The sequence below is a fragment of the Geotrypetes seraphini genome, chromosome 2 (genome assembly GCF_902459505.1).
Source record: "Geotrypetes seraphini chromosome 2, aGeoSer1.1, whole genome shotgun sequence".
In the NCBI taxonomy this organism is placed as follows: domain Eukaryota; kingdom Metazoa; phylum Chordata; class Amphibia; order Gymnophiona; family Dermophiidae; genus Geotrypetes; species Geotrypetes seraphini.
In genome coordinates this window covers 88,393,361-88,509,996 of record NC_047085.1, presented here as the reverse complement: position 1 = coordinate 88,509,996, position 116,636 = coordinate 88,393,361, and the positions used below count along the sequence as shown (strand labels likewise).

The following is a 116,636-nucleotide window of genomic DNA, read 5'->3' as shown; positions in this document are numbered from 1 at the left end:
CAACTTGAATCTATCTCGGAGCCCGGGATGGGCTCCGCACTCGACTCGCGTTGCCTTCTCGATCTACTGGTCGATCACGATTGACCTTGTGGGCACCCCTGATCTACATTTTTCAACTCCACCTCTGTGTATTACTGCAATGCCCCATTTTCTCAGGTTTCCTTCTTCAAGGGAGTTAAGGTGTCTTTTTTTTCTGTTCTGCATCTTTTATTAGTTTTGGGATTTTTAAAATCTAATTTTAAGGCTATCTGGTACTATAGAGGTTCCCAGAGATCCTGGGACAGCTCTGCCTAGGAAAAGATACAGTCTCTGATTCAGTGGACTGTAGCCTTGAGGGCAACCCTTTAGGGCAGCTGTCTGGCCGGCTTGCAATAACTTTGAGACAGCTCAGGGAAGGTTACCTTGGTAGCACTGCTTACCCTGAAAATTTTCTGGCACTTTAGCGCAGGCTGTGTGGCTTCACGTTTATCCAGAAGACTGTAACAGATGCTGGCTGTGCCCCCCTCCCCCCCCCTGAAGATGCATCAGGAGCTAATGGGGTTGAGGGTTTCAGACCCGTGAGGTCTGTGTAAAAGGTATCTGAAGAGACAACCCCCCCAGAAGAAATTCAAGCTTGTGTGAGGCAGAAATCTTCTCCTTGTTCCAGCTGCAGTGAGAGCTGATGCAGGCAGCACCTTCCTGATCTGTGAGTACAGTGCATTACTGTCCATGGGAGACATTGGTGGAGGGGGGTGGGAGCAATCAAAGTGCAGTTTTAAAGATATCTGAGACTCGCTATAAGACCCCCCCTATCTCTAAAATCCTATTTTTAAAATTTTCTGACTTTTCCTTTGCTCCCTCAGGCCATTTTTAGGCACCAAAATGCTGCTGTGGCAGCTTGTTTAGATTTTCTAGTTTTATTTTAAGAGCCTCTGTACCTCAAAACACCTCAATTTTGCTAGTACACTCCTCCCTCAATATTCGCGAGGGTTAAGGGCAGAGTTGGCCTGCGAATATTGAAAATTCGTGAATAACTTTAAGCCAGCTCTGACCCACCCCCACCTCGCTCCTGCCTTCCCCCCAGCATCCTGGACCTTACCTGGTGGTCTAGCGGTCTTTTGGGGCATGAGCAATCTTCCTACGTTCATGCCCCGTGCAAATCACTTATATAAAATGGCTGCCGTGAGTTTCCGTAATCTCTATTTGCGGGAATTAAATTTGGATCTCCCACAGTCTTCCAGTACTCAAGTTTCTCTTATGAGCAGCTCTAAGTTTCACTCCAGGTTTTTCCCATTGCATCCTGAGATAGATGTGATGCTGATGGAGCACTGGGAAGTGCCTCTATCTATGTCCAATAATGTTTCAGGTTGTGTGGTCATCTTTCTTTTTTTTTTTTTAATTTATAAATTTTTATTGTTACATCATAACAAACTCAAGCAAAAAATACAAAATATAAAGAAAATAGTTCAAATTAAAATATAAACATTAACAAGCCCACATTATTGAGGGTTGACTAAACCTGTCGCAATTTTTATCCTCTAGAAAGTAAAATAAGAATCTAAACATCAATATTCAATAAACTATAACACCAGGCAATAAATCTCTATATTCATTCCTTCTCAGCTTCTGCATTAGTAACAGGTAATATATCAAATTTAGGTTTGTCTAAAAGAAAATTCTCTAAATGAACTGGGTCTAAAAATATATATTTAGTATTCTGAAAGGTCACTAAACATTTACAGGGGAACTTAAGAAAAAATGATGCACCCACACCCAAGGTTTTTGCCTTGAGTTGCAGGAATTGCTTCCTCCTGTGCTGTGTCTGTCTGGAGACATCTGGAAAGATATTTATCTGTTGACCACAGAACAGGGCATTTTTGTTCAAAAAATACAATTTAAGTATATCTTGTTTCTCTATTTCAGTCATAAAAGTGACTAATAATGTTGCTCTCTTGGCTATATAATCTTTTGATGATTCAAGAAATTGGGAAATGTTTAAACTATCAGGGGATACTAATTGATCTCCCCCCCCCCTTCTTCTGATATCTTTTTAATGCCGCTAGGCAAATAATAAAAGATTATCTGGAGTAAACTTTTCTAAACCTGTATAGGAAAGTATATCTTTAAAATACATTTTTAGTAGTTCCAAAGGAGAGAGAAAATGGGAAATAGGAAAATTCAAAAACCTGAGGTTTCTAGATCTCATAACATTTTCCATTTTTTCCAACTGGAGATGTAATATAGTATTATCCTTAACATGAGATACAACACATGATTGCATTGCAACAACAGATGTTTCTACTTTATCCAGTTTCTTCCCCATAATTGCCAATTGAGAATCATGCTCAGCCACTTTCTTTGTTATTTCTGAGGAAAACTGACAAAGTTGAACTACAGTGCCCTGTAATGAGTTCTCAATTCTATTTACTACAGTCCAGACACCTTGCAACGTAATTTGTTTATTGCCTATCTCAGGCCTAGAAATAGGACCAATAGTCATTGAAACAGGAGATACCATGAAAGATTGTTCCCCCTCAGATACATTTTTAGAGTCCAGTTCTGAAAGTAATGGAGAGGCTGAATCTGACCCTGATATGGAAACAGTCTGCCTTCTCCCTTAATACTGTAAGAGGCTGAGATGGAGGCGTGGGTTTGCCAGAAGAGATAGAAGCAGATTGGGATCGAATTTCAAGCCTACCTTCTGTAGGAGTCACAGTTGAAGCGGAAAGATGACGATCCATTGGTCCAATCACATTCAGGGAAGAAGATATAATCTTGGCTTTCCGTTTTCCCATGATAATTCCCTTTAATGCTCCTCGCGGCTCCAAAGGGGCTTCAAAGGGGCAGGTCCTGCCCCTTTGGCCACGCCCCTTTGGACACACGGCCTTGGGTACGCGTCCACGGGCCGCGTTCCGCGGCTCACACAGTTCTTATGTAGGGAGAGAGGACCTCCTCTCCGAATCGGCAAGTGCCGGGTGGTGGCTGCAGGGGTGCCTGACTGGAGGAAAATCGCCGGCAGGCTGAGTCAGCCCTCTTTTCTCCGCGGCTCACACAGTTCTTATGTAGGGAGAGAGGACCTCCTCTCCGAATCGGCAAGTGCCGGGTGGTGGCTGCAGGGGTGCCTGACTGGAGGAAAATCACCGGCAGGCTCAGTCAGCCCTCTTTTCTCCGCGGCTCACACAGTTCTTATGTAGGGAGAGAGGACCTCCTCTCTGAATCGGCAAGTGCCGGGTGGTGGCTGCAGGGGTGCTTGACTGGAGGAAAATCGCCGGCAGGCTCAGTCAGCCCTCTGTGGTCATCTTTCTTAGATATTGCATTCACATTGTAACATTGCAGGTGATGACAGTCTATCCAGTGTGCCCAACAGTCACGCTCATTATCAGTTCATGATTACATTTCATCTCAAAGCATTCTACATGAAACTAAAACATACACAATGGCTAACTGTCATAAAGAATTACAAAAATGCACGTGCAGGTAACCAAAATTCAGAACATATTCTTATGGTGTAATTCATTCACCTCAGCTTAGGCATTATTATAAAGACAAATCAGTAAAAATACAAAGTAAATATCAAACTTATTCATAAATTGAAAACAAAATATACCGGTACCACAGAAAAAATAATACAGAAAGGTAAAACCAAATAAAATCATCCTTATCAGGATCTCCAACCTCTGGAGATCTGGAGAAATTTTCATTACTTCAACCTTTTCAATATGGGTTTCATTCTAATTTTAGTACTGAAACTTTATTGATCTCTCTTCTTTCTAAAATACAACAACTAGACTTCAAAATAAATGTTCAATTTTGCTTCAGTTTGATTTGTCCTTGGCATTTGACGTAGTACATCATAACATTTTGCTCCAATTACTTTCAGATATCAGTCTTAATCAGGTTCTTGTTTGGTTTTCTAAATTTTTATTGTCCCGATCTTATTCAGTTAATATTGATGGTAATATTTTTAATTCCTGGCAACCTCCTTGCGGAGTTCCCCAGGGCTCTCCGCTTTCCCCAATTTTGCTCAATCTTTATATGACAACTTTGAATATTTATAAGCTGTCAACATGGGAAATGCTTTTTACTTATGCAGATGATATTTTTATACTGATTGAGATCGACCCAAATATTACCAATTTAACTTTTAAAATCAATCATTGTATCTCTAAACTTCAAACTTGGGCTATGTCTGTCCAGATGAAGCTAAATGCAGCTAAAACTAAACTTCTGTGGTTAGGCCCAAAATTAGATAATCTTCCTCCCACTGTACTTTTGGATTCTGGAGCCTCCCTACAAATTGAGTTCTTCTCTAAGATTTTGGGAATACTTTTAGATTCTTCTCTTACTTTTAAGGTTCAAATAAACTCTCTGGTTAAGAAAATGTTTTTTCAGCTTACGAATGTTGAGGAAGGTCAGATCTCTTTTCCATCAACGTCATTTTTCTGTTTTGGTCCAATCTATTATATTATCCCTGCTAGATTATTATAACGCCATTTATCTTGGCATCACTAAGAACTGCTTTCAAAGACTACAGTTTATTCAGAATTCTGCCGCGAAGTTGATTTATGGAAAGAGAAAATTTGACCATCTAACTCCATTGCTTTTCTCTCTCCATTGGCTCCCGGTTTATTTTAGAATTCAGTTTAAGTATTTATGTATTGTTTTTTAAGATTTTACATGGTATCTTTGCTCCTCTTGTTCCTCTGCTATGGAATGTTTATAGATTTTCATATGTGAGAGGCATTCTTCGATTTAAACTTTCTCTTCCTACTAGGAAAGGAATTCAAGGAGTTAAGAATTTTAGCAGCTTTCTGGTGTTTAAATTTTCCCAACTATGGAATAAACTTCCCCTAATTTTGAGGTGTCCCAGTTCCTTCCAACTCTTCTGTAAACATCTAAAAACTTTTTTATTCACTAAACATTTTGAAAACTAACTCATGTATTTCAGTTTACTTTATTTTTTAAAAAAAATGTATTGTTAACTGTGTCGAGCTTCCTTTGGTTGAAGACCCAGTATATTAGGTTAAGTTTTAGTTTAGTTTAGTTTAGTTTACTTTGCTGGCAGCATTTGTAGAATATGACGTGTGCTCCTTATGAATTGAAGGTGTCATGTGACATGGACACTGAAGTACAGAGAAGCTCAGATAAGACTTATTATTCAGCAGACTTTAAAGAAACATTAAATATAAGTGTAAAACAGTCCTTAAAACCATTCAAAAATGCTTTTAAAACAAATAACGCTAAAAACATTTTTTAAATGCCATGCATTCCACCGTTGTGTTCCAGTGATGTCATAGGGAACAACACATATTTTAAAAAATACAATAAATACCTATAAAAAACTTCAATTTCAAAAATAAATGGTATAAAAATGAAGAGCATGCCATGCTCAATCAGATCATATAGTTAATAAAAGCTTTACAAACACTTTAAAATTTGTGACATAAAATTGCTGAAACCAAGATGGCAACCGTCATAAAAAACAACTTTGTTAAAAGTGCTCATTTATGAGAAAATAATTACATTTTCACAGAGGGTACAGTAAGGACTTTCAGATAAGGTTGCCTTTCTTCTGTTGGTTATGCCTCTAAACTTTTCTTAGACAGTATATTCAAAACTGTTGTCCTTTATTTTATTTTTACATCAATAGCTTCTTGGACCTCCATGACATAACATAAAACTCACTGGTATACTGCAAATACCATTAAGTTCTATGCGGTTCACAAAGACTAGTAATACAAATGAATAAACATCCAATATCTAACTTTTAAAAGATTCCCTAAAAAGATATGTTTTTAAGGCACGTCGAAATTGTTGATATGAATTTAGGAAAAATATATGAGTTAAATAGGAAACAGAGAGTGGGGGTAAATGGACAATACTCGGACTGGAAGAGCGTTACCAGTGGGATGCCGCAGGGTCGGTGCTTGGATCCGTGCTCTTCAACATCTTCATAAATGATCTGGACCTAGGTACGACGAGTGAGGTGATAAAATTTGTGGACGATATGAAGTTATTCAGAGTAGTGAAGATGCAGGGGAATTGTGAAGATCTACAACGTGACATAATCAGGCTCAAGGAATGGGCTGCAACATAGGTTCAATGTGGACAAGTGTAAAGTGATGCATGTTGGTAACAAAAATCTCATGCAAAAATACAGGATGTCCGGGGTGGTACTTGGAGAGACCTCCCAGGAAAGGGACTTGGGAGTTCTGATCAACAAGTCAATGAAATGCACAATGTGTAGCGGCGGCAAAAAGGATGAACAGAATGCTAGGAATGATAAAGAAGGGGATCACGAACAGATCGGAGAAGGTTATCATGCTGCTGTACTGGGCCATGGTGCGCCCTCATCTGGAGTACTGTGTACAGCACTGGTCGCCGTACATGAAGAAGGACACGGTACTACTTGAAAGAGTCCAGAGAAGAGCGACTAAGATGGTTAAGGGGTTTGAGGAGCTGCCATACAGTGAAAGATTAGAAAAATTGGACCTCTTCTCCCTCGAATAGAGGAGATTGAGAGGGGACATGATCAAAACATTCAAGGTACTGAAAGGGATAGACTTAGTAGATAAGGACAGGTTGTTCACCCTCTCCAAGTTAGGGAGAACGAGAGGGCACTCTGTAAAGTTGAAAGAGGATAGATTCTGTACAAATGTAAGGAAGTTCTTCTTCACCCAGAGAGTGGTGGAAAACTGGAACGTTCTTCCGGAGTCTCTCATAGGGGAAAACACCTTCCAGGGATTCAAGACAAAGTTAGACAAGTTCCTGCTGAACAAGGATGTACGCTGGTAGGACTAGTCTCAGTTAGGGTGCTGGCCTTTGACCAGAGGGCCGCCGCATGAGCGGACTGCTGGGCATGATGGACCACTGGTCTGACTTAGCAGCGGCAATTAAGAACATAAGAACATAAGAAGTTGCCTCCACTGGGTCAGACCAGAGGTCCATTGCGCCCAGCGGTCCGATCCTGCTGCGGCCCATCAGGTCTATGACCTGTGAAGTGGTTCCTGACCATTTCTCTAACCTACCTCTACTTCTATCTGTACCCCTCAATCCCCTTATCCTTTAGGAACCTATCTAAACCTTCCTTGAACCCCTGTTCAAGGAAGCGCGTTCCATGTGTCAACCACCCTCTGGGTAAAAAGAACTTCCTAGCATTTGTTCTAAACCTGTCCCCTCTCAGTTTCTCCGAGTGACCCCTTATACTTGTGGTTCCCCACAGTCTGAAGAATCTGTCCCTGTCTACCTTCTCTATGAACCTCAGGATTTTGAAGGTTTCTATCATGTCTCCTCTAAGTCTCCGCTTTTCCAGGGAGAACAGCCCCAGCATTTTCAACCTGTCAGCGTATGAAAAGTTTTCCATACCTTTTATCAGTTTAGTCGCTCTTCTCTGGACCCCCTCAAGTACTGCCATGTCCTTCTTGAGGTACGGCGACCAGTTCTTATGTTCTTATTCCTTGTCCATAAGGCTGCCTGAAAAGATGGCAATCATTCCTGAAATTTCTTATATTTACAGAAGGGAATGAAAATAATGAATGAGATTTTCTAGGATGTTTAGAGTTTGTAATGATAAAAGATTCCATAAGCTACTCAGGAATTGAGCCTGTTCGTGCCTTAAAATAAATACAGCTGAGCTTAAATTTAACCCGTGCCTCAACTGAAAGCCAGTGCAATTGACAATAAAAATCAGTGACATGATCATACTTCTTTAAATTGAAAATCAATCTGACTGCTACATTCAGAATTATGCGTAATCTATGAAGATTTTTCTGAGTACGAGCAAGATGGACAATGTTACAATAGTGCAACTAACTAAGGACAAGTGATTGCACCAACAATTGAAAGGAGTTAATGTCAAAATATGCTCTAATAGTTCTTAGTTTTCATAAAGTATAGAAACCCTTTCAAACCAACGAGTCAACCTGATTTTTCATAGTAAGGGTACGATCTAAAATTACACCAAGTATCTTTATGGTTAAATGGATACTATAGATTTTATCATTTAAAACAATAGATGTAACATCTTCATTTAAATTTTGTGATGCAAAGAAAAATTAAGTTTTTTCTGTATTAATTTTCAATTTAAATTCTAACATCCAAAATTCAATTGTCTGTAGAATCTCAACCACAGTTTGATTAATTTGAGAAAGGGAAGTATAAACAGGAATTATAATAGTGATGTTGTCAACATAACTAAAATAATTTAATTTTGAACTGAGATAATCTAAAGAGGCCAAATAAATATTAAAAAGCAATGGAGACAGAGGAGACCCTTGGGGTAAGCTCATTGTTGAGCTTTACTTGATAAGTTCTAAATTTAAGAAAACCCTCAAACCATTTCAAAACTTGGCCATGTATGCCTATAAGCTATCAATGTTAAAATAAAGGACAACAGTTTTGAATATACTGTCTCTGAAAAGTTTAGAGTTTATGTAGCTCTGTTTGGGATAATCTTACACTCCCAAATGTACACTGTTTGGGATAATCTGTTTGGGATAATGAAGTGTGGTGGTTTTTGACCTTGTGTGGTAGTGGTTATGCCTTTCTATGCAGCCTAATATACTTTTGGCCATAGTCACTGCCTTGTCACACTATTTCATCGTCTTGAGATCCTCAGACATTATTGCCTCAAGGTCCTCTGTCTGTGCATATTGGCCTCTAATTTTTACAACTACACATCCTGCCATATTTCAGATATTATACTTCCAGGGAGTATATATTTAGTTGTTAGTATTATGAACTGCTGTGGAATTGGAATGGAATGATGAAACAGAACAACTCTATCCAATCTGATGTGACTTGTTGTCAGTCACCTACATACACAGCAGATGACAGTATCACATGCCAATGTGACAGCAAAGCATTGTTTGAAAAATAAAAAGTAATATATATGTGGCATAAACAAAATATATAATGGCTACCAGAAGAGTTGGTGACACTGAATTACAGAAATGTCTATTACTCTTCCTCCTCCTCATCACTTCTGTAGTGCTACTTGATATATGCAGCGCTGTACACCAGACATGTAAGAGATAGTCCTTACCCAGCAGGGTTCCCAAGCTATTCATGACAGACAAACGGAACAAATAGGAGTTATTTGCTGTGTGAATGATTAAAAGATACAGGGATACTGATCATGTGAATAGGGGGTTAAGAGTTAAAAGCAGCCTTTAAAAAGATTGGTTTGAATAGGGCCAGAGATGGAACATGATGTACCGGCTCAACAAGATAAAAGGAAAGGAGTCTGGAGTTGGCAGTGGAGGAGAATAATACAGATACAAAAGTCTTACCTGAGAACAGAATTCCCAGGGTCTGGTGTAGGGAAAGACAATGAAGAGCTGCAGACTTCGTACTGTCACCTTTGATGCATGAGGATCCTATTGACTTGTCTTCATATTTTTTTGAGTATTAAAAAATAAAAAAGGAAAGATATATGGAAATACAGGAGGAAATATTTGTTAAATGACATGGGCTGAATACCTCCAGATTTTTGTAGCTGGAGAATTTTGTGAAATAGAGGCTAGAGAGTGTGATAAATATACATTGACAAGAAAGTTAACGGTGAGAAAAGTTAAACCTCTGATGAGAAGCTGTGACTAACAGAAGTCTATACAGCCTGAAACAAAAAGCCAGAGAGATAATAATGTTATGTACTGGATTGTATAATCATGAATTAGATGTATTAGGTTCTAATTGCTTTGTTCTCTAAGCAAAATTAAAATGTTTAATAAAAATTAGATAAGTTGGCAATTCTATAAAGGGGTGCCTAGATGTAGATACCCCAAAGGAGCACAGGGAGCACCTATTCCATAATAGCATCTGGGAACCCAGATTCCATTTTAGAATACTAGTGTAAACCTGCATTGGTGCACCTAAATACAGGCATGCCTATGCATGCCAGATCAACACACACTACTGACAATATTCTATACGTTGAGTGCATAAATGGAAGATGTCTGTTAGAGAATGACACTGGGACAAATTTTTCCCTATCCCCGCAGGAACTCAATTTCCCCGTCCTGTCCCTGCAAGTTATGTCCCTGTCCTATTCCTGTAAGCTCTGCCTTAACTGCACAAGTCTCGAACACTTACGATTTTAAAGTGTTTGAGGCTTGTGCAGATGAGGACAGAGAATGCAGGAATGGGGCAGGGACAGGAAAAGAACTTCACGGGAAAATGAGTTCCCAAGGGGATGGGGAAATATTTGTCCCCATGTCATTCTCTAATGTCTGTGTTCTGCCCAGGGTTGTGGAGTCAGTACATAAAACCTTCAATTCCTTTATTTATGGTATTTCCACTTTGACTCAAACTCCTTTATTTATATATCTATATAGGTGTTGTACTACATACAAGGTGTGGCTTCTTAGGATTTTGGTTTAATTTATGTTTATCATTTTTGGTCAGCAATTATGGATTTGTCATTTGTGGTGTGTGTGCATTCAAGGCATTTTTCTGTGCAGCATTTTGTAGTAATTTGGCTTGTTCAGTTGTCTCAATAGTGAAGGGGATATTTGTGAGGGGGAGGGGAGACAGGGGTTTTGTTGATCCTTGTTCTATATTTATAAAATGACAGTTGTACAGAATATTGATTCTTTTTATACTTTAATAAAATGATTTAAATATAAAATCAAAACTATTTGAGGCTTGTGTGGATGGGATCAAAGTTTGCAAGAATGGGGACAAACTTTGTCCCCCTGTCATTTTCTAGGTGCCACTTTCACTAATATCTATAATAATAAAACCCTAGCCGCACATGCACACTTAAAACTCCGTGCCTCCGCATGTGCAGTAGGACAGAAGGAGCCTGCGGCGGTTTCCCCATCGCCCTGCCTCGGTGACGCTGCCCTCTTCCACCCTCTCCCTGTCTGCCGAAAAAATCCCGGGGGAAAGGGGCACTTCCGGTTGCAGCAGGGGAGGGCGGGGCTTCTCCTTCCCCCCAAGCAACAGCAAAAACTCCAGATGTCCACAGCTGTGACCCCCCCCTCCCCAAGTAAACTCTCCTGGAACAAGATTGGATGCCCAAAAAAAGGGGGAAGGGGGAGATCACTCCCAACTGTCCGAGGATCTAAGCAAAGGGCCAAGAAAGAGTTTAAAAAAAAAAAAGAAAGGGATAGAAGAGAGGCTTTGGGTGGGTAAGAGAAGCAGGCATTTGGGGGGGCAGGTAGGAGAGAGAGTACACCTTGGCGAGTGAGGGCTTAAGGAGCCACCCCCCCCCTCCCCCGGAGAAAGTGAAAGTGCAGAAGTGCACGCTGGGGCTCGGTTTGGCTCGCCATGGCCCAGCAGTTTGTGAGCTTCCTGCGAAGCAGCATCAAGCGGCGATCCAGCACCAAGGGTGAGCGAACGGGGTCTGGAGGGGAGACAGGACACATTTGCCTGTTGTGTAGCTGGGCAGGTGTGTGCAAGCAGATGGCCACAGTTGGATTGAAGAAAGGGCACGGGATCCCTTTACTGGCACAGCTGGATGGCGGCTTCAGTGAGGGTCTGGGCAGGGAGATAGAAAGAAAGTGGGAGGGAGAGATACAGAAAAAAAGACGGGGCAGGGAGAGGGAGAGAGAGAGAAAAAGAAAGAAAAAAAGACGGGGCAGGGAGAGAGAGAAAAAGAAAGAAATACAGACAGACATCTTTCTAGCACCCGTTAATGTAACGGGCTTAAACACTAGTAAATATAAAACATTTTTAAATAATCAAAGAACTTGATATCAAAATATATTCTAAAAGTAAACATTAATTGATACTCATTTTATTTATCTTGGTACTTCATCTTACACGTTCCTTCCTCCTTCCCTGTGCCACCCCATCTCATAACTGTCTATTTACCCCTTTCCTAATTGATGTTACCTCGCTGTCCTTACAGCACCTTTTACTGTACACTGTCTTGAACTGTAAAGGTAGGACAGGATATAAATAAAGCTATTATTATTATATTATTTGGGTTTAAGCATGTATCTGCTCTGCACCCTGTTCTATAAAGAGCGCATCCAAATTATAGCCCACAACTCAGAGGCATGACCGAGTTAGAGATGTTTCCAGAAATTAGGCATTATGTTATAGAATATTTATGCTCCCAATTGCTATTAGCTGCATGCCAGCATTTACACTAAGTTTCAGCAGGTGTAAGTGCGTTGACCAAAGTTCGGTGCAAAATCCACACTAAAGGGTGTTCACACAGTCCGCTCTTTGCAGAATATTAGTTTAGTGTGAATCTTCCTGGCATCTAATTTTGGGCGCCATGTATAAAATTCCACCCTTCCTTCCCCCCAGTATGTTACAAACCAAGTAAAGAATCATGTTACTTGCATTATTACAGGCGTACTTACCAATATAAATTAAAATTGTAAGTAATAACCTTAGGATACTACTGGAGATTGGATATATGTTCAGTATGGGAAACTACAACAGCCACATGTTTTTCATAAAATGTTATTAGGTATGAAGTTATGTGAAAACACTGAAATAATAATAAAAAAGGAGGAGTATGATTTATCAATAAAGGGATCAAAAAGAACAGAGAGGAAAGACATGGGATGAATTAGACCAATAGATCCCATTTTGATTTATTTTCTTTTGCTATAAGTTACTGGTGTTATATTACTGAATGTTTTATTGTAACACTGAAATGCTGATTAAACTAAGTGCATGATTTTCATTGTTCAGGAGTTCCCAAATCCATCCTTTAATGTACCTCCAGTAGTTGGGTTTTCAGGACATCACCAATAAATGTACATAAGACACACACTCCTGTACTGCTTCCATTGCTTTAAAATTTTGTGTGTGTTTATGTGCAGATATTTTGAAAATCCAATCAGTGGGTTTCAAATGGGGCTTCCTTGAGGACAAGTTGGGAACAATTGATCTATCTTTGAGGTTTGAGTGCCTTGTGAATTGGTACCACAGAGATCTCAAATATGTGACTAGTAAATGTTGATCGTGAAAGAAGATGACATGAGGGCAGGTAAGAGGACTATTTCTATTGAAGCTAAAACTTCCTATTTCTATTGAAGCTAAAACTTTGGGAACCTGCTCTACCATCTGGAAACATTGTGAGTTCAGAAATTGCATTTTAGGAGTTTGTGTAATAAATTCATCATTCTTTCATGTAATAGCTCTTTTTCCACAAGTTCTCAAATGGCACGCTGCAGAAAAAAAGCACTAAATTATTTTACTACAGTACTGTAAAATCTTCAAACTTAAATAACCTTTTCTGCCTTGAGAACATTTTTAAATTATTTTAGAGGTTTATAATTTGAGTAAAATATTTTGTCATTTGATATGTTTAGGAATATTGCTTTGTAATGTGAGTTTCTATTCTATTAATAAAATCTTTAAAAATCATTCACTCTCCATACCTGTCTCTGTATTATTAATACATGATGATTCCAGGATTAGTGCATGTTTCCGATGAAGCTCTGATAAAAATTGTATTTATTTGGATTTAGTTCACACCTTTTTAAATAGTATCTCAAAGTTGCAGTATTTTTTTTCCTGCCCTGGAAGGCTTATAAGTTTGTACCTGGGGCAATTGAAGGTTAAGTAACTTGTCCAATTTCAGCTGGGCTACTCCTCCACTTACCTCTTCTATTAAGCCTTATATCCTGAGTATATATTGACAGGTTATAAAACGCAAGCATTAAAAGTACTCTGTGAATTTCTCAGTTTGAAAAATATTGAAACTGAAGTAGAAAACCTAAGTATGACTTACTCATTCTTTATGCAGATGATACTAAACTGTGCGGCAGAGTTAGGTCTAGGGAGGAGTGTGAGGACCTGCAAAGGGACCTGGACAAGCTGGAAGACTGGGCAAACAAATGGCAAATGCGCTTTAACGTGGAAAAATGCAAGGTCATGCATATAGGGAAAAAGAACCCGTTGTTCAAATACAAATTGGGGTGGCATTATTGGGAGACAGCAGTCTTGAGAGAGACTTGGGTGTGCTGGTGGATGCATCACTGAAGCCATCTGCACAGTGCGCAGCAGCCTCGAAAAAAGTCAACAGGATGCTGGGCATCATAAAGAGGGGCATAACAACCAGGACGCGGGAAGTCATCATGCCATTGTATAGAGCTATGGTACGTCCACATCTGGAATACTGCGTTCAATATTGGTCGCCGTACCTCAAGAAGGACATGGCAGTGCTTGAGAGAGTCCAAAGGAGAGCTACGAAACTGGTAAGAGGGCTGGAACACTGCCCATACGCCGAGAGGTTGGATAGGCTGGGGCTCTTCTCTGGAAAAAAGGAGGCTCAGGGGAGATATGATAGAGACCTTCAAGATCATGAGGGGTATAGAGAGGGTGGATAGGGACAGATTCTTCAGGCTGAAGGGGTCAACAGGCACGAGGGGGCATTCGGAGAAACTGAAGGGAGATAGGTTCAGAACAAATGCAAGGAAGTTTTTCTTCACCCAAAGGGTCGTGGACACTTGGAATGCGCTACCGGAGGAAGTGATCAGGCAGAGTACGGTACAGGGATTCAAACAGGGATTGGACGGATTCCTGAGGGATAGGGGGATCGTGGGATACTGAGAGAGGTGCTGGAATGTAACACAGGTATAGAAAGCAAACCAAGTAATAAGTATAGAAATCCAACCAGGTCGTGCATGTGCAAGACCGGAGGGTTAGGACTTCGATGGGAAGATAAAACTCAATGGGAAACCAAGGTGGCAAGGGGGCCCCTTCTGGTGTCTCAGACAGGCCGTGACCTGTTCGGGCCGCCGCGGGAGCGGACTGCTGGGCAAGATGGACCTGTGGTCTGACCCAGCGGAGGCACTGCTTATGTTCTTATGACTTAGTTGCATAAGTACCACTTCGGCAGGATAGGTATGAAATCTTGAGCATACTGAGGGAGAATGGGAAACCATGCTGCAAAACACAGATGATGCCCACTCTGCCTGGCCTACTCAAATCTCTCCATCCCTTTTCCTTTGAGTCTATTCCATACTTTTAAATTCTGTCACTGACTGCTTTCTGATTATTTCCAGGAGATCAGTTTAAGAATCTAGTCTCAATTTATGCTCTGAACTTTAAACACCAGTCAAACTATTTTTAATCAGAAAAGTTTTCTAATTATATTACTACTATTTCTTTAAATAAATATAATTGTTTATATATGAATGCTTAGTGCCCAATCTCCTGCATGGGGGCTGCCGTGTGAGTGGACTGCTGGGCACGATGAACCACTGGTCTGACCCAGCAGCAGCAATTCTTATGTTCTTCTTATGTGCAGGCAAGAGGCAGGATTTTCATTCATCGGCACATGCTGTGGGCTGCAGGCCGGTACCAGATGGGGTAAGGCTTCTGTTTGGGGGGGATGCTCGCAAATCGAGTTCATGCTTGGTTTGCAATCATGATTTGCGAGAATGTTTTGCTGTTCTTGCAAAACACTTGCAAACCGCATTACTTGCAAACCGAGGTTTGACTGTACAGTATATCTATAGAACCCCCTACAATTCCATTCAGTACTGCCAAATAATCACTCACAGATAGAGGAAATACACCAGCACAATTATACACCACATACTAAATTCAAAGCAGAAACAGAAGGAAAAGGAGTACAAGAGAACCAGAAAAGAAAAAGAAAGTGGAGAAAAAGCCTCAGTTCAGCTTCATGGGCTCAAAAAACTCCACTTTCTCTCATATAGGCTCAGTTTTTCTGTATCAAAATGTTCATTGAATCAAGTATCAGCGGTAGCCACTCCCCAGTTGGAGATTGAAACATCCAAAAGTTTGGAAAATGCAGGGAAAAATCATTAACAGGCACAGATTAAACACAGCACATGGGATGGCAAAAAACAGATACTTAGCTGCCAGTCATCTCATGCCTCTCGTGCCAGTACCATGTAGTGAAGATGCCGTTTCAAGTTCTGCTGTCCTGCATGTTCTTTTGGGGGATCATGGCACTCTCCTATTTTATTTTTTAGGCTTCTAGCATTTGCATACAGACACTTCGAATTGTGATTTTCCTTGAAACTACAGGCTGCTGAGGAGATAGGGAAAATTTGAGTCTTTACTCTGCCTTCCTCTTAAACCCTCCTGGCTTTCTTTCACCATTATTGGAACCTCTTTACTGGGACTCCCTAAATATCCTGTTTCAATAGTATCCTTCAAGGATACCTTACACTGAACCATCCGCTCCTGGGTGACTATTGGCTTTCCCCCACATCTCAGTTTAAAAGCTGCTCTATCTCCTTTTTAAACATTAGTGCCAGCAGCCTGGTTAAAGTGGAGTCCGTCCTTTCGGAACAAGCTCCCACTTTCACAGAAGGTTGCCCAGTTCCTAACAAATCTAAATCCCTCATCCCTGCACCATTGTCTCAGCCACGCATTGAGACTTTGGAGCTCTACCTGCCTCTTGTGTTCTGTGCATGGAACTGGGGGCATTTCTGAAAATGCAAGCCAGGAGGATCTAGATTTCAGCTTTCTATATAAGTGCCTAAATTTGGCTTCCAGAACCTCCCACATTTTCCTATGTCATTGGTACCTACATGTACCAGGACAGCTGTCTCCTCCCCAGCACTATCTAAAATCCTATCTATGTGACGCGTGAGGTCTGCCACCTTCACACCAGGCAGGCAAGTGATCAGGTGATCCTCATGCCCACCAGCCACCCAGCTATCTATATGCCTAATAATCAAATCACCAACTACAACTACTGTCCTAATTTTTCCCTCCTGGGCAGAAGCCCCTGGAGACACATCCACGGTGCGAGAGGTTATTGCATCCCCTGGTGGGCGGGTCCTAGCTACAGGATTATTTCCTACTGCACTAGGGTGATGCTCTTCTTCTAGGAGACCTCTCTCCTCCAAGGCAGCACAGGGGCTACCAGACTGGAGGTGGGACTTCTCTATAGCAACCCTGTAGGTCTCCTCTAAGTACTTCTCTGTCTCCCTTAGCTCCTCCTAGTCTGCTACTCTAGCCTCAAGGGAACACACTCAATCTCTGAGAGATAGGAGCTCTTTGCAGCGAGCACACACATACTTCTTGCAAATCGGGAGAAAGCCATACATGTGACACTCGATGCAAAAGACTGGATAGCAACCCTCTTGCTGCTGGACTACTGTCTGGATCTTGTTATTGAGCTAATTAATTAATCTTTTTAAGCTACTAGGAATATATTAGACTAGTATACTGTAGAGAGCCTTAGGATTTTATTAAAAGTTTGTTCTTTTAAGATCTAAACTAGAGAGTTGCGCGGGGACAGAAATCCCACCCATCCCCGCGAGGAATCCCCTCCGTCCCCTGCACCGCTGGTGATAAAAGTGCCTGCCGCTGGTCTGCTGCTAAGCCTTGAGCAGCTGCGCATGCTCAAGGCCTTCTGGATCTCACCCTCACCGAGATTCTCAAGAAGGAGTGTTTCTTCGAAACATGGGCCATGTTGGGTCTGGTCCACATGAAAATTAGGACCAGTGTTTTGGATATTTTTTATGTCATTTAAGCACTTAATTAAAGATTTTTATTTTAGTTATTTCAATAAAATTACTGCACCCTGTACATTTTCCTGTAGTTATGTTTTTGGTTTTAGTCTTGAAGCCTGAAAACCTGACCAGAACCTTCAAGAACACAGCTGAAAAGCACTGCTGTACAGAAGCACACATAGGAGATTCACTAGTTTTGGAGTGTAAAATACAGCAGTGGCTCTCAAATCAGTCCTCGGGGCATATTCATTCCAGTCAAAGTTTTCAGGATATCCACAATGAATATGCATAAGATATAGATTTACATGTACTTCCTCCTTTCTATGCAAATCTATTTCATGCAAATTCATGGTGGATATCCTGAAAATCTCGACTAGGTTGAATGTGCCCCGAGAACTGATTTCAGAGCCACTGCTGTATTTTACACTCCAAGATACTGGTAAGTGGTATATTAAATGTTTTAATAAACATAAAACATGACTGACTGGGTTGAGAGCTCCCTTGGGCTTCAGTCTCAGTACTTTATGATCATCAACAAGCTAGAATTTCAAGATATCCCAACTGAATGTGTGTGAACAATTCACATAATCATTAGGGATATTCTGGGGAACCCCCCCCCCTCTTGAGTTCTACTAATATGACTCAATATGGGCACACATAACATATAATGAAAATAATTGGCAATAATTAAGGTAGGCAAACTAGTGACTGCAATGAAGTGGGCAGTTGTGGTTCTAAGTGGAACATTTCCATCATGATGATGATGATGGTTGAAGTATGTAGTACTTTGTTTTTAAACAGTAAAAATGTTTTTAAAAAACATTTTAAAAATGCATTTTTAACAATTATATAGAATCTTCTCTCCCCAGCTGCCATTTCCCTTGCACTAGAGAATGACACAGGGATAAAGTTTGTCCACATCCCCACAGACTCTGTCCACATTTGCAATGAACGAGCCCCAATGTCCGGGAAGCTTCATTATTCCATCCAAGACACCATTTTTATTCAGTTGCTGAATGGCTCATGTACCGGTGGAAGAGAGCTCTTCCAGAGATGCAAAATGATGTCCACGGATAGGTTGTTTCAAAGTCTGGTGGACTCATGTCTGGACTGTAAGGAGCATGAGGTAACCAGCCATTTTCACGTAGTTTTTCAATGACGAGTGGAGAGCTCCATATTCCCCACTACCAAAAATTTTTGATGAGCTCAAAAGACAAATAAATGATTTTTGCTTATGATCATGAAGGTATCATCACAGACAAAGTGCCACAAGTGTATTATTGTGATTTTTTTGCAAAAAATGCACAGAAAAATGCACAAAACCCAACCTCAGTTGCTCTTGGGAGGGCCACTCATTCTTCATGACAATGCTTGCCACACATAGGGAATGTCATCATTGAAAAACTACACAAAAACAGCTGGGAGGTGTTACCTCATGCTCCCTACAGTCCAGACATGAGTCCACCAGACTTTTTTCAAAGTTGAAACAACCTATGCGTGGACATCATTTTGCATCTCTGGAAAAGCTTTCTTCTGCTGGTACCTGAGCCATTTGGCAACTGAACAAAAACGGTGTCTTGGATGGAATAATGAAGCTTCCCGGACGTTGGGACTTGGTCATTGCAAAGCAGGGAGACTATATTGATGGATTGTAAAGAAATACTTGAAAAAAAATAAAACATGTAAATAAAAAAAAAAGTGTGCATTATGAAATGACCCTTGTATTTAAATCTTTTTATTAAAGTATAAAAAAGGACAATATTCTGTACAACTGTTTATAAATCACAAATTGAGCCTTACATGTCTATCTGGTTTTGTTATAACCTTCCCAAAGATTCAATTGCCTATGGGGTTCAAAATAATAAAAAAAAAAACACGTCTAAAAAGTGTCCTAAATGGCTACTTGGACGATCAAAAAGCCTGATCGTCCAAGTACCCTTAACCAAAGCTGGTTTTTAGACGTATCTAAAAACAGCTTAGGCCTTTCCCCTGCTTCTAAACGCAGAGAGAAAAGAGGTGTTGGGCCCATGTACCTAAGGCCCCGCCCACAGGAGGGGCCTAAGGCTCCCAGGCCTAGTCTGATTGGCCCAGGTGCTTCAGGTCCCACCTGTGGGCGGGGTTTCTCCACCTGGGCCAATCCAGTCCCATTCTGGACATGGCTGGCCTGCCAGACGGGCAGGCTTGGCACCCGTCCATCTGGCCAATGTAAAAGGTATGGGGAAGGGGGGTCGGTCAGGGGACCGATTGGGAGTTCTGGGGGGGTGGTCGTTGGGGGGTAGGGGGGTCAAAAGGGGCCAGCAGGGCTTGGGCTCCATCCTGGCCCGTTGCTGTTAGAGGGGGGGGGGTGTCGCCGGGGCCAGGAGAGCTTGGGCTCCCTCTTGCCCTGTTGTTGGGGGGGGGGGGTGTTTCGCGGTTCAACATGGCAGGAGGGCTTGGGCACCCTCCTGCCTGGATCATTGTGGGGGGGGGGTTCTATAACAGGTGTTATTTTTGACAGACACTGGTTACAGAATCCAGTTTTAAGGCGAAGGACTGGCTCCTCCTTCGCCTAAAAGCCCTTCTGTTGGACATTTGGGGCTTAGGCGTTTTTTGGTTCATTATGGGCAAAAACTGTAGACAAGTTCAAGTTTATTGGCATTTGATGAATCGCTTATTCGATATGGTAAGCAATGAACAAAATTATTTAAACAACAGGGTAAGTTACATAAAGACAAACCAAATAACAAAATTCTTTAATATAATACAAACATGAATTGGGGGGGAAGGAGGAAAAGTTACAATTTTTATCTTAGAAGAAATAAACAAGGAAGGAAAAAACAAGAGGGAATTGGGGAAGTAGAAACTTAAGGACATTTAAATTTATGATAAATTTAAATGTTAAAAGCATCTTTAAAAAGATAAGATTGTAAGGATTTTTTAAAAAGTGTAAGATCTCTTTCGTTTTTAATGTATTGTGGCAAAGAGTTCCACCATTGGGGACCCATTATGGAGAACTTGTCTGATCTTCTCGTACCTATTATTTTCAAGGAAGGGACAGATAAGAGATTTTGGTATGATGACCGAAGTGGATGTAAAGTGTTATGGGGTATTAACATTCTGGCTATGAATTGGGGTTCATTAAAAGTTAAAGTTTTAAATATAAGCAGCATGACCTTAAAGGAGATGCAATGACTGATTGGAAGCCAATGGGCATCGATCATCAATGGCATAACATGGTCATATTTCTTGGCGTTGTATATTAGCTTGATCGCTGTGTTTTGTATGATCTGCAGTCTTCTTTTTTCTTTTTGGGAGATATTGAGTAAAAGTGCATTACAATAATCTATTTTTGCTATAATCAGAGAGTGAATCGGTATTTTAATTGATTTGGGGCTAAGAAATTTGGCGGTAGATCGGATCAAACGTAACTTATAGAAACAAGTTTTAACTATATAAGAAATATGTTCATGATAAAGAAATTTATCGTCAATTATAACCCCAAGAATTTTCACTGTGGAAACTATGTTTAAGGGGGTATTAAGGACAAATGGGGTCTTCAAGTCTTTGTCCTTTTTCCAAGTGAAGAGCATTGTTTTGGTCTTTTTTTATGTTTAATGCCAATTTGTTTGAATTAAGCCAGTTTTGAATTATTTCTAGTTTTTTATTGATTGACGAGATGTCATTGTTATTTTATGGATCTAATGGGTGAATAAGTTGAATGTCATCAGCGTAAGAGAAAGAAGTGAAACCAATTGACTGACAGATACTTAGTAGTGGTGAAAGAAAAATATTGAACAGGAGAGGGGACAAAATGGATCCTTGAGGAATTCCGAAAGAAGAGTAGGCTTCAGAATGTTCATTGTTGAACCTTACTAGCGAGGTATGATTGGCGAGGTACGATGTAAACCAGGTAAGTACATGGTCGTTTATACCTATTGATTCTAATCGGTTAAGGAGTAGGTCATGGTCTATTGTATCGAAAGCTGCGGAAATGTCTAATGAGAATAGATGTCGTGGGGGTGTACTTGTAGACGTAGTGGTGATCTGGGCGTTTAGTAGAGGCAAGCCATAATCAAAACAAGGACGGTTGTTTTGGTTATGGACACTTTCCCTGCTTCTGCTTTGAATGTTGGGCCAAAAGGGGACTTAGACTTTTTTTTATTATGCCCCTCTATGCTTTTACATCACCTAGGAAAGTACACTTCTCCATCCGTATTCGTGGTGGATGCGGGCTGCCAATAGGCGCGAATATGGAAAAACCGCGAATAACTTTTTTATATGTTATTTGCGGTTTTGGGAAAGCGCCATCGTTTTTACTATTGAAACCACAAATAACTTTTCAACTGTTATTTGCGGTTTTCGAATTAAGCTGCCACTATTACTACTATTGAAATTCTCTAATTTTTATTATTGTATACAACAATACCTGGGCACCCAACCAGCAATTTCAGGGCAGGCAAGCAAGTAGCGATTTCAGGGCAGCCAACTAGCGATTTCATGCATACTGGGAAGAAGCCTTTCTCTCTAGGGATGCTGGGAAGCAGCGTTTTTCTCAGTGCACATTAGGAAACATGGAAGCAGCGAATTTGTGGGAGAAAGCATGAAAGCAGCGATTTTCAGAGTTACAGTAAGGATAAGTGATAAACTTTTTTATTGGTACTGTACAGTAAAAGGAAAAAAACTTTAGTGATGCTGTTTTTGGGGGCAGAGTCAGCGTCCGAAAAATCACAAATAAGCAAAACCGCAGATTCGGAAACCATGAATACGGAGGGAGAAGTGTAACTGGATTATCTTTCAAGACATGAGTATAGAAGAGAAGCTAAACTGTGTAGTGGATGAACAGGAAAATAAATGTCTGTTAAATATTGGAAATGTTCTTTGATGTCAGCAATGATGAATGAATCTGTTGCAGTAACAGTAAGATGCTTCAGCAGCTGGGCACATGAAGGAAGGTCATTGCAGATGGCAGACAAGACACAAATGATGTCATTTAACAGAAGTTAATTGAAATCCAAAAGCAACTTCTGTAGTTTTTTAATCATTGAATTCAGTTGTCAAAAATGTGTTAAGTTTACACACATTAATATTAGTCTCAAGTTTTTATAGAATGACACATGAACAGTTTGTCCCTGTCCTGAGGTCCCTGTGTCATTCTCTACACCACACTTCCTTAAAAGCAATGATTTAACACTATACCATTGTTAATTCAAAGTAGGAATGAGAACTTTAGTTTTATTATCAACAATGACTTCATAGTTCAGTTCACTGTCAGTAACTGAAATCCAAATAATGATAGTAAGAGAAACATGAACCTCAACCCCACAAAACAAAGGAAAATAGCTGATAAAAATTAAACAGCTGCCCGTATTCTTGTTATGTTGCATTAGCTTGCTCTTGAAATTTCCTTCTCTTTTGTCTTACTTTTTGATATCTTTCCAGTTTTTTTTTTCCAGTTATAAGGTAATTCCAGCAATAACAAAAAAAATCTGTGGATAAAGATAAGCTTGGTGAAAAGTTGCAAGTGTTGGCAGCATGCTAGCGGTCAGGCTCAATCTTTAGAGCCAGAACCTGATGTGCACAATAGAGCTCCTCCCATGTCTCCAGATGCAGTTTTATTCTCTTTCAAAGGTTATTTGGCCTAGGAGTCTTTCTACTAAGGGGTATTAATCAATTAGCGTGTGGTAAGTGCCGTGTAGCCCATAGGTATAAAATGGATTGTTTGGTCTTTAGCACATGCTAAATCCATTAGCACACCTTACTAAAAGGACTCCTTAGTATGCTACTTGTCCTTACAGAATATATTACCTGACTGTGCAAAGTATTATCCCACACTACCCTACTTTTTTTTTTTAAGAAGTGGAACAATTTTAACAATATGGCATTAAAAAGTACACCCCTCCCCTGCAACATAAGAAAAAATGATGATTGTGTACCCAGTTCTTAGACCCCCCCTCCCCCCGCAGGCATAGACTCCTAGAGCTCAATGAACCCTGTGTTATGATTTCTGGCCTAGGACCTGTTTAAGAAACAGAGGATGCCATCTACAATTATTTAGCTTATGGAATTGAGCAATAACTTGTCACCATAGTTAACTATGCATATCAGCTGGTATACATTTTATGAATGGCTAGATTTAACTTTGTGATAGTTACTTTAGTTAGATCTTTTAATATAAACTGCCATCTTGTAGAAATAATATAAGTATTGTGATCACAGGTACCAACATTTCAAAATGATTAGGGATACCAAATACAATACAAATTACCCCTTCCTTTACATAAAGGAAAGTTTGCTCATTACTGGGGGTGCTTAGCACTTACTTGAATTCACAAAGTTGGTTCCAATGACTGTAATGATATCCTGCCAATAATACAACCTCAAAATTTCAATTATACATTTATGCTTGATATCACACTTCTGGATAACAACTGTTAAGTTTCTCAAGAAAAATGGAAGTAAAATGGGGAAAAAATAAAAGACCCTAAATATTATGGGACTCATAATCAAAATGGAAATATGTCTAAAATCTCGCCTAAATCAGCACTTGGATGATCAAAAAGACAAGTTGTCCATGTGCCGATAATCGAAATAGGTTTTAGACATATCTAAAAACAGCTTAGGCCTTTTAAGTGCTGCTGTATGCCCAGAGTGAAAAGGGGAGTTTTAGGAGGAGTGATGAGGGCAGAATTTGGGAAGGATGTGGGCCGACCTAGACATAGGGCTCCTTTTACTAAGGTGCACTAGCTGTTTTAGCGTGCGCTACAATGCCGTGCGCGCTAGAAGCTAACGCCTCCATAGAGCTTGCATTAGTATTTTCCATTTAGCGCGGGATTTGCGTGCGCTAATCTTCAGTGCACGCTAAAAATGCTAGCGCACCTTAGTAAAAGGAAACCTTAGTTGTACTGCAAGTATAGCCGAAAGTTTAAGAACATAAGAAGTTGCCTCCACTGGGTCAGACCAGAGGTCCATCCCGCCCAGCGGTCCGCTCCCGTGGCGGCCCATCAGGTCCGCGACCTGTGAAGTGGTTACTGACCATTTCTATAACCTACCTCAAGTTCTATCTGTACCCCTGTCTAGTCAGTTTAATGAGACTGACTAGACAGAACTTGTATGTTGTGACTTAGGCGATGTAAAAACAGGTCTAAGTGACCAGAAGGTATCCAAAGTGACCAGATAAGCACTGCAGACACAAAGTACAGAGCCCCACACAATGCCCCAGTGATCACTGACCCCCACCACACCACCATAAAAATTGAAATAAAAACGTACATCAACACCTGGCATAAGAAAGCCTAGTGGAGCTGCACAGAGGTGGCTTAAGTAGTCCGGGGGGTGGGCTAGTGAACCATAGAGAGGAAGACCCAGGCCCTTAAGCCAAGGCTAACCACTACATTTATTGTGGAACATGTGCACCCCCAAACCCTACTGTACTGCCATATAGGTGTCACCTGCAGCCATAAGGGCTATTAGGGTTGTAGACAGTTTTTGGGGGGCTCACCAAGACCTATAAGGGAGTTATGGTGAGATGTTTATGTGGCACCCTTTTTGTGAAGTTCGCAGCAGTTCCTTGTAAGGTGCCCCACTACTCTGTTGCCATGTCTGGGTGTCCAGTCCATCACTTTGCTAGCCCATCCCACATCCAAAAGGTCTTGTTCTAAGCGTTTTTGACTTGGACAAATTTTTGGACGAAAATGGTGTATAAAGATAGACGATTTAGCGGTCTGGATGATCAAACGGCTGGACGTACAGGTAGATGATTAAAAAAAAAAAAAAAAAAATTTTGGATGTATTTTTCGAAAATGGACTTTTCACATGTCCGATTTTAGGCGACTAGTGACTTAGGCCCAAAACAGACTTAGATGTATTTTTTGATTATGCTTCTCTAAATATCTAGGATGGATTTGCTGGGGGTTTTTTCAGTGTATGATGCTATTTTACTGTTTCAAATTAAAATAGTACTCAAAATGCTGTAGTTGTAAAGGACTATGCCTAACATTTATTAACCGTAGTGACATTGAACAGGTGAGAATAACTGATTTTGCTTCATGACTCTTATTGTTGGTTATGTATTTTATGTATGATTTTGATTATGTGTTTTTTCATATGCTGCCTATATTTTGATAGTGTAGGATAAAAGATTTTTTAAATAAATAACTTTTAAAAAAATATTTACACCAAACCGTGACTACCAGTAGGACACACTTGGTGACAATTCTTGATAGTATCTAATCAATTGCAAATAATAGTCCACATGTTACCATAACCTCCAGTATTTATTGTAGCAAAATACAGGCCACCACACATTAGGCGCTCCATATTCAGTCACATAAGGTCAATGCAGAGCAGAAAAGAAACACAAAATGAATTCTTTAGTCAAGATAACAATTCAGTCCACATAGAAAGATACATCAAAAGACCAACTTGCATTTTTAAAGACCAGCTTGCTTGAATTATCCCTGCTTTCTTAGGGGATTTGGAGATGGCTTTTTAATATAAGCAGTAAAAAAAAAATAAAAATAAAGAAGGCAGATAATTTCTCAAAAGCAAACACCCAGAGGGAGAGGTGAGAGAGCCCAAGGTGGGTCAAGGATTCCATCTCTACCTCAAATCCAGCAGATTCTTGATCTGTAGGGTAACACTACTCTTTATAAACAATTTTTTAAAACTTAACATGTAAAACTTAAGAGGCACTTCAACTCAAAAATCTTGTGACATGTTCCTATAAAAAAATTTTAAAACTTAACATGTAAAAACTTAAGGGGCACTTAAACTCAAAAATCTTGTGACATGTTCTTATAAACAATTTTTAAAACTTAACATGTAAAAACTTAAGGGGCACTTAAACTCAAAAATCTTGTGACATGTTCTTATAAACAATTTTTAAAATTTAACATGTAAAACTTAAGAAGCACTTAAACTCAAAAATCTTGTGACACGTTCCTACACCCAGATTAGCCTCCTGCAGACTTATACGTTTGGCTCGAACCACTGTGGTGGTTCAAAGAGCAATCAGGTTCTGGGCACCTCTAAGAAAGCTGCAACAAAAAAAATTACTTCATATTATTTGCAGATGATAGAACTAAAATGTAGGTAGCACTACAAATCTGCAGGAGATCAATTCAACTTGCTTGAGTCAAGTCTTTGAGACTGGTCTGATTCTTTAAGATATACGTATTATGCAGCTCAGCATACCAGTGAAGACAGGGATTGATAAGGAACCTCTTATCTTGATATGCTAGTGAACATTTCCTATGCTGTTCACACATACATCTTTAGCGGTCAAAAAGCTCCAGGACTCCCTAACTTTTCCTTCAGGTCTATAATTTAGCATGCCATGCAGCTTTAAAAAAATCAATTTGCAGCATACAGAGGAAGCATGAAACAAAGTTCAAGATATGTGTTACAGGAGATTTAAAAAAGGATGACAACTTTTTTTTTTCTGTAACATTCCAATTAAGTACATTTTCTCAGCCTGAAGCAACAATTTCCTAAGAATTCAGGCAACTCATCAGTTACAAATAATAGATGTTCTCTCAGCATAAATACATGGCTTTTATAAAATCTTCTGCAAGACCTCATACAGAAAACCATTTTGCACATGCAAACATTTTGGCACAGGAACTGCTGCAGAAGACAAACAGAATTTTAACAAAGGGTTTTACAACATGCTCTTGTATGGCATAATGCAGAATGACATTTTCAACACTATAGCTTTTGCAAAATTCTTTCTTCCAGAGAAAGAAAACAATTATCCCCTAGTAGAGTACTCCAGTTTTTTTTATTTCCTGTGGAGATTTTTGTACAGTTCCTTATAAAGCTCACAATATACAGTACAGCCAAACATACAAAGTTAGCTCTGAAACTTCCAGTACTTTTCCTACTGATTACACAGCATTTAAATAAAGAAGTGGGTGGCACTGAGAAACCAAAGGAGAAACTCAAAAGCATTCTTACCATAGGGAAAGAGGAAGGAAACAAGGCACTTTAAGTAATTAACAAGCAACAATAGCATGATTCCTTTAAAGCTGGCGCACAGTACCATGTCCAACTTAATAAGCAAGGAAAACAAAGAAAGGCACTACACATCCCCTTTCTGCCCCACTAAATAGCTAATGGCTAACTGAACATGGCACAAAGAGGCCTCTGTACTATAAAGTGCATCCTTTGGCTTAATACCTTTTTTTTTTTAAAGACAGATTGCAAGGAGTTCCATTCATGCCTGCAAAATCAGAAAACAAAAATTCAATGAAAATAGATGCCATCATGAAGGGATGCCATGAAGACAAATATGGCTTTGTGCGCATTCCTCCCACCCATTCAATTTTTTTTTTCTTTTTAATAAACTAAGATGCATATTCTACAAAACAGGTCTGTACTTAGCCACATAGCAGAGGTAATAGTTTGGATGAAGGCAAGATCATTAATACGGGGAACATGGTAAAGATTGTTATTGAATTTTTTTTTTTTAAGGTTGCTTTGTTAAACTACAGTCACTTCTACCTCTTCTTTCATGAGTGTTTCTTGTAAAAAGCACTCCCTGCCCACCAAATATTTAAAACACCACAGTCTGGGCACTGATTGCAGTCGGAACTGATTGCAGTGTTTAAAGCTATATCTGGATATTCAGCGCCAGACCATTCCCAGATACCAGCTTTCATTAGCTGGATATAAGGCAGCCCTTGGAAAGTGTCAGAGTTCTGGTACTGAATATCAGAAGTACTTGGATGAGCCAGATAAATTAGGGCAGCTATTTTGATGTCATAATTTATACAGTTATCCAGGTAGCAGCAGCACCGAACAGTTGTAGTACTTTCACCTTGACCTCTGACACCTTCCAGATTTTGCTGGGTCCCTTAAAGATTTTCAGCATCATTATCTACATAATACTGCTGAAAATCAGTGGCACTTATCCTGTAAGGCATATTGAACACAAATCAATCTGGAACCCTAGTCTGTTTCTTAATACTCTCTATTCTGTAATTCAAAGAGCTTCAGATACCTAACCTTCCCCCCCCCCATATCAGTTACTTGGCTTAGTCCAATCATTTTTGTCCCAGTAAAGTGCCCTCTGCACAGCAGAAGCTTAGGGTATGAACTGGACCCTTTGTGATTTGAGACCATGTTCACTCACTACATTCTTGCACAGTCCAGTTTATGATTCTAGAACAGACAGCGCCAAGTGTCCTGAACTGTATTATCCTATATTGTACACTATGTACAGATCTGTTTTTCTCAGTATATGCACAAAGTTAAGGAGGAGATCTTTTTATACAACAATTTTCAAAATTAGAATGACAATAATGCCACTCTTTTTCTTTTTGTAGTTCTATTTAAGGCAGAGGAGCCCTTTTACTGAGCAGCATTAAAAGGTAGCCTTCGCTAAACTCAGCGCGGGTCTTTCCTGCATGCTAAAGCCACTTTTAGCGTTAACTGGCTTGATTTTGACATTTCTGCAATAATAGCCATGTGCTAATTTTCCCATTAGCACATGAAAACCTATCAACACCTATTCTGTAGGCAGTAATGGCTCATGCGCTAAACCTGAAGTAACTGGTTAGCACACGGCAATGCCCACATGCTAAGACAATTAACATAGCTTTGTCCACTCTCTGCCCCCCCAATGTTAAAAAAATACCTTTTTTTTTTAAGCATGTGTACATGCAAAACCTACTGTAGGTCATCTGAATATACCCAACGGCAGTGCCTTTTAACCCACATTAAACACACATTAGTGCTTACCACAGCTTAGTAAAAGGGCCCCAGAGGGATAAAGGAATGATTTTGAGTGCTCCTCCATCCCTATAAACTGGGACAAATGTAAGACAATGTGGTTAACCTGCCACTGCTTCTTTGAGACCTTAATGCCACGAATGGTAGAGAGCAATAGGTCTGGCTCCAGAAAAAGGTTTCATAAAAGGAATGGCTATGATTATAAAGACAACCCCACAAATCTGATTTCACAATAATGTAAAATCATAAGAAATAAAATACTTCTTGTAGGGCGAGGGGTAAGAGAGAAAGAAAACAAGGTCTAAAATTAGACCATCACAAGCACCAAACAAACGAGTCTCTATTTTGAACAAATTATTTAGTAGTGCTTTTTAAAAACAGAAAATGGATAATAAATCTGATCATCTCTGGACCTTGCGGTCCAAATAGTGTTTTAGCATCTTACACATTTGCGTAAAGCAAATTCTTGCTTGCCCATAAAAGAAACTTCTTGGTTTTTCAAAATTTTTTTGATTTGCTAGCCCAGGTGTGAAGTAAGGTAAGGGGTGATTAAATACAGGTTTGTTTTTTTTTGCCATTATACAGTGGCAAACACAAATCATTTAGGCATGATATTAAAGGATTTGCACACTTATATACAATCTAGCCCTAATTAAAACTTTTAATATATTAAATGTGAAGTCCAAATAAGGCTGAATCAAATGCAGCAATGCATAATTTCCTATGCCAATAATTTATATGATATGTATGTAAACATCCACCATGTGCCTTCCCATTGTTGGCTATAAATGGCAGTTAGCTATGATTTATCAACCGTCATCCACAGCAGCCCAGCAGGTATGGCAAGACCGTTCGGAGTAGGAGCAGCTGCTACTGAACCTCAGTCCTCTTCATCAGGATAAGCCACTTCAGCTACTTCAATCTCTGGCACAGAATTATCAGGCGCAGTCCAGCACTCTTCATGATTATCTTTTTCAAAACTACAATAAAATAAGAAACAAAATATCTTATACCAGATTCGTGTCACACCCATCCACCCAAAGCTGACAAGCTAATGGCTCTGGGTGTGTTTCAAAAGGATTAAACATGCCTCGAATCCTTCCTACTACATTCACCAATTGATAGTTCTAACGCCATGTCAAAAAAACCCGCAAGGTTCATGCAAGAGCAGGGCCCCAGTGCTCAAAGATCCAGCGCTAGATACAACAGTGCAAACTCCACAGCACAAGAACAGCAAAGAAACTTCCTAGCTCAAAGCTAATGGCATTCAAATTTTCAGCAAAGCTACACATCCTAAACACAGTGATATTATTGAAATTTGTAAGTCAGTGATTCTCTGTGAGCAGCACAAACTGGGCAATAAAGTAAATCAACACTAAAGGAGATCATTACTTTCTGTTTTCAATAAGAAATAAGAGACAGAAACACCTGAATCAAGCTGACAAACTGAGTCAGCAAATGACTATTCAAATCTCTTTAACCTTCCAAGTATCCAAATTTATTAAGTATTTGATTAATCGCTTATTCCACATTCTAAGCGATGTACAACATATTAAAATATTAAATTACAGTAGTTCAAGGGAAACAGACAATATGGGGAAGGCAATTCCGGTCCTTGAGAGCCGGAGCCAGATCAGGTTTTCAGGTTATCCACAGTGAATATGTATGAGATGGATTTGCATGCACTGCCTCCTTGAGATGCAAATCTATCTCATGCATATTTACTGTGGATATCCTGAAAACCTGACCTGGCTCCGGCTCTCGAGGACCGGAATTGCCTACCCCTGCACTAGACTAAACACACACAAATTTAGAGAATCTTTACCCTCAGCAACAGGATCAGGATAGAAGATTGGGATGAATGAAAGCACTTAAACCTCAGTGCTCAGATTCAGCAGGCTTCTTACTCGGAGATATGAGGGCTATCTTCATCAGGACAGCGAATCAAATGCTGCCTTACACAATAGATAGGGTGATAAGTTTGCTATTTAAAAGTTCACCCAAAGGTGTACTTGACCTTTTTTTCTTATGTGTAGGAATATGCCTTAAAATGAACTTCTTCTGAAATAAACTAAGCCTGTGGTGGAATTGTAGGCATTTTTAAAGCAAAAATAAGGCCCCAATGCTCAAAGCTCTGGCAAAAAAATATCAGGTTGGTAGTGATTTTAATTTAGCAGCACAACTTGCATGCAAATCATAAGAATGCTATTTGTGCAGAGTAGCCTGGTAAAAGAGGAGAGAAACTGTGCCTGGCACTTGCTCAGAAAAGCTAAGAGGTAGGTAAAAAGGTTTTGGAGGGGTGATGCTGAAGCAAACAAGCTCCAATGATATAATGTGGCGGCCTTACTATCCGCAGGTCCTGGATTCAATACCCTCGTAGAAGATTTTCAATAGGAAGTGAAATCAGTGACAAGGACAGCCAAGAGTGATTGCGTAAAAAATATAAGTGCAGAAATATGCTTAATATTACAGAAAGGCAATGTTCAGAAAAATACATCAAGTATATACAAATGTACAGAAAGAAATAGAAATAAGCTTTACAAATTCAGAGTGGATTCAGAGACTGCTTGTGTGTATGAGAGATAAGACAGTTTACCTGCATTAATGTGTGTCTGTGAGAAGAGAAGGAGTAGGCCAGGGTCCAGAGGAAAAGAGAAAGAAGGGGGGGGGGGTGTTGGTCCAGGCTTCAGGGTCCAGGTTCCAAAGAGAGAGAATGTCAAGAATTTACCTCATATGTATAGGCTTGAGACCTGTTCTAAAAATAAAGTCTATTGAAGTTAAGTATCCCTCTCTTTTGTAAGCTGTTTGAAACAATGGTAAATAAAGTGAGTGAGGTGTGAGAGACTGGAGAAGAAAAGAGGGAGAAACTGTTAATTTCCAGTATCACTCTGACAATGGTTTCTGATTAACCCTAACTATCTGTGCTAGAACATGCAGCTCCAGACCTGCAGGTAAAATTTTCTCATAAGAGGTGGGTGTTCCCTTTTGAGCACTAAAAGGAGTGCTCATTTAAATACATTTGCATTGGTCTCTCATTGATTGCTACCATGATTGTACAAGATCCAAAGAACCCTTTTGAGCATCAGTGGCTGAACTTCCTTACAAGTAAGACTGGTTACAAACAGTCCTACATGAACAGCAGACTTTTGAGCATTGGGGGCCTATCTTATTTGATTCACTTCTGAAGCACTTTCCCAACATAAAGATGATCAAAGTTAATGCTATACTTGAGTCATCAATTCCATTGACATATGAGGTAGTCATATGTGGGATGATATTACATCTGAAGCCCTCATTGGACAGATATAAAGGTCAGCTTTTCCTTATTATGACCGGGATAGCCATGCAAATGGTTACTTGCAATTGGAAGAGCTGGAATCGCCTTAAATTTACTTTTTGGTGGGCAAATTTATGTTTAAGTTATAGGTATGAAAAGATGAATGCGGATATGCTGGGGCATACTAAGAGATTCAAGTTAATTTGGGGCCCATTGACATCTTTTATGGATTCATTATACATGTCTTTTCCTTTATTTCTGTTGGTATAATTTTATAATATTTCATGTTACTTACTACTTTAGTATCATGTTTATACATACACTGTACTTCGCTTAGATATAATTTTAATTAAGCGATTAATCAAATATAAATAAAACTTGAAACTACATACACACCCGGGGGAGGGCGGGAGGGGGTATTTCTTTTGTATGGTTCTATTCCCTTATGAAAATGTTGGTTGGGTGTTTTTTTTAAATTTTGTATGGATTCTGATTGATTATAAGTGCATATATGATTACTATTATTTGTATAGATATTGTATTGCCTTTTTGTTAGCTTTAGAATCTCAATGAAGATTTAAAAAAAAAAAAAAAAAGATGACCGAACATAACAATTGCCATACAGAGACAGACCGAAGGACCATCAAGCCCAGTATCCTGTTTCAATAGTGGCCAAGCCAGGTCACAAGTACCTGGCAAGATCCCAAAGAGTAAAACGGATTTATGCTGTCTATCCTAGGAATAAGCAGTGGATTTCCCCAAGCTATATTAATAATGGTTTATGGACTTTACTTTTAGGAACTTATCCAAACCTGTTTTTAAATCCTGCTAAGCTAACTGCTTTCACCACATTCTCTGGTAACAAATTCCAGAGTTTAACTTCTACTTGACTAGTCCAAGGTCAAACTGAAAAGCTCCTCCATGAGTACATGTATTAAAATGCAGTGTCAAAGTACCAACTTTAGCTGAGTTATTCTAAAATAAATAAAATTGGGAGTTAGCAAATGTATAGGATAATTCCATGTGATTTGAGATATACTACAAGAACATTTATGGTTTTTCCAGAGGCAGTCCTAAAATTAAAAAAAAAAAAGGTTACTATTCAAATGATTTATCCCATTAACTTCAACAGTTAACCAGATAAATTGTATCCTTGAAAAATTTAGCCCAGTTAAAATTAAACTTGAAAACTTTGCCTTGTTAAAATTTAACCAAACATAAAAAGGGAAGAACTGAAGGTGTTATAGAAACACAGAAATATGATGGCAGATAACATCCAAATGGCCCATCTAGTCTGCCCATCCACAGTAACCATTATCTCTCTCTCTCTCTGAGAGATTCCACATGCCTATCCCAGGCCCTCTTGAATTCAGACACAGTCTCTGTCTCTACCACCTCTTCTGGGAGACCATTCCACGCATCTACCACCCTTTCTGTAAAAAAGTATTTCCTTAGATTACTCCAGAGCCCATTACCTCTTCATCCTATGCCCTCTCATTGCAGAGTTTCCTTTCAAATGAAAGAGACTCGACTCATGCACATTTACATTACGTAGGTATTTAAACGTCTCTATCGTTTAAATAGGGCCATGTCAAAGATAACCAAACAATGCCGATATTTAATGCTATCCAATTGCATTTATCTAGTCAAGTATGGCTGAAACAACTTTTTGTATTTTCAAAAGCCCAGCTCCAGCTTTCTGAATATTAGGTTAAAGTTAAGTGTGTAACTTAGTTGATAATTTTTAACTGATATGTTTAAAGGGCATCGCGTACCATGAAAAAAGCAGCTTCTCTCCTTGGCTACGGCACCATGATGAATTTCATGGTGGTTTCCTCACCATTTTACAGTACAACCCTCTTCCTACCTAGTCGAGCCACTATAGATACAGTCCTTGGCAGACCAAGAACATGCACCACAGTTCCTTCCAGGATCCAATATGTACACACAGAGCATCTCTCTCCCTTCTCTGTTTTTATACCCATTATTTCTTCCCCTCCCCCACCCTCAGTCCGGCATATGCAAGTCTCTTTGGACCCCCCTTCTACACCAGGGCCTGCCTCCATCCCCCCCTGAAGGCCTGCATGTTTCCCCCCTTCTTTCTAGCGTCCTCTGTCTTCCCGGTATCACCTTCAAAGCAGCCTGCAGAAGATCGCTGGCTGCACGTTCCCTCTGATGCAGTCCCGCCCCTCCTCTGACATACAGGACCGTGATGCAGAGGCCGACAGCAGCCTGCTAGGATCGCTACAGCTGACCGGCGATCTTCTGCAGACTGCTTTGAAGGTGAGACCGCGTAGCCAGAAGAGAGATGGTGGACAATGGGATGGAGGGAGGGAAGGAACAGAAAGGGTATTTTCTCTCAGGCCAAATCTAATTACCCTGTGGGTCAGATTTGGCCCACGGGCCTCAGTTTGACACCCCTGATCTAGAGATATCAATGCAAGTGTTAAAGGCATCTGTTTGTAAGTCCTACTATACAAACAATGAGTAGGGAAAGGATAAGAGGTGCCTTTCAAGAAGCAGAAACAAAAAGGAGAGGCAGAGAGGCGAGTTTAACTGAGAAATTGGAGTCATAACAATTCATTTATATATCGCTACTACCTTACAGTTCTGTGTGGTTCACAATTCTAAAGTATTGTGCATTCACAGTGAACTGCAATTCAGATATTTAAGAAATTTCTCAAATAGATAGGTTTTTATCGATTTCCTGAAAATTACATAAGTGTCAGATCTTTGAATCAGAATGCCAAAATTCTTATCCCAGAAAGCCGCCTGATAAGCCAGAATTCTATTAAAAATAATCTTTATTATAGGCAGCCTTTTACTGAAGGAAATGCAAATAATTTAGAATCCCATGCAAAGTGCATTCTATCAACAAACTTAAAGTGATCAATGATGTAAGCAGGAATCTAGCAGTGCAGTGTCTTAAACGTGATGCAACCAAGCTTAAATAATATTCTTGCTTCAATTAGTAGCCAATGTAAACACCGGTAATAATATCAAGTCTAACGGCAGAGATAGAAAAGAACTGAAGAGGAGGAGAATTTTCTTGTCAAGTAGCTAGTAACACTATGGTTATGTCCCTAGAGTCTACAAACCGAGGAAGCATTTGATTTTCACGCTTTTGGTTTATCTAACTTTGCAAGCCTTTCTGATAACATAATAATCTGTTTACCAGTTCTCATCAGCAGAAGCACTCTGATCTGCCTCTATTGCAGAAGACTCCACCTCTCCACTGCACTCACTCTCCTGTCCCGAAAGCCTCCGCGTCGTCACCTGGTCTGCAGACATCTCCCTAGAGAGAAATAAGAGGAGGATAGTGGATGCAGGACATAAAAGGTTGTGTTATGAAAATATTGCTTAAGTCAATAAATTGGCACCTAGCCTATATGGAATATTTAGGAGGCTTTTGTTTTCAGTTAATATTGTTTTTATTTTTCCTGAGAATTTATTACGGTGTATTTATAACCAAAATAGAAGAAAATTTAGGGAAAAATTATGACTTATTTTTCTAGAAGTTTATTTTGGGCAATAAGGCTGAGTCCATAACAAAAAACCCCAAAAAACAAAATCATACTATGCAATTTAGCAGAAGAGCACAGAGGTCAGGATATTAAGAGCAGAGGGTCCCAAACCTTTTATAAAAAAAAAAAAAAAGGGCTACCTCATATTTCAAAAATTGCTGATAGGCCTAGATAAAAATGTTACTGACCTTTATTCTCATATTGCTTCTCCCTCCAAAAACAATTCTTTATCTCTTCCAGTCTCTCTCCTTCACATTTCTCCCCAGTATCACTGTTTTTGTCCTCTTCCCTTGAGTGAATTGCTTTCTATCTAGCATCTCCTCTTTCCTCTCCTCCATTATTCTTTCTTGTTTCACTCCCCCACCCATTTCTCCCACCTCCTTCCCCTCTCCCTCAGTGTCTAACCTCTCCTCTCCCCACACAAAGCTCCTGAAACCTCTCATCCTATGTATCTTTAAAGATTAGATCTTCACTGGTAGCTAGAATTGACTCTTACATTGTGCTTTCACTGGCCCTACACAGTCTTCCTTTTGATGTACTCTGCTTTTGTGGAAACAGAAAGTTGCATCAGAAGGAAGGCTGTGAGGCCAGTGTGAGTAGTATATATCAGTCACGCTGCTGGCAAAGAACCTGTCTTTGAAAGGCAGGCAGCTGCAGTGAAGGGGCGGGGTCCTTAACAGCTTGGGTGTGAGAGGGAAAGATGGGATCACCTATGGGGCAAGGTTTTTCTGCCCACCCAAAATTGGCTGTCTGGCTATGCCCCTGCTCTGCTCTTCCTTCTCCAGCATATTCCCTGTTTTTTTTTTTTAATTTCACATAGTGCTAATCCTTTAAAAGTTTAACAGGAATGTCCAAGGGAGTAAGCAGATGTCAGCAGCAGCAAGGGAACCAGTATGAGCAACTGAAAAGGTGGCACCTGAAGCAGCAGTGTGCCAAATTGATCCAAAGACAGGAGAGCTGTGTATGCAGGAGACTGCTGAGGGGGCTGGTGTTAAAGCAAGCCCTACAAGTACATTGGGAGGTGGTGAGCAAAGTCCTTGAAATAGTACAACAACAGTGGAGGGTAAATCAAATACCAAAGTGTTGGTGCTTCAGCACACACTGACTTCAGAGGTAGAAGACTATATTCAAGGGTAGAGTACATATTTGGGGTGTTGAAGGACAAGGCAATAGGCTCTGCTGAAATGATATCATCAAAAGGTGCTGTTTTGAAGGTACAGTGAGGCCACTACTTAAATTTCTGGAAGCAATTTTGGAAGATTTTACAATAAAAAAGCCTTTCCTAGGAGAAAATGCTTGCTGGTTTGCTGATGTGATATCTGCAGTCTTCTTATAAAAATGATACTATAAGGCCAATGTTCAAAGAGTTTAGGCCTTCTAAATTGGCTTCTTTAAAAATTTACTCAGCTAAGTTCCTGAACTTCTACTCCTAGCCCCATTAGGCTCCTAAATTTAGTGAAGGTAAAAAGGTTAGGTATTTAGCAACAATTTTCAGCACTAGGCTCTGAATTTTCAGCTAGTTCTGGCTGAAAATAGGAGTCAAATTTAAAGCACCTTAGATGCTTAAATATAAGAGTTCAGCTGTTTTTTTGTTTGTTTTTGGTGGGGAGGGGGGAATATAAAACCCAGTGTGTGTATTATTCTGTCTGTCTATTCTGGTCATTTAATAAGTAAATTTCAAACCTAAGATTATTTGGTGAGAGGCCAATTGATAAGTCATAATTTAAATACTTTAAGGTGGTATATTCAGTCAACAAGGATACTGATGAAGCTAAAAAAAAAAAAAAAAAAGATAACTGTTTCCAAGCTCTGAAGTTACTGTGGAATTTGGAAACTCCAAATCCTATATAATCCTACTAAATTACAGCTTTGTACCAATAATACCTCCTAGAAAAAAAAAAAAAAAAAAAAAAAAAAATAAATATATATATATATATATATACATATATATATATATATATATATATACACACAGACACAGACACATCTCATTAATAAACCTCTGCCCCACCCCCACATACCGAATTCTGTTTTCCAAAGCATCTATTTGAAGTTGTTTCTCATCTAGCAATTTTTTTAGTGTTTCCACTTCCTTTTGTTTTTCAATAATATCCCTGTGCAACCTGTAATTTGTTTCCTCCAGGGTCTCACAAAAAGCCTGAAAGGAAAACAAAAATATACTAGTTAAAAAATATATTGGTTATAGTAGTATTCAAACACTTCTCATTCCACAGCATAAAGGAACACATATCTGCAACTAAATTCAGGTTACATCCTTACAACTGGCCTGTCAGTCTTTGAAGCCAGCTGGAAAAAACATTAACACAGTGTCTCGCAATCTTTTTCGAGTCGGGACACACTAAACCTAGTGTCTCTGGCTTGAGACACTCGGAAGTGCGTAACATCGCCATGATGATGTCGACCTCCACGTCCACGAATGCACAAAGGCCCTTCAAACAGGCCCTGCGCCGGCAGTGGGGGATACCTGCAAGGAAAAGGGCCGGCTGGAGAGGAGAGGCACTGGTGGGGCTAATTGCCTACAGGATTTGCTTCTCTTTCCGAGAGGCATTTTCTATAGGCAGTCAGCTGGTGCCTCTTCTGATCCTCAGTGCGCTGCGGCAAACCTGAAATCTCAGGAGGCACGCTGGTGTGCCGCGGCAGTTTGCGATACACTGCATTAACAGGTACTCTAAATCTAGGTTATCATATTGGCTCCAGAAAAAGGAGCTCACTCAATCTTCAAGGGAGATATATTTAAATTCTGTGATGATGTAAATCAATTTACCACTATTGTCACAGCTCTAATAAAACATAATTGTTAATTGAAAATAAAGTGCTCAGACACTTCAACTAAACTGTTTAGTGATGGCTGCCGTTGGGACCATCACTGCCTTTACTGTCCCATTGCCTACCCACTTGAACCACGCAGATATTCAAGGTAGATTTAAACAAGTCAAAAATAGCTGGAACAAACTTATCTTAGATGTTGTTTGGGAGGCTTGTTGATTGTGCTTTTGGCGGCCATAGACTGAAACTCGTGTATGTGCTTATGCTCATAAGTGAATGCAGTTAAAATAGGGGGCCATTTTACTCCAGAAAAAGGAGGACAGATTAAGACATCTGGGTTTTATTTCCACTGAAAGCAATAGAAGCTGTCTCAATCAATCCTCCTTTTCCTGGAAACATATGGTAACCCTATCTAAATCTCTAGAAAATACAAAATTATTATTGTGTGCACAGGCTTTTGTCAGCTTTCTATGGAGACAGGAATGGGCACTCTAAACCTGAATACTGACAGAGTTTTTAGCCTGACTTACAGTAGATATAAGTAAGCCAAATCAACAAGTTAAAAAGTGATAAATCACCAGGACCAGATGGTATACATCCCAGGGTACTAAAAGAACTCAAACATGAAATTGCTGACCTGCTGTTAGTGATCTGTAACCTGTCGCTAAAATCACCAGTACTACCTGAAGAATGGAGGGTGGCCAATGTTATGCTGATGTTTTAAAAGGGCTCCAGGGGAGATCCGGGAAATTACAGACTGGAAAGCCTCACTTCAGTGCTAGGCAAAATGGTAGAAATGATTATAAAAAAACAACATTGTGGAACACGAAGACAAACATGATTTAATGAGACAGAGCCAGCATGGGTTCAGCCGAGGGAGATCTTGCCTCCTCAATTTGGTTGACTTGTTTGAAGGTGTGAATAAACATGTGGATAAAGGTGAGCTAGATTTTCAGAAAGCTTTTGATAAAGTTCCTTAGGAGAAGCTCCTGAGAAAATTAAAGTGTCATGGGATAGGTGGCAAAGTTCAGTTGTGCATTAGGAATTGGTTATCAGATAGAAAACAGAGGGTAGGGTTAAATAGTCATTTTTCTTAATGGAGGAGAGTAAACAGTGAAGTGCCGCAGGGGTCTGTACTGGGACCGGTGCTATTTAACTTATTTATAAATGATCTGGAAATTGGGACGAGTGAGGTGATTAAATTTACAGATTACATTAAACTGTTCAAAGTTGTTAAAACGCATGCGGATTGTGAAAAATTGCATGTGGACCTTAGGAAATTGGAAGACTGGGCGTCCAAGTGGCAGATGAAATTGAATGTGGACACATGCAAAGTGATGTACATTGGGAAGAATAATCTGAATCACAGTTACCGGATGCTAGGGTCCATCTTGGGGATTAGCACCCAAGAAAAGGATCTAGGTATCATCATAGACAATACGATGAAACCTTCTGCCCATGTGTGCCGGCGGCCAAAAACGCACATAGGATGCTAGGAATTATTAAAAAAGGGATGGTTAACAAGACTAAGAATGTTATAATGTCCCTGTATCGCTCCATGGTGCAACCTCATCTGGAGTATTGCGTTCAATTCTGGTCTCTTTATCTCAAGAAAGATATAGTGGCGCTAGAAAAGGTTCAAAGAACAGCGACCAAGATGGTAAAGGGGATGGAACTCCTCTCGTATGAAGAAAGACTAAAATGGTTAGGGCTCTTCAGCTTGGAAAAGAGATGGCTGAGGGAGATATGATTGAAGTCTACAAAATCCTGAGTGTAGTAGAATGGGTACAAGTGGATCGATTTTTCAATCCATCAAAAATTACAAAGACTAGGGGACACTCGATGAAGTTACTGGGAAATACTTTTAAACCAATAGGAGGAAATTTTTTTTCACTCAGAGAATAGTTAAGCTCTGGAACGCATTGCCAGCATATAGTGTAGTTGGTTTTAAGAAAGGTTTGAACAAGTTCCTGGAGGAAAAGTCCATAGTCTGTTATTGAGAAATACATGGGTGAAACCATTGCTCGTCCTGTGAATCAGTAGCATGGAATATTGCTACTCTTTGGGTTTTGGCCAGGTACTAGTGACCTGGATTGGCCACCGTGAAAACGGGCTACTGGGCTTGATGGACCATTGCTCTGACCCAGTAAGGCTATTCTTATGTTCTTATATTAAAAAGTTGTCTTCAGCATTGTCTGGTGGCAGTGCTGTGTGTGTGGTGGGAGGGGAGAGAGACATTGTGAAGGATGATACCTGGAGGCCAGATATACAGTCCATAGTACAAAGTTCTAGGATGAGCTCTGGTATAGGGCTCCAGTCTCAGCCTTAGGACTCTTACTGCAATGATAAGACTAAAATCAGTAAGAGAGGGAGCTGGTCTCTTAAAAATAGGGGATAGGGGACATTCAGATTTTTGAATCTGTACCACTTTGATGTGGGGTCTTTTCTGTGCATATTGTAAGATTATACTTTGTGATGATTTACAATAAAAACTTTGAAAAATAGGGGAAAATCCCCAGCTGCTTATGAATGAATGCTCAAAGTGCCAGAGTCCTGCCACTCTCAACAAGATGAAGACAAGTAGTAATGAGTGGATCAAACAAATGCAAACATGCTGGTCTTTACTTTTTTTTCCTCTGGCAGACAATACCTAAAATACTGAGAGTTTTAAGTTCTTTCCCTGGTGCTGAGATTACTTTCCATTTCACTGGTGAAAACAAAGATCTGCACTCCTATCATCTCCATTACATACAAATCTCTTTCATGCATATTCATTAGGACTATCCTGAAAACCTGACTGGCTGGTGGTCCTCCAGGACAGGGTTGAGAACCACTACTTTAAAGCATCACTGAAAACATTTTGATCTGATGTTCCATTCTGAGTGAACCAGCATGACTGTCTATATTTTGTGATGACACTGGTAGCAATTTTCCTCTTTGTTCACTGTCCCTAGAGGAGAGTATGGCATAGTGGTCAGAGCTATAGCCTCAGCACCCTGAGCTTGTGGGTTCAAACCCCACGCTGTTCCTTGTGACCCTGGGCAAGTCATTTAATCCTCCACTGCCTCAGGTACATTAGATCAGTGTTTCAACTTCTTCAAGCCAAGTACCCCCCAAGTTTAACAAATATTAACCGAGTACCATTGTCCAAGCTCCGCCCCTGACCCCACCCCCATAATAATAGTACTAATTGTAATTCAATTTCTTCGATCCATTTTTCATATACACACAATATAATCTTAATAATACAGAATGGTAACAACAAAATTAAAAAAAATCCACAAAGCACAGTGTACGCACAGAAAATGTTAATTATCATTTATATTTGGGTTTTTTTTTTCAAAGAGGTCAAGGCAGGATGACTTTAAAATATGCAATGTCACCTCAGTAACAACTATAGAAAAATAGACAAATATAGTGTAAAATATAGACAACAGATATAAATTCTCAAAACTGACACATTTCGATCACTAAATTGAAAATAAAATCATTTTTCCTACCTTTGTTGTCTGGTGATTTCATGAGTCTCTGGTTGCACTTCCTTCTGACCATGCATATGATATTTAATTCTTTCTGCCTCCTGCACGCTTCCTCTCCTCCAAACTTCATTCCCTTCCCCAACCAACATCTCTCTGTCCCTTCATGAGTCCAACGTTACTTCCTCTCTTCTCCACCCCTATTGGCAACATGTCTCTCTCTCTCTCACCAGCGGGGTGCCACAGGGCTCAGTGCTTGGACCCGTGCTCTTCAACATCTTTATAAACGATTTGGATATAGGTATGACGAGTGAGGTGATAAAATTTGCAGACAATACGAAGTTATTCAGAGTAGTAAAGATGCAGGGTGACTGCGAAGATCTACAACGTGACATAATCAGGCTCGAGAAATGGGCATCGACATGGCAGATGAGGTTCAACGTGGACAAGTGTAAAGTGGTGCATGTCGGTAGCAAAAATCTTATGCACAAATATAGGATGTTTGGGGCGGTACTTGGAGAGACCTCCCAGGAAAGGGATTTGGGAGTTCTGATCAACAAGTCAATGAAGCCGTCCGTGCAATATGTGGCAGCGGCAAAAAGGGTGAACAGAATGCTAGGAATGATAAAGAAGGGGATCATGAACAAATCGGAGAAGATTATCATGCCGCTGTACCGGGCCATGGTGCGCCCTTAGCTGGAGTACTGCGTACAGCACTGGTCGCCGTACATGAAGGAGGACACGGTACTAATCGAAAGAGTCCAGAGAAGAGTGACTAAGATGGATAAGGGGTTGGAGCTGCCGTACAGCGAAAGATTAGAGAAACTGGGCCTCTTCTCCCTCGAACAGAGGAGATTGAGAGAGGACATGATCGAAACATTCAAGGTATTGAAGGGGATAGACTTAGTAGACAAGGACAGGTTGTTCACCCTCTCCAAGGTAGGGAGAACAAGAGGGCACTAGCTACAGTTGAAAGGGGATAAATTCCGTACAAATGTAAGGAAGTTCTTCTTCACCCAGAGAGTGGTGGAAAACTGGAATGCTCTTCCAGAGTCTGTCATAGGGGAAAACACCTTTCAGGAATTCAAGACAAAGCTAGACAAGTTCCTGCTGAACCAGAATGTACGCAGATAAGGCTAGTCTCAATTAGGGTGCTGGTCTTTGACAAGAGGGCCACCGCATGAGCGAACTGCTGGGCATGATGGACCACTGGTCTGACCCAGCAGCGGCAATTCTTATGTTCTCACTGTCCATTTGTCTTGAGAGATTCAGGCATCTCTCCCAACCCCTCAACTGCCACATCCAACATTTCTCCTTCTCGCATCCCCTGGATCATGTGCAGCATTTTTCATCACTGCCCACCAGCCCCATTTCTTTTATCACCACTCTCCAGCAAAATGCCACATCTCTTCCTCCATCACTATGCCCAACATTCCTCCTCTTTCTTCCTTTCCCCATGTACCACCATCTTTTTCCCTCTCACTCACACACTCATGCCCAACAATTCTCCCTTTCTATTCCTTCCCTCCTATGTCCCAAGTTAGTGACCCTTCCTCCCTCCTTTCTGAGTCCCATGTTCATACCCCTTCCTTTCTTCAGTAACCCGAGTTCATGCCCCTCTGCCTTCCAGCCTTTGTCCCAAAATTGTGCTCCTCCCATGTCCCAATGTGCTCCTCTCTCCCCCCTTTCTCCCAGATCATGTCCTCTTTCTCCCTTTCTTGCTTGAACTGCACTGGCTCCTTCTGCCTTCAGTGGCTCTCGTTGCGGGAATGCGCAGGCAGCGATTCACACACTGAATGTGGCAGACCCACAAGCCTTCCCTCTGACATTTCAGAGAAGGCTTCCAGGTCAGCTATGTGCAGCAAATGCTGCTGAAGGCAAAAGGAAGTAAATGGGTCACCGCCCCCCCCCACACCCCCCGACACGGAAGGCTTTCCTCTAATGTCAGCTCTGACAATGGAGGACGGGGCGGGCAGGAAAGAGGGATCCCTTGCAGTATCTTCAACAGGAGGATAGGAAGGAGGGATCCCCGGCAGCGGCTTCGGAAGGCAGGCAATATCCTCGGCGGCAGCCAGTGCTGCGTACCCTCAACAAGTGTCTTGCATACCCCTAAGGGTACGTGTACTGCATGTTGAGAAACACTGCATTAGATAAATTGTGAGCCCACCGGGACAAATAGGGAAAATGCTTGAAGTACCTGTATATAAACTGATTTAAGTGTGGTTGTATAACTACAAAAAAGGTGGTATAGAAGTCCCAATCCTTTTTCACCACCAATCTGCCCTAATGTTTCTTAGCTCTAAATATTTTAGGGGGGAATCTTTTTTATTTATAAACTTTTGGTGGAGGATTGGACTGATGCACCTTCGCCAGGGGAACAGCCGCCATCAGTGTTTGGCCAAACTTTTGCTTGGCCTCTGTCTTTACTTCTTAAATGAACTGCTACTGTCCTACTTAAATATGGCATTCATAAGAATAGGCCAAGTTCTGTAGAAGATAAGACAAAAAAAAAATTTTGGTGTTTTTTTGGTTTTTTTTTTTGGTTCCCAGCGTATATCTACATACAGGGCTGTAGTAAGCTATGTACAGGCAGTGTGGTCGAAAAGGGTGCAAGGGAGGCAGGGGGCTCCAAAACTGTATCCTGTCCATTGCCTTCCCTGCTTAGCTACAATGCAGTGGGTGGGAGAGGAGCTCTATGGGATGTGTCAAACAAAGCGCATTTCTGGCTTGAGACGGTCCGGTCTATTTATTTTGAATAACCCTTAGTATATTTTGTAACTTGCTTGCCATATTTGCTAATTATTATTATCTATAATAAATAATGTGTTCTCCCATACTGGCATTATTTATTTAGTTTTAGTATTTATATACCACTTATAACCTAAGTCAGTGGTTCCCAACCCTGTCCTGGAGGACCACCAGGCCAATCATGTTTTCAGGATAGCCCTAATGAATATGCATAGAGCAGATTTGCATGCCTCTCACTTCCATTATATGCAAATCTCTCTCATGCATATTCATTAGGGCTAGCCTGAAAACCTGATTGGCCTGGTGGTCCTCCAAGACAAGGTTGGGAACCTAAATGGTTTACAATCAGGTACTCATGCATTTTTCCCTATCTCTCCTGGTGGGCTCACACGCTTATTTAATGCACCTGGGACAAATGGGGATTACATGACTTGCCCAGGGTCACAATCTTAGAACCACCTTAGGTACAGTCATACTTCTTGAAGACAAGTCCAGAGAAATTTTCTAGGAGTTGTAATCAAATTTCAGGTGTTACCATTAAAGAGTCAATTACTCCCTCTGGGGAAACTGCAATGAAGATTGCAGACCAAGAGGGAACTGGGTCAACATGGATGTCTGAATATCAGATTTAAGAGTGAAAACTAGTTGAATGCTGCCTTAAAAAAAATCTGACTCATAAGGGTGGTTGTCTGTCTCTTGATTAGAAGTCTCTAGCTTCTGACAGCTCTCCATTTCCACCTGAGATGAAGATGTTAAAAAGATCTTAACTGAACATGGAATATAAAATGCTCTTTCCATCCCAGGTACAGAATTGGAGTGCCAATACAAATTATCAACAGAATATTCTTTCAGCATTTTTTGGGCTGACAACATAGAATAGTCAGAAAAATTCAAAAATCATAAACTATTAGGCTCTTGAGTGTTGCCCAGATTTTCCAATTTATTAGCAACATTTTGTCCTTGACTTTGGTAAAGTGGCTTCTTAAACCTCTTAAGTATACATCCTTAAAAGATGTCATGCTAAAGACTGTTTTTTTCTAGCTGCCATCTGTCCAGCCAGGAGGATTTCTGAACTGCTAGCTTCATCATGTTGAGAACCTTTTCTAGTGCTTTCTAAGGAGAAAGTAGTAATCAAACCAGTTCCTTCATTTCTCTCTAAGTTCATTTCTCTCTAAGTTTCACATCAATCAGTCCACTTTTCTTACTGGTATTATATGATGTTAGGAAAGAGGATGATAGGCACATTCATTCTTTGGATGTAGAACACACTTTGTATACTTAAGAGAACAGAGGCATTCAGGAGATCCAACAGGTTATTTGTATTGTTTGGGAAAGTGCATACGTGAGAGTTGGTCGCAAACATCAAAGTAACAAAGTAGATTAAAAAAGAGGCTATTGCTTCTACCTACATTCTCAAAGGGACATCCAGTTCCAGAAGTCTCAAAGTGCATTCTACCCAGAGTCAGTCTGCTTCTTTAGCAGAGCATGCCTTCATTCTGCCTAAAGAGATTTGCAAGGCAACCACCTGACTCTGCTGCATTCTTTTGACCATCATTATAGGCTTCATATTCAGGCTTGAGGAGACAAAGCTTTGGGGGCCAGGAGTTCTGGTTTTATAGCTTGCAGTTTCCCTCTCTAGATGATCACTGCTTTGGTATGTCCCAATCATCTAGACTGGTCTGGAGGGAAGATAAAAGAAGGAGAAATTAGATCTTACCTGCTAATCTTCTTTCCTTGAGTCCCTCCAGAACAATCCACAATGAACCCTTTGAGGGCATTTTTTCTTAACAGATGCATAAAATGTCAAGAAATATGCATTCTTTTCCAGCTACATAGACATTTTTTGGATTCTATATAAATAGTTCAAGATATCTTTGTTGTCTGTTACTGATTAACCTTAATTCTTTGAGGAGCTTCCTTTACTTATTTACTACTTTGTTATGATAAATACTAACTGGCTATTGACTGCACAGGATACTTAAGATGTGATGTCACATTAGTTCTTAGTCTATACTTGCTGGCAGGAGAGCATAAACACAAGTTTCTGGACTGGTCTGAAGGGACTCAAAGAAAGGAAGTTGGTAAGTAAAATCTAATTTCTCCTTTTTGAACAAGCACATAATAAAAAATATAAGGGGAAAGACTAGCTAGAGTAAAAACACAGAATAAGATATCAGATGTCAGCAGGACATACACCACATACGGAGAACAATGAGACAATGCAGGAAGTGGTAGAAGGTTGTAGGAGGCTTGACTGAGTGACATCTTGTTCAGGAAGTAGTAGATGATTGGGTGAGGAGAATACAACACAGAAAACATCCTGAAGAAACTAGGACAACAGAAAGAAGCAGAGGAGATATCTTGTAGGAGATATCTGTTAGTAGGCTTACTGGAATGATTTTTTTATTCTGTACATTCTCTTTTACAAATCAGCATATCTGTTTTACTATCAGATTTACTATGTGCCAAGATAGCCTGTAACTCTTCATCAGAAGAGCTGTCATGCTAGATTGTATGAAAATTTAAGGGCAAGTGGCTATAAGCACATCAAAAACATTCATTTTCTCCATGATGCACAGGGTAGATGGAAAAAACCCCCATCAGCACCAAGGGCACAACTAGAGTAATCCAAAGTGAGTAACTCCACATTGAGCTGAAAATAAGAACAGAGGAAAAACTTAGTCAAGAGCATCCAGTTAAGAGAAACAGCATTAAGGTGAAAGAAAAGAGGTGATGACTGGAAAGAGAAATTACAAAAAAAAGAGAGGATGTTTAGATTTATTTAAATGTATTTCAGCTACATACACAGAAGGCAGTCTGTTCAATGCAGATCCATGCATTAATAATCGATAAGCATGCATGGAGAGAAAGAATGGTAGATTCTAACTAGATATAATGGGAAGATAGTCAAACTGCAAGCAAGTTGCTATCTGAACTGGAACAATATTCAGTCTTTAGCAGGAGAAGCATTAAAAGGGAAATACTTTCTGTACATATTTTGATCATTAATTCAGTAGAAGTTCCACTATTTTTCTTTATGAGGTTTTATGTATTTGGTAAATTACTGTTTCTAAGCTTCAGGATGAACATACATTGCGCTGATAAAGGGTAATGGATTTGTTATTCAGTACTCCCCTGATATTCGCGGGGGATCCGTTCCAGGAACCCCCGTGAATCTCGAAAAGCCGCGAATACGGTTTTTCATGGGGGAGCCTGAAGAGGGCGGCAGGAGAGAGCAGCCGGAGCGCTGCGAGTGCAGGAAATCACTCGCGGTACACTCTGACTGCCTCTTCCTGCACTAAATTGGGCCTTATCAAATCAACTCTTCCCCTTATCTTGTAAGGAAGGGAATTATTTTTATAAACATGAATGGGGATAATAGGATGATAGGTTTAGTGAGACAGTGGCTAATTTAAATAGAAGACAAGGAAGAAATTTTCTCTCTGGAATGGCTGATAGATATGATTGCTTAATTGGGTTGTTTTTCATATCAACAAAAGCCCTTTAGCTTGCTATCTGATATTTGGAAATGACCAAATGTGTAAGTTGGACCCAAATATGGATGATCATGCAAAAACCAACAGGGACGAAGAGCAGACTTATCGGTGCCACGACATGCCTGGAAATGAGGAACAAGGTGACCTGGACCGGCAAGAGGTTCTGGGAAAAAGGAGATTTGGCATGATCACAGATGTACCAATCGAAAGCTCAGGAGAAAGGGTACAGCATAAACCAGCTGATGGAGATTAGCTGGTATTATGTATCCTTCCTCCCTCCTTGGGGAGTTATGCAGAGAAGACATAAAGCCCTAAAGCCATGTATGAATTTTTGGGTCTTTCCACATGGTGTAAATTTTATGGATGAGTCTATTTTGAGAGGAAAGAGGGGCTGGTTACTGCCTTTGCTGATCCTAGTTTGGTCCACTTCCTCTATTGGATCCGTGAGCTGTTTCACAGAAAAAATCATTTTGGGGTAATATATATATTCTCTTTGGTCTAATTTAAAGACTATAGTTCTAGAGGAACTAGTTTATTTGTAGGTGAGTAGAACATAGGGTAAGAACCTGCCTTAGAAAGGTTTAACTGTGATCAAAAGCTGAAATTCATTTGTCAGCCTCCAGTTGTATATTATCTTGCTGCACTATTTCAATTTTTTGTGTAATTATTAAATTAATTATTTCAATAAACCCATTTGTTTAAATTAATTTCTGGTTTCCGTTGTCATGTTTGGGAACATTATTTGTGAAGGGAGATCAGGGGTTCTAGGTCCCAGTTTCCTAACAATAGCTCTGCAATAAAACAGACCTTTGGGTGAAAGCAAAGAGATAAAGCACACATGTATTTTGGGTTTAAATTATAAAGACAGTTTTCTCTACCCTTACAATCTCTTGCCATCATTACTGCACAAAACAATGTTTGCTGTTCCTGTCCTCTGAACCAGTGCCCCTTCGCTCTGTTTCCAGTTGCCCCTGCCCCTAAAATTGTTTGGTTTAACATATAAAACCCAGTACCCCCCACCCCAGCTAGTCCTCATCACCCAGCAAGCCAGTCAAGTGATTCCCCAGCCCCTCCTTCCACAAGCCAATCTACACTCCCAAAAGCCTTCACTCTTGCAAGCCAGTCACGTTATCCCCCAGCACCTATCCCCACCTCTACAAACCAATCAGTGATGCCCTAGCCCCTACATCTAGCCCCTAGCCAGCCTCCCTTCAGCCCTTACCCCCAAGTCAATCGGCCTCCCTTCTTCCCCTGGCCTTTACCCCCTCACAAGCTAATCAACAACCCCAACACCCTTCAAACTGGTCCGCCTTCCTAACTAGTCCTCAAAGCATTGGACTAGAAGATGCCTAATGGTTACAGCAGCAGGCTGAAAAATCAAATAAGCAAGCGTTCAAAATCCCACGCCTCTCAGTTATGCATCATGTGATTTTGGATAAATCACTTCTCCTTCCATTGCCTCAGGTACAAACAGATTGTAAAACTGACGAGCTGGAAACTACCAACTCTACCTGTCTGTAGTTTATGGACCCAGCGATGGAAAGTTGAGTAATTACACCCAAATTTCTAATCCACAGTGACTAGAAATTTCTACCTGTCACCCGAGATGCGTGTCCCAGTTTGATAACCACAGACAAGTGTGAGAATTCCTGACCCAAGCAGCTCAGACTCATTTATAGTTGTGCAGTGAAGAGAGAAGTTCCCGGTTCTGTGACAGCAATAGTGTAAAGAAGTTTGTGCTCAGAAGACACCAGGGAGAGAAAAGGGTGAGGCTGACCATAACAAATGCGTTCCTTAAATTCCAAAGACTTCTGATTGTTGGTGATATCAATCTCCACCCGACGACACAAATAACAATGATACATCTGAATTCAACAACTTCCTTACCTCTCTAGGTTTTCCCTCACCCACCCCATCCCCAACCCACGAAAAAGGGCATACCCTAGACTTCACCACCTTCATTGATCTTACCGCCTTCAAAACCTCAACCAACGACACTCGCTGGGAACAAGTCCCCTGGTCAGATCACTTCTTAGGGACTACCTGTCTCCCCGTCTTCATGTCACATCTTGACTCCCCACCCCACTCCTCTCATTCCATAACCTTCCGCAAAAAAACCTCGAGCAACCTATTCTGGTCCAAACTCCTCAACAAACTCTCCTCCAACCCTAGACCTACAGACCCCGAATCACATTGGCACAACTGGACCGCCCTCTCCGAGTCCACCTACCACTCCCTTGCTCCATTAACCACCAAAACCATCTCCTACCCCCGAAAGGCTCCCTGGTACCTACCTCTTCACAGAGAATTGAAACAGAAATATCGCGCTTTGGAGCGCAAATGGAAAAAAATCTAAATCCCCCTCTGATAGACAGACCTGGAGGGCTAATATTAAATTTTACAATTCAACATTAAAAAAAGCCAGGAAAAACTTCTTTGGAGACAAGATCTCTAGATCCAACAACCAGATCAGTGCGCTGTTCAACATCTGGCGCTCCCTAACTACAAAAAAAGACCCACCTTCGCTTCCACCATCTCTATCAGCCGATGCCCTTGCAAATTTCTTTAATGAAAAGGTTACCACTCTAAGATGCTCCTTCCCTCCCACAGTCTCCTACAATTCCCTGACCTCTATTGATCTCAACCCTACCTTACCTGTATCCACCCCCATTCCTGCCGACAGATCCTGGACCGCCTTCGAGCTTGTCTCTGAACCGCAAGTCTCCAAATTCTGCCTCAAACTAAAAACTTGCAAGTGCATTTTGGATCCTTTCCCCTCCTATCTATTCGAGAATATCCCTACACAGGCCATCGCTTCCCTCACCGACCTTATAAACTCTGCCCTAACATCGGGCCTTTTCTCCCCCGACATGGGACACATTTCATTGTCCCCTCTACTGAAAAAGGCCGACCTTGATCCCACCATTCCATCTAACTACCGTCCTATAGCAAATATCCCTCTCCTAACCAAGTTATTAGAATCCATCATATCCACCCAACTCTCATCCTACCTAGAACGATTCTCTATCCTCCTACCCCACCAATTCGGCTTCAGACCCAACTTCAGCACCGAATCCCTCTTGGCCTCACTAATCTCTAAGGTGCAACAACTCCATTCTCGCAACAAATTCGCTGTTCTTCTTCAATTCGACCTCTCCGCAGCCTTCGATGTCGTTCACCACGACATCCTAATCTTCCAACTCTCCGAAATAGGCATAAGCTCCACAGTCCTTGATTGGTTCTCGAAATTCCTACGCTTCCGCTCCTACACCGTTAACACAAACGGTTCCTCATCCCCCGCCTGGAAGCCGAAATGTGGAGTCCCGCAAGGCTCACCCCTCTCCCCTATCCTTTTCAACATCTACATGTCCTCTCTGAAACTCCTTCATCTATCCCCCCTAGAAACTCTCTACTCCTATGCTGACGACATCCTCATCCTCCTCGAAACCGACGCGAACCTCTCGAACCTTGCTGAGAACATCTCCACATGTATTACGAACCTCCAATCCTGGGCCCAATCTGTACAAATGAAACTGAATGAGTCCAAAACCAAACTACTTTGGCTCGGCCCAATTTCAGATCATTTACCCACCTCCATCCCTCTACCTTCCGGCCCCACTCTTCAGCTTGAGTTTTCAAGCAAAGTCCTAGGCATCATTTTAGACTCCTCTCTCTCCTTCAACGATCACCTCAACTCCCTGGTAAAATAGCCTCCATATGTTGAGGAAAGTAAGATCTTGCTTTCATCATTCTCATTTCGCCATCCTCGTTCAATCCACCATCCTCTCTAGACTAGACTACTGCAACTCCATCTATATAAGCCTAACTAAGAAAAACCTCCATAGACTTCAGCTAATTCAGAACGCCGCGGCCAAGCTTATTTTCGCAAAAGGCAAGTTTGATCACGTTTCCCCACTCCTCTCCAAGCTTCACTGGCTCCCAGTATACTCCAGAGTCCTCTATAAATGTGCCTGCTTAGCCTTCAAGATTCTACATGGCGTCCTTCCTCCCGTTATCCCACTCTTCTGGAATTCCTCAAACCCGCTCTCTTCTAGACCCTCCCAAAAACTGAAACTATCTTTCCCATCTATAAAAGGTATATCCCGAGCAGGAAAACTTGGAACATCCCTCCCCTTTAGAACCATGGAACTCTGGAACAACCTCTCATCCCCGCTCAGAAATTCTAGCTCCTTCCAATCCTTCCGTAAACGCTTGAAAACTTGGCTCTTCTCAAAAATCTAATCACCTCCCGTTCTCTAGTACCCTGCCCCTCTCTATCTTCTCAGTCCCTCTCCTATATCCCTTCTTTGTAGTTCCTTTCCTCTCAACCTCTGTAAACCGTGCCGAGCTCTGCGCATGCGGAGATGGTGCGGTATACAAACCTAAGGTTTAGTTTAGTTTAGACTGGCTGCCTGGGGTAAGAGCTAGGGTTGGCTGACTGGCTTGCTAGAGCAAAAATAGGGGCTTGATGATTAGCTTGTTAGGTGGTGAGGGCTAGAGGATATGTGGAGTCGGGATTAAGAGCTGGGAGTGGCTGTTTTAAGGGAAGAGAAAGATGGTGGGATAGGGAAGAAATGGACTAAAAGAAAAACTGGGTGATGATAATGGGGGAGAGACAGAGTAAGACTGGAAGACTGGGGAGTGTGCAGGGAGTGAAAAAGTGTTGTGAGCTGGGTGATGATGGTGGAGGGTGGGTGGGAAGAGAGGAACTGCTGGCTGTATTTTTGCCAGTAGCTGCATGGGTGCATTACAGGCCCAATTTACTAATCTTTCTTTTCCCTTGGATAGGGAATGGGAAAACAGCCTTAGAAAATCAGACACCCTCTGCCCCAACTTCAATGGAGATAACAGGGTGGGGGCGGCAGGAGGTCTCAGCTATTGGCTCTAAAACCCAAAGACTTGTCCTAAACAATATGGGAGAGTAATTCCAATACTTAATAGCTAAATACAGAGAGGAACAAAATATCACAAACTCCTTCTCTCTGGTGTTATCAAGAGACTTGAAAAACCAACACAAACCTATTGTATCAAAAAATATAATTTCAAAATAATTAAATTTTCCTAATAAGAGGGGAACATCAGCATTGATAATCGAGGAGACATGATGCGATATGGTAAATGGCAAGTGAAGTCTGTTTGGGCTTATTTGTCGTAGTTAATAGCAGTTGGTGCCATCGAGTACATACAGACTTAAAAGGCTGTCTTCACTGATATTTCCCTCTTAGAAAAAAATAATAATTTTTGTTCTATTTTTTAAAACAACTGATTTGCATTGGTCTTGATACACCGAGAATTGTTGATTTCTAAACAATTCTGAGACATGAAACCAATGTTTTCAACTGGTCTTTACAACATTAGTATTAAAAAGAAGGTCTCAGTCTGTGGGATCCTAACAGATTCAATGTTGAGTATTTGATTGCCATCGATTTTCGCTTTCTTTTCCACTGGCTCATCAAGAACAGCATTTGGACATTGTTCATGTTTGCTACATTTACCCCTGCTCTGTTCTAGAAAAGGCTACAAGTACTAATGATTCCAGAAATCTTAAAAAAAAAAAAAATAGCTCACTTAACCTTCAGAAATAACGAGTAGAAGCACAGGACTTATTACATTGTAAACATAGAAGGGATTCTAAGGGCAGCAAGGAAACCTTCAAGGGCTCACTCATTCCTCTTGTGAAGGCCACACTTGGGGAGAGGAAAGACTTGTTTCGGTCGTTATCTCTCACCTCATGATTCAGTCATCCCCTGGCAGCTTGCAGGGCTGGCACAAACCCTCCTACCAAGCAATATGACTTTCAGTAATACTGCTCAGACTCAGGGGACACCAAGTCTTATAGCTAAGAATAACAGGCAGCGAGAAGACAAAAAGGCAGAGTGTGCACAACATAACTAGAAAGTGTGTTCACTGTACTGCCATCATTTAACATCTGCTGCAAAGACACCACATAGAAGACCACTCTCACTCCACTCTCCAATAAATGGTTGAAGAAACACTTTTTATGTTTGATTTTCCATTAGTCATTTGAAAGTTAAGCTCTTTAGAGATAGAGTCAGCATTCTTCTCACTCACAGAGAAGGGAAATGTTTTCCTTTTTATCGACTGGTTCCTCTAAAGTCCTGCCAAGGGGCCAATTCAGACCATTCCTGTATGTTTTTAAGCATAAAATACAGGCTTTCTTAGGTGGGGGTGTCACCATTTGACAGTAATTTATTATAAAATAGAGACTACAAATTATTCTAAATATATATATATATATATTGATAAACCAGTGTAAATTCCTGAATAAGCCAAACTGCTCTCTGTTTTCCCTGGAAAGTAAAATGCAAGACTTATTAACTCATGTGAGGGGAGTCGACAGTTTCGGTAAGGTGGCACTCTACTCTACATAAATACTCCATGGAGGCCTGGAGACTAGTTCAATCTCCTTTGACATATGCTCTTTTTCTATGTGAGAAAATTACATGTCACTTACCCTGCTCTCTTCTAGGCTATCAAACGGACCTGGTGGATCATCCAGGCAAAGGAACTCTCTCACAGCCAAGCTTATAAAAATACAAAAAAGAAAATGGGCTAAGAATCAATGAAACTCACCAGACAGGATAATTTTTTAGCCTGAAGAGAACAAGAGAAATGTACAATTACCTGCCATACCTTTATTAAGAAAACAATTCCTCTCTTCACACAACATGAGAAACCCTAAGTTATTCAGTTACCGACTCTGTCGCATGCCATTTGGATCAGTCCCATTTATTAGATGCTGCAAATGGTTCCTACCTTCCACATTCTGGTACATGCAAGATTAACCCCTTCCCCTCCTCTCCAAGGGATGCACTTTATGTTCCTCTCTGCACCCTAGTATGATTGTTCTTTCACATGACCTTTCCTATCATCACCTCTGTTTCCTATTCAGATGCTCACTGTAATTTTTTAAAATGATTTTCTGGAAAAGATCACCTATCGCTCATTTTTGCTCTGATCCAGGGAAGGGAGTGCTGGCCTCAAAAGCCAGCCAAGAAATGTATTAAGCTAATCTAACAGAAGAGCACTATGTTTCCTGTGCTTTTCCAGCAAGCAATGTTCAAATTGGTATCAAAATCTAGCAGCACAATTTTACCTAGCAAAAGTACTAAGGCATTGAGATCATAAATTGTGCCTTAACAGCTATTGTGTTCAAACATGAAACCTTGGCTACAATGCTGCCACGCTGATGAGTCTGAAAGTGTCCCACAGACCTATTGCACACAGTTGCCTAGCAATTTAAGTTAGAAAAGCCCCTTATTGTATTTACATGAATAGTTATCTGAAATGCCCTGAATATCGGTGCTATCTATATCTATATAGTTTATAAAACCACCCTTCTAGGGCACCTTGATGATTAGCTCACTTAACCATACCATTATGGTTAAGTGAGCTAATCGGCTGCCGTGAGTTCCCGTAGTCTCTCGAGACTACAACGGGAATGCAAAGCAGCCATTTTGGATGAGTGATCAGCACGGGGCAGGAGCGCAGGAAGATCACTCCTGCCCCGAAAGACTGCTAGACCACCAGGTAAGGTCCGGGAGGCATGAGGGAGGTGGGGGTGATTCCAGTTTTAGGAAATCACGAATAATCGAAATCGTGAGTCTTAAAACCGTGAATTGGGAGTTGGATTTAAGTCAAAAATAAAATGAGGATGAAAATCATACCAGCGCTTCTGCTAAGGAAAACACTGGCATTAAATGGGGTTGCCATAACATTACCCTATGATGACTGACTATGAAATGATATGATATCAGAAACAGCAACTGTTTTTCTAAATCAGTCCAGGTTTTTATATATTTTTTAAACTGTGTACATATCTTTATGATAATAACAGACATGGAGTGGCTGTGAGTGTGTGATTATGAAACTGCAAGTGAGAGAAAAGAAATCAATCTTCTGGCAAATGTTATGGGTGGTTCTTTGTGTATCTGTGTATAGAGAGACTACTGTTGAGAAAGAATGAAAATGTATTTATAAATTTTTGGTTGTGGCAGAAATGTTAGGTGTGTATAGGTGACTGTTTAAGGCTGGGATGAGATGTTTGGCCTTGTTTCTTCATGTGATACTTTCAGTTTGTAACTTAACTTTGCTAGGGCAATTAATCAATGATCAGTGTTTTTCATCTATCATGCCTCCATCCATCTTTGTCACAGTTAGCACATTTGCATATCTCAGTTTTGTTTTGTGGTTTATAACCATTTTAAACAATTATTTAAACCATTTTAAATAATTATTAAGTATAGCAGTATAAGCGTTAGAAGGGGAGTTTGCATAGATGTAAGAGAGAAGAGGCAATAGTGTACATTAGGGAAACGGAGAACACTTACAAACCACTTTGCAGGAAATCAAGTAGATAGGGGAAAAGAAATGGGATTTGATATACTGCCATTCTGTGGTTATAATCAAAGTGATTTATATGTTATATGCAGGTACTTATTTTGTACCTAGGGCAATGAAAGATTAAATGACTTGCCCAGAGTCACAACGTGAGGCTCATAATCAAAAAACAAAAAAACCCCAAAAAACTGCCTAAGCCGGCACTTGGACATCCTAATCACTGGGACGTCCAACTACCAATAATCAAAACCCTTTTCCTGGACTTCTAGAGAGATGTTTATTCAGCTCTGTGTCCGGAGTTCCAGGGGGCGTGCTATTGGCATGCTAAATTTGAACGTGTTGTGGTGATAATCAAACCTTTTCCAAGACATCCTGGACAAAACTTATATGTTCAGAGCTAGACCTGTTTTAGAAGCGTCTAAATGCTACAAAGGGACCCACTGACCAAATAATTGCTAGATATATTAAGGTATGACCCCCCCCACCCTCCACACTCCCTCACTGCTCACTAACCCCCTCTGACCCCCCAAAAAATCTGAATGAAAGAGAACATATCTGTCTCTAGAACAGCAGAACTTATTATGGGAAAGTCTAGTAGAGAATCACAAAGCTGTTTTAAGTAACTGGTGGATGGGCTAATTAACCATAGAAAGGAGGACCCAGGCCTATATGCCATTCTACCCACTACATTTATGGTAGAAAGTGTGAGCCCACTAAAACCCTACTCTACCACCATATAGGTACTGCCTGTAGCCATGAGGGCTACTGCAGTAATAGACAGGTGGGTTTAGTAGGTTTAGGGGGAGTTTTGGAGGGCTCAGCACAATTTATAAAAGGTATATGGTGAGATGTACTTCTGGCACTCTTTATGTGAAGTTCACAGCAGTGCCCTCTAATGGTGTCCCACTGCTCTGTTGGCATGTCTGTATGGCTAGTCCATCACAATGATGGACACTCTCACATCCACTCCCACATCTGGATTTGGATATTTTCAACTTAGATGTTTCTTTGGTCGAAAATGGGGTATAAAGATAGGCGTCTTAAGGGCTGGACATCCTGTTGGCCTAGACGTCCAAGTAGATGATTAAAAAAAGAAATAACACAGGTCAACACATGATTTTCATCAGAGTTAATGTTGAGTGGGTTTTGTAGTATTTTTCATTCTGATTTCAAATATGTGTTTAGTTTTTCACTAGTATGTCACATTTTTGTAATGAGACTCATTATATATAATTATAAATGTTAATTGGGCAATATATCATGCTTTTATAGGATAAACGTATAAGAAGGGTTAATGACAGTTGTCTATGTTTTTTATGCTACAGACGGTAATTAATATCAGTCTTTATCATGCCAAGACATTGTACTAATCATCCAGATAGTTTCTGTTATGTCTGTAGTTCATTCACGATGAAAGAACAATGTTGCCCAATTACCGTAGATCTGAAGAAGGTATACAAATTGTACTTTGGCTGTTGACTGGATGACCAGGATAAGTCTTGGGATCCACATATCATCTGTACCAGTGGTTCGAATGGACTTCATGACTGGCTCAATCGACGAAAGGCAGCGTTGTCATCTGCAATCCAAATGATATGGAGGGAACCGCAAGATCATAGTAAAGATTGCTACTTTTGCCTTGTGAACACAAGTGGATTCTCAGCTAAAACTAAGTACAAAATTATACATCCTACTCTGGATTCTGCTGTTAGGCCTGTTCCTCATGATGACTCGCTGCCTGTCCCTGTACCTCCACAAGATGAACTTGCTTCTGTGGAACATGATGAGGAATGTGATGATGATGCAGCAGCTGGTTACAATCCAGAATTATCTGATCCTGATTATGTGAAGGATGAAGATTCAGAAAGAGACCTTTACACAAGCTGAGCTCAATGATCTTATTTGTGATCTAAATCTTTCAAAAGAAAAAGCAGAACTTCTTGCTTCAAGGCTTAAGTAAAAGCACTTGCTTGTAAAGATGCTAATATAACTCATTACAGAAAAAGAAATCATAACTTAACATTCTTCACTGTAAATGGCTCATTGTGCTTTTGTCATGACATCAATGGGCTCTTCACAAGTGCATTGTCAAGATGAATGGCGTCTCTTCATTGATTCTTCACAGAGAAGCTTGAAGGCAGTGTTACTGCACAACGGAAATTCCAAACCAAGTATACCAAGTGCCCATTCTGCTCATCTAAATGAGGCGTCTTATGAGAATATGAAGAATTTACTAGAAGCAATCATTATAAAACACACCAGTGGAACATCTGTGGTGATCTGAAGGTCACTGGCATGCTAATGGGAATGCAAAGAGGATTCACTGCTGCTTCCTCTTCTTGTGGAATAGCAGAGCTACAGCTGAACATTATGTCAAGCGTATCTAGCAGCTGAGAGATACCTATAACCCACTATAACCCAGAGACATGCAGTGTGAAATTTATGTCATTGGTGGATCCTCATAAAATATTTCTTCCAACCTCTTCATATCAAGCTGGGGTTAATGAAGAACCTGGTAAAAGCCTTGGGTAAAGCAAACTCGCCAGGTTTTCAATATCTTGTTAAGAAATTTTCAAAAATTAGCACTGCAAAACTGAAGGAAGGGATATTTATAGGCCCACAGATCAAGTCTATTATGCAGGATGAAGATTTTAAGCAATCACTATCAACAACTGAGCTTGAAGTTTGGGAGGCATTCAAGTGGTTAGTGGAAAACTTTCTGGGCAACCATAAGTCTTCTTCATTACAAGGAAGGACTTCAGAATCTCCTTGACTTATATCAGAAACTTGGCTGTCGCATGTCATTAAAAATATACTTTTTGCACTCACAGCTTGAATTTTTTCTGGAAAATCTTGGTATGGTGAGTGACGAGCAAGAAGAACATTTTCACCAGGACATTCAGTTAATGGAGTGTAGCTACCAAGGTTTCTGGAATGAGTATGATGGCCGACTACTGCTGGATGTTGTGCCGTGACAATCCAGACAACTCACAAAAAGAAATCATACACTAAGCATTTTTGAAGAAATATTGATTGCTAAGTGACACAGTCCAGTATAATTATGCTATATTGTGTGCTTATTTGACTTTGGACTGAAGATGCTGCAATTCTTAAAACCCTATATGCTAAAACGCTATAAACTAACATTAGTCATAACTTTACGTGACTGAAAAAAACCAAACAAAATAATAACAGATCTGAAATCAGGGTGAAAAACTGATTTAGAAAAATGTGCTGTGTTGTCAGATGATTCAGAAAAAAAATTTTTTGTTGCCTTGTGTAATCATTTTTGGACATCTAGTGGTTCAGCTTTCAAAAATTGACTTCTGTGTTTCCGGCTTTGGATGTTCAGCAGAAAATATCCAAATAGACTTGGACGTCTTTTGAAAACGGCCCACCATACGTCTCCTGAAACTTCTAAAGAACATAGAGATGAACTATCCTGGCTGGCCAGCAACTCCAGTACCATTTCAATGCAACTTTTTATGTCTGTGATGGGGGAATGGGGACGTTTGTAAAGCATTTGTACTGTGATATACAAGCGATTTGATTACACTGAAGATTTGGAGTTCACAGCATCTTTTTCTAAGAAGAATGGCTAGCTCAAGAGGTGTAAATAAAAAAAAAGCCAAGCCAAAAACAACAACCCCCCATCCCCCTTACAAAAGTTATTTAGTACTAATAATTTGGATCACATACCAGTTAGCTATGTCTTTATGTGCTACTAGATTCTGCAGGAACGCCTGAAGCCCCAGCTGTCTGTCCTCTAAAAAGTCCATGTTGTAGTTGTCTTTAAACCAACGCTTTGGAGGAAGTGCCAGTCGGAAGCCTGGAAACATTTCCTTTAACTGGAAGAGTTAAAAAAAAGACTGTTCAATTTTTCTAGGAAGATGACATCAAATAATCAAAAGCACAAATAAAAATGCAAAATATATTATCCAGCTCCCCAAACAAACAAAAATTGTTGTGCAAACTAACTGAAAACAAAAAGGGAAGAAGGGTTGGGAATTTCCATGGGTCCAAAGAGATCTTGGCTGGAGCCCTCAATGTTTACATGTTTGCAAATATTTTTCCAACCTTTTATCATGGGGAAGCATTCTGAATTTGAATGCCATGAAGTAGTTGACATCAAAAATTCCTACTGGTAGCACATTTGGCAAAAAAAAAAATCAACATTCAGTATTCATGTTGTTGAGTGTGAACAGATTTAGTTCAATAGTACTATAGGCATGTGGGTCAAAGATGTGACATAATTGCTTATATATCAGGAACAAAATATAATATATGACCTAGAATATCTGATAAGACAAAACTTAAGAAAACAATTAGTACATTTGGGCCTGAGGTATTAGAAAAAAAGAAACAAAAGCACGGAAGCATAATAAAAGCAGGTGGCAGTAGGAGCCTTCAATCTCTTAAGGCAGTGTTTCTCAGCTCGGTCCTGGAGTACCCCCTTGCCAGTCAAGTTTTCGGGACATCCACAGTGATGAACAAACTTGATTTGCATACACTGCCTCCATTCTATGCAAATTTCTTTCATGCATATTCATTGTGGATATACTGAAAACCTGACTGGGAAGGGGGTACTCCAGGACCGAGTTGAGAAACACTATTTAAGGGACCTGTATTACAAGAGATCAATTCAGATCCTTTGAAAAGTACTTCAGGTACTACGTTTGGTGCAAACACATTAACAGTATCACTAAATCCCTTGCACTCTGTACACATCAAAAACAGTTTCTATATATATCAGATGAGTGGGGACTAAAAACATAAGAATTGCCGCTGCTGGGTCAGACCAATGGTCCATCGTGCCCAGCAGTCCACTCACGCGGCAGCCCTTAGGTCAAAGACCAGTGCCCTGAGTCTAGCCTTATCTGCGTACATTCTGTTTCAGCCGGAACTTGTCTAACTTTGTCTTGAATCCCCGGAGGGTGTTTTCCCCTATAACAGCTTCCAGAAAAGTGTTCCAGATTTTTACCACTCTCTGGGTGAAGAAGAACTTCCTTACGTTTGTATGGAATCTATCCCCTTTTAACTTTTAGAGAGTGCCCTCTCATTCTCTCTACCTTAGAGAGGGTGAACAACCTGTCTTTATTTACTAAGTTATCTTGAATGTTTCGATCATGTCCCCTCTTTTCAAGGGAGGTCCAGTTTCTCTAATCTCTCACTGTACGGCAACTTCTCCAGCCCCTTAACCATTTTAGTCGCTCTTCTCTGGACCCTTTCGAGTAGTATCGTGTCCTTCTTCATGTATGGCGACTAGTGTTAGACGCAGTATTCCAGGTACTTAAGCATTTTTCCCTGTCTATCCCGCTGAGCTCACAATCTAATGTACCTGGGGCAATGAGGGGATTAAGTGACTTGCCCAGGGTCACAAGGAGCAGCGTGGGTTTGAACCCACAACCCCAGGATGCTGAGGCTGTAGCTTTAACCACTGCGGCACCCTCTTCCCCTATCCCTCCTGCCTCTTCTCCCAGCTGACTGCAACAACTTTTAACTCCCTCCGGCCTCCTCCGCGTACCTTTGAAATCCTTGGTGGTCGAGCGGTGGGCTGGAGCATGAGCTAGTGGCTCAGCAAAGGGCAGCAGCGTGTGAAGACTGCTCTTGCTCCGGCCCACCGCTCAACCACTAAGGATTTCAAAGGTACAGAGGGGAGGTGGGAGGGAATTAAAAGTCATCACAGTCGGCCAGGACGGAGGCGGGAGGGATCCCTCCTGTCCCGGCCCACTTATGGACCACCAGGGCTTTCAAAGGTACGTAGGGGAGGCCTGTTTGGCATCGGGAGGGAGGGAGAGTGAACAATGTACAGGGCAGAGAGGGAGGGGAACAGGGTGCAGAACCTGGCAGGGCAGGGAGGGGGACTGGGTGTTTATGTTTAAATCTGTTTTTATTAACAAGAAAGAATCACAAACGAACAAAGGCAATGTATTTGAGTTTAAAAGAAACACACCCCAAAGATCCCCCCCACCCCTCACTCCCTCTCCCCCTCCAAGTCCAATAACAAAGAAGTAACCAAGGTCAGACAGGTGGGTTAGGAAACAACTGCAGTCTGTTCAAGATGCAACTATGACTCCCTGGAGGCAAAATGTCCAAATAAGTGTTGACAAAGTCTCTACTTCTGCGGCGAGAGGAGTAAGCCATTCGGGCCTCCCATCCCATAAGTTCATGTAATTTATTTCTTCAATACCAGGAGGGAGGAATATCAGCCAACCAATAATTTAAAATACACTTTTCCCCCCACAATATAGCATTTCTGGCAGGGCAGTTTATAAGATATTCAAGTATATTCAGTAGCACACAAAATGGTGTTAATTCATGGTGATGAATTACCATGGTGCAAGGCCAAGGTAACCATGACTACACTAATCCCATGCAAAGTTATGAGGCAGGGACTAGACATAACTGCCTCCTGAATAAATGGAGACAGATAACATAAGAACATAAGCAATGCCTCTGCTGGGTCAGACCCGAGGTCCATCATGCCCAGCAGTCCGCTCATGCGGCGGCCCAACAGGTCCAGGACCTGTGCAGAAATCCTCTATTTATACCCTTCTATCCTCTTTTCCAGCAGGAAACTGTCCAATCCTTTCTTAAATCCCAGTACCGTACTCTGCCCGCATTCCAGATGTCCACCACGCGTTGGGTAAAGAAGAACTTCCTAGCATTTGTTTTGAATCTGTCCCCTTTCAACTTTTCCGGCTGCCCTCTTGTTCTATTATTTGACAGTTTGAAGAACCTTTCCTTCTCTACTCTCTCTATGCCCTTCATGATCTTATAAGTCTCTATCATATCCCCTCTAAGTCTCCTCTTCTCCAGGGAAAAGAGACCCAGTTTCTCCAATCTCTCAGCGTATGGAAGGTTTTCCATCCCTTTTATCAGACGTGTCGCTCTCCTCTGAACCCTCTCGAGTATCGCCATATCCTTCTTAAGGTACGGCGACCAATATTGGACGCAGTATTCCAGATGCGGGCGCACCATCACCCGATACAACGGCAGGATAACTTCTTTCATCCTGGTTATGATACCCTTCTTGATTATACCTAGCATTCTAGATAACGCAGATGCACTTTTTTCTGTGTATTTACTGTTTGGGAATGTTCTGGCAATACCCCTAGAAGTTACTGCATGTATTTCTCATGTAAAGCCTAACACTTTACCACAGTTTAGTAAGGGCTTTTTGTTTTAAAATTGGTTTAATAAATAGTAGTTTAGAAATTAAGCCTTTTGTTGACTGGTTTGTCCAATGGACCTGTAAAACAGTATTTGTGTCAGTGAGGGATGTTATGGGTGGTTCTTTGTGCAAGAAGATGACTTTGCGTATTTATGTATAGAGGACAGACTACATTTGAAAAAGCTTGAAATTTGTTTGCGTGTTTGTGACAGAAATGTTGGGTGTGTGTATGTTACATTACATTAGTGTTTTCTATCCTGCCATTACCTTTCAGTTCTAGGCGGTTTACAAAGAAGAATTGGTCTGGGCTTTCCCAGGGAGCTTACAAAGTTGTTAGAATGAGCTTACAAGAATTGATGAATAGCATGAGCGATGGGATCTGGGGGAAGGTTTATAAGGTTTTAGGTAGATCATTTGACAAATTTTTTGAGAAGTATAGTTTTCAGTTCTTTCCTGAATGTTTTGTAGCTGTTGCTGTGTAAGGCTGGGATGTAATAATTCCAATCAGTGCTATAACTTTTAATTTTGCTGGGGTAATTAAGTGTTTTTCAGCTAAACATTTAAATAAGTACTGTATATTGTAGCCCTAAAGACAGTCTTCCTGTCAACTGATCTAGAGAATGCCTAAACTGCAAACAGGTGAAATGATCTAATACTTGCTCCTAATTTTAACTCTGATTTTCTATAATGCTACTGAGACAAAGTAAATGTCAGGGCTTGGTGCTATGGAATTTCTTTGAACTTGTTTTTCAGACATTGTATATTTCAAGGATAATTTAAAATCCCTATTATGAACTGTTTCAAGTTTCAAGTTTTATTACCATTTGATGAATCGCTTATACAAACTTTCTAAGCGATGAACAACTTAAAAAAGCCACTAATTAGTGGTCCTACAGATAATTGGGTATAAAAGACAACGTACAAAATAAATAAACTGACTAACAATTTTTGCAGTCAGATTAAAGACAGACATGATCAAAGAGGGAAAGGGGGGAAAAGTTACAATTCATTTTATATTGAAAATTACATAAAAAGGAAAAAACGAGAGGAAGGGAAAAGGGTTAATATCTGTAACAAAGTATGAAGGGTCCAAAATAAGACATATTAAGTATTAAAAGCGTCTTGAAACATAAAAGTTTTCAAAATTTTTTTTAAAAGAGGTAAGATCTTTTTCATTTCTGATATAATGTGGCAATGAATTCCACAGTTTAGGAGCCATAACAGAAAACATGTCACATGTGACATGATACCTCTGGGAACTTGCCCATTTCATGCTTCTAGCTCTTCAATCAACTCTCTTAAATACATCAAGGGCCGAGGTTCATTTTTATAACTGTTTTTCCTGTCTGTACCTGCAGTGAAACACGTTATACTGAACTGTGGCACTCACCTTATCGTTAAGTCGTGAGAAATCTGTGTACCGTCTGAAGACCACCCAGCTCTCCTCTGGACTTTTTCTCACTAGTATCTTGTAAACCTGTTGTGTAAAAAAAAAAAAAAAAAAGCCAGAAAGCATTTACAGGAAGGTTTTCAAGCAGCAACAGAGAGAGGGAAGGATGCTTGATTTTCAGACCTGTTCTGTAACTCACTGATAACACTTAAAAACAAATCTCTCAGAGCACTTGACATTTGGGCAACTGGCAAAGGGGTGGTAACATGACTAAAGATTCTCTGTAAATGTACTTTAAATCTGCCAATAAAGGAACGTAAGTATATAAGATATGTAACCAATCTACTTTCCTACCAAGTGGCCAAATGGGAGTCTATAATTTGACCGTTAATTTCACTATCATTCTCTTACATGCATTTTAGAAGATTAATGAAAGCTTATTTGTTTAGTAAATTCAGAAATGATTATTGTATGGTTTTGACTGTAAATTCAACAGTTAATGTGCTGGTTTTATTTTTTTGTAAATCGCACAGAACCACGAGGTATCTGTGATTTATAAAGTTTTATGTGATGATGTTTTATTATTAAAAGGTTTAGTTTTACTGTTCAATGATAAAGTAATATAAACCAGTAAACCAAATATACTTGATGAATTTATTAAACTGTAATGGGTATCTTACAGGTTAGCCACTTTCAACAATATTTTAAACTGGAAAAGAAAAGGTAAGAATCTAAGTTGATCAAAAAAGGGAAGTTAAAGGGGATAGAATTTGATATATTGCTTTTCTGGAGTACAGAATCAGTTTACATATTAAATATTGTATAAGGTACTCATTTGTGTCTGGGGCAATAGAGGGTTAAGTGATTTGCCCAGAGTCACAAGGAGCTGCATTGGGAATCAAACTCAGTTCCCCAGCTTCTCAGGTCACTGCACTTACCATTAGGCCACTAATAAGTCCATGAATGCAGTAATTTTCAGCATACACAACCTCCATCTAATTTATCCCCTCAGCCACAGGGAAAAGGAAATTGTGTAAAAGTTCCACAATACAAAGACATATGGAAAATAATGGCAGAAAGCAACCATATGGCTTATCCAACTACTAAGCTTTACAATCCCTTCTGCTTGTGAACTGAATTTAAATTTAAGAAAGAAAGGACATCTCTCTCATCCCTGCTGTGAAGCCGTTTTATTCATCTGCCATCCTTTCTGAGTCATCTTCATTCTATCTCTCCTCATTCCAGAGCCTCCTCTCATTTGAGATGCCTGTCCCCTAAGAATTTATGCTATGCAGCTATTTAAATGTCTCTATCATCTCGCACCTCCCTTTCTTCCAGAATATACATATTGAAGTTTTAAAATCTGCCCTCACATGCTTTAAGAGGAAGACCACTCACAATTTTAGCAAACACCCTTTGGACTGACCCCATACCTTCAAAAGGATATAAACAGGATAGTCTCCAGAATTGCACACAGTATTCCACATGAGGCCTGACCAGAGAAATACAGAAGCACTATAACCTCCTGCTGGCCATTCTTCTCCCTATGTAGCCAAGCATCCTGGTTTTTGCTATCACCTTTTCAAGCTGTTTGGTCACCTTAAGATAATTAAATATGATCACCCCTGGCCCTACTGTTCTTTCATGCACGGAAGTATTCACCCCTTATACTGTACCCCCCCTCCCCTAAGAACATAAGAATTGCTGCTGCTGGGTCAGACCAGTGGTCCATCGTGCCCAGCAGTCCACCACGCAGCGGCCCCCAGGTCAAAGACCAGTGCTCTAAACGAGCCCAGCCTCACCTGCGTACTTTCCAGTTGAGCAGGAACTTGTCCAACTTTGTCTTGAATCCCTGGAGGGTGTTTCCCCCCTATGATAGACTCCAGAAGAGCGTTCCAGTTTTCTACCACTCTCTGGGTGAAGAAGAACTTCCTTACGTTTGTACGGAATCTATCCCCTTTTAACTTTAAAAAGAGTGCCCTCTCGCTCTCCCTTCCTTGGAAAGGGTGAACAACCTGTCTTTATCTACTAAGTCTATCCCCTTCAGTATCTTGAATGTTTCGATCATGTCCCCTCTCAATCTCCTCTTTTCGAGGGAGAAGAGGCCCAATTTCTCTACTCTCTCGCTGTATGGCAATTCCTCCAGCCCCTTAACCATTTTAGTCGCTCTTCTCTGGACCCTTTCAAGTAGTACCGGGTCCTTCTTCATGTACGGCAACCAGTGCTCGACGCAGTACTCCAGGTGACGGCGCACCATGGCCCGGTACAGCAGCATGATAACCTTCTCCGATCTGTTCGTGATCCCCTTCTTTATCATTCCTAACATTCTGTTCGCCCTTTTCACCACCACCGTGCATTGCAGCCTAAAAGCATGACCTTGCATATCTTTAGCATGAAATCCTGGTTGCCATTTTCCCCCCTTATATTCCTTAAGAAGTGTGGAATAAAATACAGAATATATTGGAAATTCGTATACCTTTTTCATATAGCATAGCAATAGGTGGAACACGTGCTACTTCAGGGACCTTACTGACAGTTAATAAAAATAAGCTGTTCTTGATACTGTCTGGAGTGGCAATACAATTAATAGTTAAGAACTGGAAAGACATCACACTTTTGAATTTTCATTTTTGGTTGGAGACAGTATGTCTCTTTTATAGCTATGAAGCTAATTTAGCTGAAAGGTCTGGGAATATGGTCTCATTTAAGGATGTTTGGAGCCCCTTAGAAGATTTTGTTAAGCAGTATATATGATTGTATGATTGACCTGCCAGACAAATGGGAAGGTGGTAGGGTGGGGGTAGAGTGAGTGTTTGGGAGGGAGGGATGGATAGATAATGACATGACTCTGTTAAAATTTCTTGCTACATGTTTACATATGTTTATAATATATTTGTTGCATTTCTTTGTAAGATGTTAAAACTAAATAAAGATTGAACTAAAAAAAAAACCCAAAAAATAGCGCTGGACCTCTAGTAACCTTATTTTCCTCAATGGTTTATGGCAGAGCTTCCCAAATCTATCCTAGGGGAATCCCAAAAGGAATTAAATCGTATTTTCTGCTTTGCAACAAGAACAATTGATTAAATCAGTGGATCCATATCATAAACAACAGTGGAACCAAACACGCCACCTACCTGAGTGCAACCAGCACTAACATTTATGCAGCTCCTATAGCCGTTCCCAAAGGTTTTGCTATAGTATTAACAGATAACTCTTCTTACTTGTTTAACAGAAGTACATTAATTTATTTATTTAGATTTTTATCCCGTTCTCCCAGTAGCTCAGAACGGTCTACAAGTGAACATACACAATGGAGTGTAATTAGACATATAAGATACTAGCTGATGCCCCGGCGTTGCATGGGTATTTAATTATAGCAATAACACTGTAAATGGATTCAAATAAAGATACTTTATAGTGGTGAATGAAATTATTTTTTACAGCTTTATAAAAAGTACAATATTCAAATTATAATGTGAAATATTTGACAAAATGAATACAATACAACTAACACAAAACTTGATTATAAACAACATTTTTAGTTTCACCTCCAGGAGCAAGAACATATAAATTCTTGGGTGAACCCACCCTTGAGTAAGCAACATAGAGTTGTCCATGGGAAAAACAGGGGGATCTTAAATCCACTCCACAGTATGTAATAGTCTGTCCCTGTGATTTGTTGATTGTGATGGAGAATGTAAGTCTCACTGGAATTTGCAATCTCTTAAACTGAAAAGGAAGATGTGTTGCAAGTTTCGTTTAAATCGGGCAAGCCGTTTTTGCGTTGGCAGCTTTTTACATTTTTTCCATTGACATGAATGGGTGAAATCTGATTTTCTGTTTGTAGCTCCGCCCACGTGTGCAGGTGGGCCGCGAGACCCCCAGAACATATCACCCCAGGTAGTGAGGGATCTGCATTCCAAGTTTCGTTCAAATCGGGCAAGCCGTTTTTGCGTTGGCAGCTTTTTACATTTTTTCCATTGACATGAATGGGTGAAATCTGATTTTCTGTTTGTAGCTCCGCCCACGTGTGCAGGTGGGCCGCGAGACCCCCAGAACATATCACCCCAGGTAGTGAGGGATCTGCATTCCAAGTTTCGTTCAAATCGGGCAAGCCGTTTTTGCGTTGGCAGCTTTTTACATTTTTTCCATTGACATGAATGGGTGAAATCTGATTTTCTGTTTGTAGCTCCGCCCACGTGTGCAGGTGGGCCGCGAGACCCCCAGAACATATCACCCCAGGTAGTGAGGGATCTGCATACCAAGTTTCGTTCAAATCGGTCAAGCCGTTTTTGCGTGATCGCGGCACATACACACACACATACATACACACATACATACCTCCGATTTTATATATATAGATACAATAGGTTTAAATGTTTGGACATACAAGACTGTGCAGTAGTTTAAATACAGGGAGTATACAGCAAATTAAGAGTAGAGTTTAAGTATAAGTAGTTTAGTTTAAGTACAAGTTATTTGAGTTTAGATACAAATTATCATAGAACAGACTAAGAGAGGACTATACTGAATTTTAGGGAGAAGATAGACAGGAGAGAGAAGGGAGAGGTGGGGCTTAAGGGGGGTGTAGACTGAGGGTGATCTTTAGTTGAAGAGGAGGGTCTTTACCATTTTACGGAATGTCAATAATGAGTTCTGTCGTCTGAGTTGAGGGGGGAGTTGGTTCCAGAGATGTGGAATGAAGTGGCTGTAGGATCGTTTGCGGGCAGTTTCTGAGAGGAAGCATCTTCATTCTCTCTTGGTCATTCACAAACAAGCATCTGGAGACACCCATATGTGTCCGAGTAAGAAAACAGGCTAACTTAACATCTGACTGGGCGGGCCATCAAGCCTAATGTACCCTTCCACAGATTATAAATATTTTAAATTCATATTTGGGAAGGTTGCAGTAGAGTTTATTACACTCGTTTAACCTTATTATTATAAATGCATAGATTAATGTTGCTAAATCTTTCAGTTCTGGCAAAGGCCCAAGTAACTTCAGGCCAGCAAATGATACTCACACAAAAAATAAATGTGATCATGAAAAGACAAGGCATTATCAAATATCACCTCCCAAATGTACCACTTTTCCCTAAATTATTCAATAAAGAACCCCCAACTGCCTAGGGATACAAAGGTGTTCTCTCCTTTGATAAGCCACAGGTATTAAGATTCCTTAAATTTCTGGAGCCAAGCAGCAATAAATGGCAAGCACTCATTCAAGACAACATCCACCCCTATCACCCACCTCTAATTATATACTGTCAATAAAAACAATCCCAAAGTGCTGCAAAAGAGCCACTAAAAGGCTCAGGTAGAGATTAAACACACCAAGGGAGATTAACACAGACCACTGTGGCAAACCGCATGGCACTGTGACTAACTCAACCCTTCTACACTGCACACTGGGTTCTTGATTGAAGAAAAGCAGATAAACCACAGAGCTATTGTTTCTCCCAGCCATAACAAACAGCGTCTGTAGCAACACAAGCGATCAATGGAGTCAACAGTCAGGGACAAATCTTGAAAGACTAGAAACACATCTTTTCACTTTGCCTAGACATCGCATCCCTTCACCTTTTGAGAATATTATGGGCAGGCTCATAGACACTATATGGTCCCTGCCCCCTTCTCAAGTACTTCCTCCATTATTAGGGAAACCTAAACGAGATGCGAGAACAGTACAGAATTTGCGAGTGTAGGTGCTGAATCACAGGGCTAGCGGTATCTTTCTCCTAAAGCTGCTGCAACAGTGGTGGGTACTGGAATGCCTGCATGGAGGCACAGTGAACAGTGGGACACCGGTGCCTATGAAAATTTGGCGCGGAAGGCAGTTGCCTGTATTATCGATGCCTATACCTAAATCTGGGCTTCTGGCAAACTACTAAAAATTTCAATATTATACATATGAACTTTTAAAAATTATGTGTAAATCCAAACAAACACCTCTAACCTTTGGTTGGCTCTATTATGCATTCAACTGAAAGAACCCCCTCCCCCCCTCAATTCTCTCTAGCCACATTACAGGCCCCTTTTACGAAGGCACGTTAGTGGTTTAATGCGCATAATAGCGTGCGCTAAAACGCCGGACGCGCTAGCATGGGGGCTAGCGCGTGATGAAAAGTCATGTGCGTTAAACTCGCTAGCGAGGCTTTGTAAAAGGAGCCCTACATCTTCATGAGCAATGCTCATAAGGTTTTGGGGGAACACAACATAGAACATGATATAGGTATGTGTGCAAATAAGTAGGATTTAGTATGAACATAATACATGATACTAGTATTATATGTGTATATATGTAGGATGATTGACTATGGTATAAATGTGTCTGTATTGAAAGTCATCTTAGTTTGTAGATATGATTTTTAAGGATTATTTGTATGTCTATGTTATGATGATTTTGTTTTAAATTATGTATGTAATTTTGTAAACCATTTAGTTTTAAACGGTATAGAATTTTTTTAAATAAATAAATTAAAAAATGCTAACTCTGTATTGTAACATCTTTACAGAAGCTCAAGAAAACTCTCTAAATTGACTCCTCAGTCATTAGTAGCATTATAAAAGCTTTCAATAAACATAAGGCTTTGGGGCCTTCATGGTGGTGATTTGTTGCTAAAAATATAAAATATTTACCACCCATATACTAAGTTCTTAGTAAAGACAATCACAAGATCCGAGGCAGTTTTAAGCTCAAGTTACACATATACCTCGCTGTTTCTACCGCAGCCTGGAGCGCTAAATGCTCTGACACTACTCATGCATTTAGCGCTCCAGGCTGCGGTAGAAAACCTCCATTGCAGCTTAGTATAAGGCGGCCTAATTTTTTTTTTTAAATAAAATGATTTTTTGATGAAAAATCTATTTAAAGATAAACTAAGATCCCTAATGGTAATATATATGGTACAACTCCAATTTTTTATGATGGTAATGACTGGTGGAAGGAGGTCATTTGACTATTATCAGCTTGCTTGTCTACACATATGCTATTGTTGCACATATGTAACAAAAGGACTATAGTACTGTTATACTTTGTTTCCTTATTGCTTTATGTGACTCGATATGCTTTCCACCACTGTCAATAAAATACAATTAAAAATATATATATTATAGTCCATCCCCACTTTTTTTTAGTTTCTTTAAATCAAATCCATCCTGCTTTTTACCCATGGATCTTAGCAAAAATACAGACTGTTACTAGATCAAGAACTTTCCTTTCATGATCAGATTAGTTCAATGGGGGGGAGAAGGACACTGAAAGCACATGTGGAAGGCAGAGGGGGGGAGAAGGATGCTGACAGGACATGGGGAAGATGGGGGGGGGAGAAGGACGCTGAAAGGAAATGGGGAAGAGAGAGTGGGGAGAAGATGATGGCAGGGAAGAAGACAGAGATGCCAGACTATGGGGGGAGCGGAGGGAAGAAGATGGGTGCCAAACCAATTTGGGAGGGGGGAGAAAGGGAGAGGCACAGTAACAGATCAAATGGAAGACGCAGAGAGAAGAGAGACAGTGGATGGAAGGAATTGAATGAGAACATGAGGAAAGCAGAAACCAGGCAACAAAGGTAGGAAAAAAATTTTTTTTTTTTCCTTCAGGATAAAGTAGTATATTAGTTGTGTTGATTAAAATTTATAAACATTAGAGGCTCTGGTAGAAACCCGTTTACAAAGTATGTATGCTTCCCAATTAATATTTCCAAATTAATAAAGTCTTTTTGCTTATTTTTAAATGGGTTTTTAACCAGAGCCTTTAATTCAGTAGCATAATTAAATGAAATAACTATTTCTGTAGTTTATAGGGACGGAGGGGATTCCTCGCGGGGATGGGTAGGAGTCCTGACGGGAACGGGTGGAATTTCTGTCCCCGCGCAACTCTCTACTTTATACCACATTTTTGTCCAACTTTTTGTCCAAGTCAAAAAACGCCTAGAACAAACCCTGTTGGACATGGGAGGGGTCTACAAAGTGATGGACTGAACACCCAGTCATGGCACCTAAATAGTGGGGTACCTTACAAGGCACTGCTGTGAATTTCACAAAAAGGGTGCCATGTCTTCTCCTCACTACAGCTTCCTTATAGGTCACAGTGAGCCCACCAAACCACCTCCAGAATCCCCTAGACCCACTTATCTACCACCCCAATAGCCCTTATGGCTGCAGGAGCCACTTATATGCCAGTAAAAAAGGGTTTTGGGGTGTATAGGGGAGTGCATATGTTTCATTATCAATGAAGTGATTACAGGGACTTATGGGCATGGGTCCTCCTCTCCATGAGTCCTTAACCCATCCCCAAGACAGCTTAAGCCACCTCTGTGCTGGATGACTAGGCTTTCCAATGCCAGGTGATGATGGTCTGGAGGTTGAATTTTAAAGGTGTGATTAATATTTTTATGGGGGGGGGGTCGGTGATCACTGGGGTAGTGCGTGGGGGTCTGTTTTATGTGTTTGCAGTGCTTATCTGGTGACTTTAGGTGGGTTTTTGTTACTTAGACCAATGTTGGTCCAATAGAAAGGGGATGGGGAACAGTTATCTACCTTGCAGATAAGTTTAACAGCTGTGTTTTACATAAGCTGAGAATGCATCAAGATTGCATAAGCTGAGAATGCATCCACAAATAGTGCTTTTAGAAACCTACCCATCTATACTGCGAGCCGAAAAAAAGAACATCAAAATGTTGTCATATCTTCCACAGAACAGAGAGTTGCGCGGGGACAGAAATCAAACTCGTCCCCACCCATCCCTGTCCGTCCCCGCTGGAATCAAATCCATCCCCACCCATCCCTATAAACTTCAGAAGTAGTTATTTCATTTAATTATGCTACTGAATTAAAGGCTCTGGTAGAGACCCATTTACAAATAAGCAAAGACACTTTATTAATTTGGAAATATTAATTAGGAAGAATACATACTTTGTAAATGGGATTCTACCAGAGTCTCTAATGTAAATATAAAATATAAATACTCAGCTGATGAGGACCCTCAAGCTGTCAGCTAAGGACTTCCTCTGCAATTGGCCGGGGGTCCCCTTTGCCAAGCTTGGCAGGCAGCAGTAGCGTCCCTTAGTCACAGATGCTGGCACCTCAGTGACTCATGGATGCTGCCAGTGACTGCTGCGCTTGGTGGAAGGGAGTTCTGGCCGTCTCTAGAGGAGGTCCTCTGTGGGCGGTGTTTGGGGATCCCCACCAGCCACAGCAAGGGTCAGAAAGTACTTCAACACTGTAGAAATAAATCCAGAAATGCATTTCCTTTTCTTTTGAACACAATACAAAGACATCTGCTATATATATATATATATATATATATATATATATATATTTCCCAAAGCTAACATATTTTAGTCAATAAATTCCGTTTCTTATCTTTGTTGTCTGGAGACTTATTTTTCCATCAAGTTGGTCCCAGTTTCTTTTTCCCACTTTCTCATCTTGTATAAATTCTTCTGTTGCTGTCCATTGGTTCTTCCTACCATTGCTTTTTTCAAATATGCAATCAGAGCAGCTCGTTCCTCTTTCTTTTCAAGACCCACAAAAATCATTTCAGTTCCAGGAATATATGTCTTAGTACTCCATTAGTGTATGTTCTGTCTCCCAAGACAATACCTTTGCTCTTGTTTGAATCTGTGTAAGTGAATCCTGCAGCTTGTCCTGTTTTGCATCTAAACAGACCTCAAAGGTTTGGGCCTGTCTTGTGTTTTCCACCTTTTTCAACTGTGTGACACTGAGTAGTACATTTCTGTACAAATAATTCTTTCTTTTTTCAACATCACTCATTTTGTCCCAATAAGATCACCACCAGTAGTTTCCTATGTTCTCACCCTTCTTCCTAGCATTGTAAAGGTAAATTAGGAAAAAGGGATCTCCTACGAGTGTCAACCAATCATCATATTTAGGGTAACTTAATCACTGCAGAATTAGCTATGTATGGAAAGGGTTTCTAAGGTTACCTTTCAAAGGTTGCTCTTAGGCAATCTCAAGATTTTTGGCCTTAACAAAACCTGTGAAAAGCAGCTAGTGCTAATGACCACGGGGGGAAGAGACGTTACGAAGACATGCTTTTAACTCCTTCAAGCCAATACACAACTGCTACGTCATTTACTTAAAGGACCAGCATCGAGCATAAATCTCCTGGCACGTCCCCACAGCCAAAACAGAGAGAAATATTAATACATGAAGCCCAGAAGAAGAAACATGGTGAGAACAATTAAAAAAAGAAAAACTGCATGGCTTCCTCCACCCCAGTCCCTAGCCACCACGCAGCAGAATACACACTAATCCGACCCAGAGTCTTACAGGGACGGCTTTGGAGGCAACAGTAACTGTAATGCAATAAAGGGAGGGAGGGGGAAGGAATGTCACTGAGCCCCTTCACTTACTGACTCTCAGCAGCACATCAATGAAAAAGTTGCAAACGGATTTCAGCATGTCTTCAAGAATCTTTTTCTTTATTTCTTCAGGAGCTGGATGTGATAGTGAAGCTGACCATGGCGTTCTCGTTCTCAACTGTAAACTCTGTCAAAAAAGGAAGCCGGATACAATGACGGAGAAGACTATTCCAGTCGCATGCATGTAAGTGACTGACGCAAAGCCTTCCCTCCGATGTTAGCTCCGACGTAGGGGAAGACTTCCAGGTCAGCTACATGCGGCGTGCTGCAGGCAGGAAAAGAAGACGAGCCTCTCGGCTCGAGCTACCTCCAACCCCGCGGAACCCCAAGACCACAAGGGGTGCCCCCAAGGGATCCCCGCAACCTGAGGGGGCATCCTCATGGGTCCCCTTGACCCGAGGGGGGAACCCACGGGATTCCCGTCGTCCCCGTTCAGCTCTCTACCACAGAACTCGGCTGATTCTTATGAAATCTAGTGCATCACGTCCTAAATGAAGTTGATGTAAAATTTTGGAAATATTTCCCATCACACCACTACCTTGTGAAAATGAATTGTGAATTGAATAAAAACCACATCAAAATGTTTTATGGCGTATCTTGCAGAAAAATGTAAAGTCAAAAAGTAATGTTTCAATTAAGCAGATGTTCAAAGTGCACTCCCTTTGCACACCATTAGCCTTGACCACTACTGATCTATGGACTTGTCAATGACGCTCTGCTTCAGCTCAGCCCAAACAGAGATGAAACGCTGTTTAAGGTCTTTGATGTCAGATATCACTGTCTGGTAAACACGTTCCTGTATCAGCCCCCAGATCCGGTAGTCAACTGGGTTTAGGTCTGATGAATTCGCAGGCCAGAAGTCTGGGCCAAGGAAGTCTGTGGTCTCCTGATGTAGTAGTTCTACAGTGTCCTTTGCCTGAGGTGCTAGGTCATTGTCCTGTTGGAAGATAAAGTAGTCTCCTGACATACGACAAATCGCTAAACAGCTTCTGCATCAAGAGGACATCCCCGTAGTATGCGCCGTTGATCTTAACCCTAGGAATGATGAACAGATTTGTAAATCGGAGTTTCAAGATTGCGACCAAGACAACAACTGATTGGTTGAAGGTCAGGCAGGTCCATAGTAGACATCTGGCATTAACCTCATGCTTCAGTGTTGCAGGAATGTACAAGCGACCATTCTGTGTGTTAATCGGTGGACCTACTGTAAATATCTTTTCATCTATAAACCAGATGAAGTTGATGCTGTGCTCCAGGTACTTGGTCAAAATCTGCTTTCACCATTTCAGGCATGTGTCTTTGTTGTGTAAAGTTAACTCTTAGGCACAATGCTTTTTAAGACACTTTAATTTCAGATAGTCTTGAATTATCCTAACCATAGTTGTCTGTCTTATTCCTTCTTCTCTTGCTATTTGGCGAGTTGTTCAGTGTGTCTGCAGCATGTCCTCCTGACTCAGCACAAGATTGTGTACAACTTCAATGTGCTCTTGAATGTGAATTGAGTATGATCATCTGCTGTCTGGTTTATGATCCACAGTGCCTGTTGCTTGGATCTTCCATAGCAGCACATCAAGGTCATTTTTGTTCCAACCCTTCTGTGGGAACTCTTTCAACAATCGTCGACTGCAATAACCTTTTAACAGTACCAAGTTCTTTAACACACTTCAGTCTTCTATAGTGAAAACCATTTTGATACAGGGACTACTTCTACGTGTATCCCATAGCAACAATTCATTTTCACAAGGCAGTGTTGTGTTGGGAAATATTTACAACATTTTACATCAACTTCACTGAAGACATGACGCATTCAATTTCATAAGAATTGGCCAAGTTTGGTGGAAGATATGACAAAAAAGCATTTGGTGTGGGGGGTTTTCGGTTCACAGTGTATATGCAGGGCACATTATACCCATCTCTATTTCTGTTTTATACTAGAAATATCACATTTTTCCTGTGAAAAAAATATTCATGCAGGTAATTATTTTTAGATAATTTGCAAGGGAAAGTACATACATTTCCCCTTTGAAAGTTAGATAATTTTAACCTTAGGAATCTATAAACTAGCCTGGGATACATATAGGTAAAAGCATGGACTAGCTGAGTTTCAACACAGTCTTATCTTGAATGAGGATACACATTCCCTAGGGTGAAGCTGGGGCAGGGCTGGACTTATATATGTATGGTATAAGCTTGGACATCTGTCAGAACCTCAGAGCAGATGTATACAGTGGGGATCTCTAGAGTCTAGACCAGTGGTCTCAAACTCAAACCGTTTGCAGGGCCACATTTTGGATTTGTAGGTACTTGGAGGGCCTCAGAAAAAATAGTTACTGTCTTATTAAAGAAATGACAATTTTGCATGAGTTTATAAATCTTTCTTTTTTGGCTAAGTCTTAATAAATTGTAATTTATAGCTAAAGAGACATATGATCAAGAAACTGTTTTACTTTACTTTTGTGATTATGATAAACATACTGAGGGCCTCAAAATAGAACCTGGCAGGCTGCATGTAGCCTCCCCCCCCCTGGCTGCAAGTTTGAGACCATTAGTCTAGATTCATCATTAAATGTGTTTCATTGCATTAATATTTAGTACCACAACTAAAATTTGTTGACAAAAAAGTAGGAACTGTGGAGTTGAGTCGAAACAGGCAGACCAGGGGCAGGAGGAACAGAAAAAGGGCTTTATTAAGAAGCTGGGAGACTGCTATCTCTTCTGCTTCAGGCTCACCCGCTCCCTTCCTCTTCCCCAAAAACTGCTGGGAAGGGAAATGCTGGAGCAGAATGTCCCTGCTGCTCTGAAGTCTGAAAAGAAGTAGTGGAACTGGTTCCAGATTATTCTACAAAGTAAAATCTTCTATGTATCAGTATAAATAATATTATTTGTCTGCAATACTATGATGTTGCAAGTCGGCTATATTAGCGACCACCTACATTATCTCTTCAGAGTACTGCAACCAGTGAATGATCCCCTCATGGGCCTACTAGGCCCAGGCCTAGGAGCCCAAAGGTCTGGGGATAGACCCTTCTTATTATCAAGGTGGGCTTTGCATAGAAGCCTATCTGTACAGTTTGATGGCCATGTTTTTCAGGAATATGAAAAATTTATTTATAAACTCCACTGAAACTCTAGTTTACCGTTTATTAATGTTCTTGTCAATACTCTTTATTTAATTGTCAATACTCTATAACACCAACAGTAACTTAATGTTATACAAGTACTTATATGTGTTGCATGTATACTGTGTTCCTTGTGTGATAGACAGTAAAAGTATGTACAGTATTTGACAGTTGAAGCTGAAAAGGAGGAGAGGGGGCCCTATGTGCCAGTCAGCGCAGAGGCATTCAAACTTGTGATCCTTGACTGCAACTTTAAAGGCCCCCAAAACTGCAACAAGCCAAAAGCTGACATACCAAGACTAGCTACAAAAAGCATGTGGCTTTCTGCTTCTGTAAATTACAGCACCGAGGGTCAAAGCCCCATGACAATGAACAAAGGAAGCTGCATGAGCATGAAGCTGAAATTGATGAAGCAGTGCTGAAAAGATTCATATGGGCAACCATGTCAGGTATCGACTCGCAGCAGACAATAAGGTTGCATTGTTCCCTGAGCACACCTCATATCAAATTCTATTTTCTTGCTGCTAAAGCAGAACTGGCAATGAAACAACTACATCTTTGATACTCTTTTGCATTTTGATTTTTATGTACATAAGAATTGCCGCTTCTGAGCCAGAGCAGTGGTCCATTGTGCCCAGCAGTCTGCTTACGCGGCGGCGACCAGTGCTCTAAATGAGTCCAGCCTCACTTGCGTACGTTCCAGTTTAGCAGGAACTTGTCTAACTTTGTCTTGAATCCCTAGAGGGTGTTTTCCCCTATAACAGCCTCTGGAAGAGCGTTCCAGTTTTCTACCACTCTCTGGGTGAAGAAGAACTTCCTTACATTTGTACAGAATCTATCCCCTTTTAACTTTAGAGAGTTCTCCCCACCTTGGAAAGGGTGAACAACCTGTCTTTATCTGCTAAGTCTATTACCTTCAGTATTTTGAATGTTTCGATCAAGTCCCCTCTCAGTCTCCTCTTTTCAAAAGAGAAGAGGCCCAGTTTCTCCAATCTCTCACTGTACGGCAACTTCTCCAGCCCCTTAATCATTTTAGTCACTGTTCTCGGGACCCTTTCGAGTAGTACCGTGTCCTTCTTGTATATAATTCCTAAAGAGACTATTAAATAGTTTTGTAAGATCCTTTTGTTCCTAATAAATTGTACCACAGATAAATATTTTAAAAATTCAGAGGCTAGGCACAAATGTATAGAAGCCTTTCCTCCAGGCATCCTTCCCCTATACACTGCTGTTACTCCCACTTCTGTTCCCCACCTTCAGGTTTATTCCCAGGGTGCAGCAGAGTCTGCCACCTGCAACTAGGGCCATCACTATCATTGAATAACAGCAGTTTTGCCCCCAACCCTTTTTAGTTCACATCTTTCTCAGAAATTTGAGCCGAGTTACATTCAGGTACTGCAAGTAATTTTCTATTCCTTAAACACTCATAAATCTAAGCCCCCCCCCACCCTCTTTTACAAAACCATAGTGTTTTTTTTTGCGCCGGCCGTGGTGGTAACAGTTCCGACACTCATAGGAATTCTATGAACGTGGGAGCTGTTACCACTGCGGCTGGCACTATCTTTTTTGCCACTGCAATTCTTCCCGATCCAAGCTGGTACCATCACTAGGCATCAGAACCCAAATTTTAAGTGCCCAGATGACCTTGAGCCTGGAATTTTTCTAGCCATGATTGTATCCCTGCCACTGATACAGCTAGATAAACCAGCGAGCACAAGTAAAATATAAGCAAGATACTGGGCTGGCTGTGTTGAGAAAGTATTTGGATTATGTTCTTACGGCTGTGTGTTACATAGTAATTAGTGTAGTTGAAAAAGCAGATTGCAAACATTTGCCTGGGTTTTCAATTATACTTCCTCCTCACTAAACATCCTGCCAAAGTTGCATAGATTTGTTGTATTTTAGTGGAACTATGTAGGTTTGGCAGCTGACTTTAGATTTAATGGGGGGAGGGAGAGCGAGAGGCTGACTGGCTCAACACCTGAGGTGATTTCCAAGTTGCTTTTGTTTCTTAGGTCGATTGCTGATAATGCATAGGCAATGTTCAGTCTTTGGAAAGGGGGGGAGAGAAAAGTCTCTTTCATCACTTCTTAAGTCCCATGGCCCCTAGCTAAGAACTGTTACTGCAATGGCTGGACTAACCGCCCCCCCCTTACAAAATCATAGTACAGTTTTTAGTGCCGGCCATGGTGGTAACAGCTCCGATGCTCGTAAATTTCCTATGAAGTTACCGCCATGGCAAGTGCCATGCTACGGTTTTGTAAAAGTGGGGATAAATGAGAAGGAAGGGGAAATAAACAGGAGAAAAATCCTCAGGGAATTGTGAATGAAGTTTTATGCTGCCATTGCTCAGCAGTGATTCATTCTGATTGGAGTTGGGATTGCTTTAGAGTTTTTCTAAAGAAAAAAAAAAGTCCCGAAATATTCATTTATTTTTCCCAGATCAACTGGGGAAAAAAAAAAATCTGCACCCATTTTTAAGCCCTTTCAAAAAAAAAAAAAAAAAATACAATTCTCCAAGCTGTGATAGCCACATTCAGTTAAATGCTGCAAATGACCTCCATCCTCTGCAAACTGGTATTATTGCTGAGCATAGTTTGTGTCATGCGAGCCGAGAGGCTACAGCCCACACGAACCAGCCAAGTCAACTGTGTGCCTGATCTCATCCATAACAAAAAAAGTGCACAAAATCTCGTATCAATAAACAAACTTAACTAAAATTAGCCACCATTCTTATCGCATAAAGTTCTTCAGAATGCCACACGATTTTAGCGTATGGTAGCTGTCCTCATAAGAATCTTTATATTATGCGTTTTTTTTCTTTTTCAAATAATAAAGTGCTTGTGCTTAATCTTATAATGATAGCAAAAGTAGCTTTTACTTATCTTTTTCTTTTTTCTTAATAAACTGGGTCTGGCTCAATCCCCACCGACGCGTTTCATTATTTCATCAGGGTCGGGGAAGGAGAACACTGTAGAGAGCAAACATTATATACGAATTAAAGGGCTGCGGGGGGTGGTTTGCATTGGTCAGTTTTGAGTCACATGACCCATGAGTTTTGTTCATTAGCTTCCATTTTGCCGGTGAGTTTTCACTTCCGGCTCATAAACTATGGATTTAGCTTTCAGCTAAGACAACATACTGCTCTGGTAAGCATTGTGGCGATTTTAAAACTTCAATATTGCTGGGTTCTTAAACTTTAAATTTTTAAACTAATATAATGTTTGCTCTCTACAGTGTTCTCCTTCCCCGACCCTGATGAAATAATGAAACGCGTCGGTGGGGATTGAGCCAGACCCAGTTTATTAAGAAAAAAGAAAAAGATAAGTAAAAGCTACTTTTGCTATCATTATAAGATTAAGCACAAGCACAAGCACTTTATTATTTGAAAAAGAAAAAAAACGCATAATATAAAGGTTCTTATGAGGACAGCTACCATACGCTAAAATCGTGTGGCATTCTGAAGAACTTTATGCGATAAGAATGGTGGCTAATTTTAGTTAAGTTTGTTTATTGATCTCATCCATGGCATTCTTTGAAATAAAGCTGTTAATGTCAGAGCAGCTACAATTAAATAAAAAACCCTCCCTCTAACATTTAACTTACACGGAAGATGTTACCTAATGCGCTATTTGAGATGGACTCTTATGTTTAACTGACAGTCCTACTATTACCACTTCTTATAGATGCTCTAAAAACATTATACAAGAGAAATTATTATTAAATAATCTTAGCAACGTCAGAAAACCAAAGGGCATGTTCCCGTTTGAAGGCATTGCTCTTCAGTAGAAATTAATTTTTGTTCGATTCAGCTGAAATAAATGTTTACAGGGTTCAAACAGCCTTCCTTGCTCAGCACCCAGAAGACATCCTCAGCCTATTTGAAAGATGAAAGGTAACAAGTTTATACCAGTTCCCAAAATGACCTCCTTTTACTGGGATGGGTCCCAGTCTTTCTAGCTATAACTTATCCAGGATCATCATTAGCAATCGTACTCAACTGTTCTCTGATATTTTAGCTCTTCCAGCCTATTGGCTGAAGTCTGGACCTCTATTCAACCGATAATGATTTGCCTCCAGCACCTCGACATCAAAATATTTTGAAAAAATCTATAATGCATTCAAATTTTAAAGACCAAACAACGTAGACATGAATAAAGTTGCAAATGCAGAGCCCTAAAACAAACTTACGGTAAATTTTGCTCTCTCTTCCATCACCTCATACCCCAGGATAGTAGGTGTAGCAGGTCTTTCTTCCAGGGCTCCTGATTCTGATATTTGTTCACTGTCCCCCACAGGTTGGTTACAATAGATGGTGGAGGAGTCGCCACTGGCAAAGTTTGTTCTAATGAGTGGACTATTACACAGCAATGAAGCACAGCTCATCTGTTCAGGCAAGCTGCACTTTTTGCCGTTGCTCGAGGCAGGGTCCTCAGGCTGCCCTTTGGAAGAATTTGAGCTAGTTGAGACACTTCCAATCGAAGAACTTCTTTGGCTTCTGCTTGCCACAGAGCCTGAAGAAGAATTTCCTAATGGAAGAGGCACAGGGACGAAAGAGGTCGTCATCTTTGGTTCCACAATTTTTGCAAATGCAATCTCCTGCTTCAAGCATGGATAGGTTTAAAAAATTAGCCTACTAATCCATTCAGTCTTCTTTTTTTAGGAATGCGACATCTGAAAACAGAAACAAAATTGATATGAAATAATACCGCACACCTGAAAAGTACATTGGCTCCAAGATGCATTTGTACACAATGGCCAAACTATTCCTATTCAACGGCCAGTTTATAAACTAACCTAAATAAAATGCCATGAGAGTTATAGCTTCAATCTACTATAACGTTTCTTGGTACAGCCTCCCACACACACACACCAAAGAAAAATTTACAAAATATACTTTATGATCTGACATCCGAGTGATTATTTTTAATCAAAAATACCAAATATTCCTACAACAGGATTCAATTCACAGAACAAAGCAAATATCCCATTTCTTTTTTGCTAAGCTAGAAAAAAATCTTAGTAAGGAAGTATTCACATATTATGAATTAAATCAACACAGTTAAAAGTTAAAACTGCTTCTATAAGCTAGATGTTCATTTATAATCATGGCATCCAAACTATTTGAAAAGTGTATTTAAATCTGCCATTTAAAATTATAAAAATGCCCAATTTGTGAAAGGCAATGTGAACATAAATATCTATGGCTGTGCAAAGTACCTCTTAGTACTAAAAATCAAGTTTAGTCACTGATCTGCATCAGCTTTCCAATCACCAAAAGTCAGCACAATGTAGTCCCTGGAACCCAACTCACCAAATTTTGTCAATTAAGCTTCGGAGGTTGGGGAAAGTGCACCACTTTTTTAGGGGGGGGGGAGAAGAGTGTGCTGCTGTGGTTAAAGCTATAGTCTTAGTACCCTGGGTTGTGGGTTCAAACCTAGCTGCTCCTTGTGACCCTGGGCAAGTCACTTAATCCCCCCATTGCCCCAGGTACATTAGATAGATTGTGAGCCCACCAAGATAGACAGGGAAACATGCTTGAGTACCTGAATAATCTCATGTAAACCGTTCTGAGCTCTACTGGGAGAATTATAGAAAACTGAATAAATAAATAAATATTTTCCTTAAAAACACTGCAGCTTTTTATATGCTTTTATTCAGCTTACAAGGAAACAGGATATGTGTTCTGTTTTGATTAGTGTTGATCAGCTGATATAGACTGTTGTATCGATTTCATTTAACAAATCTTTTTCACAGAGGGATAGCATCTTGTTTAGCTTTTAGCTGTCTGTGCTGGTCTAATGCATGTTCTAGAAGAACAAACATTAGGTCTTAAATAATGATCAGAGCTATTACCGACTACACAGTCCCCTCAGTTGCTGGGCTATGGTATTAACTCATCAGGTAGTTCTTAGCACAAGTTGCAAGATTCCTTTCTTCTTGAAGAATTTATTAAGCCACTTGCAAGCTTACAGGAGTGCCATACAGATTTTAGAAATGCCGCTTGGTTTTGTAACAGTCACACCAACTGTAGAGCATGCGAAAATGTCAAGTCATTCCCCAGAGCCACAAATCTCAAGGCAGAACGTGACACTAACAGGCGTCCTTACACTTGGGAAAATTCTCACAATACTGCAGGAGCAAAAAATGTAGTGTCTGTTTACTAAAGAATCAGATTTGCATATCCTGAATTATAAGAGCTTGTATCCACGAACTCTGAAGCTAATTCACAGTAACAAAATTATCGGGGGGGGGGGGGGGGGGGGGAAGAAACCAGATTTCATTATATTTTACACTGAAAACACAGAAAAATGACATCAGAAAGTCCATATGACTTATCCATTCTGCCCATCCGCACCAACAGCTCCATAGCTATAACATCATATCCCTACTACTCCCTCGCTCCTTGTCACATTTTCATGAATTCTGAGAATGTCCACATCTTTATAATTTCCACTGGGATATTGTTTCATTACCCTTCATGGAAAGAACATTTTATAAGATCACTCACTCCCTTTCACCATTCTCCTATAACTTATGTTTTAAGTTTATTTAGATGAAATTATCACAAAATGGGAGACCTTCTGCGAAATGTATATTAATGAAATATAGAATAAGAAAAGAACTACAATTTTGAGATAGGACAGTGATGCAGGAAGAGCATTTCTATTATACCTCCTCCTGTCTGTATCCAATCTAATCTTCATGCTTGTATACCACAACTTCCCTAATCTATAGAGCTCAAAGTGGTTAACAATAACAAATCATTAAAAAAAATTAAACACCGTAAGATGTCATGTCTTCAACTATCTACAAAACGAATAAGAATTTATAGATCAAAAAATAATTGGTACATTGTCCTACAAGAGACTGCAACATATGAATGGAGAGCTCTAAAAGTCTTAAAGTGAACACCTTGGAAAGATGGCTGCATTAGTGTAATGCTTTGAAATGATCTGCAAGACAAATTACCAGTGGAATAAAAGAAAACAAGGATAAAAATATATCAGGAACTCTACCATGAAACAATTGAAAAATAAAACACAAACACTTAAAATCAGTGTTCTCCCTAGCGTGTTCCAGCCGGCGCATCGCTCAGCTACTTTAAGTGAGCGCCCGGCTGCCATTTTGCAGCTGCAGAGACCGCGCCGGACCGGTTCCGGGATCTGACACCGAACTCGCGACTCGGCGGTGGTTCGCGCATGAATTGTCAAGCGCCTGCTTCTTCCGGTTTGCCTGCACCCCGTACTTGAAGATGAACATACCTTTCCTGCCTGAACCACAACTTCAGCAGCATTTAATTCAGCACGCAAACTTCGGATAATGCCTGTTCTTCCGCTCAGATCAGGTCTAACTGAGCATGAGCAGAAGACCCAGCATTAGCGACCAAAGGATTTTCCACGAATCACGCCACAGCTCACGGTGGAGTACGGGCGGGGAAGGGGTAATTTGCATAGCGCGCCAAGGGGTTGTATTTCGATTGGTTCAACGCCTTAGCAAGCTATGCAAATTACCCCTTCCCCGCCCCTACTCCTTCACCGTGAGCAGGGAAGGGTAATTTGCATAGTGTTTTTTAACATCGACCTATTAAAACATTTCCCCCCCCCCCCCCCCCGCTCCAAAGGTCCGCCCCTTCAACGACCGAACTTTTGTTTCCCGCTGTGCTGAGTGACCAGGCAGAAAGTTTTGTGCGGGTTAGGTTGATAGTTGTAACTCTCCTCTGTGCTTTCAGCAGGGTATTTTTGGAGAGAAAAAAAGTTGTAAGCTCTTTCAAGCAGAGACTATTTTCTTACTTTTAACTCTGTGCAGCCTGCGTTGTCTGGTAGACCTATAGAAATATTTAATAGCAGTAGGTCCTCCAGAAAGGGGGGGGGGGGAGGGAAAGAGTCCGCAGTGTTCCCTCTAAGCTGAGCACATGAGCGATTGCTCACTATTTTCAGTGGCGTCACTCATACGTTGTCTCCTGTCGCTCAATCGAGGGTGGGCGTAGAGAATGACACGGGGAAAAAATCTGTCCCCGTCACCGCCCCGTCTCCGGCCCACCATCCTCTGCACCGCCCCGTCACCGCCCCTGCCATCCCATTCACCGCCCCGTCACCGTCCCCGCTGCATCCATATAAGCCTTAGCACTGTAATATTTAGCTTATTCCTTTCTTATAAATCAAAGTTCCTGCTGCTGAACTAGAGAAAGAGATGTTCAGCTGGCAGGGCTTTGTTTATAAATTTTTATCAACACAACTAATATACTACTTTATCCTAAAGCAAAAAATAAATAAATAAATATAATTTTTTTTTCTACCTTGGTTGTCTGGTTTCTGCTTTCCACATCTTCTCATTCAATTCCTTCCATCCACTGTGTGTCTTCTCTCTGCGTCTTCCATTTGCTGTTACTGTGCCTCTCCCTTCACCCCTCCCCCCCCTAATTGGTCTAGCACCCATCTTCTTCCCTCCGCTCCCCCATAGTCTGGCATCTGTCTTCTTCCCACTCTGTCTTCCACATTTCCCTTCAGGGTCTGTTCCTCTCCACCCTCCTTCAATGTCTGTCCTATTCCTTTCCACCACCACCCTTCCCTCCCTCCTTTACCATCTGTTCCTTTCTACCACCCTTCAGCTCCTCTCGCGTGGCCTATCTATCTACCTTCCTCCCTCTTATTTTCATGGCACGTTACAATGTAATTTGTGCAAGCCACTGGAGCCTGCGAGCTCGGTCCCTGTCCTATCCCCACAAACCATCTCGCTTCTGTGCTCCTATTTTCTCCATTTCTAATATCTCCCCTATGTATCTGTCATTGCCCCCCCCCCCCTGTGTCCATATACCATCCCCATGGCATGTCCCCTTTATGTCTCTGTCCCTATGCCCCATGCACATAATTTCCCCTCTTTCTGTTACCTTCCTGTGTCCAGATTTCCCCTATCTTCCTCTTCCATACCAGTGTGTCTCTTCTTTTCAACCCCATCTAGCTTTTTTCCCTCTTTCTTCCCCCCCCCTGCTTCTAGCATCTGGCTCACCTGCCTGTCCTTCCCTTTCTTTCCTGCTGTGGGTTTTTCTTTCCGTTTTCATCCCCTTGGCCCAGAATCCTTTTCCCTTTCACTCCCTCCTTCCAGTTTGAGCCAGAACACGGGTGATCGCACGGTCCCCGCAGCCCCCACCCGCCTGCCCAATCGATCCTAGTGTTTAGCCAGCTCTCTCCCTTCTCCTCACCTTAGTTTGCAGGCTTTCTTTTTCGGCGACCTGCACGCTTTCCCAAAGAGCCGCGCACGCGCGGCTGCTCAGTGTTCAATCTTCTGCTCTGCTGCAACTTCCTGTTTCCGGTTGCGTCAGAGCAGAAGATCGAAACTGAGCAGCAGCGGGTGCGCGGCTCTTTGATAGCGTGCGGGTTGCCGAAAAAGAAAACCTACAAACTAAGGTGAGGAGAAGGGAGAGAGCTGGCTAATCACTACGATCGATTGGGCAGGTGGGTGTGGGCTGCGGGGACGGTGCGATTATCATGCCTCACTGCGGGGACAAGACCATTCACCGCTCCACGGGGCGGTGAATGGCCTTGTCCCCGTCCCTGCAGCGACTGCTGGTTTTCGTTCCTCGTTTCGGCGGGTTACCCGCGGCTAAACGCGGTGGCCGCGGGTAAACCGCCACCGTGTCATTCTCTAGGCGGGCGGAGGTGAGAGGAAGCGGCGGCGGCCTTAGTGTATTTTAAAGTTGAAAGATGCAGCGGCGGCTCCTCTGAAGATCCCCGACTGCATCGGACTTCCGACGCAGGTGGGGATTCGTGAGAGGAGCCGCTGCCACGTCTTCAGTGGTGTACCAAGGGGGGGGGGGGGGGCGGTCCGCCCCAGCTGTGCACCCCTCCTAAGGCTGCAGTCAGAGAGGAAGTTCGGGCCAGCCAATTGCTGCCTGGCTGGGCGGAACTTCCTCTCCGACGGCAGAATTGACGTCGGGGGAAGCAGAGAGAGCTTGGGGCAGCCTTGGCGGTGGCTTTGGGGCCTGTTTCCCCCGATGGTGGCAGCAGTGGCTTTGTGGAGGGTAGGGAGAAAATAAGAAAGAAAGGGGGAAGGCAGGGAGACAGAAGGGAAACAGAAAAAAAGAAAGGAGGCATCAAGAGAGAAAAAAGAAAGAAAGGGCAGGGAGAGAGGAAGAAAAAGTTAGGGGAGGGAATGAAGTCTGGAGGAGAGGAAGCATACAGGCTGATAGAAGGGAAGAAAGATTGGATGCACAGTCAGAAGATGAAAGTGCAACCAGAGACTCATGAAATCACCAGACAAGGTAGGAAAAATGATTTTATTTTAAATTTAGTGATCAAAATGTGTCTGAATTTATATATGCTGTCTATATTTTGCACTATGGCCCCCTTTTACTAAACCGCAATAGTGTTTTTTAGCGCAGGGAGCCTATGAGCATTGAGAGCAGCGCTGGGCATTTAGCGCAGTTCCCTGCGCTAAAAACTGCTATTGTGGTTTAATAAAAAGGAAGGGGGGTATATTTGTCTATTTTTGTATGGTTGTTACTGAGGTGACAATGCATAGAGTCATCTGCCTTGACCTCTTTGAAAAATCCAGAATAGGAATGATAACATTTTCTCAGCGTATAGTGTGCTTTGTGTTTTTTAATTTTATTGTTGGTAGATCATTTTGACTTGGTCATTTTAAAGTAGCTCGTAAGCCCAAAAAGTTTGGGCACCCCTGAGCTAGAGCGTTGAAGCTGTGTATTTCTATTTTATACCCCCTTTTACAAAACTGTGGAGCGTTTTTTAGCGCCAGCCTTGATGCTCAGAATTCTTTGAGCGTCAGAGCTGTTCCCACCATGGCTAAAATCCACACTACAGTTTGTAAAAGGATGAGGGGTTAGTTTGTGATGACATATTCCATACTAGGCGAAGGTGTTTTCTGTGTTCTGTGTGTTCGAAAGACATGGTTTTCTGTTAGGATTGACGGTGTAGGATTGATCTGTGCTGGTCTGGCTTGTTTAGTTTTACAATGGGTGTATTGATGTACTGCTCACTGCAATATGTAAGATGCTGCCTTTTCCTAGGTACTCATGTGTGACGTGTGGTTTGTTACTAAAAATCATGTTTTTCTTACAGATGGGGGGGTGCCAAAAAATGATGGGCCCCGGGTGTTACATATGCTACGTACGCCACTGTATGTAAAGATACCAGAAAGCTGGCGAAGCAAAAACTTTAAGTAAATTGTTATTCTTCTAAGTTTTGAGTATTTAACCCTCCCACAATCTCACGGGCACTCGTTTCAAGTTTATTGAGATTTTGATTTAAACGCAATATCAAATATTTTCAATGCATATAACAAAAATAAATTTGGGGAAATAAATAAAACCATTTGAACAATAAACATACAAACATATCCATAGATGATTAAAAATACATAAGGAGTACAAGGATAAACTACATTTGTTTAAATATGCGTCCTCCGCGCCTGCTCATAAATTTGTGGAGCATGTAACTTGTCGCTCATGCATATTTTTTATTTGCACACACCTCATCAATCCTTAGAGGGAACATTGGTCCAGGGCCAGACTTGGCTGCTGTTTGTGACTCTGCAGCGCTGCGTACATCTGAGAGCGCTATAGAAATATTTAATAGCAGTAGGTCCTCCAGAAAGGGGGGGGGGGAAAGAGTCCAGGGCCAGACTTGGCTGTGCCTTTCCCTCTTCTTTCATCACAGAGTGTTTGGGGCAGGTTAAGCCCAGACGAGCAAAAAATAAAAATCCTTGTAGCACTCAGTGGTTCCTGTTAAAGTGACACATCTGCCATTCCTTTTTTTGTTCATATCTTGCCCTGCCGTAGTGTAAGTGTGCACTGAATAACCAATAGGCTCCCACGTTACCACTCAAAAGTCTTATTCGTAGGTACTTTTCATTTTACCAACATGAGTAAAAAAAGTGTTCAGAAAACAACACTGCTCAGTTATTTCAGAAAAGAGATGCCACAAACCAATGAAGGTGCAGCGTCAACTGCTGATGTGGCAATTTCAGACAAAGACATTGCAGAGGCTGGTCCATCAGGGGAAATCTTTTCAGCAAACACTCTGCCAATTGATAAATCTAAGCACCGCTTATCCGGCATAAGCAAACAATGGATTAAAGAGTTTGATTGGCTAATGGTCAAAGAAAATGGTATGTGGTGCTCATTGTGCATGAAATATTCAAACAAACACCTCCCAAGGAGGGAGTTACCTTGGGTAAATGTGCCATGCAAAAGAATTCGAAAAGAAAGCTTGCTGGACCATGAAAAAAGTAAAACACATTGAGTCTTCTTCTGATCTTTTAGGAAAGCGTGTACTAGAGCAAACTGGAATCGGTCAAATTGAAAGATCTGTATCTATGTTAAATAACATACAGAGAGATGCCTTTGTGGGAGCTTTAAGATCCATGTATTGGTTGGCAAAAAATGAGTTACCACATACAACGTTGTTTGAAAAGCTGTTGGAACACTGTAAAGAAATGGGTTGTTCCTTTTTACAACATCTCAATGTTAGTAAAAATGCACATTACACCTCAGAAAGAATAATGCAAGAGCTGCTGGATGTCTTAGCATCAGAAATAAAGTCTAACATACTGAAAAATATGCGCGCTGAAAATTTTTTCAGTATTCTGTGTGATGAAACCACAGACATCTCAGTTGTAAAGCAATTAATTATTTACATTAAATATGTTTGCCAGGTCACTAAACAGGTCAAAATTAGTTTTGTATCAACCCGCAATATGAGTGATGGCAAAGCGGAGACTATAACCAACACACTGAGTGAGATTATGGACATACTAGGCTTGAAAACTGCTAATCTGGTTGGACTAGGGTCAGATGGAGCAGCTGTTATGATTGAGAAACAGAAAGGTGTGGCAAAACTGCTTAAAGATAAAACATCTGGACTCTTGGTCAACTGTCACTGTGTAAACCATCGATTGGCCCTTGCAAGTGCCCAAGCAGCAGCTGCCATACCTTATTTAACAAAACTGAATGACATCTTAAGGCAGCTGTTCTATTTCTTCCAAAATTCTTCAGTTAGGATGGCTGGTTTAACAGAAATGCAAAATATTCTGAACATTCCCCAGATTAAGCTGAAAATGGCCAGTGACACTAGATGGCTGTCTCATGCCTCTGCAGTACAGTAACTATGACAGTGCATGATGAGCGTCATAGCTGCGCTGGAAAGAGAGGCCACTGAACGAAATGACATCACAGCTGAAGGATTAAGCAGATGTATTAAAACGTACAATTTTGTTTCCTCTCTGATGATGCTGTTATCCAACTTATCTAAGGCTTGGCAAAGGCAAGATGTCAATCTTACCGAAATTGAGCTAATTTTGCGTGCCACAAAATTGTCCATCATGCAGTTGAAAGACACTCCTGGGAGCTATTTTCAAAGCCTTCATCTTTGTCTGGCAGAAGAATGGTCAGATCTCTGCATTGTCTATACACAGAGTGATGCAATGGCATTCAAAATTGCAATATATGATAAATACCTAGAGACAGTTGTCAAGCACCTAGATGCAAGATTCCCTGACATGCCAACTATTTCCAGCTTTTCAAAATTTTTCAATGCAGAAACTCACGATTCAAGTGAGTCTGCTGAAATTCTTTTTGCTCATTACTCCAAAAATGGTAGCCCTCCAATATTAAAGTATGAAAGTTGCAGGCAAGAATGGACAGTTGCATCAAAAATGATCAGAAGTCAATCATACAAAGACTTCAATCCAAAACAAATTTTACTAAAAATGGCAACAACATCAGAGCTCAAAGAGTCGTTTCCAAATTTAGCCAAACTAGCTCATATTGGGCTAGTGATCCCAATGAGCACAGCTGAATGTGAAAGGGGGGTTTTCTGCCCTTAAAAGGATCAAGTTATATTTGAGAAATCGCAGGAATCAAAGCACACTAAATAATCTCATGCTGATCTCCTTGGAGGGCCCAGATCCTGAGGACTTTGATTATGGGAAAACTGCAGACAACTGGGCCTCTAGGAAAAAAAGAAGAATAAATATTTAACTGAAGACACCTTCTGCATATGCAAGTTGGCTTTGAAGGTAAAATTATGTCCTTACCTGATAATTTTCTTTCCTTTAGTCACAGCAGATGAATCCAGAGACTAGTGAGATGTATCAAAGCAGTCCAAACGTAGGGAGAGAAATAAAGAAGCGAACGGGAAATCCCTCGCCCCCAAATCCTGCCCTGTAGCACATGTCCAAGGAGATTCTACATTCCAGAGAGTATGTTACCCACAATCATACAGAGGCTACCCTCCCTAGCCTATGTGAAAAGGAGCCATCCTTGCCTGAGAGCACCATGCTGTGGAAAACACAGCTACATCCCACAAAATTTTAATCATATTAATAAGAGTAGGAGGAAATTTAAACCAGTGCAGGACAGAGAATAAATAGGACCATTCTATACGGTCAAAAGCTTTTTCTGCATCCAGTGCCATAGCTACCATAGGTGTGGAGGAGAGGGAAGCTTGTGAGATCACATTAATTAATACTCTAGAATTATCACTGGGAAGTCTACCAACCATGAAACCATTTTGATCTGTTGAGATGAGATATGGTAGAACAGTTTGTATTCTGGAGGCTAATAACTTAGCAAATATTTTTGCATCGGTATTTATTAATGATAATGGTCTATAACTGGACGTACATAGAGGGTCCTTACCAGGTTTCAGAAGGACTATCGTAGCTTCTGTGAATGTGCTTTTAGTCTCGCCCGTATTTATCATATGATTGAAGAACTGGAGGAGATGAGGAGCAAGAATATTGGCAAAGGCAATATAGAAGTCAGCGTCAGGGCCGGGGGCTTTGTTCTTCTTCGTGTGATTAATAGATAGCACTATTTCTGCAATGGAGATATCTGAACTAAGTGAGGTCTGATGAGACGGGAGAACAGTAGGATGTGGTAGATTGGATAGGAATTGATCTGGTATTTTAGCGGGATCAAGTTCAGTAGCATATAGCTTATTATAGAAACATTGGAATTGTTGAATTATAGCTTTATGGTCCAGTAAAACATTCCCAGTTTGATCTTTAATCCCAGATATCGCATTTCTATCCATTTTAACTTTTAGATATGATGCTAATTGGTGTCCACATTTGTTCTGTTCAGAATAATATTTTCCATTCTGTGTAAAAAGTTGTCGTATAGTGGATTTAGATAAAATTGTATTATATGTGAGTTTGGTGCATTGAATTTGTTTCAGGAGTTTCATATTATTTGGATCTGTTTGGCGTAAGGATTCTAGTCTCTTTATTTCAGTTTCCAGTTTCTTAGTCTCAAGAGAATTTTGTTTTGATAGGGATGCAGTTTAAGAAATTATAGCACCCCGTACCGATGCTTTAAAAGCATCCCACAGCATGAACCAGTTTGTATCGGAGGTCTTATTGAAAAAGAAATAGTCCTCTATGTGTTTCGTAAGGTATGGGATAAATCCAGGTTTTTGCAATATAGTGGGGTTAAATCACCATGGTTTCAAGGTGGGAGGTTTGCATATGTTGACAAGTTGTAAGATAATGGGAGCGTGATCAGAAATAGCAATTTCTTTGATTTGTGACGTGGCGATGTGTGGAGCAAGTGAATTACTGATGAGAAAGAAATCTAACCTTGAATAAGAAGAGTGTGGAAAAGAGAAGAAGGTATAATCTTTTTCTTGTGGATGAGTTAGCCTCCAAGGATCAATTAATTGAAAATGTGTACCGTATTTTCACGCATATAACGCGCGCGTTATACACGATTTTACAAACCTTGCATAACCATGCGCGTTATACACGTGAGCGCGTTGTACAAATTTTTTTTACATAGTTCCCCCCCGACGTCCGATTCATCACCCTGAAGAACCGCTTGCACCCTCACCCCGAAGGACCGCTCGCACCCCCACCCGAAGGACCACTTGCACCCCCACAGCCTTCCCCCTCCCGCTGGAGAAGCTGCCTACCGCTGTTTCCAGATGCCAGTGAGCCCAGCTGCTTCCTCTGCCGGCGGTCCTGCCCCTTCTCTGAGCCCTGTGCTGCGCTGCTTCCTCTTCCGGCGGTCCCGCCCTTTCTCTGACGGAAGAGGAAGCAGCATAGCGCAGGGCTCAGAGAAGGGGCGGGACCGCCGGCAGAGGAAGCAGCTGGGCTCACTGGCTCAGAAACAACGGTAGGCATCTTCTCCATGCTGGAGGGGGGGGGGGAGGCTGTGGGGGTGCGAGCGGTCCTTCGGAAAGGAGAGTTGGGGCGGGCGAGAGGAGAGTCGGGGCGGCGAGAGGAGAGTCGGGGCAGCATGCGCGGCATGCATGGTATATGCGTGTGCGCGCTATAGTAAAATTTTTTTACATAAATTTCTGTTCCCCGCGCGCTATACCCGTGTGCGCGTTTTACACGGGTGTGCGGTATATGGGTGAAAATACGGTAATCAGATCTTGCAATTTCAGCCATGCTTTAGAGGTTTTGAATGGTGTGGACGATTTTCTGTCTAGTGTGGGGTCTAATATTAGATTAAAATCTCCACCAATGATATGTCTGTGGCCCAAATTTAAATTAATGGATTCCGCTAATTCTTCAAATAATATTGGGTCATCTACATTTGGACCATACAGGTTGATTAGAACAGTGGGGAGATCATTTATTTCTAACTGTACCCTAATCCATCTACCCTGGGAATCAGTTGCATGAGAGATTAATTTAATATCATTACGCTTCCGTATTAGGATTAGGACCCCATTTCGTTTGCCTAAAGCTGGAGAAAATAAAGGTGGTAAAGTCCACTGGGTCTTTATTTTCTGATCTTCTGTGGCTGGAAGATGTGTCTCCTGAAAGTAGACAATATCAGGTTTGAGCTTAGCAACATAATTAAGGATTTTCTTACAGTTTGATGGGGTTATTGAATCCTTTAACATTGAGAGATATGCAGTTTAATGCCTTATGCAATGTAATAATGTAATATGCAGTAACCTATGCATATACCAAACACAGTCAAATGTCTGAGCTAATATTGATACCTGGTAGCTAGGAATATTTGTAAAAAGTAAGTCATACCTATGGAAAACCAACAGTGCATAAAGCACAACCAACATGAGTACCAAGAGTCAGTGAGTCAACACAGCCAGTCCCAGAGACACCTTAATTATAATGACATGAGAGAAAAATATGTAACATTGCAAACTAGAATGTATGAGAAATGAATAAAAGACAACTTGAGAGTATTTACCTATAATGCTTGCCCAGTATGGTACATAGGCAATAGTAGCCACACAATATTGACATAATCTCAGTGTTGTCAAGCAGGGATTAGGAAAACAGATGTAAAACATTACATTACATTACATTAGTGATTTCTATTCCGCTTGTGGTTCTAAGCGGATTAACCTATGGTTAATATTAACTATGATACTCTCTTGAGGATCACATATCAACTGTATGTACCTTTAATTATCTAGGTTATAAACCTTCTTAAAACAACAGTTTAAAAGTAGTATAAGTGAACACATACGATCAAATCAAAATGGATCGGTGCAGGGGTGTGGAACTCAATTTCAACCTTTAAGATATATAGAATAAAACATTTGGATGTAGTTATATGAGTGTGATTGAGATATATGTAGTAAATTGCTTAGGTATATCTGTAAGGAGGAGGGAACTTTTAAATATGAAATGTTAAAGACAGAATATAATAGTGTGTATGAGAAGGGATCATAATGAAGGATTTGACAGCATGCTGAAAGCAATCCAAATTTTGAGCTATGACAAACTGAACAGAAGTTAAAAAAAACTGGGGTAAGATCAGGGAGGACAAGATGAGAAGAGACACAATAGCAGAAGATATATTTGTGGTAGTAATGAAGTGAAATATTTAGTTGACTGAAGACAGTTACAATAAATGTTGGTAAAAAAAATATATATATATATATACATACATATACACATACACATAAACATATACGTGAGAAGTGCATGCATGTAGCACAGTTAAGAAATATAGTATTGTAGGTAGAAGTTTTAGCAGATGGATTAAAAAGGAAAAATAAAAAAAAGTGATGAGTTTAGCAGACAGGTAAATGAAGTAGTCAGTAGAGGAAAAGATTTGTATACATTAGATATAGAGAAAGAAAAGAAAATAGATATTGAAAAGCCATCAATAGTGAGTCAGAGGGTGCATAAGCTGCAATTAACATAATTTCCTGATAGCAAACTAGAAAGGTAAGACAGTACAGCTCTTCAACATAAGATAATTAGTAAACTATATAAATATGACTATAACTATAAATCAAGATAACATAATACTTGCAGAGAGATGAGTGTAAGAGCTAGTCAGTAAATAATAGATCAGGAGTGTATTGTGAGTTCAGTCTGGTAATCAGAGGGGGACAAAACAGACCGGAAAGAAAATGGAGTAATCCTCACTGGTGGAGCACCATGCGGTGTGTAGGCGGGATCAGGCCTAGTCTCAGAAACCAGACAGTCACACATTGTCAATGGTGGAAGGAGAAATCTGTTCCAGATATTCTGCCAGCGTAGTTGGAGTAGTGAAATCTTTGGTCACATTATTATATGTCACACGCATCTTTGCTGGATAGAGCAACCCGCACTTTGCACCAATTTGCTTTAGCCGGGCACGATATTCTAGAAGCATTTTTCTTGCCTTGGCAGTTTGCTTAGACAGGTCAGGTACAAACAGGAAGGTGCAGCCTTCATATTTTATCGGAGCTAGAGATCGTGCTTGTTGCATGATTTCCAGAACCTGATTATAACGAAGTAACTGAACTACCACAGGTCTGGGGTATTTATTACCAGGTGCAGGTTCTCTGGAGGGCACTCGATGAGCACGATCTATTTCAAACTCCTGTTTGAAAGTGATGTTCAGAGCTTTAGGAATCATGGAGGTTAAGAAGCCAATCATATCTCGCCCCTCCCGGGATTCTGGAAGGCCCAAGAGCCTAAAGTTATTTCTACCCGAGCGGTTGTTCGAATCCACGAGGTCAGCTTCCAGCGTCAAAATTCTCTGGGTTAATCTGAGCAGATTTGTGATGTTAGTTTCAGCCACCGTAAGTTTGTTCTCCGTGGTTGTGACTCTGGTAGTTAAAGCTGCTAGTTCTGTTTTAAAGGTGTTTATTTCAGCCTTAATATCCTCTGTATCTTGTTTGGTTTCTTCAAGCAGGTCACGCATGCCACGCACTTCATCAATGAGTTGTTGGAGTTTATCATCCTCAGTTTTTTACAGTCGTCGATTTATGTGGTGAAATAGGCTCTAAGCTTCTCCTCTTCCCAGTTTTGTTGTTCGTCATACAATCCTGCACACAATCGGAGCAATATGAGATCAATGTAGATGTTATAAGCAATGTTAATTGATGCTTTAAAGTGTGAACTCCGGGAGCTGCAAAGTTATGCTGCCATTAGCTACGTGGCTCGCTAGCGCCCCCCCTGTTGCTGCAATTTTAGAAACAAAAGTATATTTTTCACGACTGCAACAGTCATTTGGAATTTTAAAATCTCAACAATATAGGTGGTTGCAGTTGAAGCAGGCTATTCAGAGTGGGTTCCCTGAATGGAAAAATTGGAAAACTTATATCAGTCTGCAGATCCTTTGCTACCAAACTGATCTAGTAAGACATCAGGCTGCCCAGTGGTATAAATTGATTTCTGGATTTTTGAATAAAAAGCCAAAAAATAGTCTTAGAGACATCTGGAGCATCGAGATAAAAAAGTATATTTCTGTGTCTCAGCCACGAATTTGGACTTGGAGATTGAAATGTACAGTGTCAGCATCTATGAGACAAACATGGTTATTTTTGTTACATAGGATAATTTTGGACCCCAGTTCGATTAAATAAAATAGATAGTTCTAAGTCTAATAGATGCTGGCATTGTCATATTGATATAAGGACTTTAGATCATCTGCTATATTTTTGTCCGTTTATAATTATATTCTGGAAGTCAATCTGGGGACAAATAAATTTAGTTTTGGATTCAAATGTTCCACTATCATATGAGGCTATAATTTGTGGAACAATTTTACATGTGAAACCCACTCTAGATAAATATAAGAGTCATCTATTTATGATTATGACAGGTGTAGCCATTCAATTAATCACGAGTAACTGAAAGAACCATGATAGAATAAGTTACACTTTTTGGTGGGTGAACGTATACACTACACATAGATATGAAAGAATTAATGCAGAGTGTAGGGGACTTAGTGGTGTTTTTAATAAAGTTTGGAGCCCATTGACTAAATTTGTGAAATTATAATAATGTATTTATCTTGTTTTTCCTTTTGTTCAGTTACCTTTACACATCCATGGGAGTAGGGGGTTGGAGGGGGGGATAAATATTGATGGTGACATTTGGGTAACTTTATTCTTCAATTATACTATATATTATGTTATATTATATTACTATTATATGTAGGGAAACTGAAAATCTTGAATGATATATATGTTACCTGTACAGATATTAGTGTAATGTATGTAATACCTACTGTTCTTTCATTTGTATGACACTGTTTTAGATTAAATATCAATAAAGATTTAATAAAAAAAGAAACAAAAGTATTTTCATTTTTAGCCACTTTATAACTTTTGAAAGCATTTTCTGTATGAGTCTTGTTCTATGTGTGGAGATGACTCTTATAATAATGTGTGGATGTATAAGTGTAATGATCCGAAGGGAGCATGTATACTTTAAGAGATCCCTAAAGAACACTTATAGGGATCTCTTAAAAGTATACATGGTCCCCTTAGTACTTTACACACACATATACCGTATTTTCACATAGATAACGCGCACCCGTGTAAAACGCGCACACGGGTATAGTGCGCGAAAAACACAAATTTATGTACATAAATTTTTGTATACTGCGCATGCTGCCTGACTCTCCTTTCGCCCGCCCCGACTCTCCTCTGGAGACCCCGACTCTCCTTTCGCCCGCCCCGACTCTCCTTTCCCCCTTGAAGTCCTGTCCCTACCCTGAAAGCCTAATGCCCCCCCGACGTCCGATTCACCCCCCCGCAGGACCGCTCGCACCCCCACCCTGAAGAACCGCTCGTACGCACCCGCACCCCCACCCCGAAAGAGCGCTCACACTCCCACCCGAAGGACCGTTCGCACCCCCACAGCCTCCCCCCCTCCCCCATGGAGAAGCTGTCTACCTTGTTTCCGGATGCCAGCGAGCCCAGCTGTTTCCTCTGCTAAGGACCTGGTCCTATGCCTTAAGTAGTTCTGAGTAGGGCCAGCTTAGTTTATCTGGGCAGGTAACAGTGAGCCAACATGAAATAAAAAAATTCAGCTATTACACTTTCTCACATTGCATCAGGATTTACTAGCTAGAAAGAAAAGAAAAACTGTTGACAGATAAGGCCTGATCCAAGAGCAAGTGAGAATGTGGATTAGTAGCTATAAATTAATAAATGAAAATTGGATAATCTGGAATAAAATGATCAGAAATAGAAAAAGTTTAAAAACAGGGACTTTAAGTTACCATATGGATTTGATATATGTCATGTGCTTGACGGATATAGGGAGGCAAGCTAAGACATTTTTGTGATTGATGACTACCATATCAAATGTACTCCAGATGAGAAGCTTAAGTTTCTTATAGAGTTTCTTTGTGTTAGAGTGACCAGCCTGAACTAGGCCAATCCTCAGGGAAATGTAGGCAGACAGGAGTTGGCTTTTGACCTGGTATCCACATACTAGGGGGCCCTGGTTTACCATGACTTGAGTTTGCTAAGGACAAATCTAAACCACATGTGTATCATGGTATGAATTGATCCAAAGTTAAGTATCAGAAAGTTAGGAAAAATTACATAATAGAAATTTTCTTAGGTATATAGGAATATATGTTAACAACCAATATAGATTAGATAGAAATATATGTTATTTTGATTTTCATATATCTGAAATCCTGAAGAGATCCTGATAAGGCAACAGATGGTGTTTGGCCTCTGACCTCGAGCAACTTTTTTACGTAGAAGCTTGATGGGAGGGGTACCTGCTCCTTTCCATCTTTTCTTTGTGCAGTCTTTGTGAGACAGAGATCTCAGAATAGAAAAGAGCACTGACATTTACAGGAAAGAATATAGAATCTGAGGAGTTTTGTAAGTGTATTATAATATTGGTCTATGTATTTCTTCTTTTTATAAAATATGTAAGCTTAATGTGAGAATGTAACTTTTTTAGATATAAGAATGTAATTTGTGACACGCCTATATGAAGCTAGCCTTATATGGGAATAAATAATGTGAACCAATTAGACTGCAGATGGATTGTAACGAAGGAATGTCGTCATTTAGGATATATATGGACGTGTAACTGGTAAAACGTTGGAATTTTTTATGAGCAAGGCCAGCTTTTGGCTTCTGTAATAATTCTCTGATGCAAATGATACTCAATTGATTTGCTAATCAATTAATTGAGTAATCTTATGATCTAATATTGATATCTAATAAAAAATAAGATTTTGGATTTTATTAAAATATTTTGCATCATTATTTTTTTTCCATTTTCATTGTACAACCCTAGAAAGCTATAAGTATGCATGTGTGCAATTATCCTGATCAATTGGCGAGCCAGCCAGGAGCGCAGCGTACTTTGCGTTTCTAGGTTTCATTTTTTGAACCTTTGGGTTTCTTTTGGAAGTGCAACATAAGGTATGTCTGTTCTTTGAGTAACAGACTGGGGGGCCCTTTTTGAAGCTACGGAATACCGTGAGTTATATGTATAGTTTATTTGTATACTAATACTAATTGAAAAAAAAAAGAAAAAATTTTTTAAGTCAGACGTAGGAGGAATTAATGCTTTGTATATAGGCATAGTGTTTGGGGATATTGTATTATATGTTTAGTTTGTTAAGATTTGGGGGTATAGAGAAAAATTGTATCTTCGTTTTGCTTTATGACTTTATTTCTGCTGTCTCTCTGGCCAGATCTTTCTTTCTTTCTCTCTCTGTTTTTTCCTCTCTGGTTTTACAGCTGTCCTGTTAAGGTTGGCTGTGAGCGCCCAGGGCAGTGTGTTTTGTAAATACCTCCTGGGGTTTGTTTCTTAAAGTGTTTGGTTTTGAAGTGTTTTGTTTGCTAAGAGGAGAAAGTATTTAGGTGATTTAGGACTTGTTTGAGAGTAATTGTGAATAGTCATGTTGCCGATAGAAGCAATAAAAAAAGCTAATCCATTGTTATCTAATGAGATACAGTATTTTCATGATAAATGGTGTAGAAAAGCAGTAATTAACACTGAATCATGGACATGGCCGAAAGAAGGGTCTGTATTATGGTCAGACTTATGTTGTTTGCGAATGTGGATTTTAGATTCAAAGAAAGGAAAATCCCAGCAGAAACATTTAGAATACTGGCACTTGTGGGATGAATTATGTGAGAATTCTCCAGGATCCCCAACACCAGTTGTTAAAGATAAAAATACAGGTATTTCTATGGGTCAAGGGGGGAGTTGGAGCCCCCACCATATTTAGAGCCTGGGAAGGTTACAAGCAGTTTATATCCACTTCTTACGAGTACTCCTGAAGTAACAATTGGTTATACACCTTTAAATGTAGCTAAAGAAAAGACCCCCCTATCCACTGTGGGTCAAACCTCCATACCCACGGCACATAAGAACATAAGAACTGCCTTCTCCGGATCAGACCTTCGGTCCATCAAGTCCGGCGATCCGCACACGCGGAGGCCCTGCCAGGTGTACACCTGGCGTAATTTATATTCCACCATATCCTTATATGCCTCTCTTAAGGAGATATGCATCTAGTTTGCTCTTGAAGCCTAGGACGGTAGATTCCGCAATAATCTCCTCTGGGAGAGCATTCCAGGTGTCAACCACTCTCTGAGTGAAGCAGAACTTCCTGACATTAGTCCTGAACCTGTCCCCCCTTAGCTTCATTACATGTCCTCTAGTCCGTGTCAAATTGGACAATGTAAATAATCTTCTCTGCTCTATTTTGTCGATTCCTTTCAGTATTTTGAAGGTCTCGATCATATCCCCACGCAGTCTCCTTTTCTCAAGGGAGAACAATCCTAGTGTTATAAGTCTGTCCTCGTATTCCAGTTTCTCCATACCCTTCACCAGTTTTGTTGCTCGTCTCTGCACCCTCTCCAGCAGTTTTATATCCTTCTTTAGGTAGGGAGACCAATGTTGGACGCAGTATTCCAAGTGTGGTCTGACCATTGCCCTATAAAGCGGCATTATAACTTTCTCCGATCTACTCGAGATTCCTTTCTTTATCATGCCCAACATTCTATTTGCCTTCTTTGCCGCTGCCGCGCATTGTGCCGACGGCTTCAGGGTTCTGTCTATCAGCACACCCAGGTCCTTTTCTTGTTCACTCTTCCCCAGAGTTGCACCTGACATTGTATACTCGTATTCCTTATTTTTATTGCCTAAATGCATTACCTTGCATTTCTCCACATTGAATTTCATCTGCCATTTCTCCGCCCATGTTTCTAACTGACACAAGTCGCTCTGGAGTTTCTCGCTATCATCCTGCGATCTGATTGCCCGGCATAGTTTTGTATCGTCTGCAAACTTGATGATCTCACTGGATGTTCCTTCCTCTAGGTCATTGATATAAATATTAAAAAGGATCGGCCCAAGTACCGAGCCCTGGGGCACACCACTAGTCACTTTCTCCCAGTCGGAGAACTTCCCATTTATGCCCACTCTCTGCTTTCGGTTTTCCAGCCATTTGCCTATCCATCTTTGTATATCCCCCTCTATGCCATGGCTATGTAGTTTCCTGAGAAGTCTTTCGTGTGGAACTTTGTCAAACGCTTTCTGGAAGTCCAAATATATTATGTCCACCGGCTTCCCACTATCGATTTGCTCGTTCACGGTCTCAAAAAATTGGAGTAAATTAGTCAAACATGATTTCCCTTTCCTGAATCCATGTTGACTGGGTTTCATTAAGTCATATGCGTCCAAGTGCCGGACTATGCTATCCTTGATCAGTGCTTCAACCATCTTGCCAGGGACAGACGTAAGACTCACAGGTCTATAGTTGCCCGGTTCCCCTCTCGATCCTTTTTTGAAAATTGGGGTGACGTTCGCTATCCTCCAGTCGTCCGGTATCTGTCCAGTTCTGATTGTCAGGTTTGCAAGTTTTTGCAATAACTCTCCGATTTCAACCTTCAATTCCTTTAAGACTCTCGGATGAATCCCATCCGGTCCAGGGGATTTGTCGCTTTTAAGTTTGTCGATCTGATAGCCAGACTAAAGACTGGGTCTATGTATCTGGAGTCTTACACATGAAACCTGTAGAGACAGATTCTGAGACATCCACAAATGCAGATGCAGAAGAGGAGGTGATTGTTCGAAAACCTAAAAACCCTGTAACGGGGAAGCTAAAAGGGCTTCAGACACGTCAATTAGATTTAACTATGAAAGCCCTGCAGAATTTAGAAGAACAGACAGATGTATTACATAAGTGGGTAGAAGACTTATCAACAACGGGAGTTCAGGATAGAGGTGCAGCTGCTTATGTAAGCCAGGCTATGATACCTAGGGATTATGTAGCGCAGCAAGAAAATTCCTGGCTCTATGTGGTCCCATGGTGTGATAATTTGGCTGGCTGGACTGAAGTATCCAGCGCACAGATGGAGATATGGCCCAGAAATGGTTCTTTAGATCCAAGTAAATTAGATATAGCACGATTTTGCATACGGGATGGGAAAGGAGATCCACAATGGGATTACCCATATATGCAAAAGGGTTTAAGAATTTGGGAGAAATATGAACAAAGCAATGTAAATAAATCTCAGGAGCTTAGAAATGAGGGATCACCCATTTTACAAGCACCCCTGATTTATAAACCCCTAACAGGAGGAGGTGTAGCCACTACATATATACCCTGGTCTTTTACGGACCAGGAAAATATTAAGAAACAGTTACCCTCTATGTTAGGAGGAGCCAGTAATTGGATAGCAAAATTTGAACAAATAACGGCAGGATATACACTAGCAATAGGGGATATTAAGCGGATGCTATACCTTTGTCTAGGGGGTCAAGCTAGCCAAATTTTTACACAGGCAGGATTTCCAACCTTAAACATTACTAACTCTGCACACGATGGCCATCATTTAATGCAGTTAGACCCCAGATTTGGCATGTGATGCGTATGTTATATCCTGATCATAAAGATATGAACAGGGTAATTGCACACAAATTTAAAGTAGGAATGGATATTTATGAGTTTATAAAACGGTTTGAGGATAATTGGGAGAAAGAAACAGGAGAGCCTGTGTTCGCACAAGGAATGATAGCTGTAGCTTTTCAGATGTTGAAAACTACTTTACCTAAAAATATACAAGCCAGATTAGATGCTGTAGTTGGTTTGGAAAACAAGGCTTGGGCAGAGATAGTGTCCCATATCACTCACTATTGCAGATTAACTGAAGATGAGCTAAGTAAACAAGATAAGGAATTAGTGCAACTGCAGAAAAAGGTTTTGACAATGCAAATTAAAGAGGAACAAGCAAAAGAAAAAAACCAAGAAAAGAATGACATAGTTGTGGAACTGGCTCAAATTAATAGGGCTAAGAATCCAGAAAGGTCGCAAGTGAGATGCTGGCAGTGTGGATTGATGGGACATTATAAGAATGAGTGTAGAAATGAAGCAGTAAGTCGAGGAAGATTTAGAGGAAGTGGTATAATGCGGGGACAAGGAAGAGGAAATTTTAGGGGTGTACGAGGACAAGGTAGAACCAGAGGATGGCAACCCTGGACAGCGCAGCAGCCACAATTCTGGGAACCTGAACCTGTGTCAGGAGAGGGATTTGGAAGACAGGATTGACTATCTCAGTATATTTCTTTCAAAATTCCAAAAGGTAAAAAGGGGGATCCATGACTTCAAATTAAAGTAAATGGACATAATTATAATTTTATTGTGGATACTGGAGCCACTATGACTACGTTAAATTTTATCCCTGTAGGAGCAGTACTTTCAAAAGAGAGTATTACTACCATGGGGATAGAAGGGCAGGAAAATGAAAAATATTTGCTAGAAAATGTATCTCTGCAAATTGAAGGAAAATGGTTGCATATGCAAGTGGTGCATATGAATGCCTGCATATGCGCCTGAATGTCCAGTGAATTTATTAGGAAGAGATGCACTGCATAAATTGGAAGCCACAATTGTGTTTGAACCAGAATTACCATGCCAGTGGGATGAAAGGCAGGGAGTTCTGGAAACTTGTCTATGGACGTCGTTACGAACAGGAGAACAGACAAGTAAGCCTCCATCATTTGTGCATTCAATATTATTGAGTGTACAAGATGATATGGGTGTTCTGGGTCAAACACTAGATACTACATTTTGGATAGGATTACCACCTCCTAAGGAGAATTTACCCTCTAAGAAAGAGGAAATAATGAAGTATGTATTGGACCATGTACCAGAAGAATTATGGAAGAAATATGGCAAAGTGAAAACTGTAGATTCTGTTCAAATTGAAATATTAAAAGAAGGTGTCAGACCGAAAATAGCACAATATCCATTGAAGCCAGCAGCTATAGCAGGAAGTATTCCTATAATTGAAGAATTAGTAAAAGAAGGGATTCTAGAAGAATGTTCATCTGCCTGAAATACTCCTTTGTTTCCCATACAGAAATCAGATGACTCATACAGAATAGTGCATGATTTGAGGGGTTTGAATAAATTAATTCAGTCTGAGTATCCTGTAGTTGCAAATCCTGTAACAATCCTGAATGAGGTCCCTTTAGGATCTTATTTGACTGTCATTGATTTGAAAAATGCATTCTATACTATTCCATTACATCCAAAGTCACGTCCTTATACAGCCTTTACCTTTGATGGTAAGCACTATTGTTGGGCACGTCTCCCTCAGGGGCTTTCAGAGAGTCCTTCTGTGTTTTCAAGGATATTAATGCATGATTTGCAAATTTTTAAAGAACGGCTTCCACCAGAAATACATTTGATTTCTTATGTAGATGATTTGTTATTGTCTGCGCCTACTGGGGAAGATAATGTGAAATATACTATTGAACTGTTGAATTTTCTGTGTGAATATGGTTATGTGGTTAATAAGGAGAAATTACAAATAGCAGAAGAAGAGGTTACCTTTTTAGGGTATCGTGTAGGCAAGTCAGTACGAGCCTTAACTAAAGATTTAGTGCAGGAAATAGAAAAAACACCCTTGCCACAGACAGTAAAGGAATTACGAGGATTCTTAGGACTCCTTAATTATTGTAGACAATGGATACCGTGTTTAAGTACTAGGACACTTCCTTTGAGGGCTAAATTGAAAGGAAATGTTCAGAGCAGAGACAGAATTCAATTAGATTCAGCACTGGTGGTGCTGATACAGGAGTTAAAACAAGCAATTAGAGATGCTCCACAGTTTGTTTTACCTTTGATTGGGACAGAAGTGCAAGTACATTTACATATTGGAAACCCTGGATGGGGTGCAGTTTTACAACAAAATGACAATGTTTGTGGATATTTATCTGGAAGTTTTACACCTGTGGAAATGGGTTTTTCTCAGTGTGAAAAAGGTGTAGTGGCAGCTGCAACATTGGTAGGAAAACTTATGAATTTGTTGCCATACAGTCATATCACAGTACATACTTCCCATGATATTTTGAATATTTTAAAATTGCCAGAAGTAGTGTTTACTAGTCAGCGTATAGGGAAGTATTTGGCTCTGCTTACCACTGGTTTAGTGGATGTGCAACCAAAAATGAAGGATAAAGATCCAGCACAAGTGTTTTATGCTTTTTTAGGAATACAAGACAGTACTGAACACGAGTGTTCAGTTCTCATTCCACAGCAACAAATGTTACTACAATATGATAAACCCCTAGGTGAGGGATATATTTGTTTTATAGATGGTTCCAGTGCTACAAACAGAGCAGCATTTGCTATCACAACGTATGATAGGGATGCTGACAGCACTGAGTGGAAAACTTATTGTTTACCATCAGATCAATATTCAGCCCAGACTGCAGAATTAGCAGCATTAGTCCAGGTGTTACAGGACAATATAGGAAGGAAAGTTACTGTTTATTCAGATTCTGCATATGCTTTAGGAGTAGCAAAATTGCATTTAACGACATGGAAAAAGAGAGGATTCATAGACTCTGGAGGTCATCCAGTTCAACATTTACCTTTGATAGAGAGATTGGATAGATTATTGCAGCAATACCCAGACAAAACATTGGCATTATGTAAAATTAAGGCCCATGATAAGAAAGATGAATCGTGGGAGCAATATATGCATAATCAGACAGATTTAGCAGCAAAATGGGCTGTAGAGCAACAGGGCATAATGCTAGTGGCAGACTAGAGCTAGGAGCAAGATTACAAAGGAACAAGAAGAGCAAAGACGACTGCTCCTAGATGGCATAACAGAGGAAGAGATTCAACAATGGACAAATTTACAATGTCAGTGTATAGAAGGTATCTGGTATAATTCGTCAGGTGTGCCATGTATGGCACAGGTACCTCTGGTGATAATGATCCAACAAATGCACAATGCCTTACATGAAAGTGCAGCTACTTTGATTAGTCAATTGTCACAGCAAATCTGGCATCCTAATTTAGAAAAAATAGTAAGACAGACTGTATTACGTTGTGCTGTATGTGTAAAAACTAATCCTAGAGGTACTTGTGTAGCACCAGGCACTCTACCTATCCCGCAGGGACCTTTTCAGAAGTGGCATGTGGATTTTACAGACATGATAACACCTTGTAAAGGTAAGAGGTATCTGTTACTTTGTGTTTGTCCTTTTTCGGGCTGGATTGAAGCCTACCCCTGTAAAAAAGAAACAGCAGGAGAAGTGGCAAAGGTATTCTTAAATGAAATTATTCCAAGACATGGAATTCCTTATGAGATAGCCACAGATAATGCCAGCCACTTTAAAAATGCATTATTACAAGAACTGGCAAATTCACTATTGATTAAGCACAAATTCATAACAGTTTACTATCCTCAATCAAACAGCTTTGTTGAAAAATCGAATGATTTAATAAAAACTGCATTACGAAAAATTATGCCATTGGAGTCTAAAGACTGGCTAAAATATTTGCCTGCAGCACTCTATGTAGTGCGCAATAGGCATATGCCTAGATTTGCTTTGACTCCTTTCCAAATTGCCACTGGAAGAAAGATGCCCCTTGCTTTTGTGAAATCGGGAAATTGTACTAATGATACTTTATTTTCTGATTATGTTGTAGCATTACAGACAGCTATAGCAGAGATTCAATTGCGACGAACTCCAAGTAGTGTAGATCAAGCACTTCCAGTTTACAGATTCCATCAGGATCAGTGGGTGTATAAGAGGTTACATACAAGAAATATATGGACTCAGCCATACTTTTATGGACCTTTTCAAGTGGAAGTGGTGTTCCTTTATGCAGTGAAATTAAAAGGGTATACACCGTTAGTACACGTGAAAGACATTAAACCAGCACCCATTGCTAATACCTGATTACCTGAGCATATCTATTGTTCCTGCAAGGAAATCAAGGACTAGAGACACTATTAGTAGTTCATCTCATTGCTATATTTGCATATTTTCAATACTGTTTATTTTTAGTTATACTAATTAGGTATTAATTTTAGCCATGTTACTTATTTGGTGTTCTCCATTACTATTCTTTACTTTTTTCCACCACACTTTTGCAGAATGGAATCTTTTCTTACCTATAGTAGGTCAGGGAAATTCCTATGAACAGATGAAATTTCGTGTAGCTAGGTATGCTAATGTAAGCAATTGCTGGGTTTGTGCCCAGCTTCCACAACACACTAGTGGGTTACCTTTTCGACCTTTTGCATGGAATGTTTCTGATCTTTGTTATTATTCTCTTTATCTTATGCCACGTAATGGCTTAGTTGCACCACAGTTTAGTCATGAGGGAAATTGTTCCTCTATGGTTCAATATTCTCTTCTTCAAACATTTACTCGTTATGCTTTTAGTTTTGACCCAAATAAACCACCAGCCCCAGTTTTAGTTAGACCCATGCGAGGATTTCTTTGTTACCATTCTAAAAGGACAGATAAAACCACCTGGTATGCTGGAAAGAGTTCATGTCAATATTATGTTTCTTCAGATGGTCCAAATATTTCTCTTTCACTGGGAAATATTACTGTTTCTACCTATTTTACTGACAGGCAACAATTTGCCTGGCTTACAGGTGTTAGTAATTATTTGCTACCCTCTTATGCTGACTGCTGGTGGATTTGTGGCCCATATGCATACAGATGGCTTCACGAGGGTTGATATGGGACCTGCTATATCGGGTTCCTATTACCCCCTGTGAGAATCCTATCTGAATTGCCTCCTACCCGACCAAAAAGAAATACTCCTCTCATTTCTGAAGGGGAAAGATTTGCTATGATCCTTTTACCTAGTTATGGAGTAGGTAAATTAATCCAAATTATAAAAAAATTATCCACCCTTATTGAAACTATGGGTAATGAAACAACAGCAGTTACTCAATCTCTGTCACTAGAGCTCAGACAAACACGCATTGTAGCTCTTCAAAATAGGATGGCACTCGACTATCTCCTAGCAGCCCAGGGGGGTACATGTGCCATCATTGGACAATAATGTTGTACTTATATTCCTGACTCCTTCTCTGACCAGCAAGCACATATCACATCTCTAGACAAGGCATTGCAGAATTGGGAACAATTTAAGGTAGAGGATAAGGGTTGGTTTGATTGGCTAACTGCATGGATGCCTAATATATCATGGGTTAAAGGCCTATTGGGTGTTTTAATAGGCCTGGCTTTTGTGTTTCTGATTGTGTGTTGTAGTTTATCCTGTATAATTGGCATTGGAAAAACATGTTTGCAGAAAGTGACTCCCAATCTTACGCTGATCCAGAGAACAAGTCATGCCCAAAGCAACCTCAGAACAGAGCAAGGTAAGGCCACTAAAGCTCCAGGTGTGGGTCCTGGTGTGGTACCCCACTCCACGACCCAAGGAGGGGCTAAGGACCTGGTCCTAAGCCTTAAGTAGTTCTGAGTAGGGCCAGCTTAGTTTATCTGGGCAGGTAACAGTGAGCCAACATGAAATTAAAAAATTCAGCTATTACACTTTCTCACATTGCATCAGGATTTACTAGCTAGAAAGAAAAGAAAAACTGTTGACAGATAAGGCCTGATCCAAGAGCAAGTGAGAATGTGGATTAGTAGCTATAAATTAATAAATGAAAATTGGATAATCTGGAATAAAATGATCAGAAATACAAAAAGTTTAAAAACAGGGACTTTAAGTTACCATATGGATTTGATATATGTCATGTGCTTGACGGATATAGGGAGGCAAGCTAAGACATTTTTGTGATTGATGACTACCATATCAAATGTACTCCAGATGAGAAGCTTAAGTTTCTTATAGAGTTTCTTTGTGTTAGAGTGACCAGCCTGAACTAGGCCAATCCTCAGGGAAATGTAGGCAGACAGGAGTTGGCTTTTGACCTGGTATCCACATACCAGGGGGCCCTGGTTTACCATGACTTGAGTTTGCTAAGGACAAATCTAAACCACATGTGTATCATGGTATGAATTGATCCAAAGTTAAGTATCAGAAAGTTAGGAAAAATTACATAATAGAAATTTTCTTAGGTAGCTATAGGAATATATGTTAACAACCAATATAGATTAGATAGGAATATATGTTATTTTGATTTTCATATATCTGAAATCCTGAAGAGATCCTGATAAGGCAACAGATGGTGTTTGGCCTCTGACCTCGAGCAACTTTTTTACGTAGAACCTTGATGGGAGGGGTACCTGCTCCTTTCCATCTTTTCTTTGTGCAGTCTTTGTGAGACAGAGATCTCAGAATAGAAAAGAGCACTGACGTTTACAGGAAAGAATATAGAATCTGAGGAGTTTTGTAAGTGTTTTATAATATTGGTCTATGTATTTCTTCTTTTTATAAAATATGTAAGCTTAATGTGAGAATGTAACTTTTTTAGATATAAGAATGTAATTTGTGACACGCCTATATGAAGCTAGCCTTATATGGGAATAAATAATGTGAACCAATTAGACTGCAGATGGATTGTAACGAAGGAATGTCGTCATTTAGGATATATATGGACGTGTAACTGGTAAAACGTTGGAATTTTTTATGAGCAAGGCCAGCTTTTGGCTTCTGTAATAATTCTCTGATGCAAATGATACTCAATTGATTTGCTAATCAATTAATTGAGTAATCTTATGATCTAATATTGATATCTAATAAAAAATAAGATTTTGGATTTTATTAAAATATTTTGCATCATTATTTTTTTCCATTTTCATTGTTCAACCCTAGAAAGCTATAAGTACGCATGTGTGCAATTATCCTGATCACTGCCGACGGTCCCGCCCCTTCTCAGAGCCCTGTGCTGCGCTGCTTTTTCTTCCAGCGGTCCCGCCCTTTCTCTGACATCAGAGAAAGGGTGGGACCGCCTGAAGAGGAAGCAGCGCAGCACAGGGCTCTGAGAAGGGGCAGGACCGCCGGCAGAGAAAGCAGCTGGGCTGGCATCCGGAAACAAGGTAGACAGCTTCTCCATGGGGGAGGGGGAGGCTGTGGGGGTGCGAGCGGTCCTTCGGGTGGGGGTGCAAGCGGTCCTTCGGGGTGGGAGTGCGAGCGCTCCTTCCGGGTGATGAATTGGGCGTCGGGGGGGGGGGGGGACTATGTAAAAAAAATTTTGTACAACGCGCAAGGGTTGTACAAACCACATATAACGTGCGCGTTATATGCGAGAAAATACGGTACATTTGCACATTATAAAATCCATTTAGATGAAAATGTATATCTGCATATTTTATAAAATAAGCATGTGAACATAAGAACATAAGAAGTTGCCTCCACTGGGTCAGACCAGAGGTCCATCGCGCCCAGCGGTCCGCTCCCGCGGCGGCCCATCAGGTCCATGACCTGTGAAGTGGTTTCTGTCTAATCCTATAACCTACCTCTACTTCTATCTGTACCCCTCAATCCCCTTTTCTTTTAGGAACCTATCTAGACCCTCCTTGAACCCCTGTAGCGTGCTCTGGCCTATCACAGCCTCCGGGAGCGCGTTCCATGTGTCCACCACCCTCTAAGTGAAAAAGAACCTCCTAGCATTTGTTCTAAACCTATCCTTTTTCAATTTCTCCGAGTGCCCCCTTGTGCTTGTGACTCCCCACAGACTGAAGAATTTGTCCCTGTCTACCTTCTCTATGACCTTCATGATTTTGAAGGTTTCTATCATGTCTCCCCTAAGTCTCCGCTTTTCCAGGGAGAATAGCCCCTGCATTTCCAATCTGTCAGCATATGAGAAGTTTTCCATACCCTTTATCAACTTTGCCTGCATTATGAATGTGAGGCTGGGGATTATTGTAGAAGCCTCATGAACAAAGGCAGTTAAGTGAGTAATTTGTTTTTATAAAATGGATGTGTGAGTTGATTTTTTAAAATTTAACTCTCTTGTAAAATTACTTCCTATAAGTATGCATTTGGGAATACAGGCAGACCAATAAAAGTTATCTGACTCTGTAAAGGATGTTCCTGTGCAAACAGCATCTGATTCCTTACAGATGGGTTAAGCACCCCAACTCACCAGTTTCTTGCAGAAGACATCAATCATTTTCTTCTCTTCACCCCCTTGTCTTTCTAGACAGTGCCCCCTTTCTTTAGTTTTTCATCTGCTCCCAGAAATTTTATTTTTGTATCTTAATCCAATCTTTCATTGAGGCTTCTGTGTTCTAAGAGGTTCCCAGTAGTCCTGGGACAGCTCTGCCCGGGAGAAGGGTCAGATGTCGAGGTCTATAGTCAGGAGAGCCACACTTTAAAAAAAAAGTACTTGTCTGGCCAGCCAGTGCAACACTTGGGAGAGCAGGAGACCAGGGGTCAGTAGTAGCCCTAGTCCAGGGAGAGGATCCAACACTATGCTGGCTATTTAGCTGTGGATCTGATGGAGGTGATTACAGCCTCTCTTCAGGAGTTGGATCTAGAGTTCCCACAAGTTTCTGATGCCCAGCTTTGCTGCTAAGCAGTACTAAATTTCAGTCCATACTTTCCTTCACACCCGATTACCAGGATGATAATGGAGCATTAAGATGCTCCAGAAGGTCCTCTGTCAGGGGCTAGGGCGATGAAGAAATTGTATCCCATGTCTTCTGATTTCCAGCAAGAGTGGATTCTCTGGTGGCACAAGTTTCTAAGGAAACTTCTGTCTAGTGAAGGGGGAGTGGTTCTGAAGGATACTCAGGATCGCAGAGTGGTACAGGGCTACCATAGGATGCATTGCCAGAACCTGGCCACAGGTGTGATGGAGAGCCCTCTTGTGGTACTGGCCAGGGTTGAAACAAACCAAATAGAAAGAAAGTAGTCTTGCCTCGAAATATACCAAAATAATAGAACAGGCAAATGAGATGTCTGATTTCCAACCAACAGTTATATTTATTATACAAACAATGATTCCACAAAAGTCCATGGAATTATCATGAACAGTTCTAAAGTGCTTGTGCATAAAGAATCCAAATGTAATCCCAACTAGAATCCAAGTTTTGGCAAACAAGTTGCCTTCTTCAGGGGAACGACAAGTCACTGAGGTGAATAATATGGGACAAAATAGAAATTTTAAAAGCAAGCAAAATGCTACACTTCAAAATCATACAAAACTCAAATTAGAATAAAATATATAAAAGACAGAAAATGTAAACACGTGAATATTAAAAAACAAGCAGAAGTATAAAGGATCTTCTACCTGTATATAGCTTTGCTGGAACAGTAAATAAAATTATCCCTCTGCCTTGGGAGTAGTCTAAGGAAGTCCCTCATTGGTCATTGTTTTGACCAATCAGTGACTTCCTTAGACTCTTCCCTAGGAAAGTCCCTGATTGGCTCAGGCACCTCAGGCCCCTCCCCTGAGGAGCCTGAGCCAATCAGGGTCTTAGGACCCTCCCCGTGCATCACATGATGCACTGGGGTGGGGCCTAAGGACCGCATAGTAGTGCAGTAAACCGGAAGAGGAAGAGGGACTGAGCACCCCTACTGCTTCCAACTTTAAAGATATGGGGAGTGGGAGGGGGCATCTCTCCTGCCGTTTGTTGGGGGGAGGGAGGAGAGGTGCCAATGGCTGGAGGGAGTGGGCAACCCTCCTGCCATATTTTTAAGCACGGGTTGGGTGTTGGGGGGCGGGGGTGTTCAGCCGGCCATGGGTGGGAGAGGAGGGTGCCGGCTGAACTGAGCTCACTGAGTTGGGGAGTTAGCATGCAAATGATTTGCACCTCCATGCAAATCATTTGCATGCAAAAAAGATAGTGAATCAATCGCTGTTTCAAAATCGGCCAACAGCGATTGAATTGCTATTTTTAGTGAATCTGGGCCTTAGTACTTACTCTGGTAAGCTCTTTTCCAGGTAAGACGTTTTAGACCCCTTCTAGTCCTTAATGCACCTGGCTACTGTTTTAGCTTTTCCAAGCTGATTCTTGGATGCCCGTCAGCCCTTGGGGGCTGGGAAAAATTTGTATATATGTTTCAGTTTTATATGGGAGCAGTTTCTGAGCTTCTTTGCTGAAACAAGGCTGCCCTGTGAACTTCTAAAAGCTAAGTTACCATTTCATATTCTGCTCTTTTCACTGGTTTTCAGCATTATATCTGCTTAATTTCTCTTCTCCTCCCTGTTTCTTACTAAAAAAAAAATATAAAAAAGCACAAAAAAATCCTTCTCTTTCCTCTGTTAAATCTTATTTCTTCTTCCTGCAGTTTTGTTTAAAATACTGTGTTTTAGGTGGTATAGAGCCTATATTTCTGGTGTCTGTGGCTCAGGGGGACTAAAGTAGGGAAAATCCTGTTATAAATCCTGTGTTTTAGGGTAGCACTGATAGAACCTGCGTTTTTGTTTAAAATACTGTGTTTTAGGTGGTATAGAGCCTATATTTCTGGTGTCTGTGGCTCAGGGGGACTAAAGTAGGGAAAATCCTGTTATAAATCCTGTGTTTTAGGGTAGCACTGATAGAACCTGCGTTTTTGTTTAAAATACTGTGTTTTAGGTGGTATAGAGCTGATATTTCTGGTGCCTGTGGCTCAGGGTGACTAAAGTAGGGAAAATCCTGTTATAAATCCTGTGTTTTAGGGTAGCACTGATAGAACCTGCATTTTTGTTTAAAATACTGTGTTTTAGGTGGTATAGAGCCTATATTTCTGTCTTACCAGTATTCAGCCATTGTTTTCTGCTGATTAGGTGGCGAAGGGAGGGGTTCTGTTTTACTTCTAAGGTTAATTGCATTATCTTTGGGACATTGCTGAAACAAGGCTGCCCTGTGAACTTCTAAAAGCTAAGTTACCATTTCATATTCTGCTCTTTTCACTGGTTTTCAGCATTATATCTGCTTAATTTCTCTTCTCCTCCCTGTTTCTTACTAAAAAAAAATATAAAAAAGCACAAAAAATCCTTCTCTTTCCTCTGTTAAATCTTATTTCTTCTTCCTGCAGTTTTGTTTAAAATACTGTGTTTTAGGTGGTATAGAGCCTATATTTCTGCCTTACTAGTAGTCTTACTTATAGTCCCACCAACCCCAGGGACCACTATTCATATATAGAGACCCATATAATCAGGACTTCACAACCAATCAAGATGACCTTTATTCTATGCAATCACTGTGGTGCTTTAATTCCAAGACATACTATTTGGAGGCTTAAGGCTTGCCCCATCTGTCTTCAACTTGCCAGTATTAAGGAGGAGCTCTGCAAACTTAAACAGGAATTGAATACAATTAAAGCAGCTTCCATCACTCCACAAAATCATACCAACTTACCACCTCTACCTCAAAGAATAAAACAGCCCAGGAATAAATGGGTCACAGTAGGCTCAGGAAGACTG

General features: G+C 40.7%; 1 protein-coding gene across 2 annotated transcripts; it reads right to left on the bottom strand.

Annotated features, from left to right (window-relative positions):
• Positions 1-25,620: 25,620 nt before the first annotated feature.
• On the bottom strand, positions 25,621-86,309 carry SNX16 (sorting nexin 16). 2 transcript variants are annotated; one of them, XM_033933621.1, is made up of 8 exons: positions 86,103-86,309; positions 83,029-83,511; positions 65,331-65,417; positions 60,466-60,614; positions 54,881-54,950; positions 37,919-38,055; positions 35,549-35,668; positions 25,621-30,076 (listed from the first exon to the last, which is right to left on the bottom strand). In XM_033933621.1, the coding sequence occupies exons 2-8, from the start codon at positions 83,401-83,403 to the stop codon at positions 29,977-29,979; spliced, it is 1,038 nt and encodes a 345-aa protein (XP_033789512.1). In that variant the 5' UTR covers positions 83,404-83,511; positions 86,103-86,309; the 3' UTR covers positions 25,621-29,976. The 2 variants fall into 2 exon arrangements, with proteins under 2 accessions (XP_033789512.1, XP_033789514.1); XM_033933623.1 differs by lacking the exon at positions 86,103-86,309 and adding an exon at positions 85,753-86,022.
• Between the last annotated feature and the right edge of the window lie 30,327 nt (positions 86,310-116,636).

What these genes read in the sequence shown, in the direction of transcription:
- SNX16 (XM_033933621.1), bottom strand. Translation starts at nt 83,403, where the DNA reads ATGACGACCTCTTTCGTCCCTGTGCCTCTTCCATTAGGAAATTCTTCT. An exon ending in TCTCACGACTTAACGATAAG is followed by an intron (nt 60,615 to 65,330) that starts GTGAGTGCCACA and finishes TAACTCTTCCAG; the next exon opens with TTAAAGGAAATGTTTCCAGG. An exon ending in GCTTCTGCTGATGAGAACTG is followed by an intron (nt 30,077 to 35,548) that starts GTAAACAGATTA and finishes ATTTTATTGTAG; the next exon opens with TTTTGAAAAAGATAATCATG.